Here is a 104,570-nt window from a genome sequence, read left to right as displayed (position 1 = left end):
AGGTTGTTTCTGAGAGATTAAGACCCTCAGAGAGCTTCACTGCCGTGGGGCCAAAGCCAGGAGACAATGCTGAGGGATGAAATGCTCTTGGTTGAATGGGAGAGTGCTGCTCGGTCTGACAGCTCCTGGTGATTCATGCCTATACGAGACGGGGATATGGGGAAAACCACAGCAGTGTCTGCATCCATCATGGGCACCATGGCGAGCTCTAGGCCCCTTGATGAAAGAAGATGCCATGAGATGTGTGAGGGATGGTGGCCAGTGAGGGGCATTCCTCCACAGCAGCAGTCAATCCCTTAGAGGGCTCATTAGCTAGATGACATCATACGAGGATGCAGTTTCAATACTTTTCAATACCCGTGAAACATACAGACCAACTCAGACAGACCGACAACTCGTCAGCCTCACAATGTACAGAAAAGGGGGTGTCATCAGTATGGTAGTATTTGTATGGACAGAATGAAAAAGGGGTGTCATCAGTATGGTAGTGTTTGTAAGGAGGACTCATATCAGCCTGTGCCGGGCTACATCACAAAGGATCCATTTTAACACCTAATGGTGTCCACACAACAGTGATCCATAGCAACTACTCGCTGAAGATGCCATGGTGACGTACTACATGTTGATTTGTATACGCTCTCTCTATATGGGCCATTATACCGAATTGGTGCAAAGTCAGGTCGGAATTTTTTTGATTTTTTTTATGTTTTATTCCCAAAACTTTGTCCGTATGTATATTGTACCATATCTAAAGTACACATATCTACTAAAAGAACAGTCAATTTTTATATTGTATTTTCAGAATGTGTTGGAATGTTTTTCCTCTTCCAAAAATTGTCACTACCGAAACATCACATTTACTAAAAAAGTATTATTATTGACCTGTTCAGATTGTGTTTCCTTCCCTTCTCTGAAGAGTATTTTTACAAATATTTCTTGAAGGTTTTCACAATGAAATCCATAAAAATGAATTTTTTACCAAATTTTCAAGTTCAATTTATACAGTTCATCAAAATCTAAGTGCAATATTTCTTTGTAAAATGCAAAATACTGATCATATTGATTCCAGAGTTGTTGATTGATGAAATTGAACATACATTAATCCAATCCGTATCATAACATTTTAGTTGATTACTCAATATACTTATTTTTTTACAAAACATCCTGTGTTTCGGTAGTGCTGCACTGTTTCGGTAGTGACATCCAGTGTTTCGGTAGTGACTGCACTGTTGGATGGATGTTCATTTCTCTCCCAAAATCTTCCAAAAGGTGCTCTGGGCCGCCCTTTAGTCCACACAACACATTTATTTAAAAATGATGGGATTTAACTATATACCATTTCATTTTGTCACTACCGAAATCATCAGGTCACTACCATATGTTTCGGTAGTGACTGTTTCGGTAGTGACAATTCCAGCTAACTTTAAGCATAAATAAAGAATTCTAGCAAGCACACGGCTTGCAAACAAATATTTGAAGAGTTGTACACACATACAAACATAAGATTTTGCATGAAACCCCAAAAGGTTTACTTAATTAAAGAAAACATGGGTTTCGGTAGTGACAATTCTTAAGGTTACAGGTCGATTTTCAGACTTTGGAACACATTTATATAAAAACTATGGGATTTAGCTACTTACCATTCAACCATGAGGGACAGGGATGCAGTGTCACTGCATGGTCAAAAATGCAGGGTCGTGGCTAAAACACAGGCTCAGCCAATGGACTAAAACTCTTGTGTTTCGGTAGTGACATGAAAACTAGGGACATGATTTTTTGAGTATAGTTAATTGATTTAAAAAATAAACCCACAATAAATCTAAATATTCCATGTTCTGTTTCAACCCAATCATAAAGATCTTTGAAATTAAATCATTGAAAAAAATCTAAAAAAATTGAAAAGTGTTATTTAAAGGCATTGAAATTTAGATGTCAGGGTTGGGGACAGCTAGCCTGGTGACACCAGCCTACGTATTTCCGCCTGAATTGATTTCAAGCTCATACTCAGTCTGGCCCAACCCCGTTGACAATCGTCTCCAGGACTCAAAATCCAACCGCACCAATCAGCGAACAGTTCAGAGCTGTGACGCAAAACTTACCTTGGAGGAAGAGACACGAAAAGCTATCGGGAAAGTTGTCTCAACTCTCGAGAACATCAGAAAATTAAAAGGAGAACAAGAGTATTGTCTTGTAAGTTTTATGATTGGAAAGGACGTCGTAGCTCTTCTCCCAACTGGCTTTGGGAAGAGTTTAATCTACCGAATGCTTACCAAACGTTGCTGATTGGTTAAGGGAACTCCAATGATTTTAAACCTCAAGCTAAGCACCCGCCCATCTCGGAAACGAAAATGAACGGGGTTAGGCCAGACTGACTGACGGAAAAAAATGGAGTCACAGGCTGGTAATGGCCAGGCTAGGGGACAGCTACTTCTCAATAGAAAGTATAAATGATGATTTTGTATATATTTTGCTTATCACTATCTCATGTAATGCATTGGATTTATATAGACCATAACATTTTCTAATTAAATATCTATGCCTAAATACGTAATTGTTTTGTAAATAGTTTTTATTGTTGAGGGACTGCATATTACACGAATACGGTAGAATGGCCCATATAGGACAGCAGACTTCAGCTGAGACCCGTGCACAGTCCAGATCAAATCAAATCATGAGGCATCGCACGTCGGCCCACTTTTCAGCCCCAGTGACCTCCCTGCTCCCTGTGCCGACCAGCCTAGCTCAATGAGTCATCAATTCACTAATTAAAACCAGCCCTCAACCATCTCGTTTGTCCCCAGCTAATTAGCCCAGCTATGAGGATGCCATGGCGTGCTTGGGGAGAGAATCGAGCTGAGATGATGCACTGTGCAACATGCTGTCATGAGCAAGTAAAGCATTACTCCTGCGTGGCTCTGGAATAAAAGCCAATAGAATGCTGGTTTATTGAAATATTGGCAGCTACAGCTAAACAGACTGAAAAAAACTGTCAGATATAGACAGCTGGGGACAATCACAGGATGAAGATGTGATGTATTTTCTTTAGAAGAAGTGAAAAGGCCTTTTCTGGGTGTTGTTATAAAGCCTAGTAACATTTTCCCCAAGTTGACAAGGGCTATAATCATAGGGCTTGCTCTTAGGTTAGGGTGGAGATTTCTGGTCAGGAGGAGGGTGTGTCCTCATGCTGCATTCCGGGACGGGGGTAGCGGTATGTTATGCAGGTATGTTGCCATGGCAACTGTGTGCCAGAAATGAGACTAAAATGGAAATGTACTGCCTTCCGTCTTGCCACACCTTTGTGCTCTTTTATATGTACTTAACAACAAGGCGTTGCCCTAAGTCCAGCCTATAACTCTGACTGACTCAGCAATTCGGAGGAATAATTAAGAGCTGCTTGAAAGGTCGCCACTTACCAACTTCTCCCGTGAGCCCTAGCCTAAAGCCTAGAGACCTCCAACCAATGCAAGGAACGCAAAGGAGGGGCTGGCCCCAAATCCCTCAAGAACATTAGCCACAGAGATCTTTTCTTCCTCCGCATCATGTATTGCGAATCGTAAATTTGCCCTACTCAATGCCAAAAAAGTATTATTCCAAACAGGGAGGGAAATGCAGTTTTAAGCTGAGTGCGCGCTTTCCCCTCCCATAGCGTCAGGCCATATCTGGCACACTTTCTTTATCAGCCATGGCAACGAGCGGCGTCCCACTAGGAGAGAGAGCCCGCTCAAAGAGGCATGCAGTGTCACGCCACTGGCCCCCAGCACAGTGCTCTGGGCACATTCCTCAGCAGTTTGCTTCTAATGTTAAAAGTTTCTCACGAGAGAAACAAGTTGCGGCGGGGAATGAGTGTCTGTCAATCGTTAGTCATGTCAATAGGACACACCTTTTTTGGCTTTCTTTATCGCTTCCTGTCTCAGTCAGTTACTTTTTGTGATGTGTGTGTGTGTGTGTGTGTCTCTGTGTGTGCATGTGTGTGTGGGTTTGAGGGTGCATGCGTACTGCACTCTGTTGCATAACTTTAACCTTTGACCTCTCAAGTCTATGGGGGTAGATTGTAAGGGGAGGATGAGTGGGACAGAGGGAAAAAGAAAAAGAAAGAAAAGAAGGAAAGATGGAAGGAAGAGAGAGAGAGAGAAAAAGCGACAATGACAGAGAGTAAGTGAGAACGAAATAATGAAAAGAGAGAATGAGTGAGAGATGAAATGCAAAGCAACGAGAGATAAGGCAAGTCAAAGACAGCAAGAGGAAGAGAGAGAGAGAGAGAAAGAGAGAGAAAGAGAAAGAAAGAGAGAGAGCGCGCAAGAGTGAGAGAGAAAAGCACTCCAACCTACTCACAGCAGTAATGTAGTCAAATCCACAGCGTGTGGTAGGAGGACGCCCACCTCTTGCGTAACACTTTGCCTCCTCCACACTGCACACAATGCCAGTTTTTCCCTCGCAGATGTGTGTGTGTGTGTGTGTGTGTGCTCTTTTCAATATTCAGTCCACAATAGGTGTGTGGCAAGTGGAAGAGTACTATGGTGAGCATAACTGCAAAAGCAGCAGCAGCACAATGCAAAAAGCAAGTCTGCAGATTGTAAGCAACAGCACCAGGAAAGGATAATCCATCACCTCTGGCTTTAGAAAATGGCTCCCTAGCGGAATAAGAACTCTCATCCACAGATATAGAACATTTCAGTCCCTTTAACCTATCCCTTACTACCAGACCACAAGCGCAATGTTGTTTACTCTCCCATCCATACAGAGGTCGTAAACCAAGGCCGTACTGCAAATGCCGCCAGAGATGTCATTTGGTCCCGAGGTCCAGGTTGGTGGGCGTTGAAGCTAATTGGCTCTGTGGTTGTGCAGGCATCACCTCCACATTTTCCATCTGATGGGAAGCATCAGGCAGCACTGAAGGACTCACGAGCCCCATCCATGGCTTATCAACTCGCCCTCTTACTGTCTAGGCACGGGTGTGTGTGCCTGTGGTGCCTGTGGTGCCTGTGTAGGCAGGACCCCAAGGCAGCATGAGTGGGTGAGATGCGGTTTAGTTTGTAGGGGCAGTCAGGTCAAGCACTCCCTAGGTTTTTTAGCTCCGCCACCTGTGTGCTGCAAATCTTTTTATTTTTTTACTTGGGCTGCAACTCTGCAGTATAGAGGGTGGGTGTCAAAAATTAGCATTTTTTCAATCTAAGACACACAAGCAGCAATATGGATTATGCCTCTGTCTCTGTCTCTCTCCCTCTTCATCCTTTCAAGCACACACAGTCTCTGTAGTTTCTGTCATAACTCTGTGGAAGTAGATTCATGGAAGTGGAAGCAAATTCATATCATGATGGCATTTCCTTCTCTTACATGTGGTGTGAAATATCTCAGTTTAAATAATCTGTGAACAAGCGCAGATCGCTATAACGAGCCAGATCATCTAAAACTGTTTACGTTTGCTTTTATGCTCCTCCACCTACTTTGAGCTGCCTCTAGCTCCTGCATGGAGTAGCATTAGCAACCCACTGCTACAACCCCCCCAGGTGTGGTTTCTGACATCGAGACAGACAAACCTGAGAGCACAAAACACAAGAGAATCACACATCCTCTGAGAATTAAAAATCACACCAGACAAATTGTCCAAAAGCACATAAACTCTTCCTTTTCTATATGTGTGAAGTCACAGTCACGTGTTTTGTGTTTGACGAAATAATGATGAACGCCTTCATACCTGTCTCAGCAGTGATCTTTAGTAATTCAGTGGGATTTCACAACAGGTTTCGAGGCTCTGTAATGAGAAACAAACAAGGATGCTGAACAGAGCTATGCCCCCCTCCCCACAACCACCAACACCACCCCCACCTTACAAGCAAATGAAGAACCCCGGACAGTCACAGGCTCCATTTGGCCCCTTGCATCTGAAGTCTAACATCCTTCCCTGAATAGTTTCTTTCAAGTGTTAATGTTTACGTACGGTGAGGCTCCCTTGACCTGTCCTCATGGTTGCCGCGGAGATAAACAACCAAGTGTGTCCGTGCGGTTGTGCTCTCTGTGTGGCAGTAATAATGCTGCCGATCATTTGTATTCATAATCTAACGCCTGTGGATTGTGTTGTTACAAGTGCAATAAACGGACAGCATCTCACTGTCAATACTGGCCACTCTACTACACCAACCTGAAAACCTCCTGGGTGTTGATAAGTACTGAGTACAGCACAGTATGAACATAATTGCACATAGACACTGTAGTCATTTGCAGTATATGAGAAAATAAACGTACTTCCCCATGGACAAATTGCCTCCAAACCACAGCACCTGACAGGTGACCTGAACTGAAACAAGGCCTTCAAATCAACCTGTCTTTAGTCTTTTGTCATTTCACTAGTAAATCAGTCATTGAGTTTGCAGCTCTACAGTGCCCTGTCCAAGGGGACATTGAAATCCCCCCAGAAAGCATTATTATTATAATTAAAAATGTGAATCTTTTCATATAAGTAATATAAACGAATAACGCAAAAGACAAGTCACACTATTGGATATGCAAACAAAGCAAATAAAGCTATACAGGTAGTCTTTATTCTTTATTCAGCTGAAATTGCAAATAACTTATTTTGATCATCCTTAGATTCTTTGCTTACTGTGTATCTGTTTTTAAATGTTCAGTTAAAAAGAAATGTTGGCAACTGGAAGCTGTTTGATGTACATTGATTAATGCTGTTTTGTCACAAGATAATAGGTTTACACTACGTTCTCAAATTTAACTTTTTACCAAGATAAGAAACGGGAGGACAATTTTTGCTGTGTATGGCTGGGAGATAGTTGAAGTGATGTGAACCTTATAGGCTACTACAGAAGAATGTATATTTAATATTGCACTAAACTAAATGGAGCTGTGTCTTTGTTGAGTTTTGGAGTTTTAAAGTTATGCTGTACTTTGAGGAATTACAGATTATATGAGATGCTAAAATTGCTCATGAACTGAGATGCTGGCTAGCCATGTTTTGTAAAGTCTTGTAACATTAAATCTAGCCTACACCATCTTTAGCTTTCTAAGCTAAGTGAACTTGGACGTTTCTTGACTGTTTTCCATGCATTGCATAGGCTAATGTTTCAGTATTTTTAGAATTACCATATTCAAACATACCAGATGTAAAAGCATCATCCTGCAGTTTTTCTCTCTCTTCTGCTCCCTACTCTGGCTGCCTTTCCACCATGGTCTTTCGTAAACTGTTGCCTACAGCCTTCACGTCATCACCATATTAGGCTTGTGGATTATTATTATCAATTTGGATTTATTTTTCTGTGCCCCGGGGTGCACTTGATGCCCTCTGCACAGCCAGCGCGTGACCTGCGTGTACATCATAGCAGCCTTAGCAGAGCTTCACAGATACACAGATGCATGTAGTGCTCTGCTGCCTTTTTTGCACTGATTGAGCATAAGCCGCCTACAGACTGGAAGACATACAGGTTCCGGTGAGTGGAAACTCAACAGAGGAAACCTGTGCAGATCTATAGATGTGGCCTCACAGGGAGGATAGGTGGAATGCTGATAGAATGGATAGATGGTTGGATAGTTCTTATTTAGTTTAATGTTAGTTTTAGTTTTTCAGGCATTATGAAGAAATCCTTGATTTATAGAAGCTGACATCAAATATGATTTATTTCGCTTATCCAAGGTCCTTTTTATTAGTCGCTCAAGAAGGCAAACATAACATCACAAAGTCGTATAGCAACTTCAGTGCCAATCAAGGTTGGATAGGTGAACAGAGAAAAGCTGCAGGAGATGTAAGAGCGGGTTGAGTGGGGGAGTGAGTGGCAATGGATAATAGTTTGCCTTGGTGATGGTGATTGTTGAACTAATAAACCAATAATTTACACACAGTGTTGGACATCACATATCTGACATATACATTCACCACATGCAAAACTTAAGAGCACACACAAAGAGAAACACGGAGAACGTTGGAAGAGAGCTGAGGTCCAGCACAGTGACAGCCCCAAGGCTTTGTGCACTGTAAGTGCATTATTCATACGGACAGTCTCACATAATGAGAGAGAACAAGCCTCTGAGATACACTCCTCACACACACACACACACACACACACACACACACACACACACACACACACACACACACACACACACACACACACACACACACACACACACACACACACACACACACACACACTCACACACACACACACACACACACTCTTGCAAATACACAGATTTCTTTAATTGGAGGCACTGGTCCATAACAACACTATTGTGTACGACAAACAACAAAAACATGAAATGATGAGATGCCATAAAACTCAAGCTCAGAATGTTCATCTCATCTATTTAACCAGCTGATCTGGTTAGTTTGAGTGTGTGGATTGTATTGGTGTGTTGCACGTCACGATGAGGAGAGGAACAGTGTGTTTGTGGAAAGCGGTGTGGAGGAGGAGGGGTGGGGGGTCTCCAGTTAGGAACTCTGTAATTGCCTGTGATTACAGTGGTGAAAGGGCTGGGAACTGGAGCAAAGAAAGGCTAATTGCCACCCCTGCCCACAGTGGACAGCTTCTCTTGCGCTCTCTCCCACACACACACGAACACACACACACGCGCGTGCGCGTGCACACACACACACACACACACACACATACACACACGCACACACACACACACGCACACACGCACACGCACACACGCACACGCACGCACGCACGCACGCACGCACGCACGCACGCACTCACGCACTCACGCACACATACATATACATGCACGCACACACAAAACCACAAAACCACAAAACCACAGATTCACAAACACACACACACACTCTCTCTCTCTCTCTCTCTTTCTCTCTCTTGCGCTCTCTATTTTCTCTCTCTCACACACACACACACACAGAATATCTCTCTTTCTCTCTCTCTTTCACACACACACACACACACATGCTACTTGAACAGCTCATGTAGCTTAATTACTCCTGTATTAGCATGAGCCACCTACTTACTGAGACCCTGGTAGATCACAGGTCTTTGTCATCTTTCAAGATGCAGAACCCTGAGCCTTTTGTGGACATGGCGCTTCAATAGAGGTGTCGGCATCACCATGGAAATCTTTGTCTCAGCTCTGTGTTGTCTACATGGCTACCTGCAATCATCAAGGTGGTGATTAGAGCATACTATGGTTTATTTCATATTTTTAGAACCAAGGTATGAATAAAATTAAACACAGTGTCTTAGTTGTTAATGAGATTCTATATGTGCTTGGTGTTGCTAATAGGGAGTGAGGTTAAAGCTAATTCATTTCTAAGATAAGCATAAGACTGTTATCTATTATATCTTGTGGAAATGATGTTAATAATATGACCTACTGTCATCAGTGTTAACTATAGCCCTGTAGAAGGCTGGCTTTTGCAGTACGGTAGCGCAATAGTGGAGTGTTAATGTTGCTGACATTGCATCAATAACAGTAAATATACATGAGGACAGACGTCAGAGTTGCAGTACGCTGCACTGCCACTGCCTCTGCATTGCACGCACACACACACACACACACACACACACACACACACACACACACACACACACACTTATACACACACACACACACATACACACACACACGCACGCACACACACGTTCGCATAGAGTTTCTCTCTTTCTCTCTCTCTCTCTCTCTCTCACACACACACACCTGAAAACTCTGTGGACACTGTCAAGGAAGCACACACATACCCAACCCCCCCTCCACACACACACAAACACAAAACACACACACACACACACCCACACACACTGATACTGAAATCATATTAGGAGCCATATGAAACTGCTTGTGGTCCACTCCTGCCCGGTACTGACACTGCCTATTGATCACCCCCTGGCAGAAAGGGTGGGAGCAGGGAAACAGGTCACGCATGTCAAAGAGCCAGGAGCCAAATTCTCTCTCATTACTGGTCACTGCACTCCGCCTTTTCACTTTTCTCTTTCTCTCTCTCTCGCTCTCTCTTTCTCTCTCTGTTTCTAAGTAACACTGCACCATTCAAATAATTCAGATGACACTGGTCATTCAACACTGCTTGTTGGATACATCAATAGCAGATTCAGTACACAATCCAAACATTATATTTGAATGCTAATAAACTCAGTTTGGGAAACATAATGTGATTTCAAGGTCAGGTCCAGAAAGCCACATGGGGTTACGATAGAATGCTGTTATATGGGAATCATCTGATTCATAGAAACGTGTCAGAGAGACTGAGCGCAGTTATCACACAAGATCAGCACAAAACATTTGCTTTAGAAGCATGTGATAAGAGACATGATTGATACTAGTTTAAGTTAAGCATAAGTAGTTTTATTTTGAGGAATTTACTAGTTTTAGTTTAGTTCTTATTTAGTTTAGTGTTAGTTTTAGTTTTTCAGGCATTATGAAGAAATGCTTGATTTATAGAAGCTGACATCAAATATGATTTATTTTGCTTATCCAAGTTCCTTTTTATTAGTCGCTCAGGAAGGCAAACAGAACATCACAAAGTGGTATAGCAACTACAGTGCCAATCAAGCGGAAAAACAAAGCTGATTTTACTTGTAACTCTACATCATTTTAGGTGTGTGGCATTGTTCATTGTAGTTTTTATTTATTTAGCATTTTTATTTTTAGTTCAATTAACCCAGTATTTTCTCATCTCTAGTTTTAGTCTTTTTAGTTTTAGCCCTGGTACACACAGAGGGAGGCAACCATGTTGCTTTCTTTCTAATCTTACTGATCTGTTTGAAACAGCTTAAGAGTGACACAAATCAAATGGGTTGGTTTGTAGGTGAGTCACACCTGAGTAAAGAGGAAACGTATGGGAACATTACGACCAGATCTAGACGTCCTGGTGAATCACCCAACAGTTGACAAGACAGGCACTGTTGCTCTGCAGAACTTGTCCAAATATGTGTCTGGATTTGAAGTCATCATGTATTGTTTACCAATGAATCATCTCAACTCCATAGTTAACCTCCTTTGTGTTTAAAACGGTTAAATTAGTAGTGCAGTGTTGATCATACCCCTTACATTATTATCATTACTGACCCTTGTTCCCACATTTAACAACAGGCTACAACTAGCAACAACTGTATTTCGTAACAGAAAGCCTTCTTCCACCTCCAAAATATGCATAGCCCCATATAAGCAGTTATACAGCCATATTAGGAAATACAGGCAAAAAGTAATTTTAATGGGAATGAACACACACACACACACACACACACACACACACACCTCTGTCGGGTGTGTGAGCTCTTTCAATGCTGAGCTGGCCATGTGTCCCAGCTGGCAGTGGGGTGGACACAGAGAGGGATGCTGGGCCGCTGCCAACCAGGGTGTGAGAGCTCTGAAGCAAGCGTCTCCCCGTCACAGGAGACTCACACACATATTACACACCAAAACGCAGATTTGTCTTCGGCTGGGAGAGACACAAAAGCAAAACGAGTGGTTGAACCAGAAAGGAATGTGCATGAACGTGAGTTTGTTATGTGGTGTGCGACAATCCGAACTTCTAAAGCCCTCACAGCACGGGGTTAGATCAATTTCATTCTGCGCAGCAGATGGAAGACAGGAATCATCTAAAATTCATTAAAAAGCCAGATTTCTTTTTTTAAAGCTCTGACAAAAAGAATTCTGTAAAATGAATCTGTGTCCGATCTCTGCTGGAGTGACTGGGAGGATTTGCATGTTGAAACAGCACTGATTCATCCTGCCCCACCTCATCTCTGCCCTTTAACCATGAGACTCACTTTAAATTATGTGCTTTAAATCATGTCAATCAGACCTGTCATGTGTCAGACATTGCACTTGACGACCTATAAACCCACATGGAGAAGAGTTACTTGATTTATGATGCCTGAATTAGGCTTATTGAAAATCATATCTATAAATTGACAAATATATAGAGGTATGGATTGGATGTATTAGTTCATTTTACATAAATCTTCTAATGACCTCAGGGCTTTCTTTTGGAAAAATCTTTCCAGTGACATTTTACTTACATTTGACACAAATGTCACACAAAAGTGACTGTTTTGGAGATTTGATATTAATTGGAATATAAATTCACTGTTATTCCACTACAGCCTTTAAGACTAAGGTTGTGACTAATAAGCAGGGCAGTCTGAGTGATAAATAATGCAGGCTATATGAGTCAGACCTTACACATTCACATTAAGCCTGTAACATCCTTCCAAAGCCCTTGTATTAACACTCCAGTTGTCCATTGCAATCAATAGATTTTGTGTGATTGCCTAGGCTAATAAATGATAGAGTTTTCACCATTTGTATTCTATTTCTGCATCCCCATTTCAGCCTACAATAAGATCAGTAGCAAAGTCACATGGACAGGAGGGGGTGAGAGGGGGTGGAATAGTTTCTTTGGGGTTTCAGTGATCACAATGCTTAAAGGTTTTTTTTCTGTTGTGTGATTATGTTGCATAAGCCAGTGTCCTTTTAGTTACTCAGCAGCCAGAGTGATCCAGTGAACATGCATTTGCAGACAGTAAGAGAGAAAGAGAGAGAAATCTGTCTGAAGGGGGGAGAGTACCAGACTTATTTTTTTCTTTAACACTATTCTCTTCTCTTGTTCAGAATCCTTCCGTCCTTATATTTGCCCTTCAGGACAAAGAGGTAACATTTCAAAGAGAAAAGTGATACATTGCAACATCATCGCAGGCCATCTCACTGGTTTCTACTGGGCTATTGTTCTGTACACCCTCTAAAACTCAGAGAGCTCACCCCAAGGGAGCCCAAAGGGACCTCGAATTGGGTTTCATCTGTATTGACAAAACTCAGCCAAAACAGAAGGGGAAAGACAAAACTCAAACATAAATAGTCCTTCGTCAATACTGTGATTTTCAGTTCCAATCTGACTTTTGAGACTCAAATAAGAGACTCAAGGAGGCAAAATAACTGTTGAGTGATCAATGGAAGCGGGGGGGGGGGGAAGTGGTTCAACAATGTTTGCTTTTCCCTTCCATAGCAAAATAGTATTACGTCCTAGCTTGCTGCCGACTGAGTGGCTAAGAGCTTTCACTTTAGCTAATGTACCATCACACCAATTATCTGGCATCAAAACAATAGGCTACTTCAGACTAAAAGGAGACATTAAATGATTTGTGCAAATGGCTAATAGGGATGTTACAGAGGGCTGTCATGTGGCCCTTGTTTTTTTGTCTTTCTTTCTCAGGGTGGAGACATGTGAGCCTCACAGCTTGCGGTTAGAATGAGAATGGGTATAAATCAGATTTAGATAAGCTCTCTTATTGTTTATTGATAAAATGAAAGATGCTTTTTATTTGGTGATTGATTCCGCAAGAGCTAATTTTGCTCACTTCATGAGTGTCTTTGAGAACTGTTAATATGCACTCAAAATGGTTTATCTTTTGGACTGAGCTGCCATAGTTTTAATTCAATTAATTGAAACCATAATCCTAGAATGCAGGACATCAAAGAAGGCTCCTGGATTTGCGATTTAACACCTTAGGCCTACTCTGCAATGTCAGAATAACCTTCTTCTGCAATAATGTTCCATAAGCAAGATCCACGGAGAAGGATTAAATGCTTGTAACAATATAATTTATTACGCTTTCAAAAGTTAAAGGTTGATACTACCTAGGTCACAACCAGTTTTGGTATGGTCAGAGACTGATGTAAAATCCTCCTGACCTCACGACACTGAAACAAAAAAAGGTGGGGGAAGAATAACCATAGCAATGGTGACGTCTTCTCCCTTGCTCTAATTGGAGGAAACCCCGTGCCCGATCCGCAGCCTGAGGACCAATCAAACGTGCTCTTTTGCACCCGCCTCCACTCCCCGCGCAAAACACTCACTGGATGGCACTTTGTATGACATTTTTACCAATACTGAAGAACCAGTCAAAAAATAGCTTTGTTCTTCAAAAAAATATTTCGGAAGAAAGGCACCTCCTCTGCAAGCTAGGTTGCATTCTACAATTGCCTTTTTTTTTTTTTTTTTTTTACACATCCACACTCAAAGCGAATCAATTCGGAGGAACAGGAACGAACCCATTAAGGTTAGACGCCGGCTTTCCTCTTCATTCATTTTAACTTAATTAGCTAGCTAACTACATAAATATTTTGGTACGGTTTCACTTAGTCGCACTGTTTCGTCTGAAGTAAGATAAACAGTTTGCCTACTGGGTTGTTAGAAAAAGACTTTTGCAAACTGCCCACAGGGATAGTTGCCATTTCTCTTACTGATGTCGGGTGCAACTTGGTCGTTGCTATCAGCAGTAACGTTTACCAGCCATTCATTAGCCATCAAGGAATGCATTACCGTAATACTACTTTGGTGTTTGTTGTCCTGGGAGATTTAAGTATAACGCTATCTGTCATGCGAAATATTTGTCTTTACATTTATAGTGAAGACCGTTCCTAATGTTGGATAGCTGGTCAGCTAATCTTAGACAGCAAATCATCTTTTCGCGAAATTAAGTCAAGAGCAAGCTAGAATTGTTGAAAACACGATTGCGAGGACAAATGTGGTAATGAAAAGTTTTAATATCGTTATATTTTGCAATGGGCTCTGAATAACCAGTTAACGTAAGCTAGCTGCGAATGGGCGGTGTGATTCCGACCTAGCTAGCTTCCGCAGAGCTCTTGTGAGTTAAGTTAGCTGTGCTACCTTCTTGCTGACCTATTTAACCCGTGACCTAGTTGTATAAAAAATGACATCTTAATCCTTGTAATGCTAGCCAATGGGGTAGCTTAATTGGGTGGTGTTGAGCATCAACATGAACATAAGGAAACATGGAGCGTGTAGAAACAGCTATTTCGAAATCTGCTGGCTAGCTCACTGACGTTACTTTACAAGCCTTCAAGTTAGCTTATGCTGCTACCTAGCTGGATATCCCGCGAAGAGGTTGTTCCTGTCACCGCCCATCTTAGATCTTACCCGCCAAATAATCGTAGTAATGCCCTTCTCGTTCGTTTATTCTGATAGTTGTCTGTTATCAAGCTTTGCCACTTACAGTACAGTTTGCCAGTAACGATAACAGTGTTATACCTATTTGAATCTATTCCATAACGAATGGCAGCAGGCTGATTTAACATTTCATTTTTCTTTAACACTCTATCTAGTAAGCTGGCTGGTGGTAAACATAACAATCCAACGTTCTATGTATTGCAACATAAATATGCTGTGAGGTCCCCTGATGACAACCTGGTTTCTTCTCCTTACAGATATTTCGAAGGACTGCGATCACCCCCTATCTGTTCATCGTTTGCTAGCAAGACTTCCTCACCCTACGTCTCCCTTTCTCCTAGCCGCCTCGGCCATACTGACACTATAGACTTAACCGCCTGAAGCAGCATTTACCTTTAGAATTTAAATCATGGATAAAACGGAGCTTATTCAGAAGGCAAAGTTGGCCGAACAGGCCGAGCGTTACGACGACATGGCTGCGTCTATGAAGGAGGTGACAGAGATGGGAGCCGAGCTGTCCAACGAGGAGAGGAACCTGCTGTCTGTCGCCTACAAGAACGTGGTCGGGGCACGAAGATCCGCATGGAGGGTCATCTCCAGCATCGAGCAGAAGACCGAGGGTAGCGACAAAAAGCTGGCGATGGTTAAGGAGTACCGGGAGAAAGTGGAGCAAGAGCTTAGAGAGATCTGCAACGACGTATTGGTATGCAGCCGTTTATATTCTTTTCATTTGCAGTTAGAAATGGGGCCGCATCTAGTCTTATTTGCTTGGACGCGATTGAAAATGAGTTACAATCACACGATAAACTGTTCGCTCACTCGGGGGCAGCACGCTGTGGTAATGAGCTAAATTAGGTTTCATCCTGTTGAAACGACCTTTGTTAGTGGTGCAGTAAGATCTACAGTGTGAGCGCGTCCGTCAGGAAGTAGCTGGCTGAGTGAAACGGCAAAGAAGCGCCCACTTGATGTAACCCCAGTGATGTAACAGCAGCCTAGTTTTGGGCTCTCAAGCTGATGGCTCTTTATATAGAGCAGTTCTGTGAGCAGCATCTTTGCATGGGCCTTTCATAATTGACCCAGTGATGGTTTCAAGATCTGTGCATTGAGAAAGAGGACACAGCCTCTGCATGGGTTTTCAATTTGACACATTGATGGAACCCGTGTGTGTGTGTGTGTGTGTGTGTGTGTGTGTGTGTGTGTGTGTGTGTGTGTGTGTGTGTGTCAAATGGCATCTATCTGTTCTCCTGCTGTTTTGTCTTTTAGAATAAGCCAGCCCCCCCCCCCCTCATTAGAGGCATGAAGCATTACTCATTCAAAACACTTTCTCCAGTGGGTTTGCTTAAGTAGAACAATGCCCCCATCACATTATGAGACTGCCAAAGTGTTTGGCTGTGTGGCTGCACATAGGTGTGTCCACTGGGGTGAGGCAGAGGAACAGGAGCAGCCTATATGCTTGCTCATTCTCTCCCTCACGCACACACACATGCACACACGCTTGTTCTCTCGCTGTGCATGTGTGTGCCTATATGTGCTGTAATCCTGTTAATCAGGATGTTGGCTCACAGATAAGGTTTTACATTTTGGAAGTGTTCAGCTGAAATCTAACTGTCTGTAAGTGTTTTGAGATTCATCATTCAGCAGGTCATCTAGTGAGTCCTTGACCATTGCACAGACTAGTATTAATGCTCCGATTGATATGACTGCATTACATCCTCTCAAACTATCTCAACCCTGACAAATGAATTGGCCTCTGGTAGCATGTTGGAAACGCGTTATTTCCCCTTAAATGTATGTCATTTTTCTAAAGCCATCTTTTTCCGTCCTCTTGTACTTACTGCTTTATGCATGAGGTGGTGGTGGGCTAGTCCATTAGAGCTAAGGAAAAAGAAAATCCGCTCTCTTTCTCTCTCTCTCCCCCTCCTCCCCTCCCCCTGGAGTCGTCTCTCATCCTCCTGATTGAGTAGAGCTGTGGGATGAGTGGGATCTGATGGAAGCGCTCAGCTGTTGTGTTGCAGTGAGCTTCCAGTGGTGGGCTGTATTGACACAAGTCAGCGTTGTTACTGGGGAAACCAGCACATCTGATGATGGGCTGCTGCCTTCCGCTCCAGCATTGATCCCTTCTGAGGCCCATCGGAGAGGTGGGGGAGGGGAGGGGGTCCTGTGGGATTGAAATGACATTCTTGTATTCTGTAGGAGGAAAAGGCTTTTTATGAATCTAATAGGTAGGCCAAAGGCTCACCTTTCCCTGATAGAACCAAGGAGTTGAATAAGATAGATAGATAGATGGATGGATGGATGGATGGATGGATACTTTGTTAATCCAGAGGGAAATTAAGGTCATCCAGTAGCTTAAACACTTATACATCTCTCACCGACATGCATACATAAATCACATAAACTTAGGGAGAATATATTCACACGGAGTGTTTACAGAAACAGGAATGGGTCTGACCCTATGATACAGAATGCAATGATTGTGACGGTGTCGGTTCTTGTTTGTGTGCAAATATGTGTATCAGATCAAGTTGAATTAAATTTTTTTTAATTGCATTATTTACCCCCAGGGTTCCTACTCTGCATACTGTGTTTTTTTTTTTTCCAACATCATCAATTTAGCTGCGGGTCTCTGGTTACAGTACATCCATTATTCCTTTTTTTGGTGAGCCAGCAAAGCTTCGTTAATGAAGATGTGATTTACATGTTCAATCCTGTTCACAGCCAGGCAAACCCTCCTGCACTGCACGTAGATGTAGGCCTAGTCCTATACATCATACAACCCCGTGGCATTGCGTCCTGTCTGTGGCGCCAAGGGTGTGAGTGACTCACGCGGTTGACTCTGTGCCAGAGGGCGTGGGCCAGAGCTCACCGGGTAGCTCCCCTGCAGCCCCCACATGGCTCAGTACCCCCCCCCCCCCCCACACACACACACACACACATACACACACATACACACACATACACACACATACACACACATACACACACATACACACACATACACACACATACACACACATACACACACATACACACGCATACACACATACACATACACACACATACACACATACACATACACACACATACACACATACACATACACACACACACATACACACACATACACACACACACACACACACACACACACACACACACGCCTTCCATTGACATTCTCGCCCACATGAGGGGAGGCCTGTCCGGACAGACCTGCCTCTGCCTTGTGTTGGAACGGGGGAGGAGAGATTTAGCCTCCTGCTGGATGCTGTGTCTTGTCTGGTGCGTGGGTTGAGGGCTGACTTCACTGGGGCTTGGCCCCGATGTGGTTACGCCAAAGCAGTCATGACTGCTCCGTTCTTCTCAGCCGGCAGTCAGCCACTGTGTGCGTGTAGGGTGTGGCTGACTGAAAAATGACAAAATGATCGCCATAGATTCGTAACATTCTCTACTGGTTATACGCCACCATTTGTTGTACGCCACATTGCTGACTTCATCACACCGTACCTCTAGACCCCAAGTCAACTTTTTACAGGATTTTAGGTAGTGGTGTGTGTTGTCTGGTCAGCCTAACGTGGCTGTGAGAATGCTGAGAATGAGGAGAATGCCAGAACACTGAGTGGTGCATTGACAGCCTGCCTGCCTGACACAGGCAAGATGTAACAGGCCCCCAGAGCTCTGGTGCCCAGAGCAGAACAGGGTCCTTTACCCCCCCCCCCCCCCCCCCCACACCAAGAGGCCTGTCCTTATCAAACCTTAGGCCACTTACCACTTCAAACAAACCAGACGTCCCTATTGATTTTCATACAAACCTGCTATAGATTTGCCCAGAGATCTACGCTCTGCCTCATTTCTATTTTGAGCGTAGAAATCTATCTTATTGGTGTAATTTAATTTCTTGCTCGTGGTTGAAGGAAAGGGTTTTTTTCTTTTTTTTCTTCATTAGGTTCCTGTAGGGATCAGTTCCCGCGGCGTTTGCCTGACTGTCTTAGAGCTGTGTTTGGAGCATGTGTCCGTGTATGTGTGTGTTGGGGCCACAGCGAAGAATTTGCTGCTGTGTGTGACTTTTGAACACTTTTTTCCGCTATTATATATATAAAAAAAAAAGTTTGAGCTGCATCTCTGGGAACAGTAACAGCAGTGTTGGTTTGTATTGGGCCCGTCATCATTGATGCTGCTGGACCACGTGATGTATAGAAAATAATGCTGACCACTTGAGGCATTCTATCTTGCCTGTCCCCTCCCTTCCTAACACACTAGTCCCCCTGTGCTGTTCCTGGAGTAGCTCCCGTGGTCTGGCGGTCGCATGCAGTTCCAGACTCCTGTGTTGGGGTTTTGGTCTAAGCTGAACTGTAAAACAATTACACTGTCCCTCCCAAGCCCTTGGTGTCAGTGGTGGTAGCTTAGCTCTGAGCTCCCAGCAGGCGATGTGAAGTCTTCCCCCAAACACCCACACATACACATACACACACACACACACACACAAATCCGAGGTTCTTAAGGCCGTAGGGACATAGTTGCACAGCTAATGCGGTTATCTTACCCCATCACGTTCACTCATAGCTGACAGCAATGCAGTGTTTGAATGGTGGTGTAGGAGAAAAACGTTAGGCAGTTGTTTTGTCTTGTTGATATGCTGATATACACATCTGCCTATGAAGTATTTTCCCTCCTGTTTCCATGAGCCATCTGTGCAGACATTTGTGGATGGTCATATCTTTTTGTGACTGATATGTCATGCCGGTGACCTGGATTTTGGAAGGTGAAGCTGCCTGTGAACTCATTTATTTGTGACCTGGTTTTACACCACAATGTTCTTCACTTACCCCAGCCTGCTGTTTTCTGAATAGTCTGAATGTTTTGTCCCGAAAGTTTTGTTGTTGTTGAATAGACCAAGTGGTGCATTGATCACACATTAACTGAGGCTGATCCAAGTGATGGAGATGAATAATTAATGGTCCGTTTTCTTTCCACAGGAACTGCTGAGCAAATATTTAATCGAGAACTCCACGCAGGCGGAAAGCAAAGTCTTCTATCTGAAGATGAAGGGAGACTACTTCAGATACCTGGCTGAAGTCGCTGCAGGAGAGGACAGGAAAGGTGAGCTGGTCACAGTCATACCTGATCCTTCCTTAAACACTACACGTCATACTTTCTCGTAGAAATAGAAATAATAACCTGGAAATAATCTAGAAAAACCTAAATGTGGCCTTGAGTTTTCCCAAAAAATACTTGACTGATCATTTGTATGTCTGGATCCGGGGAAACATTTCTCCCTGTGTTCACTACAGTGCCTTAAGTGCTGCTCACACATGAGTCATCAAGATGTTCACAAGCAGAGACCAAAATGAGCACTCGCCAAGTGCCAATGGCACGTAGGTTTCTGAACGATGGCGATTACTGCATCACTCAGGCGTGTAAAATACGGATGCTATCCAAATTCGAAAAAATACTTTCGTTGTCTGTCTTCAATCTGGTCATGTTAAAAAAAACAGCTAGGCAAATGTACACAAGTGAGAGAGGGGAAGGAACACACAGAGCATGACACTACCTACACAATATGGCTACTGAATGTGCTAGTTGGAACATTTAGCATAATGTTGAAATATATTCCTGGAGTGGTACCTACCTTAAACTTCTACAGCTACCCCTGATGTTATTAACCCTAAGGCAAGCAGCATTACCCTTAGCTAACCTTTCTGCATCAACTACTGTTACAAGGGAAGGATAATTCAGTGTGAGGTGGCTCACAATGGATTCTGCCGAGCCACGGGAATGGATTAAGTATTCCGATGGTACAATGCAGTGCAGTGTTTGTAGAGCAGTCGTGAGGGACGAGAAAATTCATCTCAGCGTCCTGTCCATTATTAAGGTTTAGGCCATCAAGAGCACTGCCCACAAGGCCTGTATGGCTTTAAAGCTTTGGCCAAGTTGCTTTAGTAAGCCTGAAAATGCACAGGAGGGTAGTATATTACTGATGCAAACAAATTCTTATGAAAGTTGGTCTTACACAGGTACAAACAATATTCCTTTAAATTGTTTAGGCTAGGTAAAAAGTTACTTTTAACCTTTTTAAGCTTTATTGCTGTATTTCTTCCACCATTTAATATTTGAGTCAATTAAAACCCCCCAAGAGAGCAGATTACTCTCTTTACAAGGATGGTTATAGAAGAGGAACATGGGATCTGTATCCTTGTCCTTTCCCCATCCAACCATTCCTCTTATACATTCACTGGGCAGTCTAAACAATTGATGTTGGTAGTTGAATACAATTTGGAGTTTTAAAACCAATCTTGTATTAGAAGGTAAAACTCTTTTTGTTGTATGTGTAAACTCTCCCCAACTGCATATCTCAACATGCACTCTCCCGGGAGAAGCCACCTCTGTTAATCAGGCTACCACCTTCCTGCGTTTAGCCAGCATGGCGTAGATTAGATAGATTTTCACAGGTTCAGTCATCTCCATGGTGTACGACTGCTTTGACTCCTGAGTCCAAAAAAATGTAGTTGAGCTGCTGAAGAAATGATTGGGAATAATAAGGGTTACCAAGGCTATAGAAAACGTTTAATGCCGTGTGCAAATTGAATTTGTGCATCTAAAAATCTACATGTTTACCATAGCTAAATCCCCAGTTTTACAGCTTACAGTTCCTAAAAGCCTGCTCAAATGTACCCTCGCAAGGAGGTATGGTTAAAACCTTGAAATGGGGAGAAGATTTATTCTGAAATAATAGTATAGCAAAATATAGCTGTGTCCATAGCATCTGATAGCAGTTAGGCTCTCAATTCAAAAGTCGTCTTCAAAAATGGGGTGAACTCCCTCAAGTTGAAGCTGAAGGTCAGCATTTCAACCATTTAGCCATTGTTTCCATTTCAAATCCACCACAGTTGTGGCAATACTGAGGCACTGCACTGTGCGTCTTAGTTGCTATTTTTAAAGCCCTAACACATACACATAGTGGCACTCCTCTGATGAACACAGTCAGAGTGCTGCCTCAGGGGGCTGCAGTGCAGCGAGTGCTCTGTTGATTGGGCGGTGGTGCAGTGGCTCTCCAGTCCTCCTGGCAGTGGCTGGCGCTCCGTAATCTCCCTAATTAAAACCTCCTCTGACGTTGCCCCCTGAGCTCAGCGTCCTCCTCATGAGGATGAGGCCCCTGTGCTCTGAACCAAACGCGGTCGCAGGAGCTGGAGACGAGGTTCAGCAAAGAGGCTTGCGTAGCACTCCTAGCACTCACTCCTAGAACCCTCACAATGATTTTTGTGTGTGAGTGAACTGCAATTACCGCTGCATTCCAAAAACTCTGTGGCGTTTAAATGCCTAAAGCGTGGTGTTACTTTGGTCACTCAAATGTGTGTTGATCTTGCAATTTGTATAGTCCCTCAGATGTAGGTCACATTTAGGAGTATTTCCTCAATATTTGATTCCTTCTTGCACGGGTGTCTGGTAACTTTGGCTCCTCTTTAAGTTGCCAGAAGGACCTCCATGTGTTTACACACGTATCCTCATACAATGGGGCTTACGTGTATCAATTCCTCCTGCGGGTTTCCATTGTTGCCTTTGTGGTGGAATGACCTTGCTTTACACTGAACTGGTTTCTGTCTTGTTCCGCAGCAACCATAGAGAACTCTCAGGAAGCCTACCAGCAGGCCTTCGACATCAGCAAGAAGGAGATGCAACCAACGCACCCCATCCGCCTGGGACTGGCCCTCAACTTCTCCGTCTTCTTTTATGAGATCCTCAACTCCCCAGAGCAGGCCTGCTCACTGGCCAAACAGGTGGGCTTTCATGCAGCTGAGCGGCCATGTGTGCAAGACCCGAACAAGCGTCTTGGCTACTCACCCCTTGACCAATGCACTAAGAATGCATGTTGTTTGTTCACAGGCTTTCGATGAGGCCATTGCAGAGCTTGACACACTGAACGAGGAATCCTACAAAGACAGCACTCTCATCATGCAGCTGCTTAGAGACAATCTGACAGTGAGTACCTCTGCGTCTTCTCTTAAGACACTACACCGACTTTCCTAGTCATTAAATTGCTAAATGGAGGTGATCCTGAAAGTGCTCAAGCTTTCTTGTTGAAGCTGCATGTGTCTCAAGCACACAACCGCCCACCCCTATAGTATTCTAGTAATCAAATGCCAATGCATCAATGTCTTCTGAGTGTCTTGGCAAACACATTGTTGGGGACTGGTGGTAAGCTTGTGCTTGCTCATGCTATGTAGGGTAGGGCTCCCAGTTAACCAGAGTGCTTCTCTGTTTGCAGTTATGGACCTCTGACAACGCAACTGATGAAGCAGAGGCCGCTGATGCCGGAGAGAACTAAAACCTCTTCCTCACCAGAGCTCATCTCCCCCATTAAGAGGAAACAAAAGAAGAAGAAGAAGAGAAAAAAAAAAACCTTTTTACACATCTCCATTCCTTATCGCTCCACTTAAAAAAGAAAAACAAATCTAGCAAATGGAAAAAAATACCCATCAGTACTGGAACAAGCGCAACAAATATTCCAATAATTTAGTCTTTTAGTTTTTTTGCAATGCAGCTCATGGACAAGGAAAGAAAATCGAGACCCCCCCCTTCCAAACTATTTCTTTTTCGGTTTGTGATTTTTGTCCCAGCCTACCATGTGTGTGCGTTCTCTGCTGTAGAAAAGTATGACGTATGATTAGCCTCATTTTTGTATCGACACTCTTAATGACTTAGTAATACATATAATAGGATCTTAATGTGCTACAGGAAAAACAAACGGTTGACTGTGCTCTTGGAAGAGTAACCTGACTAACGGTTTGAAATTGAAAGCTTGTCTCGTACCATTTTACTGTAGCTCTTTTTTTTGGTTTGTTTTACTTCATTTTCTTCTGGTTGTTGGCGGTGTCCAAATGGTAGGATGTTTTAAATGGAATCATATAATCAAGAGAAGCATTCCAGTTTCAACTCTTCAATGCAAAATCTTCAGTTTTTATTGTAGGTCTTACAATATCAAGTAGTCTCCATCTCCTCTTGTAGCGTTAAAAAGATCAGATAGAAAGCATTTGCATTGGCTATGTGGATTTAATTTTGTGACAACTATAGAATATAATATTAAGGGTTTTGACCTGTATTGGAATGGAAGGCTAAAATAGTCTATTGAGTTTCAATTTGGATAGACTAATGGAGGATCTATTGGTATCACTTAGCCCTAAAAGAAATCCCACTGATTGGTTGTAACAAACTGGTCCTAGTTTTTCACTTTAACAGTTCCCTATAGTTATGAAGTCTTTCTGCAGAAGTCTCACAAACACTCCTTTTTGGTCGAGGTACACACTTCACTTGAAGCATGTCTGAATAGAAATACAATAAAGAAAAATGTGGGGCTGTCTAGTGACCAAAAAAAGTAAAAACTTGTTGGAAAAAAAATCCTTGCATGTCTTTAAAAATTACACTGGAATGGGAACCAATGCTGTATGCACCAAGATGAAGAGACCAATATAGTACTTTTAAACACAGGCTTGTACACATTTAAGGACGTGGGTGGGGTTGGTTAGTCCAGTGATTGTTAGATTTGGACCACTATTGTGTTTTTGCTAATCATTGATTGTAGTCCCTAAAAAGCCTTGTGAAAATGTCTAATGCCCTATGTATCAGTTATGTAACATGAATAAAGATGACATTTTATAAACCAAAACTGAATTTCCATTTGTCTTAAATTTGAATCCACAATATATCTTGTGGTTTAAGTTTTCCACGATTTACGCTGGTCTCACTGACCTGGTGCTTATTGAAGAAATTATGTTAATCCCTTTTTCATTTTTTGTCTAGCCTATTAAAACAGCATGAAGGGTACATGTTTATTCTGTAGTAATGTTTATAATATTTATATATTTTTAGCAGGTTGCAATGTGCAGAAACGTTCTAGTTTAACGTGAATGAAGCCTGCACTGTAAATCGTTTCTGTTAATGTCACTGAAGGAAGAAAGGCTAAACGCTTTGAGACGAATCATGAGGGTGGGTATTTAAGTGAATCGTCCTGTCCTCACCTACAGGTAGGCTGGTGTACTGCAATTCAGTACTTTTGATAGGCTGTCCATAAATCACTATCCTAACATATTTCAAGTATACTTATGCTAAACGGCAAGAGCTAGAAGTAAAGTCACCAACATTTTTGGCTTATCCTATGTAAATGAGAGGATACAGTAAGGAATTGTCCTATGCACTAATTGTGTAGACCCATTCCCTAGAGAAGCAACATGAAACGATCAGGGTGTTTCACACATTAAGGATTTTTTGTAAAGGGCAAACTCAATAAATGTCAGATGTGCCCACTCATTAGATTTTATGCCTTCTGTTGAACTTCTGTTTATCTCAGTGTTAAAAAAAAAAAAAAAAGTATTTCCTCAACAGAGTCTCTAAAGAATGTTTCGGGAATTTGGGGTGATTTAAATTGGTCTCTGTTGTGGTTAATAGCCACACTAGACATAGTAATGCTATAGGATGTTAAATTGACCTAATGAACTAATGCAAACCCTTTGCGTGAGATGTCTGTCGACTTACTTGTTTCCACTGATTAAGACAGATTTTTGTAGGCATGTCCATTACCTATTCGCTTCCATAGCTTTTAAAGTGTTGAGGTTGAAATATTATTGGAACCTCATTATTTCCACCATGTGTGATGTAAAACTTGTTTTTATTTTGATTTGACGTTTCCTCTAGTGACGTAGTTCCGTATGGAATCATTTCCGGGGTTTATAGTCTGTTAGTAGCAATTGTACCCACCCTTGCTAGTACATTGTACCATAATTTAAAGAACAAGAACGTTTTGGGTTTTTATATGTCGTTAGATAGTAACCAAGTCATATAATCGTGTAAGGTGATAGTTCAATTGACAGGTAGGCATAGTTTATTTCCAGAAGAAACAAGTCAAAGAACCCAGGCTAGCAAGTTGGCTAGCGTCAGCTAGCCATAGAAGATATTTTGCTCGCTAGTAAGGATAACGACGCTGACAACTGCAGAGGAATAAGAAAAATAATTCATAAGCTAACTGCAGTAAAACGATGATATTGTTAAAGTAGTTTAATACATGGACAAATGGTATAAAAAGATGAGGACTATGCTTAGTATGCTACTTTGTGCATTGTTACTTTACCCTTGTTGGGTAAACTGTGTAACAAGCCCTACATTGCTTCTGGAGGAGCCCTCATCGGAAGATAGTAAGGAATTTGGTAAGTGACATTACCGTTAACGGTACTTGCTGTCTTAACATGACAGTTAAATAGGCTGGCAGATGCTACTAGTAAGCTTAATGTGTTATTTATAGAATAAATGGACTGTTAAGCCCCATTTAGTTTGTCCTCTTGTGAAAGGCAGGTCTTGTCAATATTGAAAATTCCAAAGAAATTCGACTGTATTCCACAGCATTTGTTAGGTTCTATGTCTGTGTAATTCTTAGGTTGTTTAAGGTTGTAGGTAACGTTAGTCCAAATAAGCTTGTTAATGAATGTGGTGGCAGTTACACAAGCTCATTTAGCAGTCATTCCCCCAATTTTATTGCTTCTTTGAATTGTAATGAGTTTCATGCTCACGTCTTGTTTTATTTTTGGCCACCTTGGTTCCACATCTAATTTTCATGCACCAGCAGTCATCACTTTACACTAGACCTCGTTGGCTTGTTTAGCGTTTTTTTTCAGTTGTGTTGCAAACGCTACACCACAGAAGTAACAGACATACCCTTGCAGGAAACGTTCCCTTTCCCCCATCTCTCTCCTCTCACTCTTAAATTATCCTAAAGTGTTAACCTCTCTCTGTCATTCTTGCTAAATTCAACCATATCGACAATGAAACACTGGGTGCCTTGCACTGTTTGCGCTCAACTATGTGGATCACTAATCAAACTCTCTGCAACACATTCAGGTTTAAAGCCCTTTTAATCTGACGCTGACACTAAACTAATTGCGACTCTGAAACCCTGTGCAGGTATGCTTCGCTCCCTGCTGGCTGACTTTGAGGTCCTCCCAGTCTCGAGCTTACAGAGGCACTCTCTAAGGAGGAGGGACACTGCCCCACACTCGCACATAGAGCGGCTGGTCAGCTTCTCTGCACTAAAGAGGTATAGTCTAGTCATTGGTCATACACAAAGGCTGTCCCTGTGTGTGTGTGTGTGTGTGCGCGCGCGTGTGTGTGTGTGTGTGTGTGTGTGGAGGCTTCTGACCTTATGCTCCAACAAAACAATCAATGGTGAAAGATGCTACAGCAGGCCTCTGTGTGTGTGTGTAGCTTGGCACTGTGGGGTTTTGAGATTTTTATCGGCCTGCAATGAAGCAGCCTTAGGCACAGCGCGTGATATTTGGAAGCTGCTTGGTTTTGGCTTGTGACATGTCTGGTATTTGCATGAACTGTAATTTTAAACTGACAGTTTCTTCATAATTGGCAGCAAAACCATTTTGGAAATGGGGGCTACTATACTATTCTATGCGGTAAAGCAAATATGTATTTCTGCAGGAATTTTCAGCTTTACTTGACAACAAACACAGACCTCTTCACAGAAAATTTCAAAGCAATCTTCCTCAACAAACAAGGGAAGGAGGAGCAGTATGATGTTCAGATGGAGAACTACTTCAAAGGCCATGTCGTAGGTAAAATCACTAAAGCAGTATCTACATTTATGTGTGTGTTAGTGTCAGGTAGAGATGAGCATGGTAGCCTCTGCGTTCGTCATTTGATTTGATTTGTTTATTTGATGAAGAGGGACAGTGTGCATTAATAAACTTTAACATGTAAATGTACCCAATTGTAGCCAAAAGGCTAGTTTTCATTGGCAGTCCCCCTCCCAGAGTGAAACTGGCTAAAGATAGGGAAGAATTATAGCATATAATACAGTCATAACTTAGAGTGGTAGTTGTGGAGGCTTATTTAGGTGTGAGAGTATCTAAGAGGTTTTCTCTTGCTTCCCTGCGTAGGGGATGAACACTCTCGTGTGCAGGCACATATGGATGGGGACGAGTTCTCCGCCCATATTCTCACAGATGAAGCAGAATACAACGTAGAGGTAAGAAGGGGTTTTACAGAAGAGCACAGCAGACAACTGAAGACACGTTCTGTCTATCATAGGGCATAAGTACACTCCATGCTAGAATACTTGTTTATTGCTTTGTATTTATTTTCAAGTATAACTTCTTAATACCAACAACCGATATCAGATTGTCCTGCCACCTCATCAAGAAAACGAGAGTATGGACATATCTTTTTCAAGGTTCAATGGAATTAAACATATTTCCACAGAAGGATGGAATATGGAATGTAAACAAAATGAAACAAGTAAAACAAAATTAGGGTGTCCAAGTTTTTGTTTGAAAACATTTGTGATCTATATCAGTAAATGTGTAATAGATTAATTCAGTTGTTCAATTGTTGATTGATTAATCGATTGACTGATTGACTGATTGACTGATTGACTGGTTGACTGAATGACTGATTAATTGATTGATACCCCATAAGCCTCTGTGGCGGTACACCGAGACGACCCCTGATGGCCGGCTGTTGGTGTACCGTTCTGAGGACATCAAAAACATCAGCCGGCTGGCCTCACCGAAAGTGTGCGGCTACGTCAACGCTGCCGACCGGGCCCTGCTGCCAGAGCAGGCAAGAGTGGCCGGAGAAGAGGAAGGGGAGGGGGATGAGTCGACAGGTAAATGCATTCTGTATGTATATGTGTGTGTGTGTCAAAGAATATGTGTGTTTACTTTTGTTGTGGTGTGTGATGATGTTACCATATGAATGCGAAAGAGCGTGAATTTTAAGACACACATTTACTCCCTGTCTCCTACCAGGCACTCGTGTGTTTTAATGTGGGTCTGTGTATCTTTATTTCTGTATAAATGTGAATAATGTGGGTGTGTTCTTTTAGCGTGGGCAAAACAGAGTGCCAAGGCCTCTTTCTTTTGATGAAAGCATTTTCCTCTTTTAAGACACAGCCTTTAAGAAACAGCCTTTAAGACACTGCCTTTTCCTCTTTTAAGACACAGAACTGCATGTTCCCTCTGTGCATCAGTGAGCCTAAGAGAAAGAGAGAGGGGAAAAAAGGAAGTGGGCCTTTTCAAAGCTGTGGGTCAGCTGTTTAAAAAAAAAAAAAAAAACGCCCAGGACATTGAACTAGCACTCAACTCATTCAGGTCTGTCTTGACCTATGCCAGTCTATTCCTAAGATGATCTGTTCTCCAGAAGTGAATGAAAGCACACTCGGCATGGAAAATGACTGATTGTGAAGCCTGTGTCCTTGTGAACAAGCTGTACTGTCATAAACCTTTAGCTGGTCCACTGGTGTGGAACATATCAGTGGTAATGGGGCTGTTTACAATGAATTTGGTTGAAAGTGCCTGATGAGGAGGAACAAGTCACAAAAACTTTCCAGTCCTTTGGGAGCTTCATTTCTATGTACTGTAATTGGCCTTAAAAAAAAAGAGATCATTATTTGCACTGCCACCAACAACTGGATGTTGGTTATTTTTATTTTTCAGCATCTATCAGAAACAGCTATGAAATCATGCTGACTTCTTAGCTATCAGATTATAATATTTCAAACCAGCAGTATTCAAAATAGAGTGTTCACCCCCCCAAAGAATGTGTTGTCATTACTCATCCTTGTACCAGTAGAACCCCACCAGAAAGCAGTCAGATAGCAGTATGTTTCTCTTTGTGTCTTTGCATTGAGAGTGAATGGTGTCAAGTTCCTTGTGGTCACTGACATTCTTCTGGATTGCACATTTGGTGCTGTACTGATCAGCAAGAGCTTCACTTGATTACTTTCAGGCAGTGAAGGGCGTAAATGCAAAATAGTCTTCAATGTTTAATGTGATACCTCTGTTGTCAAGTGTTGACTTAATAGGCCTCTAATTAATATTTCCCTGGTTTCTTAATTGCCCCTTTCTGGCCCCCAGCAGAACCCCTTCACAGACAGAAGAGATCCACACATGATCACAAGAAAAACACCTGCCCCCTACTTCTGGTGGCTGACTACCGCTTCTTCAATCACATGGGCCGCGGAGAAGAGAGCACCACCCTCAACTACCTGGTGAGCCACTCGAGCTGGAGAAAGCACTCACGATCAGTTAGCCACAGGAACAATTAGCCACATGTGACATAGGTAACATGCAGACTTGTGTATTCAGCCTGTTGTTTACTAGTCGGAGCACAAGAAAAATCAGACTTCACAATTCAGTCTGTGATCCCATACCTGGGAACCTAATGTGCCATATTTTCCATTTATTGTAGATGTGCTGATAACATATTTTTTTCTGCTTTGTCCAGATTGAGCTGATCGACCGAGTGGATGACATCTATAGGAACACCTCCTGGGACGATGACTTCAAAGGTTACGGGGTTCAGATCCAACAGGTGAGCGACCCCATCAGAGGCCTGCTTCAGTGTCGAGCTCCCTCTTGCTCTGGGTAGGCCTAGTGCCGTTGAGTCTGGTGAGATGGAGATCCAGAGAAAAAGCCTGGCTGAACAGAAAGCAGAGAGGCTTGTCTTTCAAGAGGCAGAGTGTTCAGTGGAGCCTCAGTTGGGCCTCAGGGGGGAATCGAATCTGTCCAGCTGGCAGTGGGGAAGAGCAGTCATATTTGGGCACAGCCAAGTCCTTTTTTTCCCCCCAGGCAGGATATGTTCCTGCTACATTGCTTCCTCCCCCCCTGCTTTTCAGTGTGCTTGTTTTTCTCCTCTTAAGCATGTTTTGCTGTTCATTTCTTCTTCACAGATTATCATTCACAAAGAGGCCACGCCCGTGGGTACAGGTGGCGCCCACTACAACATGGATGGAAGCCCCAGACCCAAGAGCCAGGTGTGGGACGTCAAGAGGCTCCTGGAGGTGAGAACCTGTGGAGGTGCAGTACCAGACTGGTCAGACACATTCACATGGCGGCAGCACGTATGATGCTCCAGCAGTTTGGCCAACAGTAAAGGAAACCACTGTTTGTGTAGTAGCAATGTGGAACAGTGTCTGCACGTTTACAGTGGCCTCTACAAGCACCAAATGTTCTTGTTTATCAATTAGATTATCACTAGATTGTTGATCATTTGCATGTAGCTTGTGGTTATGTGATGTATCCAATGACTTCAAAGTCAAGGAGGAAAATTGCTGCTGAAATGTTTCTTTCTTTTTTTTCCCTGTCATGTGATGAAATTTAGGGCCACATTGCGATGTAACACCAAATGTCCACTTGAGTACCTTGGAGAATAATCATTACAATATGCAATGATCACATTACCCCCCCCCCACCTCACCACATTACCCCCATCACCTCACCACATTACCCCCCCCCCCCCCACCTCACCACATTACCCCCATCACCTCACCACATTACCCCTCATCACCTCACATCATTACCCCCATCACCTCACCACATTACCCCCCCACCTCACCACATTACCCCCCCCCCACCTCACCACATTACCCCCATCACCTCACCACATTACCCCCATCACCTCACATCATTACCCCCATCACCTCACCACATTACCCCCATCACCTCACCACATTACCCCCATCACCTCACATCATTACCCCCATCACCTCACCACATTACCCCCATCACCTCACCACATTACCCCCCATCACCTCACCACATTACCCCCAGTCACCTCACCACATAATCCCCCCAATCACCTCACCACATTATCCCCCCCAATCAATCACCTCACCACATTACCCCCCCAATCACCTCACCACATTACCCCCATCACCTCACCACATAACCCCCCATCACCTCACCACATTACCCCCCCATCACCTCACCACATTACCCCCAGTCACCTCACCACATTACCCTCCCATCACCTCACCACATTACCCCCAGTCACCTCACCACATTACCCCCCTGTCACCTCACCACATAATCCCCCCAATCACCTCACCACATTACCCCCCCAATCACCTCACCACATTACCCCCCCAATCACCTCACCAGATTACCCCCATCACCTCACCACATTACCCCCCCAATCACCTCACCAGATTACCCCCATCACCTCACCACATTACCCCCCATCACCTCACCACATTACCCCCCATCACCTCACCACATTACCCCCCCATCACCTCACCACATTACCCCCATCACCTCACCACATTACCCCCCCATCACCTCACCACATAACCCCCATCGCCTCTTCATTGTATGACCTCGTTGTTGTCATTAAAAACATGCCTCCTCCATTTGTCCCCTTCAGCAATTCAGCGCAGACATCGCAGATAATGCCTCCACCGTGTGCCTGGCTCATCTCTTCACTTACCAGGACTTTGATGAGGGGACTCTGGGACTGGCCTATGTGGCCCCATCCAAACCTCACGCCCTCGGTGGTCTCTGCCCGAAACGTGAGTGCAGTTGTGATTGTGTATGGAAGTATTCATAAATGCCTTCTTATATACAAACAGATTCTTGAAAAGTATGTACATGTATGTGTTTTGTTTTATTTTTTTTCCAGCATACTTTCCATCTGCTTCTGCCAAGAGGCCTAGTTACCTCAACACTGGTTTAACCAGCACAAAGAACTATGGGAAAACTATTCTTACCAAGGTGGGTTTATTAGGCTGAATACGTATTTGTTTTCGAAACAAACCAGTCCTAAACCTACAAAAGAGTAAAACAAAACTCAGCGGAACCTGAATTCTAATGGCATTGATACACTCAGGAAGCGGACCTGGTGACCACCCACGAGCTAGGCCACAACTTCGGTGCGGAGCACGACCCAGACAACATCGCCCACTGTGCCCCGACTGACGACCGCGGTGGGAAGTTCGTCATGTACCCCATCGCTGTGAGTGGGGACCATTACAACAACAAGGTACAGCTCCCCTGCCAATGCGTTCTGTTTGTACTGTTATTAACAATTAAGAGACTGTCAGTTGGCTTTTCCTGACCTACTGCTTTTGTATGCTAACTCAACCTGTAGCTTATTTAATTGCTGTTGATGATTGGGGAATGCCACAGATGAAATGATCTCTTGTCTTTCTTTGCCTGTCCGTCTGTCCCTCCCTTCTTCTCTGCAGCGCTTCTCTAACTGCAGTAAGAATTCCGTCAGTAAGACCCTGAAGTTCAAGGCTCCGGTGTGTTTCAAGGAGAGGAACAGTAAGCTGTGTGGGAACTCACGCGTGGAGGAGGGCGAGGAGTGTGACCCGGGCCTTCTTCATCGCTACGACGACCCCTGCTGCACCTCCAAGTGCATGTTCCAATCTACAGCGCAGTGCAGGTGTGGCGCTCATCCATGCACACACACACACTGGCACACATCCTTAACAGATGGTGGGAGTATTGCCTCTCCTCCACCCCCATGGCAAACTGGCAATGCTCTGTGTCTGATCCGTTTTAGTTTATGTCATGGAGATACTCTGCCAGCCAGATTTACTTTTCTGTTTGTGTTTAAAATGCTCACAGTTCTTGTTAGAGGTGATGTCTGTTGCTGTTTTAATGAATGCGATGAATGTGCTAAAGCTGTGTGTGTGTTTGTGTGTTTGTGTGTGTGTGTGTGTGTGTGTGTGTGTGTGTGTGTGTGTGTCTGTGTGTGTGTCTGTGTGTGTGTCTGTGTCTGTGTCTGTGTCTGTTGCGCATGCATCTGTACACTCATAGTGATCGCAATAGCCCATGCTGCAAGAATTGCGCGTTTGAGAACGAAGAGAAGACTTGCCAGGAACCCATCACTGCTACCTGCAAGGCCCTCTCTAAATGCACAGGTGAGCACTGGACCCTATAGCAGCTATATTGCAGATGTACATCAGCTATACAGCAGCTATACCAATCACATCACACGCCTGTCAGAAACAAAGGGTTATGTATCCTATGTTAACTGAGCAATTTGACTTGCACTGTGAGCATGGCACAATGTCAGTAAACAACGAGCCAGTAGTAAGCATCCTCTCCTTGTTGACAGGGGTCAGCAGCGAGTGCCCTGCCCCAGGCAACCTGCCTGAGGAGACGGTGTGTGTGGACATGGGCCGATGCCGTGGAGGGGAGTGTGTGCCCTTCTGCGAGGCGCTGCACGGCCTGGAGTCCTGCGCCTGCAACGGTGAGCAAACTGCAGACTGTTTTGAGTACATGAGATTAACTTAAACTCTTCAGTATCCCAGTATGGTAATGGATTGTGGTTATGTAATTAAGCAGATGATTTTGCAAAACATCTTCAAATCTATGTTACAGCGGAATGTTTAAAGGAGGATGGAGAAAGTTTGGCAGCTAGATTATTGCAGCCACAACAATTATTCCCTCCAAGAGCAATGGCAAACACTGTTTGGACTGTTGTCTGTGTTCAGGCTGTATGCAGTGTTTTGTCTACACATGAAACTATTCAGCTGTGTTAGAGGTGTTTAGTTTGTACATCAAAAAGTTAACAAAATGTTTAAAAAAATGTATCGTATCAATTAGATAAATATTTATGTTTATCGTCATAAAGAACATGACCAAACACAAACAGTAGTGGTGCTTTCAACCTCCGGATTGTTGTCATTGAGACAGGAAAGAAATCCAGTCATGTGTCTAACTGCTCTGTCTCGTGTGTGTTTGTGTGTGTGTGTGTGTGTGTGTGTGTGTGTGTGTGTGTGTGTGTGCGTGATCTGTCTCGCAATGTGTCTCCAGAGACTGATGATTCGTGCAAAGTCTGCTGCAAGAACTCATACGGCGTCTGCACGCCATTCACCTCAGACAGTGGCGACTTCCTGTTCCTGCGCAAGGGCAAGCCGTGCACCGTGGGCTTCTGTGATGAGGGGGTGCGTGCAGATCACAGCTTGCTTCATCGCTAGAATGATTGATATCACCTGGGGAAAATCATCATAGCTAGTATAACATATGCCTTATTACACCAGAGACAATGCCTTAGTGTTTGTGTATGGAAGGAGAATTGTACAATAAGTGCCAATAACTATCACTTTGTTGACGGCCGATGTGCAGCCCCTATTTTAATCTCACAACACGCGGTTCAAATGCAATTCAAGTTGAGTAAAGCATTTTTACAAAGGTTTCAGATAGGCTGTGCATGTTTCGATAATAGTGAATTGTCATATTACTAGTCCTAGCACCTTGTGCCACATATTATGCTCTCACAAAGTACTGCCAAAGATACAACCTAAACTGAACTGTGTACTATTCAGTATCTGGTGAACTTGCTGGCATTGGTCATGTTCTCTTGCTTCCTGTTCTTGCTTGATGTCCTGTGACTTATTCGCCCACTCCAGGGGAAGTGCATGAAGCAGGTGCAGGATGTCATCGAGAGGCTTTGGGACTTCATCGACAAGCTTGACATCAACACTTTTGGTGAGAGTAGTGGACAGTGGGCAACTATAGCTCTTAAAAAAAAAAAAAAGATGCCCCTCGCAGTTTTATTAACACTTTACGCTTTAAAGTCAAGCTCACCCTGTCCTCTCTCTCTCCCGCAGGGAAGTTCCTAGCGGACAACATTGTGGGCTCAGTGGTGGTGTTCTCCCTCGTCTTCTGGATTCCCCTCAGCATCCTGGTGCACTGCGTGGTAAAGACTAGCCTCACACTACTCTCAACCCAGCCTGTCTGCTCACAGCACAAACAGTGTAACATGTGTAATTAACTCCTGGATGTTTTCTTTTTCTAGGACAAGAACCTGGACCTGGAGTACAACAAGTCCCTCATGTACCCCAGTGTAAGTTGTTAACAGGCACCTCATTAAGGCTCTCCTCACACCTCACACATCACGTGAAATAAACACACAAATGTGACACTTCATTTAGCGGAGTTAAGTCCTGCCTGACTAACCTGCCTGTTTGTGGACTGGGAAAAAAAAGAAAGAGAAGGCCAGACAGGACAAGCAGGAATTGCTTACATGTGGTCTCATCCTAACTGGTTACTTCCTAATGGAATGTTTTGAGTGTGTGTGTGTGTGTGTGTGTGTGTGTGTGTGTGTGTGTGTGTGTGTGTGTGTGTGTGTGTGTGTGTGTGTGACAGCTGAGCTGTAATTGGCTAAACTTGACTTGTCCCATCACTGTTTGCCCCACCTGCCGTGGAACTGCAGCAGATGGTGGTGGAGGTGTGTAGTAAAGCCCAGGCCTCAGGTGAGTGTGTGGGGCTGGCTGTGCACCTGCTAGTGTGAGCTGCTAGATTGTCGCAGTGTCAGAGTGTAAAGAAGGAATGCTAGCTCGTGACTTGTGTGAGAGGTGGTGTCTGTCTGTCGTCACAGTCAGGGCGTACGTTGGGTTTTGGAAGTGGGGTGTGGGTGGGGGTCGGGGGTGTTTGGATTGCAGTTTGCAGCTGTGGTTTGCCTTTGTGGTTTCCCCCTGCATCTGGCCTGTACGTGTGGTAATGTTGAAGTGTGTTGAGTCAAGCCGTGTTTACCCCCTTACACACAGCCTGCTTGAGTGTTTTTTTTTATTTTGATGTCTTGAGTGAGTAGATGAGAGTTAGCACTAGCCCCGGTGGTCTGTCTTGAGTTGCTGCCTGGAGCACTGAAGGAGGCTGGCCCTCAGGGCTAGTGTCGGCGCAAGCACATGCAGATGCCTTGCGTGACCCTCACTTCTTCTTTGTCTTACCTCTTTCTCCTCTTCATGGTCAACCCCCGCAGAGCAACCTGGAGTCGGTGCCCGTACACATTATCAAGCCCCAGGTGCCACCCTTGTACTCAGCGGGCCGGGCCTCGGGATCAAGCCCCAGCAGCAGCGGGCCATCGGGCCCCCTCCCTCCAACGGCAGCGACGGGCGACCCCGGCCCTGCCCCGGGCTCCGCCGGACCCAGAGCGGATCAGCCGCGCATGGCCACCATCCAGGAGGACACCAGCAGCGACTCAATGCCGCTGGACGACAACCTTCTGGAGGGAGCCGTCTTCCCCCTGCCAAGCGACCCTCTGTCCACCGCACAATCCTTCCAGGACCTGAACGAGCAGCAGCAGGGGGAGGCCTCGCCCGCCAGGGGCGACAAGAAGCGCCTCAAGAGGCAGGCCTGCGTCGACAATAAGGAGACCGAGTGCTGAGGGGGGAGGGGTACGCTCAAGCACACGTCCAAACGTCTATATTTGTATGAATATTTCTGTACATACCTCACACCGGCCAGGTAATATACACTGTACTTATGCACAGCTGCAGTCCTGTGGGCTAGAAAATATCAGGCAGTTGTTGGAGTGTGAGTGCATTAGCAACTGCCCATGTATGTTTAACTATGCCTGTTATGGTTGTCACAGTAAAGATAAATGGTTAAAATACAAGCAGTAGACGCTTAAAGCAGTGTATCAATGCTAGTGGATGCCTGCTTAGACACTGACATTTTCGTGGTGTTTATTTGAGAACTGGAGCTCTGAAAGTGATTGAACCCAATTGTCTTTGTGTCAAAGTTCAGATTGATTGTTGAAGCGAACTGGTGAGGGATGGGATCATTCTCTCCATCTTCTTGTATCAGGAGATGTACCCTCTGTAGATCTGCCTGTTTATGTTGCTAAAAGCCATATTTTCATGCAGAAAGGTTTTCTGAACACGTACAAAGCACTATATCAAAGATCCTCTCGTGGTACCTGTTTGGTATTCTGACCAGAATAGCGCTTCTTTGCTTAAAAACAATCCAATCAGTCAGGAATAACTCTCCTTCTGTCTTTCATGAGACAGTGTCACTTTATAGTTACTTTAGCAGTTATTTAAAGGAAACTGCAAAAAGACCAGGAAACTCCTGCATTGCAAAAACTACAAATCATAGTAAACAAAATAGGTTTTCCTACTTATGTCGGAAGTGCCACTAAATTTGCACTCTAAACCAGGGACCTTGTGATCTTCTTTGAGTGACTATTTTGTGTATATTTGAATGCTATTAAGTCATATATATTTCACGTTGTTGGAATGCATGTGTCATTACAGCACTAAAGTAGTCTTAGTAGGTCATGAATGATTAACACGGACATAAGATACATTTTTTGTGGCCCGCAGCCCTAATTTTTACTATTTTACATATTGTGTCTGCATTATCATTGGTAGTCTCAATGTACTTACTGTAAAATGTGCCTTTACATGTAATAATGTAATAACCATTGAGGGTTTTCATTTGTTTTTGTGTTCAGTATTTAATGCAATAAAACAGATATTGCCTGATTTTTTTAAAAACAAGTTCTCTGAATTCTCATCCTACATATCTTACGTCAGCTGCACCCTGCTCTACTGACTAATGTGCCATGCAAAATATCCTGTACTTCACCTGTGGACATTTTATTTTTTAAGCTACTGTTTTTTTTTTTTGTGTAAACGTTGATTTGATGTTGACTGAATATGGGTGTGTGTGTTTGTAGACCTGGAGGTTAAATAGTCATATATTTGTAGGAATGTCTTCGGATGGCTTGTATTTATTTAACCTTTAGGAGAAAGAAGTGTCTGTATGAGTTGTGTTCAAAACTGTTACATTTGACCACTGATATTATGACCACCTGAATTGATAAATTGCCTCAGAATGAATAAATGGCCTCAGAGATATCATATGCTGCTATACCTGCTTCTCATTTCTAATGAGTCATTAACCAGAATACATTTGCAAAAATATCTGCATTTATTTAACCACATTGTCCTACTCGGCAGGACCGTGCTGTACACTTTTTTTTGTATCTGCTTTACTTAAAACATCTATAACATAACACATAATTCACTGCCAAGGCGGTTGGTTCATAAAGTTTGCCAGTCATTCGAATTCAGCTGCATTGCCAGGAAACACCAGGTGCTAGTGCTTAATGCTGCCCCTCAGTGGTAGCAGGGTCTCCCTTACGGGCATTAGCACAGCAGACTGCTCTCTGGGCTTGTGGGGTCCACGTCCCCCCAGTAAGGCAGGATGAAGGGCAGTTGACTAACACGACTCTCCAGGAGTCTCCACAGGTGTTGTGCTACAAACTGATTCCCCTTGTCCGAGAGGTGCAGGCCGTCACAGAGGTAGACAGAGAAGTCCTGAGGAAGCAATTTCTTTATGTTACTAATGATCACTATTAGTCTGTGGCTAATGTAGTATTAAATGGCAAGTGTGTGGTTTTAATTCTCATTGAATATGCAGTGAAACCCCTGTGTACGTCAGATCACACATTGAGAATCACATCATGTTCACACACCTTATCTGGACCAATATTCTTTCCTTTCTGTATAAGGCTATTCAACCCATTTCCTATTTTGGTGACATAGAAACAAAGTCATGCAGCATCAGGACCAGAATCATCCTACCCTTGTAGCTCCACTGTGAGCTTCATGTCTGAGGCTAACGGAGAGAACAAACCCTTGCAAGTTCTCTGAAGGTTAAAGCTTACTCCTCATTCTGAGGCTCCTGTCAGGCAGGCATGAATCAGCCAGGATTCTTAGCACACAAGCTCTTGGCTACATACATCTTGGTCAGAGCTGAGTGTATAATTAGAGTTGAAAAAATGAAAAGCAGATTGTGCTTAAAAAAAAAAAACATCACCAAAGGGGTCACTCATCTACACTGCCACACCGACTGAGAAACACTGACAATATATAGACGCAGTACCGCAGAGCATGGAAGGAGACGTACACATTTACAGGATGTGTGTGTTAAAGGGTGCTGTGTCCTTATATGCTCTCACCTGGCCATCTTTCTGCATTAGGGTCCAAAGGTCAAGTACATCAGCTCCACACTGACTGGCGGATCTCACACAGGCCTGTGCATACTGTCCAGCAACAGCGTTAGTGCGATTCAGAGCGGAGCCTACAGTCAGAGAGAAATAAAGTAAGCCACGGATGGAAGGAACAGACTTTAAAGAGCAGTAATAACGTGACATTATCATGAGGTGTGTGGACCTTTCAGGACACACTGTTTCTCCCAGTCAGCTTCATTGAGAGGAGGTGGGGTGATGAAAATTACTTTGTCTCCAGGCACGCCTACAGAAGCCAAATACTGGGCAATCTCCTTCAGATTCTCAGCGTATTCCTGTAAGGGGATATGCTGCTGTGGGTTCTTATCTGATAGCAAAAATGGACGGACACAGAGAAGATCTGGGTTAGGTAGGTACGACTGGGACAGATTATTCCACAATGTATTTGTATGACCACTGTGATATTGTGTTTGCCTTCTAAAGCGCAGTCGTTGGCTCCAAAAAAGACAGTAACAGCTGCGATGTGTGACACTGCCGAGGGTATGACGCGAGGAAGCACGATCTTGGCCCATCTTGTGTTGTAACCTGACAAACCTCTGTTCACCACGTCACATTTCCTAACAAGCATTGCAATCAAAACACAAAAATGTGACGTTAGCCGTAACCCAAACCATAGCCTATTAAACTTTAGTTAAGCTGTTGTAAAGGGACTATTATTCACCTGGCAAGTTTATCTGCGATTTCAGAGCCCCATCCGTTTGTTTGGAATGAAAACTGTGAATAGGAAAACACTTGATTATGAGCAAGTTTTGTCAATGGTACCCCCTTGTGTTCTCAAGTCACTTACTTGTGTAATAGAGTCTCCAAAAAGAATGACCTGAGGCCAAACTATGTGCTTTATTTTGGACATCATGGATCTTCTGTCAAGACACTGCAGACACTTCTGTCAGATATTTTAGACAGGGGAGTGTAAACAGAGACTGTACAGGGGATCTTTTGCGTAAAGTATTTGCTTCTGTCGGATTTTGCACCATCGAATTTTCTTGTCCGAGAGTAACCCACAAGATTGAATTGTGCCCTCTGTTGGACGGCGGTGAAACTATTGGAATAAAGCAACTACAATGTAACATCTTCGCGTTTGAAACATAGTGTTACGTGAATTCACGCGTTCTTACCTGTACAGCAATACTGTTTCTTTACCCATGGCCGGAGTATGCTAGTTTTTAGCCATTTGAAATATATTCACGAGTTGATATTTTACATAATAGGGATTTGCTGCCGCATTAAAAACACGTGTGACTGTTACTCTAAAAAGATTTTATGGTCAATTTTGACATAGATGTTTAACCAAAAATCCCATAGTTTTTGTAACATCTTGCGTTAAGTTGTGCTTCCCCTTTAAGCTGGGTTGGGTGGAGCTCCAAAGGAAGTGAAGTGTCAACGCGACTTTCGCCAAAACAGAAAGAAGTGAGGACGGCTGCTTTGATGAAATTACACACCCAGTATAGCATTTAAGTGGCACAGATCAAGTTCAGAACAGAGGTATGCCCTGCATCACTGCTTTCACTGCTCAACTAAAGTGTTTTTGAAGGAAAACGGTGAACATTTAAGTGGAAGAAATACGAAATAAGTTGTAGTTGAAATGTGGGCTACGGGTGTGGGTGTGGGTTGGGAGGGCTGTAGTGTTTATCCTAGCAACGGGTTTCCGTTACTTGCACTGGGGAATAATTTACTGGTCCTGGACAATGGGCCTTCATTGAGCTGGAGTTTACAAGTTTACACAACGTGTAATAGGCGCGAAGTCTAATCCTTGTACGCGTGTGCGAAAGTAGAGTACTAGCCAGGTCTTATAGAAAGTTATTGAAAGTTCAGAAACATTTTATAGAAAGCACTCCAACAAACATGCGAACATATTTGTACTTCATATGACATAGTCCAATAAAACTTTGCATGATTATAGGCTAATGTAAAAAGCTTTTTTTGTTGGAAGGGGAATGGTTCCATTTCATTCTGTGTTCATCAGAAGGTCGCGTGGAACCATACTTACTGCAGAGGTATTTCACCATTGGAATTGTTGGACTCTGTGCAAACTTCTCGCCTCGTTTAGTTGGCTTAACGGATATGTCTAGCAGCAATGTTTTCAGTGAAATTGACCACACTGTTTCGTCGCGAGGTTTCCAAAGAGCACTGTGCATGCTTCATGTTCATGTGTTATGTGGTGAGCGTAATTCCCTCAGCGTGTGAGACATATAAACACCATCCGAAAAAAATTGACACTTCAGCTAGACAGTATAATTGTAGACACGAATGTGCTTAAATTTTTGGTCTGTGATGTCAGTCACTACCGTCTTCATTCAGGAGTCATCTGCTGGATGGCTGGACAGCTGTGGACACGGTCGTCATGGTGAAATATGTTCCGAAAGGTCAAAAAGCGTCACAGCAGCAGCAGCTCTCAAAGTAGTGAGATAAGCACTAAGAGTAAGGTAAGACATACCCATTTAAGTAACTCGTTAACAACTTGGAGTGAATAACAGACCAGTCTTCCACTGAGAAAAGCTGTCAATGTCACTCTTTTTCTGTCTTTTTCCACCAGTCAGTAGACTCCAGCTTGGGAGGCCTTTCCAGGTCAAGCACTGTTGCTAGCCTTGACACTGACTCTACCAAAAGCTCAGGTTTGTAGCAGTTATGTGATATTATAGTAATGACCTGACACATTTGAGGCGACAGTTTGAAACTTATTTTTGCCTTTACACAGCAGGCAACAGTTCCACAGAGACCTGTGCTGAGTTCAGAGTCAAGTATGTGGGAGCAATTGAGAAGCTGCACTTTGACATGAGCAAAACCCTACATGAACCTCTGGACCTAATCAATTACATTGATGCTGCTCAGGTGAATAACAGAATTATGTATAAAACAACCATATTATTGTAGTAATTGAAGTGAAGATTTCTATCTAAGAACAAGTTTCTTGATTTTGAAGCTATATACCTTTGTGTAAATGTCTTTCCACATAATGTGAGATTACTTAAGATTAAGGTTGTTGATGGTGTAGTACTATATCTCATTGATAGTCCATGTCAGTTCAAATGGGGCTTTGTATTTTGCTGATAATAGCAAGATGGAAAGCTGCCATTTGTGCCCGGAGATGAAGAGATGGCCTTAGGTGTGTCCAAGTACGGAGTCAAAGTAGCTTCATTGGATCAGTGTGTAAGTCTTCATCCTCCTCTCAATGCATATACATGTCACTAACTCTACAAGTCTGTTCTACCCCAGGTCAGTATGCATTGGCTTGAATTCATCTCCCTAACAGTTCTACTCTATTAGAATTTCTCTGGCTCATCACTTTCAGATACACACACACACACGTCATGTGCAAATGAGCAATATGCTCCATCCCTGGCTGAGTGCTGTGCTGTGCTGAGGCCAGATGGCAATTATGTATCCTGTCAGATGGTGCAAAATATTCCATCATGCATTCAATCACCATACAAGTGTAAGTGGGGAACCTTGCATCCCGCAAGGTAGAAATACATCTGTCTTGGCACAGAATGTTCCACTCTAGCAACTAATCTAAGCACCAATGTCTTCTCTTCCTTGTCTGGTCACACTTATTATTGTACAGGGGATTCATGTTTGGTGTTAAATTTGTTGGTTAGTAAGGTCATTTGTGAGTACATAGAACTCAGAGGGACCCAGAATTGAAATTGACAGACGTGTTTGGGGCCCATCCTCTGTGTAGGACGTGCTGCACCGGCACCCCCTCTACCTGATAGTGCGGATGCTGTGCTATGATGACGGCCTGGGAGCGGGAAAGAACCTGCTGGCGCTGAAGACCACCGATGCCAAGCAACAGGAGTGCAGCATCTGGGTGTACCAGTGCAGCAGCGCGGTAAGTGGGCACCGAAGCAACAGCAAGCCAGTAGATTGTGGGGTGGTGTCAGATGTGTGGTATCTGTGGGGGAAAAAAACCTTCAGCTCAACGGGAGAACTGCAAGCAAAGCTCATTGTGTTACGTGTGTTATGTTTTGTGAACTTTTTTAAGCTTGGAAGGGCTCTAAACTAGGGAGTCAAATTTGCTTTCCAGTTCCGAACTTCAATGTTTATTTCCCCCATGCTTTCTGTTGCCCTAATACTGTTTTGTAAACGTTTTTAAAGTATGTAAATCAGAACATGTTGACCTGCTGGAAGGGTATCCCACATCTTCCTAACTCCTATTCCCTCTTCATTCCCCAGGAGCATGCACAGGCTATTTGCAAGGTGCTGTCTGCATCCTTCGACTGTGTGCTGACCTCCGAGAAGTCCTGAGGGCTGTCGCAGGGATTTGTGTGCAAGGCACAACCTTTGAACCCTTGAACTTTTAACCTCTGTGGAAAGCCACCTGGCACGAGCAAGCCCTGGCCCAAATGTCTACCATGTTAACAAAGTACCCCATTTCATATTACCCTGCATGCTGTGACCCAACACTGTCTGACCACCAGTGTCAGTGCATGTGCTCCCATTTTTTTCATGTTTGTAACCTAATTTAATCTATTTAATTTAATAAGCCAGCACCTCAAGCATGCGAATCCTGCCAGGGCAGAAAGAGCTATGGCTGTGATACCAGTGTACCTGGCAGAATTGGCATCACACGTGGTACATTGCAAGGTCACTAGACCAAGCGAAGCACAAGGACCCTTCCACCACAAATGCTGTAAATCCTTCTCTCCCCCCCTTTCCTTATCGTGGTGGGATATCAACCCACCGCCTCCACCTCCCTGGGTTCTAACCCCATGTTTCCCAGTTTTGTGATCCACTTGGGATTGGATCAGTGATACGGTACAATAAAAGGAATGGAATCCTGATGGCTGGTCTCAGTAAGTGTATTTATTTGATGGCTGGTCTCAGTAGGTGTATTTATTTGTTGGCTGGTCTCAGTAAGTGTATTTATTTGATGGCTGGTCTCAGTAAGTGTATTTATTTGATGGCTGGTCTCAGTAGGTGTATTTATTTGCTGGCTGGTCTCAGTAGGTGTATTTATTTGTTGGCTGGTCTCAGTAAGTGTATTTATTTGCTGGCTGGTCTCAGTAAGTGTATTTATTTGTTGGCTGGTCTCAGTAAGTGTATTTATTTGATGGCTGGTCTCAGTAAGTGTATTTATTTGCTGGCTGGTCTCAGTAAGTGTATTTATTTGATGGCTGGTCTCAGTAAGTGTATTTATTTGCTGGCTGGTCTCAGGAAGTGTATTTATTTGCTGGCTGGTCTCAGTAGGTGTATTTATTTGTTGGCTGGTCTCAGCAAGTGTATTTATTTGCTGGCTCTATGTCAGAGAGTGTCCCCTCTTGAGTTATCGCTCTTGAGCTCCACTGGCGGCAGATCTCCAGGCTCTCTGGCTGCTGTGAGGGATTGAGGGCTTTCAGGTTCATGCTCTAGTGATTTATGACCAACCCAACAGGTTGCAGGGAGCCATCTGTGTGACCTTGTTGTCTCACCATCAAGTCTGCAGTGAGATGTGTGATGTATACAGTATATCATGGCCAGTCTTTTGAACATTGAGATGATCTCCACTAGATGGCAGTACAGCTCAATTTACTTCCTCAACTTTGGTTTCCTTTGATTTAATACATGTTTATCTCAAATACACAGACATGTAAGGATGGTCGTCTGAATCAGGGTCTAACAAAAGGCCCCTATGCACAGGAAGGAAAGAAGACGACTTGCAGAACACTCTGTCACTTGTTTTCAGTTCCAGTTTCCCATTTATTTGTACAATGTATTAAGAATCAATGCAGTGATCCACACTATATGGAAGTGAATGGTATACTGTAGCTTGTTTGACTTTGTTAAAGTGTACACTGGAGGCCTACACACAAAGGATTGCGTGACATCCTGGTCACCACTCTAGACCAGAGGTCATAACGTAGTTCTGTTCACATTTAAATATTCACAAAAAGTACACATTTCTATTTACAATTCCAGTCCATTTTTTTCCGTGAGGTGTGTCGTCACACCACACGTCTGTCCCCTTCACCCCACAAACGACAGTTCATTGTAGTTCGTCAAAATTCCATCTATGCTACAATGTCAGTTAATTAAACCGTACACACAAACATACATACATACATATGTGTATATATATATATGTGTGTATATATATTTTGTATTTATAACACATTCTATAAGAGTTGCTCTGCAACCAAATCAAGTTCTTCATATAAAATGCTCTGTTAATGATATTCCATGATTACAAGACATCTACTCTGGCAGTAGAAGGTGGGTGTGATGGCATGAAAGAATAGAACTGAATGTGGAGGAGAGGGGGAAAAAAACCTGTAGACTATGCTCATTATACGAGATAGCAGAAAGCCTTTTCATTATACGTTACAGATTAAAAAAATAAAACAGGCTGACCAAATGACAATGGGTTAGAGGCACAAGCTGATTCTTCACAGAGGTGTGGTCCAACAAGAAGAGAGGTTGGCTGGGGTAACGTTACAGGTCTTGAAGCTCAGTTAATAGATAACCACAACGTGCCACTGAGGGGCTGTCCCATAAGAACAGGGCAGAAGCAATGAGAAGAGCAAATAACAGCAGACACAATCCTCCTCTTGCTAATGCATGGCAGAGAGCTTTCCAGACTGGGCGGCCGTGTTTCACATTCATACTCATAAGGAGATGATGGATTCAGGTGCTCACGGACCACCCCTGATGTCACTGGAGCGTCAACACCGACCCAATAAGACTGATCAATCCAGCCCAATTTTGTCACCCACCCCGCCAACAACACATTTATGATCTACCTCCTCGCCTCCCCTTTCAGCTCTCTGTATATGCCTCTCTCTCTTTCTCTCGCCCTCTCTCTCGCTTGCTCCTTCTCTCTATCGCTGTCTCACACATACACACCTGTTTCAACATCTCTTTCCTTTACCTCAAGCTCTCTCAGAAAAACACTCTCTCTCTCACATGCCCACTTACACACACGCGCACATGCACAACGTACACACGTTTTTTCCACACTCCCTCCTCCTACACACACAGAGTGCAGCAGCCTGTGCCCTCCTAGATGTGATCAGCGAGGGCCCTATTTATACACTCCACCTTGCGGAGGCTCGCCTGGAAATGGGGACAGCGGAGTGCCCCCTAGAGAGGCCTCCTGGTACATTCCTGGGTTAGCACCATATAGGAAAAGACAAGTTTTAACATTACTCCGCTTTCTGCAGTAGAGTCCTACACACCCAACAACTTCATGAGCAGTTCAATAACATCAGTGATTAACCTTTAAAAAAAAAAAAAAAAAAAAACATGCCCAACATGGAATGTTAGCAAACAGGTCTACTGTAACATTTCACACAGTTATTTATATAGATATTTAGTAAGAGAGCTTCCAACAGATAAAAAATATTTTACATTTGTTTCCTAGTGTCCACTTAGGAAAACGTTCTGTACAGATGTGTATCTGAACACCTCTTCATAACATTAACATTCTTCCTCTTATATTTCAGTTAGGATAAATAGGTCAAAAGTGCATTTATTGCTAAAAAAAAAAATCACAGACTACATTTTTTTTGTTTTTTTCCTGTTTTTCGCCACGGCTGGAACAAAAGGAGAAAAACAAGGACCAAAAAAAGAATGCAACACAACATGTTCCCATGACCACCGAGAGCTTGTACAGGAGAGATGATGACAACAACGTCGATGAAGATGAAGATGATGATGATGATGATAAAAAAGGCGAGATATTCCTATTAAGGGAGGCGCGTGCAGTCATGTCACAAGCTGCCGTGAAGTCACCCTGTCAAATGCAGATGCTCAGTGCGCACTGGCTTCATGAATGTGAAGACGATGAAAATGGAACAGAGGGAGACCTCGACAGTCGCTGCTCGGTCGGAAAGGGCGACCTCTTCAGCCTCGCTCAGTGTCCGTGACCTCCGCTTGTCAGTCCGATATGAAGAGCACGAAGGTGACAGGAAACGCGCCCTTTCTCATCGGCTCACCTTCTATGTGGCCCAGCTGGAAAATGAAAGACAGGAAATTACATCACTACATTGCCCCATCACTCCTTGTCTACTTGTGTCTCCTGCATAAGCCAACATGAATATTTCCGTATTCTAGAATGTTCTGTGATAGACTGGCAAGAATAAGGCTGGGCTTCTCCTATTTCTGGTCAAGCTTATGTTTTTTTTTTTTTTCTGCCAATAATTCTTATGTAAAAAATAATACAAAAAAACCTTGGCAGAATGAACCAAATGCATCTGAAGGTTTACAGCCCAAAGTGACAGCAGCCATAGTTGTGAGCTGAGGCAGGAAACAGGTTTTTGTCAACTTGAGTGAAGTCATGTGAAAATGCCACCAAAGATGAGAGCAGAAAATGGAGCTAATGCGTGGAAGAAAAGAGAGAGAGAGAGCGAGAGAGAGAGAGATAGAGAGAGAAAGAGAAAGGAGACCACAGCTGGTCCACAATTCACACAAAAAGAATGAAACAAATGCCCACAGAGGAGCAGAGCGGAGAGGAGAGGAAGGAAGGAAGGCGAGTGGGACAGTGGCCCAGAATGAGTTCATCGCTGGGAGCACATGTCACCACGCCTCCTGGCACCCTCACTGTCCCTTCACTCCCACGCAGCCCGCTCCACATCGGACGCCTCTCCGACCAGCCATCATCACACCCCGTCATCCTCACCTCCCTCACAACACACTCTCATCAGCCACAGTAGTGGGCTAGTGCACTGCACGGTAGTGCACTTATGGGAGATGGCAGTTCGGGCACAGACACTGATGGATGGCTGGGTGATGGCCTGCGTGGGGGCCGCCTTTGGACTCTGTCAGTGTGGCTCCCGATCCACTGGCCTCTACTCACCCACCACTCCGTGTCCTCCTCCCCGTCCACCACGATCACCTCGCCCTCGGTGAAGGTCAGCTCGTCTGGGTTGTCCGCCGCACAGTTGTAGAGAGCCTTCACCCGCTTCGGTCTCTGTTTCTATGTGTGAGAGAGAGAGAGGCAGACAGACAGAGTGAGGATGAAGGGAGTGGCGAGGAGAGGAGGATTGCATACAGGTTACAGGGAAATTCAATGTATGGCCTTCAAGCTGCCTTTATTTATTGCGTGGTTTCAGCTCTGATTTTAAGATTGGATCTGTCCAGATGTTGACAGATTACGCATGCGGACCTCTGTCGGACTAAAATCTCTTTGAACCACACTTGTTCGAACCAATTGGTATTCGGCCTGCGATGCCACATAGGAAAAGAATGACCTCTGGTTGTTTTGGAGCTGGAACTACGCAACAATACAAAAGCGGCTTCAGACCCTGTCTGAGAAGCTGCCGATAGCAGAGCCTTCAGTCTGTTATTTCATCTTTCTTTCATCTAGCAAGTCAAATCACAAAACACAGTTCACTTTCACTAGCAGCCTATCAGCTACAATATGCTTGTTTCCAAGAGAACAAATTTGGCTTTGAGAACAAAGCTTTTATTTCTGTTGCAGTGCACTTAAATTGTGGGGAAATATGGGAAGAGACGCACACGCACACACACACACACACACACACACACACACAAACACACACACACACACACAGACACACACAGACACACACACACACACTGCTGTGTGTTGTGAACAGGTGCATGGCATACTGTTAACACAGTCTGAATTAGCTCATTTCCTCCAGCCTAATAATGCAGTTCAATGAACTGGATGCGAAACATCTTTCCTCATCCAGTCCTCCATACCGTTTCAAATATTACTGCCCCGCAGAGTGCAGATGGTGGAGGAATCACGCTGCAACAAAAATGCACCGCCACTTACCGAGTACCCCGGCTTCCGCGGCACTTGGGCTGGGGGCAGTGATTGGCTGATGGTGTTATGGGGGCCGGGAACTTCCTTAGCTGCATGGGAAAAACACAGGAAATGACATCCGAGTGAAAACACAGCCATTTCCATGGGGCCCGTAGCTCCCAACAGAGGTGGGTTGATGCGGTCTAGAGGGGAAAGCCCTTTTAAAGAATAACAGCGGATGTGGGTGTTTTGTTATGCTGGTAGGTGGTGCTGGTGATGGGGGTGGTGGTGGTTGACTTACAGTTGAACATGTTTCTCTGACATCTACCTGGTCTCTCAATGGAGCTGGAGTGAAGCGGGGGTCCTCTGTTGAATTTTTCCATGCTGAAAGGCAAATGAATGAAGAACTTTATCTGGGCCGTGGCGCTGGGGGGGGGGGGGGGGGATGCATTCATCTGACCACAGAGGTCCACAAAGCGGCTCCCCTCACTCAGCGCTCCCCTGCTGAATGGTTCTGGACCCGAGGGAACTGAGGTCGGGGGCTTATGCTGCGGAATACTATCTGCAAACTCTTTGTGCTTGGCTAGGCCTCTGGTCTGGCATGGTGTGTGTGTGTGTGGCTGTGCATGTGCATGTGTGTGTCTCTGTGTGCTTGTGAGTGCATGCATGACCAAGTGTGCAAGTTTGTATGAGCTTATGCATATGTATGTGTGTGTGTGTGTGTGTGTGTGCGCGCATGTGTGTGTGTCTCTGTGTGCTTGTTCGTGCATGCATGACCATGTGTGCAGGTTTGTATGTGCCTATGCATGCATATAAATATAAATGTGTGTGTGTGTGTGTGTGTGTGTGTGTGTGTGAGTGAGTGTGTTTGTGAGTGTGCGTATGTGTGTGTGAGTGTGCGTATGTACGTGCGTGTGTACTTGAAAGGGGAATTAATAGCCTGGCACAACAGCAGTCCCCCCGCCCCCCCCCCTTTTTTCCCCTCCAGCGCACTCCATTACAGAGGGGGTCACCTTAGTGAGCAATAGCGTGCTGAGGATGGCTGGACTTCAACAAAGAAAGCCTCCTTCTTCCCTCTCCCAGTAATGGAGGAGTGGGGAAAACAGCTCACATTTTACACCAGAGCCAGGAACACACCCGCCAGCAGCACAGAGATTTCCGTTACATAAGGACTCGAGGTGAATGTGTCATGTTTGCCTGGGTGAGACTGATGTCCCCATGTTCTCCTACGCGGTCACATGTTCTTATACGTGTTGCCATGTTTTTATACGTGTCCCTGTGTTGTTATACATGTACCTGTGCATATGCAGAGTGAATGTTTTTGAATCTCTGTGGGGTGTGTATTTGTGTGGATATGTACATGGTCATGGGCATCTATCTAAGCATGTTTGTGTATGAATAGCAAGTGTTACACACTGTGTGTGTATGCGTGTGTGTGTGCAAGTGTGTGTGTGTTTGTTTACCTGGATGATGGGGGGCCTCGGTTGGGGCCCTGCCCTGTCTTTGGCTGCATGTTCATGGCCTCCATCACACTGACCGTCTTGCCCACAGGGGGAGGGACGTTGGGTCCCAGGACTGCAAGAGAATGAAGGATGCATACACTCATCACAGAAGGCTACTCTTCATCTGCCCTTTAAGAACAGGATGCATACACTCATCACAGAAGGCTACTCTTCATCTGCCGTTTAAGAAAAGGATGCATACACTCATCACAGAAGGCTACTCTTCATCTGCCCTTTAAAAGGTCAACTAGTCGCCCTCGCCATGCATCCATCCTACAGACACGACCTTTAATGAACAGATCAGATAAATGCAGCGTCCACTCAGTCAGCTCCTCTCCTCAATCTACATGCTGGTCTTGCAACTGGGATAGACAGTCATTGACTCACCAGCAGAGAGAAGGATAGAGAAGAGAGGAGAAGAGAAGAGAAGAGAGAAACAGATAAAGGAACAGAGGAATGAAGAGGGTGAAAGGAAAAGAGAGAGAAGGAAGAGATAAAGAACTGAAGGGCAGAAACAAAGGGAGAGGGAGAGAGACAGAGAGCGAGAAAGAGAGCGAGAGAGAGAGAGAAAGAGAGAGAAAGAGAGAGAAAGAGAGCGCGCGCGAGAAAGAAAGAGAGCGAGAGAGAGAGAGAGAGTGTGGGCACTCACTGGTGGTGGAGGTGACGCGCATGGGAGGCACTGGAGGGTGCATGTTTGGGGGGTCGGAGGACGACCTCTGCCTGCCTGACAGGTCTTTGGAGCCCGGCTTCCATCCCGACGTGACCGTCTGCACCAGCCCGCCCATAACAGCCAGCTGCCCTGGTGGGGGAAAGAGAGAGAGAGAGAGAGAGAGAGAGAGAGAGAGAGAGAGAGGGAGAGGGAGAGAGAGAGAGAGAGAGAGAGAGAGAGAGGGAGAGGGAGGGGGGAGCGAGAGAGAGAGTGGAAGAGGGAGAGGGATAGAGAGAGACAGAGACAGAGAGAGAGAGAGAGAGAGAGAGAGAGAGAGAGAGAGAGAGAGAGAGGAAGGAGAGAGAGAGAGGATGGAAGAGAGAGAGAGAGACAGACCATGAAGGATTAATACAACAACCTGATGGAGGTAATACATCTCAGTCTAGACAGTGAGAAGAACACTCTGTGCTTAAGACAAGACAACAATGAGGCCCGAGAGAGAGAGAAAGGAAGGAAGAGAGAGAGAGAGAGAGAGAGAGAGAGAGAGAGAGAGTGGAGGAGGCAAAGATAGAAATCTAGTGTGAGATGAGTGTGTATGAGTGGGGGGGGGGGGGGTTCTTGAATACTGATGAACCCCTCAGCTCTTTACTGGATCAATAGAAACCTGAGCTAACCAAAGCTAAGCTATGCAGCCAGGGCCCCCTACAGAAGGCCATGTGGGTCTGCTCTGTTCTCTCTGGAATCTTGGAGCCTCTCCAGGCGAGCGCGACGCTCCAGCCCATTCCAGCCCTAATTCCATTAGCCCCTGAGAGAACGCCGTTTAATGGGAACTCGGGAGCGGCCCGCTTATTCTTAAACAAATTCCCCCCAGCCCTTGACGCTGTTAGCCGGAGAATCTCCTCCAAAGGGGACTCATCCGGCCTCAGGTTTAATCCAATGTGTTTTAAGTCGAAAAGTACGTCATCTCGGGCCAAATCCCTGACAAAGATGGAGCGCTGTCATAAAATACTACACCAGAGCGAGACAGGTTGTTCAGCCGAGCTGTGATTATTTCAGGACGGCCTTGGACAGTACCAAGGGAGCGTAAGATTGAACTGTGTATCTTTCAGTCGGAACAATTCTGTGTACAGTCAAAGCTCTTTTTAAGCTACTGCAAAATTTCAACCCTCTATGTGTGTGGTTGCAGGTAAAGGACAACTAGGGTTGGGAAGGTTACTGTAACCCCTTTGTAAATCACCATCATTTAGATTAGTAACTGTAATTTAATTACATATTTTTTCTCAGTAACTGTAACGGAGTACAATTACATTTATTATGTCATTCTTTTTCTTAACTCCATGTTACATGTAACTAGGTACTCCCCAGTGGTGTAGTGGTCCCTGGAGAAGAGGGTATATCCTTAATTTTTTTAAGCAGCCCATACAGCACAGGATAAACACACTGTTTTAAGAAGTGGGTATACTCAATTCTGACTATACTCTGTATACCTGCATACACCCTGGACTACACCACTGTTACTGCCCAAGCCTGTGGACATCCATAAATATCATCAAACTGAGCCCTCAACCAGCACAGTTATCAAAGAAACTGAGTGCGAGACGTCTCCAGCTCAGTTGCTGACAAAGCGATCTTGGCTATGATAAAATGTGTTAAACAGCCCTGCGCTTGAGCCCACACCATGGCTCAGACCCAGGGTTACTTCTCCTTAGCTAGCTGAGGGGTGCTAGGTCAGCAATTTCACACCAGCCATTGCAGGTGCATTTTCACTGAATGAGTTGCAAAACAGGATTCAAGGTTAGAATTAATAATGATCGACAATAATCTGATATCTGAATCTCATATTCATGTGTATTTTTGCCTCTTAATTTGACTTAGGTTAGAATGTATTGGTCTCTGGTTAAGTGTCCTGTCATTCGGAATACTGTGCCCTAGAGAGTTCCAGGACCATTCAGAAGTACCCCAGAGTAGGTACTTATTTCTCCCCCAAAAAACCCTAAAACGGCCCGTGAGATCCTGCAATGGAAAGCGGTCTAGAGCTGCTCATGTGACTCCAGCAGGTACCCAGCCCCCACTGGCTGCTGCTCCGAGGCCGACCTCAAAGGGCACAAGTAGGGCAGAGGAGTCGGTGCAGAGGCGGGGAGGCACTCAGGGAGCGGGGCGCTAATTAGACAGGGACAGATTAGAAACTCCATTACCGGGAAGGATTCTTGTGGGCTGCACAAACGTCACAAATGTTACAGTTTCCAAAGGACAAGGTCAGCAAACCCCCACTCCAAGTTCACCTACATCTCTTCCATCCTATATCTTTCTTTCTTTTGTCTTAATTTCCCTTTTCAGTCATTTATTCATCACAGCACTGTAACAATATTCCATTCATCAGTACATGGGCTCCAAGGGGAATCTAACTCATGCCCTCGGCACCGTGCTTTACGGTATCAGCTGAGCTACAGAACCCCCCCCCCCCCCTCCCCCGGGGCGTACCTATGTTCCGCGGGGGCAGCGGGGGTGCTGCGGTGATGCCCCCCGGGCCTGCTGGTGTGGGGTTGTTGTTGAGGATGGTGCCGTAGGTCTCGTTGTTGACCAGGTTGGGCACAAAGCCCCGGGCCTTGTCCTTCACCAGGCTGGCGGCGTCCCGTGCTAGCGAGGCTGGGCTGGGCTGGAGAGAGGAGCCCGGCGTGTAGCAGCTGACCGGACGCTCGTCTCGCCGGTGGGGGCTGGGCTGTGGGAGGGAGGGAGGGAGGGAAGGAGAGTAGGGTCAAAGGTCAAGAGGCGATAAGTGGCCCATGTGAATCCCTGCATGCCTTATATTGTTTTCTCACAGTCTTCCTAGCGTTTTTTCTCTCCTCACCTTTTCATCCAGGTCCTCATCACTCTCGTCCAGGTCCTCGTGCTGGAGACGCCACTCGTACTCCACGTGCACGTGAGCGTTGAACTTCCCCGCCAGCGCCTGGTTCAGCTGCACACAGGAGAACACCACATGGAGACACAGGGCAACACCATGCAGCACTGACAGGGTTTACAAGACCTTTAAGACCTCAACACAACAGTAAATTATTGGCGTCTTATTGCCATCACCGGACGAAGCGCAGCCTTTTTCAGCACTCGGGTCCTGTGAGCCAATCAAAATCCCTCCCACACATCCAGCACCTGTCAGCAGTTCTGCTGATGTGTTTCCAGCTAGTCACCGCCTACTCGTGGATCCAGTCCAGATTCTACCACCGCCCCATATCTCTGTGCTACAACGCTACAGCCTATCAGGTCTACAGTGGTCTGTGAGTATATTTACACACGTTGGTTAGTAAACCACGGAAATGTGTGCGAATGAAAATGTTAGACGTGAGTGTGTTGAGTAATACACAGTAAAAATGATAAATGTCTGGGGCAAATTTTGTGGAGAGGGCACCTGCTGGTGCTTTTCAAAAATACCAGCCTAGCAGTTCTTAACTTCAAACATTCAAAAAGTTCTGACACTGGAGAAAGAGAGCGACTGCATAAACAAATAAGTGTCTTAAGTTTGAAGAAGAAAAGGGAGTCAGTGAAGTGAGTCAGTTTAAGCTAGTTGAGCTTCGAGAGAGAGTGAGAGTGAGAGTGAGAGTGAGAGTGAGAGTGAGAGTGTGTGTGTGTGTGTGTGTGTGTGTGTGTGTGTGTGTGTGTGTGTGTGTGTGTGTGTGTGAGTGAGAGAAAGAGACAGAAATAAAGGAGAGAGATTACAGAGATGGCACACGGCACTCACCAACTCCTCACACTGAATGTGCTTTAGCCGCCGGGCGATGTCCAATGGTGTCTCTCCTGCTTCATTAGCTGAAGGGCCACACACACACACACACACACACACACACACACAGAGTCAGAACCAAGGACGCAAACAGAGTGTGGTTGCACAGTGACAGATTAAAATGTCTGTAATGTCCTGTAGCTGTCGTCACAGACTGGGTTTCTGTGGCTGCTGGAGGCCCGTGGGAATCTCAGGGCGAGTTTGTCATTCCGTCGGCCTCCAGACCACACAGCACGCCCGCCGCTCACACTGCCCTCAGAGGCCAGAGGCACAGAGATGAGGACATCCCCAGAGAGACACACACACACACACACACACACACACACACACACACACACACACACACACACAGACACACACACAGACACACACACGCACACACACACACACCCCAAAAATAAACATACATCACACAAACATGCAAAACATTCCTAATGGGCCTCTTGTGTTAACACAAGGACTACAAAGAGCACTGCCTCACCATTGCACCTCTCACCATGCTTTTAAGTCTTTTTTGGTCAATGTGAGCTTTAATAAGTGAGTGTGTGTGTGTGTGTGTGTGTGTGTGTGTGTGTGTGTGTGTGTGTGTGTGTGTGTGTGTGTGTGTGTGTGTGTAGTGTGTGGTGAGAAAAATCTTCTCAGACAGTGCTGCCAATACTGTGGAATCTGGGAACTCTTACATATTTGTGGTCTGGGGGGAATTTCAGATAGCAGTGGAATGTGTGTGTGTGTGTGTGTGTGTGTGTGTGTGTGCGCATGCGCCCATGCTTTTTGTGTGCATTGCGTGTGTTTGTTCGTGTGTGTGTATCCGTCACCCCGGCAACCTCATCTCGACCACAAACTGGCAGACAGGACAAAACACTGACAGTTCACAGAAGTGTCACATGTTCTGCATCGCGCCGGATCTCCCTCAAACATGACCAGTGCCACCACACACACCACCACACACACCACCACACACACCACCACCACACACACCACCACACACACCACCACCACACACACACCACCACACACCACCACCACACACACCACCACACACACCACCACGCACCACCACACACACCACCACCACACACACCACCACCACAATAGCTGGCCACCTGCCTGGCCCTGATAAAGCTCCAGTGGGGGTGAGCGTGCGTGCCATGGCTGCCAGGCTCTTACCGATGTCAATGGAGGCCTTTCCTCGCAGCAGCAGCTTCAGGCACTCGCTGTTGTCTGTCAGGCAGCAGTAGTGCAGGGCCGTGCTGCCTTTGGCCGTCTGCTTGTCCAGGTTCACACTGCAGAGGAGGAGAACACATTTATCGACACCAGCACGCTGAGCCACCCACTGAGACGCTGGATGATGGAAATGGATTTGTAGTCTGTTATATGCATGTTTTATCATCTCTCTGGCTGAGTAAATTCACTTCAGTAAATAGTCACCTGGGCATTTTTCAGAGAAAATTACCTACCGAAGTTTTGATCTATTAACTGAAACAGAACCATGTCAGACAGGGCTCTAAATCTCTTATGGGTTTTCCCCCACGTTATTGATCCAGTACAGGAAAAATGCCACACTTTCAATTCTGTCCGGATCCTATTTCAGATAGTTATTTTTTTATATATATATGGTCGCTGTGACACAGATAGTCTTACAGTGACTGTTTCAAACTTTGCACACAAATATAGGCCAAGGCCATTCAAGATGGAAGACGAACAAATAATATTTAAAGATACAAGCTTAATACTACACAAATGGGTCAGGTTTGATCCCTTATCTGTAGATACATCTACCCTATGTGATGTTACACATGTCATGACAATGTACTTGGTCAGTCACTCTGTCAGTTTGTGGCCGCACAGACAGACAAACATCGATCACTATAGGCACTGTATCACAATACAGTAAAAGTCTGCCTTGCCCTTGCCTGTTTTGCGTCAGGAAGTCCACGATGTGGAGTGACGTCCTGTCTACCAGTCTGACCGCCAGGTGAAGAGCGGTTTCTCCGTGTTCCTGCAGTGATCCAAACCACAAACATGAAGGGAAATGAAAACGCTTCGAACTTACGAATTACTAAAGAAGAAGACAGGTCCATTATCGTATAATATCTATTACAGTCTATTTTTAAACACATAAACACTTTAGCACTGGAATTTGTGTCTACAATATATAGTTGATACGGTAAAGGTATATTGCCTTAATGATATATAGCTCTACAAACTACATTATGGAAGTATGTAGTAGCCATGTAGCCATTTAGGAATGCAGTCAATGCTGAGATGAGGATGAGATGTTTGGGGTGAGACGTACGTGTCCGTTGGCCAGGGGGATGGGTTCCATCAGCTCCACTCCCTCGGCGTACACTTGGATGAGGGAGAAGATGTCGCGCGACTTCACCGCGTCGCACAGCGTGTGCAGCTTGGACGTGACGTCGGGGCACTTCTTCCTGGCGAAGCGCTTCTCTGTGTACTTGGCCGTGATGAAGTCCTTCCTCGCCTGCCTGCCAGTCAAAGAGAACACGCAGAGTTCAACACACTTAGAGAGAGAGGGAGAGAGAGAGAGAGAGAGAGAGAAAGAGAGAAAGAGAGAGAGAGAGAGAGAGAGAAAGATATATATAGAGAGAGAGAGAGAGAGGCGTGGCATGAGAGGCATGGGAGTGCAGTTTGAGACAGCTTAGCAAACGGTGATAAATGGCGACAGTTGCTTACAAACATGGCATTTAACGGTTTCTTTGCACAACAACTGGCATTGTTGTTTAGCCACAGAGAGTGGGAACAAGGACAAAAGAGTGAGAGCGCATGAAAGTAATGCTTTCATTACTGTTTTTTTCACATTATTTTTGTTACATTGTCCTTCCATGACCTAGCAAGACTTTATTCAAGAATGAGAAAAAAAAGTGAGTGAGTGTGGAGAAGATAGAAAGCTGAAAGCGACACAGAAAGGGGGAGAGTAAGTGAGAAAGATGGAGGAGACCAGGGAGAGAGGAGAAAGAGGAGCGGTTAATAAGTGACAATTGAGGTGACGGCTCCATCTGTCTCTCACTCTCCTCCACAGGGGTCCGCCACAGCAGCCCACTGGGCTCCTCAGAAAGATGGAGAGAGACGAGGGAGAGGGGGGATGGAGAGAGAGAGATGGAGTGAAAGAGTGGGTGGGACGAGAGAGAGAGAGAGAGAGAGAGAGAGAGAGAGAGAGAGAGAGAGAGAGAGAAAGGAGCGGCAAAAAGGTGGGAGCCGTTATCCTCACTTATCCTCAGCTCAACTGAGGGAAGGAGGGGGAGAGAGAGGGAGGAAGGGAGGGAGAGAGAGAGAGAGAGGGGCTGAGTGACAGAGGGGTGGAGAGGCCCACACTCACATGTCACTGGCTGGGTTGGGTTTGACCACATCTTCCGCAGTCAGACAGGCTTCCATGATCTCGTTGAAGCCTGCATTCCCCACGTTCTTGGCTAGCTGTTGGGACAAACGCCACACACACACACACACACACACACACACACACACACACACACACACACACACACACACACACACACACACACACACACACACACACACACACACACACACACACACACGCGCACACACACGCACACACACGCACACACACGCAGGTTACTGCTAACAATAAAGAACAAAGTGCAAAAAGAGACGATTGCTGACGATTCATCCTCATTCATTAAAGTTCCATTTCCCCTCCACTAAAATATCAGCACACTTAAGCCCAGCTTTGGATATGCCATCTGATACGAGGGGAGGAACCCACTCCATATTTCACACCCGCTTCCCTGTGGCTAAGTGGGCTCCCTCCTCAACTACCGTAATCACTATAATAATTCTTAATCACCATCAGGACCAAAATGTTCCCCACTAAATAATGAATGTGGTTCAGTCCTACTTCAGCGAAATTGCTGAGAGATTGCCCTACGAAAATGTGAAATATGTGGGGCTGGGTCCAGAATTGAGGAGAGGGAGTGGGTGTGTGGGGTGAACTAAGGGGATAGGGGGATGTTGGCGGTTTTCGGTGCATTCTGAGCGAGCTGTGAAGTCGAGAGAACTTGCCAGAAGCTCGGAGGTGCTCAGGACGTCCAGCGTGAGTGACTGTATTCGGGAGTAGTGCACTCCGAGTTCCCGGTGGATGCCGGAACATTCTATGCAGGTGAGGATGCCCAGGTTGGTTGAGAGCCAGGTAGGACCTGCAGGAAGGACAGAGAAGAGAGGGGAAAAAAAAGAAGGGAAGGGTTGTGACCAATCAATATGGGCGGCACAGTTAAGAGATATACTACATATGCACCACACACACACACACACACACACACACACACCAAATTGAGAGTTAACTGTTTAGCAGCTACTGTGGAAATTACAGTACAAAACAGTAGCATTTTTTCTTAACTTGTGCTTGTTAAAGATGATCTAATTTTCTTTTTGTGGAATCTCGCCACAAACAAACATGTCATTAAAAATCTATACACCCGCTACACACCCCTAGCTTTGCAGAAGTGGAAAAAAATAGTTATCAAACTTCCTGGCCCTAACTTCCCGTGGCCCACAATGCCTTGCCCCCCCCGCGCTCCCTCTGTGTCCTTCCTGGTGGACTTCCTGCCTGACTGACCTGGAGCGCCACAGTCGCAGCAGACGTCGTTGCCGGTCATCCGCTTGACCTCCCCGACGATGGCCTTGGTGAGCTCCTGCACGATGTTGTTCTCGCCCACGTGCTGGTCGCCCTTAAAGGCGTTGTTGAGGGCCTCCTCCTTACTGTTCTGCAGCACAGAAATCCATCTGGAAGGAGAGAGAGAAGAAGGGTGTGTCAAAAAAGGCGGAAAAGTGTGTGTGCGTGTGCGTGTGCGTGTGCGTGTGTGTGTATGTGTGCGCGTGATGTTGGTGATGTTGGTGATGTTGTGGTGGTGTTGTATGTAATGGAGGTGGAGTGGTGATGTGGTGGAGGCAGTGTGTGTGTGTGTGTGTGTGTGTTGGCAGATTTATTGAGAGCGTGAATGAGAAGAATGATGGTGATGATTGTGTGTGTGTGTGTGTGTGTGTGTGTGTGTGTGTGTGTGTGTGCGCGCGTACGTGTGTGTGTGTGTGTGTGCGCGTGTATGTGTGTATTTGTGTCTGCGTAGCGAAGGGTCAGGTCTAGCGAGAGTTCAGTGTGTGTGTGTTTGTGTGTGTGTGTGTACACGCGCACACACAGAGTGAACATGGATGTGGTGGTGCTCTTGTGTGTATACATGTGTGAGTTAGCGGGTGGGATGGCGCCATCAAGGTCAGCCAGGTTTGGAAAACAAGATGTCAGCAAGCAAACTGGAAAAGAGTGACATAACAGGAGGCCGCCTTGGCCGCCTCCTCCAATCAGACGGGAGCACACTCACATCTGACATTCCGCCTCATCGTCTGCCTGGAAGTGGTACGTTCTGTCATCTGTTTTAAAGAAGAACAGAGGAGGAGGAGGAAATAGAGGGAGAGGGGAGTGGGGGAGAAAGAGAGAAAGTGGGCGAGAGAGAATGATAATTCTGCACATTCTGTAGAGTATCAAATGACAAGGCACACACAGCACATAAGAATGCTTTCCCCTGGGTCGTCCTCTATAGATCCAGTGCAAGCTTCACTCCAATTACAATCTATTCCTCCCCCCACGGACTAAACAGATAAGTGCGGCTGGTGATGCAGGACTGTTGGGGGGACTTAAAGGACGTGATAAAACGATCAGATGGCAGGAGGGTGATAGCGCTGAGGAGCGGTGAGGAGCGGATCAATGACATAACTTCCCCTTTTTCCGGTCGAGAGATCAGACACAGGCAAACAAACAACAGGAACTCTAAACGAGACAGAGGGAGGGGAGGGGGGGGGGGTGGAGTCACTTCACACTTCCCCTTGCTGTGCTTGGTTAAGCTTTTACTTTAATCAGAGTTGGTTTCTTTTTCCTACTTGGGGAGGAAGAGGAGCAAGACAGACAGACAGAGAAAGAAAGATAGAGAGGGAAGCTGGAGAGAGAGAGATACAAAGAGACAGACAGACAGACAGTGAGGGGGAGAATACAACGGTGAGACAGACAGACAGAGAGACAGACAGAGAGAGTGAGTATAAGATGCTATCTGAGAGAGAGAGAGAGTGAGTGCTTCACTGAGAAAAACCGTGATAAGTACTATAAGACCCTGAGGTTGCCAGAGGATGATCTGAAACAATGAACGCACCAGACACGTTGTGTTTTCTGTCTCCCCCCGACACAACCATGTCCTGGGCTCACAGTAAATCATCCCCAGTCAAACAGGGTGTGGAGTGAACTCACATGGTCCAGCTACTGCTTTAAGCTATTCCCCTGGAGATAATACCACAGAACACTACCGCCAACCTCGTAGAGGAACCTCTAAATCAATCGCTTCCCTTTACGCAAGCCTGCAGGGAAATCGCCCCATCCATCCATCCCTTCTTTATTCCTAGCTGGGGCTCTGATAGATAGAGCATTCTCTCTGTTCTCGGAGGTAGACGACAGCAGGCAGGTCCCTGGAGGGGGGTTTGTGAGGCAGTGGCTTAGAGGCATAACCAGCGTTGTCTGTTGTTTAGTGAGTGCCTTAGAAGCCTCAGCTGATTCAATTCACCAAGGTTATATCAGATCTCAGATATCAGAGGGGAGGGGGGGGGGTGGGGGAGGATGAGGACTCCATTTGTTAATATGGTTAAAGGAAAGCAAGAGAGAGAGAGAGAGAGAGAGAGAGTGTGTGTATCTCAACGTACGTGAGATGAGGTCAAAGCTCTTCTTCTCCTCTGGGTTGTGCTTGACCTGGCAGGTCAGGAGGTTGAGCTTGGCTGGCGGTCGGTTCGCCTGAAGGACAAAAACAGTTCACATTCAAGGCATACCACAGACATCAAACATCACCATGATTAAAGACAGAGATGCTTGCACATGATAAGAATTACGAACAAACGCCCCACTCCCCATCAAAGGCAAGAACGGCCAACAAAATGAAGGGAAATGTAGACTCAGATTCTGATTCAGACTCTTCACATGCCAGAAATATATCTACATGGACATATCTACATGGACTTCTCATCGCTGTATGCAGTGGTGTAGTGGTCCCTGGAGAAGTGGGTATACTCTTAATTTTTTTTAAGCAGTCCATACAGCACAGGATAAAGGCCCTGTTTTGAGAAGTTGGTATATACCCTGGACTACACCACTAGCTGTATGTCTGCTTTGAGATTCTCTACTCCATCATGGGGAACCTGAGCATGTTTCTGTCTCGTGCAGATGTGGCCCACGCTACGCTGCCGTCCTCTCAGGATTAGGCACTTTTAAATTCTAACTGTAAACGGAGGAAAGTAGGACACATTTCTTTGTCCTATTAAAAAGTAGAGGGAAAGATATGTTATGACAGTTCCATGAGAGAGAGGGAGAAAGATAAAGATAGAGAGATGGAGAAAGAGAGAGAGTGGGAGTGAGTTATTTTAATGTGTGCATGTACCTGGTTTTGGCAATAACGCTGCAGTAACATTCATGCCAAATAAAGCTTTCTTGAATTAAATTAAAATGATTTGAATTGAGTGAGAGATAGAAATTGAGATTCAAACAGAACAGACCAGACAGAGAGAAAGAGAGATGGAGGGAGAGAGAGAGAAAGGAAGAGAGAGAGAGAGAGAGATTGAGGGAGATAGATGGTGAAGGTTGTAATGGAAGGAAATGGGTCTTGCTCTGACTTCAGGGGGAAATCAATAGCTTGGCTGGACTGAGCTGATCTGAGCTGAGCTGGAGCTGGGTGGATGTGAGCAATACTGAGGAGGAGCTTGGGAGCCTCGTCTCGCCCAAGAACAACTCCTGCACTCCATTATCAACACATCAGACTGAGACGCACACACACACACTCCATCTCTCTGTCTAACTCTTCACACATGCACACACACACACGCACACACAGAGACAGAGACACACATGCACACACACACATACACACTCCATCTCTCTCCATCTCTCTGTCTAAGTCTTGTTCTCACTCTGTCGGTCACACACACACACACACACACACACACACACACACACACACACACACACACACACACACACACACACACTAAATTGAAACCACTAAATAAATCTCCCCGAGGCGAATGGACTTTGTGGTATGGAGTATCTAGTTTGGCGAGGGTAATGCAGGGCACAGCGCTGCACACCTCTCCTGCATTCTAATGCACACTGATCAGACCGAGGAGGCCAGTGCCACAGCAGCATATGCTGACACAGCACAGGGCTTCTCCACAACCCCACCACAACACATCTCTGGCATTTAGTCCACAGCAACACCCTGACTGAACCCATCCAGTGGTCTGTGTATTACTGTGTATGAATAGAGTTAGGGGGAACTTGTTGACTTGTGAATGTATGTATTGAATAAGTGTCACACAGAGTAGACTGTGACTCTCTCATAACCCCAAGTCCCACAGAGCAGAAAGCAATACGATGCATTACACACACGTGCTGAAAAATGTGTGTGCATGTGTGTTTAAAGAGAATAGAGCGTCTAATCAGGAGACAGTGTGTGTGTGTGTGTGTGTCTGCGTACCTGCCTGTGAGTCTCTGTGTCTATGCACATGTGTGTGTGTGTGTGTGTGTTTGTGTGCTGCTCACCGTGCCATGTGAGATGGTCAGGTAGCCGTTCTTCACCGAGCACTTCCTCTTCTGCCACACCTTCCTCAAGCTGAAGAGGGAAATGAAATGAGGGTAAAAAGAAAAAGGGGGAAGATCAGTTTGATATTAAACAGGAGCTAGCCCATTGTCACACATACACACACACACACACGCACACACACAACAGACAGCAGCGCTCACCCTGCCAAATAAGTAATTATTTCACAAACTGACCAGCGCTGGCTGCTATGATTTTCACACCATGCAGTCTATGTAGGCAAGTGCATGTTAGCAAAAAGGAGAGTGTCTGTGTCTGTGTCTGTGTCTGTGTCTGTGTCTGTGTCTGTGTCTGTGTCTGTGTCTGTGTCTGTGTCTGTGTCTGTGTCTGTGTCTGTGTCTAAGAGCGACAGATGAGAGAGAGAGAGAGAGAGAGAGAGAGAGAGAGAGAGAGAGAGAGAGAGAGAGAAGAGAAGAGAAGAGAAAGAGCCAAACTTCACCCGTCACTTTTCTTGTAGAGGTTCCCGCTCCTCTCTGTGCCGTGCTCCTTGTTGCCCTGTGGCTGGTGCAAACTGTAGGTGGCGCTCTGTCTCACCTGAGAATCCTTAGGCCAAACACACACACACACACACACACACACACACACACACACACACACAAACACACACACGCCAGCACTTCAGTTTACAAGCTGTACCAGTATAGCAGTCACAATCACTGGACACGCACACACACACAAAAACTACACAAACATGCACTAGACTAGCGACATCACTTCCTGTGAGGAAACTGGAAACTGCAGTTGTTGTTTTTTTCCCCTCACAGTCTTTTTGAAGCGATGGGCGTGCCCTGCACGGGCCACATCCTGCCCTACTATCACCACATGCACCAAACAGGAAAAACTGGGAGAACCGGGAACGCCGGATCCCAGCTTCCCGCTCCTTTCGTCTCTCGAAAAAAAAACAAGGTCACGTGGGACGTGTTCAGACTTCTACTAGCACTACAGACAGGAGGGGAAGGGAACAAAATTGAGGAAGAAAATAACGGGCGTCCATTCCTGCCCCCTTTGAACTTTGAGTGTGCACTTTCATAACGTGTTGGGCCAAATTCCATAACTCTGGCTGCCGGGCTGCGGCAGCAGTCACTCACACAGGGATTAGTAATGGGAGGCCACACTCCATTTCTGCCCATCTCAGAGTCTGGCCTCTCTGAGCCACAAACACTGGAGTAAACGCTTAGAGGCTACTCCTCTCACAGGTCTCACGGATGAGTGGGTTTGGTTTACCTGGGCCAGAGATTGACATGGATGGGGTAAGGGATAGGGGGGGAGGGGAGGGGGGGATCTGAGCAACACAGTAACGGTAGTAGATGAAAACGGACTTACTCTCCTAGACTTGGTTGGCAAAGAGGCGGATGCATTAAAATGGGGAAAGAGGAAAGCATTCTTCAGACAGTCTCAAGGGTTATTCACCAACACCAACACACACACACATACTCACATATGCATCATCATGTGCACAAACACACACACACACACACACACACACACACACACTTGCTCAAGCATTTAATTACATTATAACCACCTCTACATGCAACAACCTCTAGTACACACACACACACAGAATCTTATGCAGACGCAAATCCACAGTTTCTACCTCTACCAAAATCACACCAAATGTTTCCATAGCAACAACAAACAATATTGCACCAACATTAATCAACAACGCAACCATCCACAAACATACACAAATCAGTGTCCTCTTAATTAGTGTACTGCTGCTCCTGTGTATGTTGAGGTGTGGGGGTAGGGTGGGGGGAGGGTAATACATGCTCTGCGATTAACACAAGCAATCCCTTAAGGACTGTGCATTAAGGCTGCAAAGCGGATTGCTGGAGCTAAAGGCAGTCCATCCGACACCCCACTGCTGCTGAGGAGGGGAGGGGAGCGGAGGGGTGACCTGGAGCTCTGAGGTGAGGAGCACGTGTGTGTTCAGGTGTGTGTGGGTCTGATGTGTGTGTGTGTGTGTGTGTGTGTGTGTGTGGGTCTGATGTGTGTGTGTGTGTGTGTGTGTGTGTGTGTGCACACCAGTCTGGATGATGTTTGGGAGGGTGTCAAAGAAGAAAAGTAGGATAAACTGCAGGTCTAATGATGTGTGTGAAAGAGAGAGAGAGAGAATGTGAGTGTGTGTGTGTGTGTGTGTGTGTGTGTGTCTATCTGCCCTACCTCCTTCTGCTCCACCTGAAGGGCAGACTTGAGCACATCTCTCAGCTGAGTTAACTGCTTGCGTTCCTCATCCTGTGCCTGTTTGATCTGCAGTGGGCAGAGAGAGAGAGAGGAAGAGAGAAAGGAAGAGAGAAAGAGAGAGAGAAAGAGAGAGGGAGAGAATGAGTGAGTGAGTGAGTGAATGATGGAGGAATGATGTTGAGGCATTCAACCACTCTCTCTCTCTCTCTCTCTATGAGGCTGATGGTACGCCAACGCCAACAGACACGCAGCAGTTGATGTACCGCCAATGATAAGATCATAGTGGTCAGTCACCCGAGTAATCAGGCTGATACGAATAGTCCGCAAAGGGCCACAGTGTGACATAGTGCACAGCATTCAGGCCTGGATATGATGGACAGACTCCAATGGACATGATGGACAGACTCCAATCCATTTCCCTTTGAACTTAAATAGGAACGGAGATGGTGCCAACTAAACTGGTGGCAAGGAAAAAGCAACGCGACCCAGAAAAATAACTCAAGGAAATTAAAAGTGGGGTGGTAAGAAAAAACAGATGATCAAGATTAAATCCCAGAAGAGTTGAACGTTTGAAAAACTAGGACTTCTCCACCTCGTGTGATACACAAGGATTTGCTGAACTCAATATAAAAATGGGTTCTTGAAATCAAGCACTGGGCTCTGAATGTATCCCGCATCCTCACCAGTGATTTCAGTGAACAGGTACTTTGACTATGTGATGTCTGAAAACTCTTAAAGTAACACTATGGAGTTTCTGGAGCCGACAGGTAGGGGGCTACTTGCTGCTGGACTATTCAGTAACTTATTTGCTGTCTTGCTTTGTATTGTGTTTCACAACTATAGTGAATAATCCAGCAGGAAGTAACCCCCTACCTGGCAGCTCCAGAAACTCCATAGTGTTACTTTAACACACACTGCTTCCCAACACTGGTGGACGGATTGACAGAGTGTTGACTGAAAGGACAAGTTAAGTACTCATATAGTGCTCCACTCACTGTGTGCAGGTCAGTGGCCAGCTTCTCAATGGAGGGCTTCAGGTTGTCCACTGCCTTCAGACCGTCCTGGAAGAAGCTGCGTGAACAGAAGGGTCGTCAGCTAGATGACACACTGTGTTCTGTCCAGCACCCCAATTTAAGTAGCGATCAGAGTGTGAACAGTGCTGCTTTGGTCTCCAAGAACATCAATCAATCAATCTATCAATTTGTTTATTTGATCAAGAGGGACAGTGTACATTCATAAACATTAAGATGTAAATGCACCCAATTATAGCCAAAAGGCTAGTTTCCATTGGCAGTCCCCCTGCCAGAGTGAAAAAGGCATTTACCTAAAAAAGGCATTTATGTAAATAACTTACTTGCACTGTGCATGGAAGTACTTGATGAGGTTCTGGAGAAGGTCCACCCCTTTCTTGATTTTGATCTCATTCACTTTGAGGAGATACTACAAGGGAAAACAGAGATTTTAAATATATTGAGATATCTAGGACAGGGTCACTGTACCCTTACAGATACAATACCTACCCCTGTTCTGCAGTACAGCCCCAGTATATCAATCCATATCAAGCTTCCTCAGATGATAGAATAGATAGAAAAGCCTTTGTTGTTATTGTATTTGCATACACCAAAATATGGAGCGCTGCTTCTGTTGGTGCCACTAGGGACATTATATAACACAACAACAATACAATAGCTAATATACTATAGATAAATATATATTAATGAGGTAAAATCAGCTTCAAAAAGGAAGGTAAAACGGATGACTCAGGTGGGTGTGTGAGTGTGAAGACCAGGTGGGTGTGTGAGTGTGGAGACCAGGTGCTTGGCCCCAGGCGACCCCTCACCTCGCACATCTGCAGCTGGAAGAAGCGCCGCTCCTTCTCCATCTCCTCTGCAATCTCAGCGCCGCTGATCTCCGTGCGGATCATGCCGTGCTGTCGAGCGTGTTCCTTCTTCTCCTTCTCGATCTTGGTGCTGTGCAGGGGGAGGGGGGGGGACGAGGTGACACATCTGCTTTTAGAGGAAGGTCAGGGGGAACAGGCGTATTCTCACAGACACATGAAATGCTTATGCCGTCTTCCCCCCCCCCCACACACACACACACACACACACACACACACACACACTCTCTTTAACTCAATTGTGCTCGGTCTTTAGCTCATATAAACATTTACACTCCAAACACAAACACACTGACACATCTAGTTCAATGCTCACTCAATCATCCTCAATCACACCACCACATATGAACACGCGTAAATAAAAAAAATAGGAAGCTACCACTCATGCAAGAGGGCATTCTTGTCCATATGCTCCAGCAGCATATATCTTACAAGACAATACAGGACAGCCACCTCAACCCCCCCCAGCCCCAACTCCGCCTGCCAGCCCCCCACCCAGCTCGGCCCTCGTTCAGTTCATCTGCAGGGCCCCCAGAGCCTCATGTGTTTAGCAGCAGCCATCGTTGGGGGCCCCTTTGCGGCCACTCGTTAGGACAACCAGGTTAATCTGCGCCACTCTAAAGTCTCTGGCTTGCCTCTCTTCGCAAAGACACAGATCCAGAGAGAGCAAGGCCAAAACACGGAGTGCAAGACAGAGACTCTGAAAACAAAAACAAACAAACAAAACCAAACAAAACAAACAAACAAGCAGCAGACAGACGAGGAGCACCAAGCGATGGTCGGTCAGAATGGTATGTTGGCATGACGATACGGCACTCTGCCATTGTCCATCCACACCATTCTGAGAAACAGCCATATGTACATGTTCAGGTTTTGATGTGCACGGTCATCAAATCTGCAAGGTCATCTTCCTTCATTCTCTCTCTCTCAGCAAGCACACAGTGATGTTCAGGGCTGGGAGGCCTGGCGTTTATTAGTAGGACATCTGCACACAGTAATCCTCAGCCCAAAAAAGCATTAAGTCTGCTTAAGAGTGAAATCGGCACAAATTGTGCTTAGCCACAAGCATAGGTCCGTTTGGCCCGGGACACGGATCAAACTGAACGAAGGGTTGCGATGACGACAGAGCGCTAGCAAAACCAGTTTAAAACTCAGCCACACCCGAATGTGTGTACAGCAGCAACGAGCTTCATCTCCCTCCGCCTGGGGAACAGGGGAGAACCCATCAACAGAGAGACGAGATTAGCATGAAACAGATATCAGTGACAGCCGAGACGGACGGAATGTTTACAAGAAAGAAAGGGTTACAAATGGAGGCTAGCTAACAGAATGGGTGGAAATTCTTTTTTGCAAAGCACACAGTATATTTGCGTTGAGTGTCTTTGATGTTGTTGATCTTTGTCGTACTTGCATACATTCAATATGGTCCCATCAAATTGGATAAGAAAATGCATTACCCTCTCAGTAAAGAATGTCCTTTGCAGCTTGGAAAACATAAGAGTGCTATAAAATTACATTCATTGTGACATGCAAAATTAAAAAGGTAAAAGGGGGGTGGTCTTTAGGGGTGATGTGGGGGATGTGGGCAGATTGGGGACAGTGACAACACAAATGACACAAGGACAACTGGTCACTTATATGGAATGAAAGACTACAAATCCCAGAAGGCCATTAAAACAAGCTGGTCTACAGTCCATACTGCATGACTTGGAGGTGAACTGGAACGATCACTGCTTGAAAGAGTAAACCACCAATGGCATCTTAAGCGAACTGATTGAACAGATGAATGTAGCATGGCAGTCAATCCTTTAACTGAACTCTGCAGATATGATAATAATGGATCAGGAAGCTGAGGAACATTGGGGACAGTGCCTTCATACCAATACAGAAGAAAAATGCTACTAGGACGTTCATGATTTTGAGACCCAGATTAAGGTGATAGATTATACAAGTTATACATTTATCTGGTGAAAAGGGAACATCGCTTACACTTTGGTCTCGTAGTCTTTCCAGGCTTTATCAAAAGGCTTCTTCAGGTCCTGAAAGGGCAGAAGAAAAGAGGACAGAGGAACATGAGAAGGAGATTCCACTATGAGTAAGCATTTAGCAGAAATCCCTGACTTCCTTATTATTTAAATACATTCTGATGGAAAAAGGCAGAAACTGTTGCAAAGAACAAAATCATTCCCATACATCTCCATTTATATAAACATTAAAATAGTAGATTAAATTACCACAGTGATGCAGTAGCCAATACAACACATATATTTGAAAACATCTATTATGTCTCACATTTACTTCTCTGAGGGAAGGGAAAGACTGAAAGGGTTAGCAGATTCCTTCACCTCCTTAAATGTTTGATGCCAGGTCAGTGTGTGTGTTTGTGTGTGTGTGTGTGTGTGTGTGTCTGTGTGTCTGTGTGTGTGTGTGCATGTGTGGCACGCATGTTTGTGCGAGTATGTGTTTGTTTTGTGTCTGAGTGGGATCCCACCTGCAGGGCCACTAAAGAGCTGATCGATCTGCGCTGCAGTTTTTTGCCAGCGCTCTGCGGCAGTCTGACACCAAGACAAATTACGCAGAAACGTTTAGCCCCCCTTCCCTTCCCTTCCCACTCACCATAATGAGTGCAACAAGGCCCATGCCACACGGGTGAAATTGCCCGTGTCTGATGGTAAACACCACAGCTGCCAATCACCCACTTGCTTGGCGCTACAACCCAACAACATAAACATGGCAGTCTATAAACCTCCTTTTGCACGAGGAGCATGAGCACAGAACGCATTTTATTTAAAGTAGTTTTACGGACGGGTACTAAGTTTCAGACAGCTCCCTGAAACTGACCTAGATCCTTGCCCTACTCCCTGAAGGAAGTACAATAGAATTCCCCAAACGCCTGAGTCAGGGCTTAATATAGCGCTCGCCCAGAGGACTGAGTAGCTTCACCACAACAGTTTATTATGTTTGTGCAGGTCTGGAGTGAGGGAGCCATCATCATCCCCCCCAGAGGGGGCTTTGGGTGCCATCCAAAGCCTGTTGAGCCAATCCACGTCGGCCGATCCCCCCTCGTGACCTTCATGCAATCACCAGAGTGGCGGAGGGCCATTATATTGAGTCTTTTATTCAGCTGCAGCTCGAGAGACCCAGTTGAGCATGCTTCTGCTGCTGCTACCGCTGCTGCTGCTTGCCTCGGGACTCCAGAGAGGGAGAGGGAGAAAGAGAAAGAAGGAAAGAAAGGAAGGGAAAGGGAGTGAAAGCAGGGTGGAGGGGAAAAATGTAGAGTAAAAAGAGGTGGAGGGTGGAGAAAAGAATCAAAGGGCTGCCATGTTCTGCACATGCAGCTTTCCTACCCCCTTTATCAGCTTCAGAGGACAGAGAATTGGACAAAGCCGGCCACGCCCACAACCATGGCCTGCAACCACCACCACCACTGCCCTCTCCAAAGACAGAGAGGAGAGGAAAAGAGGGAGCGATAGAGTGAGGAGAAGATGGAAGAGGAAGACATGTAATCCAGAGGAGGAAAGGCAGAGAGGTCAGGTAGCAGATTGGTAAGAGAAAGAGGAGATGAGATAATGGCCAAGACAAGAAGGAGACAAAAGAGAGGGAGAGGCGGAGAGAGGGAGGAAGAGAGCAAAAGACAGAGTGGTAGATGAACAGATAAAGAGAGGGGCGAACGAGGGAAAGAGAAGGAACAGATAGCAGTAGCGAGAGCAGCACGCCCTCTTACTACTCTCTGAGGAAATGTGCTGTAAGTAGTCTTTCAGGGAGCGCAGCGGAGATGATGAGCTCATGCATTTAAAGTGTTGCTCTTGGAGTCCCTCACCAGCACTTACACCGGGCTTGGCTAACACTTCACACTGTTAATCTGCAAACACTAGCAGAGATCTGTAATGACGATCATGTCTGTGTGTGTGTGTGTGTGTGTGTGTGTGTGTGTGTGTGTGTGTGTGTGTGTGTGTGAGCGAGCATTCATCTGTTGATGCCCCAGTCTATAAAGCCAGGCTATTCATAAAAAACGTACGTAAATGTGTCATTAGTATGAGGAGTTGGTAAATTAATTCGACCGGCTCTGTTCAGGTACGGAAACAAAATATTTGAATGGCTGTCGTACGCGGGCCAGGCTCGGACAGAAACATTCGGCCCAATCCATGCTCTTGTGTGTGTGTGTATATATATTTATCACACACTCTTTACTGCAGAGACTACTGTGTGCTGGTGGTTCTCCCACCTGGGAGTCGGTCAGCTGGACTAGCTCTATATGACTGTATGAACGCTCTTGAGTGAAGGGTGTTGGAGTGGTTCCACCCTGGTTCCACCTGCTCCTTCTAGTCTCTGGAGAAATCTATCACCCTCGACTACATGCAAGAGAAGGCAAGACCCACCCAGCCTCTAGTCCAGATCAAGAAAGGAGAAGATGAATGACCTTGTCTCTGAGGTCACCAGGATGCAGCAGCAGGGGTATAGAGTGAAGGGGCAGCAGGGGCAATGGGCAATGGGCAATGGGGAAGGGGGAAGGGGGAAGGGGGAAGGGGGTCGCGTGATGAAATAGGCAATCATATGGAAACTGCCACATGCTCGATTGCACTTTCTCATCATCAGGGCAACCTAGGACACCCTAACCCTGCCCTCTCAACCTCCATCAGTGGCCTGGGACAGACCAAACCTTTTATCTCCGTGGGACCATCAATGCCTCTCTCCAAAGCAGCACTGACACAGGGCCAGTTTAGATGGTGGCATGATCAAGTGCTCAGGAAGCTGGCAGAGGTGGTGGAGAAAAGAAGGCAACAAAAGTCCATGAGGGAGCCAACAGAGGATCAGTTAACAGCAGTTGGAGACCTCCCCCTCAGCTCCTGACATCAGGATTGGATTGGAGAATGGAAGCGGAAATCTGCAGCACCACACTGCGGTCAGACATGGTGCTTTGGACCGCAGTTGGAAAGTCATCACTGGTTAAACTGGCAGTGCCATGGAAGGATGGGTAGGAGGCAGCCGATGAAAGGAAGAGGGTAAAATATATGAACCTAGTTGCAGAGTGCAGGGAAGGTGGATGGAGCGTGAGGCTCTACCCGGTGGATGTGGGTGTAAGAGGCTTTGTTGATGACTGAAAGATGCGTCTGCTCTAGGATCTGGGCCTACAGGAAGCCAGACGGCACAAAGCAACCCTGGAAGTTTCGGAGGAGGTAGAGGAAGCAAGTTTTAGGCACTGGCTGTTCAGACAGGACATGGCATGGGGAGCCAGCAACTCCTGAAGGTTAGCTACAGGGGGGTGTCAGGTTGACCTCCCTATTTACTGCCCCGCCACCAGGAGATGTTCCTGAATAAGAGGCGGAACATCCGTGAGTGGTGGTCCCTAGCTGATGACCCTGCATCCAACAAAGCGGCCACAGGGGAGGTGCGACAGGCCAAGGCAAGCTTGAACAGGGAGCCTGGCTGTGCTCACATCATCCCTATTGTGGACAAGGTCTCCACACAGACACAGACACACACTCCTGGCCAGGCTCAAAAGAGCTCATACGAATGACTGATATATAAAAACAAGTGTGAAATGTTGAGAATCCTGAAACAACTCGTGTTCATTTTTAACTGTTCTTGTTTGTGTTCAGTTTCTGTACACTAAAACAATAGGCGGGACGTTCATTTCGATACAAGCCTTCTTGTAGCACTATTTATGTCGTAAACAAAGGCTCATCAGCGGGACAACTGAAGTCCAACAACAAGGTCATGAGACCTGGAGCGTGAGGACACTTGATTTGCAGCGAGTTTAAAAGTGTTTGGGGACTCCCCCGCTCCTAACAGCCAGCAGCGGATGAGGGAGTGGAGCGTGAAATGCATCGTCCTCACTAAAGTGATTTGGGCGAGACCTGCAATCTAGCAGCCATTAGTGCCTGTCAGCCCCCCGTTGAGTACCCAAGCCCACCCCCCCCCCCCCCCCCCACCCCCCCACCACCCGCAATCAAAAATAAAGAGCCCAGCACGACTGCAGACGACACAAGAATATAAACACACGTCTGCATTAACACAAGACTCCCAGCACAGGCCCACACAGGGCGAATTTAAATGTAAGCAGCATTAGCAGCATAGCAGCAGAGCGTTCTTCAATGAACTGGGTTGTTTGAGCCAGTAATTACACTAGTGTACATTTAGATTTCTTAATGTACCTATTTAGTAGGAGCCATACATTTAATCAGAATGTATGTTGGAATCAAACCCATGATCTTGATGTCGCTACTACTAACGTCTACCAGTTGATCCACAGGACCACACAACACAAACAGTGTGTTGACAGCATTCATATTACTTACAACCCGTCAGACCAGTCTGTCTGGCCCCGTCTATTGTCTTCCTCTCTCTCATCTTTTGTTGTTTCTCTGCTGCTGCAACAGACAGGTCTTGACACCTTCCTCCTCTCAGCTCTCTATCATTTCTCTTCTTTCCCCCTCTGGTTCTCTGAGGCCATATCCCTACTGTAATCTGAAGACTATGGCAGTTAGACTGCCTCCACTACCAGGGCAGGGAGCCTTACTGGGATGCCTGCGAGAGGGAATGAGGATGGCTGGATGGATAGACAGATAGATAGATAGATAGATAGATAGATAGATAGATAGATAGATAGAGAAAGAGAGAAAGAGAAAGGCATATAGAGATGGATCTAAGAGTAGATGGCCCGACCCTTATATTTTCCCTATAGGACGCGCATCAGGAATCTCATCCCAGAGTGAATTACTGAGCTGGAACTGAGCACACAGGGAACCCGTGATTCAGCAGACGCCTTCTCTTCTATTCCTCACAGATGACCCCTCACTGAGATCAGAATGAAGGAGAAAAACAAGACAGAGCTAGACAGAGAGAGAAAGCTAGACAGAGAGAGAGAAAGAGAGAGAGAGAAAGAAAGAGAGAGACAGAAAGAGGGACAGAGAGAGTGGTCTCCTGGGCAACGGAGAAGAGAGCGAGGGGAAAAGGCCTCATTAGCGCTTAAATCACATCATGGATCCAGCCGGCCTAACGAGGACACGTGGTGCTGCTGAGAGAGAGACGCAGGTGGTGGTGGTAGGGTTGGAAGGTCAGGTGTGTGTGCGTGTGTGTGTGTGTGTGTACACAGACAGTAATGAGGGTCTTTAAGTGCTCCTCAGACAGGCAGGCATGCTTACGGGTAGCTGCGCTGAGCCTAAAGGCACGGCTACACCACAGTCTCCCACCTGACTGCAGGGCCCGGTGGCCCAGTGGTGTAGCCATATGAAGGATCAAGACATGTTATGATAGACAGGCACTCACCCCCTTCACTCCTTTAAGGTCCCCCTTCAACAGGCTGTCCAGTGGGAAGGTGATGATGTTGTTCATGTTCTGAAACTGGAGACCCAAGCAGAAATTCACTTAGCGCCATCTTTGTTTTGAAATTCTGCACATTTAGTTTTTTTCCCCGCCTTCATAATCATCAATGTACAAGAGGCCAGGAGGGAAAACCAGTGAAATTATTTCTCATTGCCGAAACCTAAATAAACAATTCATCAGTGAAAACACATTCAGAGTCATGCATAAACATGATGCAACTAATCATCGCCTCTTCATGTACATTTTAACTGGCAGGGAATAACCACTCCAATTAAACAGGAAATGTGCCACCCTCTGTTCACACTGTTCAGACAGGGGTAAATTGGCCTGGGCAGAATACCGCTGTCCCAGTAGCACCCTTGCTCATCGCTATGGCAACTGATCCCACCCTGTGGGAATCAATTCACACAAACAAGGGTTTATGTTTCCATACTGTGTTCGGAGCCTAAAGGGACGCAGTGGCTTGCCTACAGCTCATCTGCTGGGAATTGTGGTGCTCTCTCACTCCCACACCCCCTCCCTGTTTTCACACAGGAGGAGTGAATCCAGTTTGGAAGCAGAACCATGAAACACAGCAAAGAGGCAGGGAGGCTGACTGGCAAAAACCCAACATCTGGAGCACACACACACACACAAAAACACAAACACACACAAACACACAGAGGCCCAACATCTGGAGTATCGCCACACACACACACACACACACACACACACACACACACACACACACACACACACACACACACACACACACACACACACACACACACACACACACACACACACACACACACACACACACACACACACACACACACACACACACACAGGCCTTGCAGGATTTACATTTATAACACAGTAACAGTAAAAGTTCTCACCAGGTTCTTGAAAAGGGCCGTGAGCTCTTTGGTGAAGACGGAGAACTTGAGGAACGCGGAACCCAGGTCTGGGTCGTCTCTGTACACACAGTTCTCTCCAAACTTCTCCAGTGCCTGGGTGTACTGCTCCTCATTCTCCACGTGAGCTACAACACATGAAAAAGAAAGAAAAAAAAAACATGTTAACACACACCTCCCAGTACATCCAAAAAGACAGAATGACGTATTAAAATTAGGTATAAAAAAGTTGAAAGTTAAGTAAAATGTTGATTCACAGAGATCTTTGTAATTGGTCCCTGAATACAACTTGATATTCAAAGTTGCCATGGTGACAGACACAGATAAAACAGACATGTTCGGTATCTACTTTGGTGCCCAACACAGCAGGGCAGTGACCGTGTCAGAGACATTCCCAAATTTGGTCATCGAATGGCCAATTTAAACGTTGGCACTGGCATCTGATGTAAACCCACACGGAACCCGAATGCCTTGGCACAGTGCACAGTGGGAACTGACAGATCTCCCAACAGCCCAAACCTGTTTCCTTTCTCTCTGACTGCTGGCTCACGTCCTGTCCATTGTTGTTGTGTTGAGGCAGGGATTACTAACGGTGGCCAGAGGCCAATCACACGCTGTCCAAAGGGGAACCAAGAGCAAGCAAACTGTGTTTGTTTCTCTAAGAACTCGTTCATTTCCAGTCGCCTGGCTTTTGTTATTTAAGGACACAGAGAGGAGATCAATGTGTGTCCACTCCAGCTGCAAGCTGATGGAAAGGAGTCACAGTTTTCAAGAAAAGCAGAGTTTTTTTTAGGGGAATTTCCAACTCTTCCGGGCGTGTGTTTACGATCACCATCACGGTCGTTTCCCAATCCCACCTCACTGCCACTGAAGTGTACTCATGGGAGGGGCACTACGAAAGATGCAAGTCAGTGATGGCCGAAGTCATGCTGGTACACACACACACACACACACACCCACACACACACACAAGCACACACACACACACACCCACACAAGCACACAAGCACACATCGCTCAGTTCACCGAAGGACACAACATAAGCACTTGGAAAAAGCCAACGTGGCCATTTAGTGGGAAAGGTGGCACGAGACACAACTTAACCCTGCCGCCACACAGCCCATTTGCAATCCGCACCTGAGCGTCTTTGATGCCCGCTGGTGAGTCGCCGCACAGAGATGACACTCTGAGAGAGTGGTCACGCAATGCAGAGAGAAAGAAAGAAAGAAAGAAAGAAAGAAAGAAAGAAAGAAAGAAAGAAAGAAAGAGAGAGAGAGAGGAGGTCACGCAATACTGTCCTGGTGCATGCAATCACACCAGAGAGCCAAAAATCAATCTACCATGATGAATAATAGATGAGAGTCTTTTTTAGGGGTAGTGTTTTGGGCAGGGGGTGGAACTGTATCCAGTCCTTTGTCTAGGGGGTGCAGTCAAGGGCACCATGACACAGGAAAGGGAGTAATTGAGTGGTACTGTACTGGACTTTCTACACACAGTAGGGCTGTGAACCACAACAACACGAGAGCCAAAGGAGAGAGAGAAGAGAGAGAGAGTGTGTATGTGTGTGCGGGTGTGTGTGTGTGTGTGTGTGTGTGCGTGCGTGTGTGTGCGTGTGTGTGTGTTTCTGTGGTTTCATCCGTCTGCTTTTTGGTGACTTGGAGCCAGACATGTAACGTCACCAGAGCAATAAAGACCCATGAAATACAGCACTGGAAGAAGAACATTTATAGAAGGTTTTTGGCGGCAGCATCATGACTGCAGACGTTGGTCAGTTCACCAGTTGGTCAGCGCTACCTCACAATCAATCCTTCTTAGTATCTGCTTTGTGACAGTCACAAACAAATACAAATAAATCCTTTAAAAAAAAGTGTATTTGGAAAAGTCAATTTTGTCAGTTAGGTCAGCCCAGGAATGGAAGCATCTCCCACAGAAACTTAGAGAATCAACCTCATTCAACAGCTTTAAAAGAAATCTTGGGTGCATTTACATTTTAATGTTTATTAATGTACATTGTCCCTCTTAAATCAAATAAACAAACTGAAACTGAAACATTCATTCACAATTGCAAAGTGAGAAAGATGTGATGTGAACAATTGCCGCGTTCCTGCTGGTCATTTTAAGAGCAAAAGTGAACAGCTTTCCTGGCTCCTAGACCTAACACGGTCCCACTGCCATGACCTGTGAGGACCAGATGGCAGGTCAAGTGATGACTCAACACTCGAGCGAGAAATCTCACCCTGATAATGCATTGACAGAAACGGACTGTACTCACACGAGAGGACAAGACCAACATCTTCCCCTCCAACCAGGCCTAAACAGCCCCCCCACACTGAGATATCATCACTTCCTATAGGAGCCATGAGGTGAAGAGGGTCGAGAACATTTTAGATTTGACACCGTGAGACTGTGACAAATTCAGCCAGTCTTCTGCCATCAATCTGTCCATCATACTGAAGGTCAACAGTGGGCCACGGAAGACTGGCAAGGTGAGCTGGCAACCCCCTCCGGCCACCGGCCCATTAGACTGTTCCAGGTGGGTTCCAGTCACCGGTGGAGACGAACCGCCCTGGCAGGTGGTGGCAGAGAGATAGAGTGAAGAGGAGCGAGACGAAGAGTGGAGAAGTGTGAAGATCCTCTTCCCACTGACACACACACACACCTGCCGTTCAGGGATGACTCATCGGATCTCATTATCGAGACAAGCTTGACACCCTCCACTGCAAACCACAAAAAGAAGCTACTTTTTTGAAGAAAAGAACTGGGGGAGAAAAAAAAAAAATCAAAACTCACATGTGGTGAGCTGGTACTCCCCCATAGAAAACCACATCAAAAACAACCCGTTGTTGCTCACGCTGAATCACTACGGCGTCTGCTAGATGGAGAAACCACAAGAAGAGATCGTCTGGACTGGTCTCCTCAAATGCAAGACACAAGAGGCGTTCCTGTACAGAACTTCCAGTTCTCTCTGTTAAAACTGTCTGGCCCACTTCGTTTCTAAAATACATTCATATTGTCCCTAGATGACCAAACCTTCTCTCTGACCAGCTCTCTTACATTTCCAAATGGCTTTCCAGCTGAGTGAAAAGTCCAAATGTTGTGACAAAAGTCTATGGTCTTCTGCGAAGGCTGTGTCACAGTTCAACAAAGCTCTTGTTTAGCAATCAAACAGGCTTTTCGTTGTCCGTCAGCTTGAGATCCTTGGGGATTCACCGGCGTCACACACTGATATGGTGTTCCAGCCGGTACTGCTTCCTGCTCAGGCGCGACACAGAAGCTCACTAACTCAGCACAGACCCACCTCAGGCTGGTTACTTGTTTGCGGAAACGGAGCGTGGCTCACACACTCACACACACTCACACACACACACACACACACACACACACACACAGCGTGGCTATCTGTAGCCCTGGGCTCCACTTGGTCTTTCCAGGAGCGAGAGAATGCAAAGGCTTTTCCTCTTTCTCGTTATCACCGCCTTCCTCATAGTATCTGACCACCGTCTCACAGACAAGGATGACTCAGAGATTACAGTCCAAACACTGAATGCAGCACTGTGAGGGGGAACACACACACACATTCACACACACACACACACACACACACACACACACAGGCCAGGATTATCTGAGAGGACAGGCCCCAGCTGCTTGTTTGGGTGTTGCTGGTTGCACGGACTGATCTCTGTTTAATTAACAGACAGCAACCAGATAAAGACCCCAGTTTCCGGGGCTTCCCAGAGATAGAGCCCGCTTTCACACACACACAAAGACAAACCCACCCACCCACTGACAAATATAGGATTGACCATGGCAAAATACTACTGTGATGATTTTTTTCCCCCTAAAAAGGTCAGGCAAAATCGTGTACAAAAAAATGTTTAGTTGAAAAGGTAGTTTGTGTTAGTATTCGTTTTTTTTTCTTCTCGTTTTTGTCTTCTGATAAAAAGAAACAAGAAAGGTATTTTTAATACTCAAATAAAAAATCTGTGGCAGTGAGAGGTAGACTAGATAGGGTGAGAGACACACAGGCCCGTTTCGGTCAGCAGGTCTGGGCGAGGGGGGTTAACATGGGTTGGACGCGCCGCCCTGGCGCCGCCCTGGTTCTGTCAGCTCTCCCGTCAGCCGGGTCCAGTCTCTCCACGCTCTGCTGCGTCCTCAGGAGCGAGGTGTTCCGTGCGCTAGGCGGATTAATATTTCCATCACGGATCTCCCATGGCTTTGATGGACGGGAGCGCAGGCTGGCGGGATCATGTGGAGCGCAGCGGTCTGACATGTTAGAGCCCAGCGCCCATCAGCTTGACATTGCGGCGAAAGAGGAGAACGTGGAAGAAAAAAGCCAGAGCAGCTAAAAATGAAACGTGGAATGAAAAAAAAAAATGATTGAATGAGGATGGATAACCTCTACAAGATAGCTAGGACACAGAGAGGCTAAGAGGGGGGAAGCAGGCAGACATGAAGGTTCAGCTCTGATAACAATAACAAAACCAAGCAAGGCCAAGCTAAAGGAGGAAATATATCTCAGAGTGGACCGAAGTCGTTCCATCCCACTTTAGGACACGTGTACACTCATGGGGGAGCAGGTATGCACGTTGGGTCTTAAAGAAAGAGGGAGAGTGAAAAAACCCAGCCCTCAAACAGGAAAAAATGACTTCTTGCATTCGGTGCAATACAGTTTGAGTGTCCCCGTGTGCGTGTGTCCCTTTGTGTGTGTGAGTGCGTGAGCTAGTGAGTGAGAAAGAGATTTCAGATTAGGAATATCTACTGGCTAGAGACAAGAGGCTTAACAAACTTTTGTTAAGGCCCGCGACACGCCAACCGCAAGGTTGATCTCCTGATGAAAGGTCAGGAAAATGGCAGACTCCCTTGGCTTCAAATGCTATCCCATCATTCAACTGTGCGATCATTGCCTCCCATAAAGAACATCTTCTGTGGTAAAGACAGAAAAGAATGAGAATCGATGGGCAGTCAAAGGCATAGACATGTATAGATACATGTCTATGGTCAAAGGTGGTTGCAAGTTAAGGGAGAGGTGTTAACTTGAGCTGTCCTGGCAGAGAGAAGTGAGGAGGAATGACAAAGGCCAAAGACAATAGGAGACTCCAAACACCAGGTGGTCAGAGGTTGAATAAAACAATGTGATGGCAATTCTAAAGCACTCTGCATGACGGTGCAGTGGTATCTCGCGAACTCTATATTTAAAAAACAGGCTACCCGAAAAAGAGGGAGTGTGAGAATGACAGATATATGGAGTGCATCCAGGGACTGTGGTCACCTTGCAGGACCAGGTTTGCTTGAGAAGTCTGGCAGATGATTTATGCCTCCCATGAACAGCATGGTCAGATTTACAGTCCTCTGGGCTACTGACTGACCCTAGCATGACCCCCGACCCATAGCAACTACTGGTAATTAACCCTGCAACACCTCACCGGTCTACAGCATTCTTTCCCACACTCAATTAATGCTTCATTAGCCTTTTGGTGATGTGTTGTAACTAGAAAATACCAATGAATCAAACCTACTAATTAAACCGATAATAATGTCCAATATAGGCTTCCTTACAATACAAAATGACATATGACAATACCATTCATCACAAAATCGCAAAGATTTTTTTTTTCATAGAAAGATCTGTGCCCATGTGTGTATCAAGTGAGTCTCCGGAACTGGTCTTGTCTGGATGAATATCTGCTGTCTAAGGTCATTTTCAGGGAGGGAATAACAAGGTTCATGGTCCTAGAGGCCAGGGCTGCTCCTTCTGGAAGGATAGATGAAGCTCTCTATGAAAGGGGGACGTCTCTGGCTGAAGAGATTCATATTTTAATCTTAATTCTTACCCCACCCCGTCTCCTACTCTGCCCCTGACCTTAGACGTTTCACGTTATTTAAAAACCATGTCCCTGGTTTCTGTCAGCCTCAGTCAGAAAATGATCTAGATTGTTGGTGTAAGTCCAAAAAGCCCCTTACTGAAAGTGCTTAGGAGCTTAATATGGTTTTAAAGGATTTCTGTCATTTGTTTCTGGGGAGAGATGCGGTCAGTACAGTGGGAGCCAACAAAACGGAGCGGCTCATTGAAATCGACCGCACAGGTAGTGGCAGCACAGGTGTCTGCAGGGACATATTTCCTTCTAGTGGAGTGTACAGTCAAACCAGGAGCCCGGCCCAGAAACCTCCCCCACCCCAGCCACACACACACACACACACACACGCACGCACACACACACAAACACACACAGAGTAAACAATGCAGTCTGCCCAGTTTGCTCAATGTTGTAGCAACGCCATTAGACAGGTTGCCAGCACATGTTTCTTACAATATCAAGGTCATTGTCTCAACAAGCACAAGCAGGCTACTGATACCACGTTCCTAGCTGCGGCCTGTATAGCTCTATGGCATCATTCTTTTTTTGCTGACTCTTCCCCATCTTCTTGTTATAAATCTGTGGGGCAATTAATCAATTTACAATGTTTGTGTTAAAATAAAAACTACAACAATGTTCAACCTGCTAGTTCTGCAGTCAAAAATCTAAAAATGGTCACAAAAATGAGTTTAGATCTTTAGGATTAAATGTACAGATCACACAGGCCACATTGAATCAGTCCCTGTCGAGAGAGTGAATGACTTTACAGTAGGTGACAGTAGTGGCTCTTCCTGTTCCGGGGGAGGGGGGCGGTAGGGAGGGAGGGAGCCGGGGGGAGGCCGGGAGGATAGAGGCAGGAGGGCAGGCTGGGAACCTCATCAGAACAAAAGCTGGAGAGGGGAGGGGGTGAATATGACTCCCTCCCCATGCAACCGCTTCCGAGAGGGAACAAAAACACAACCCACACGCGTACACACACACACACACACACACACACACACACACACACACACACACACACACACACACACACACACACACACACACACACACACACACACACACACACACACACACACACACACACACACACACACACACAGACACAGACACACACACAGACACACAGACACACACACTTACACACACTTACACACACACACACACACACACACACAGAGGGTGTGCCCAACCACAGCTGTCTCCTGGGGCTAGAGGACAGCTGTCCCCCCCCCTTGAACAGAGGTAGCAGTGTTCCTGAAAAAGAGGGGCAGCTTAGCCGAGCATCAACCCCCCCTCACACACACACACACACACACACACACACACACAGACACACTGGTGTGCCCCGTCAGGAGGCTGAGCCCCTGTAATCATGCTGGGCTGTCACAGCCGGGGAGACTCAGCAGTGTGACGAGATTCACAGCTCCACTCACACAAACCAGCAGCTTCATCGCTCCTCTCGTTCCCTCTCCCTTGCTCGCGCTCGCTCTCTCTCTTTCTCTCACTCTCCACCTTGCTCTTTCTCTTCCTCTCCTGCTCTGTCAGGGCCTCTTTTCACTACCTGCTTCCTCAGCTTCTTTCTGTTCTTCACCACTCCACTCCAAAGAGACACGTATGAATGGCATGCAGATTTGTTTTCTCAGCCAATGGCAACATCAGGAGGACATCAGGAGGAGTCATGAGAAAGTTTTGAATCTGAGAACCTCCAACAACCTTCAACCTTGGAGGCTGACCCTGACGTAAGGCCCCGTGAGGAACAGTGAAAGCTGGTCATAACGCCCACAGATTATACTCGTGCTTGTGGAACAGATGGATATCGACAGCAACCTCATAAATCTACAGACCAGTCTCTCAGTCACACACACACACATACCTCCCTAGAAACGGCAGGGTCTTTGTGCATGTGTGCTTCATGAGACGAAGCCTTCAGGTTTGACATGTGCCGGAACCAGGTAGCCGGATGATTCACGGGAGTGGTGGCTTTTAATTGCTGGGTCACTCTGTGCGGGTTAAGGGCGAGCTGTAAACCGATCACAGGGATAAGTGTCCACTCACCCAGACCAGAGGTGTAGATGGCCTTGACTGACTTCTTCATCTTGTACAGCACGCTACGGTCCACATCCAACGCCTGTGAGGGAGAGAGAGAGGGAGGGGGGGGGGGGAGAGTGGATTTAATACCATGTCAAGTCAAATGATGTTTTTCTTTCTGTACTCGGATGCATATCTAAAACAGCCTTATGTTCCTCAAGGGCAAAGCTGAATGAGTAACTCCTGCAGCTGCACTATCAGCATGGGTGATCTAACACTCGCAGCTCTTAAGTTTCCCCTTCTACCATGACTTCCATCTGCCAGAGAGGCAGCAGCAGCAGGTGCATATTCGTAAGTGTGTGTGTGTGTGTGTGTGTGTGTGTGTGTGTGTGTGTGTGTGTGTGTGTGTGTGTGTGCGTGTGCGTGTGTGTGTAGGGGGCAGCCTCCCACTTGTCTGCATGTGATTCATTATTCAGGACTCTCCTAAAAATAGGCCCAAACAACCCCCCCCCCCCACCCCCCCACCCCCCCTCCGCTGGGAGGGAGGCTGCTCCTTTCAGAACAACCAGAGCGCACATATCACAGTAGGACAGAGAGAGGGTGAGACAGCAGAGAGAGAGAGAGAGAGAGAGAGCGAGAGAGAGAGAGAGAGAGAGATACAGCAACATGAGAGAGGGAGAGAGAGAGAGAGGAAGATACAGCAACATTAGAGAGAGAGAGAGAGAGAGAGAGAGAGAGAGAGAGAGAGAGAAAAAAAAGAGAGAGTGCATCATGTCCTTTCCTCATCCTCCATTTGTTTCTGTGAGACTACTGTTCTGTGGCATCCATGTCTTGAAACACGCTCGCTTACAGCAGCCACTCAGTTTGAACAATGAACTGTTGTTCTGGGCGGGCAGGCAGGCAGGCTTCACTCCCGCTAGTGCTCCCCAACACCCATCGTCTCCATCAAAAGACACTCTGGCCACTTTCTCTCCCACTGATGAGGAGGGGTCTCCTGTAAAAATGGCTTTGAGCACAGGAGGCCTCAGTTCCTCTTGTCACAGAGACTCCATACAACTGGTGTTACAAGTGGGGTAGCTGAGATTAACATACAGTAAAACTGTGTCCTTAAAAGGGATTTGTGGTGATCCCTATCAGTCGCGACTGAGATACGTCCAGGAAATGACACAGGTTTGGTTCCACTTTTCACAGCGTGAGACAGAACTGTGGTCAACAGTGGTCAGCCGTTTGGAAAGCCAGGGTGGGGGTTGAACGTTGAATTTCCAACCAAGTAAAGGTTCAGATGTTAATGAGAATTGAAGAGACTGTGTGCTCTCTGAGGGCACTTGAAGAATATTGACTTGAAGAGTATTTTGACTTTTCTTTGAAGAGCTACAGAGGCACTAAAAAAAAAGTCAAACCCCTTTTCCTCCCTTTATGCTTTATTCAAGACGCCAATGCTATGTATGGAACAATGAAACCGAACAAGGCTTTCCCCTTCAGTCAAAACTGTTTGTACAATGCACTGGTCTGACCTGAACATGACCCCCTGAGAAGGCAGTGGGGTATTAAAGCTGACGCCTAGTCTGAATGCCTAGCTTGTGCAAAAAACTCATTTTCACTTTCTGGACACCTTTCTCTCAGCAGTGGTACGCTGGGGATTTAACTCAAATCCTCTTGTCAGCAAACACTATTGCAGATTTCCCCTTAGCGTGGTATTACATGAGAGGCAGAAATAACACCATTCCCCAAAAAGAGAGTTAGTGCAAGAAGGAAAATATTATCCTCCACTGCCCATGCCGATAGCAGCTTCAGCAGGCCCAACAGAGCGCCATTCTTCTAGATCTTTCTAGCTACAGCTGTGTGAGGAAGAGCAAATAGTCCTGCTAACCCACCACTTCAGAGCTGGCTGTTAGCTTTGATGGCTAAACAGAATCACTGCAGTCTATACATGATAGAGCATCAACAGGCAGTGTGAGCTTAAACAGAACTTAGCCAGCATTTTCACTCAAGTTCTTGTGGCTTATGGATTTTACATGGAATGACAGCACTATTATTTTACATTCACATCCTCAGAGCCAAGTCTCACAACAGAAGCCAAGTCTTGGTGTGTGGTGAGAGATAACAAGCCAACTGAATATTAAATGTGACAGTCTTCAATGTGTGACTAGCAAAAAAAAAAAAAGCACTGTGTCATTAACTGTGACAACAATTCTATGCTAATTAAAGATGTTTCATCTTCCGTTTTAATTACAATGATTAATTAAGGACATCTTTGTATTTTGCATATGAGTGGAATAAAGCCAGAAGACGGGTAGACATACAGACACCCTATAAACGTAATACATTGCAGACTACCATATCTACCTCTAGCATCACATTAGGGGCCTAATGGTTAGCACATTATCTCGCCTTCTGGTGCTCAAAAGCAACCTGATCCACTAGTATTACCAGCGATATGCTATCTCTACTGGTGGAGATACTTTCTTAATGATGTCCTAAAAGCTTTATTTTTTGTCAACGCTGCATCTGAGCAACAGAATCAATAGCTTTGAAATTTCCCTCATTGATCTCATTTGCAAGACTTCGCCCCAGTCGAATTACATGGAGCCTCGGCTGGTTTCTGGAAACCATGCAACGCTAAGGAAAAAGTTTAGTAAAAAAAGTTCATTCAGGCGGAGAAATGAGGAAGGGGTCTACATGGACGCAACAGGTCTGCTGCCATATTCAGTTGGTTACCAATCAAACATTAAGTCCACTGCAGACAGAGATTCTTCACTGTGAAAGTAATATAATAGCAGACCATGGCTTTATCTTCATTTTTCAAACAGGATTCAATAAGATGACATTCGAAATGGATGCAATGTTTTCTTTGCTACCAGTGGAGTTTCTACATGGGATGACCCCATCTCAGTGATGGACAATGGATCTTTTTTCTCTCCCAGTGGCGCCTCATAGAGAATGGGGGAGTGAATGGGAGTGGCAGCTGTGGTTTCTTTAAATCTGGGCCTTGTCATAACACCAGCAGTAAATCATGTGGATGGCAGACAGTGAGCTTTCTGCTTCAGGGAGAGTCCTCCTGCCTCTCAGGTCACAGATCCACATCCTCACTGTCTTCTGGGCGCCGCCATAGCTGGGCTGTGAATTTGTCATTTACCAGGTCCTTACAGTAGGGTGGGAATTGAGGTTTAGGGCCAATAGAGGTACTCTGGGACAGCATTTTGAGTTTTGCTAGTCCATCTTTAAACCAACCCGAAAGCAATTCGATTTTTTTTCCACAATATTAAATTAAAACTGAATAGAATGGAGTTCATACACAAAAGGGAAAAAAATAGCAGTCTTATAGTCTTATACATTTCATACCACAGTTAACTTTCAGCTCAAAAAAATCTTAACACATCTTAAAACACTTTAGCTGAGAAAACACTTGAGTCATTCAGGATTGTGCCGCGCAATATTGCAGACCAGCGAATATTGCCCCGTTTAAATGAATCAGCAGTAGTCTGATAGCCTGCATTAAAGCTAAGCACACTGAATCATCTGATTTCACCCAGCAGCGAGTGAAGTGCTAACATAGAGCTATACAGAGGGCACTCAGTCACTCACTCGTGAAGGTTCATTCTCTCACACACACACTCAGACACACACCACTAAAGCTGCCATGTCAGGAGATTAGCGAGGAGAGGACTATAAAACAAACCTGATGACAGCCCCTCTCCTTCTCTTTTGATATATCTCTTTCTCGCTCTCTCGCTCTTTTCACGCGCTTTTCTTTCTCAATCGCAGCCATTTCAAGGGTCAGGGTTCAGCCACTCGACTGAATTGGACCCTTCTTCCCCGTGCCGTTTGAAGGCACTGATCTAATATTAGAAGTTTCATCCCATAGATGAAAAAGCAAAAGGGGAGGCGGGACGGCTCCACAAATGGCCTCACAGTGTTTTAGCACTGACATCTAGCAGATACACTGTCCCTCATAAAAGGTGTTGTGTTGTGTTGTGTTGTGTTGTGTTGTGTTGTGTTGTGTTGTGTTGTGTTGTGTTGTGTTGTGTTGTGTTGTGTTGTGTTGTGTTGTGTTGTGTTGTGTTGTGTTGTGTTGTGTTGTGTTGTGTTGTGTTGTGTTGTGTTGTGTTGTGTTGTGTTGTGTTGTGTTGTGTTGTGTTGTGTTGTGTTGTGTTGTGTTGTGTTGTGTTGTGTTGTGTTGTGTTGTGTTGTGTTGTGTTGTGTTGTGTTGTGTTGTGTTGTGTTGTGTTGTGTTGTGTTGTGTTGTGTTGTGTTGTGTTGTGTTGTGTTGTGTTGTGTTGTGTTGTGTTGTGTTGTGTTGTGTTGTGTTGTGTTGTGTTGTGTTGTGTTGTGTTGTGTTGTGTTGTGTTGTGTTGTGTTGTGTTGTGTTGTGTTGTGTTGTGTTGTGTTGTGTTGTGTTGTGTTGTGTTGTGTTGTGTTGTGTTGTGTTGTGTTGTGTTGTGTTGTGTTGTGTTGTGTTGTGTTGTGTTGTGTTGTGTTGTGTTGTGTTGTGTTGTGTTGTGTTGTGTTGTGTTGTGTTGTGTTGTGTTGTGTTGTGTTGACTAGTAACCAGGCACTTATGATCCTACACATACTGTGCCGATCACTGTACAGCACAACATGAGTTAGCTTATGGTAATGTGTGTGTCTTGATTGTGATGAATACGCGTTTTGGAATTCTAACACATGACATCAGGCACCATCTGCCCCTCCATGATTGCAAGCCAATTCCTTTGAGGCTGCCAGGCAACCACTGTTGTGTGTGTGTGTGTGTGTGTGTGTGTGTGTGTGTGTGTGTGTGTGTGTGTGTGTGAGACAGAGAGAGAGAGTTTGTGTCACTGCATACTCCCAGAGATATGGGGAGAGGACTGTTTCATAGCAGAATCAGGGGTATCAAAATATCCAACTGGGAACCGACTGTCTCCGAAAATATAAATAAACACAGAAATACTTGTAATGAGGTGGCAAGTCTGTGAGTCACAGTTTTGAACACTGTGTTCAAATGGCAGCCTGTTATGTTACCACGACGACGGCATATTACTCCATTAAATAAAACGCGAATGCCATAATAATTATTTTCCAATTTTACGGCCAAAGTCATAAACTTTTGGACGCTGATGATTTCCCTAAGCACACACACCTGCTGGGCCTGGCTGCACTAGTTCCGCACTTTCATCCAGTCCCACAACGCCTCTCACATCCCGCCGGTGGCTAAAGATTGATCAAACTTGCCGCAAATCCAACAACGGCTGACCAGTGCGGGTTCTACATCTGCCGTCTGGCACCAGCTTAGGGGTGGGTGTGTGGGCGACAGTCCAGGTCTAAGATTTAAGGCACTTGCCCTGGATAATCTTAGGGTATTAAAGTAAACACAGAGCTAGAAATTAGCCAAAGAGGGTCATTCATATTACACAAGCTCCCTCCATAGTGTTCATCCTTGAGATTTGGAACACAGTTTGAGTGCTTCCTCGTTAATCCTTTGGGATATTGTGTTTTGAAAAGATGACAGGGAAAGGGACTTAAAGAAACAAGTGAATTCACCACCACAGAGGTTTATTTAACGGAGAGATAAGATACGACCAGCGTGTTATCTGTGTTGTTTCTGCGCTCCGGCCGTAGAATAGCTGCCAAGGTCGCATTGGAACAGCATCTGCTTAGTGTCAAACAACAATGACATCATGCACAGTTGTTGGAAGGAAGATCTGGAGGAGAATGCCTGTTGTTGTTTCCACGATGGATACTAACTCTTCAAAACAAAACTCCGAGCTCCAGGCGAGGACGTGAGCCGAGGGGCTCGATAAAGATCTGGGATTCTGCAGCTTTCCCACTAAGGAGAGGAGGCAGCGGCGGGCGAGTGTCCGATGGAAGCAGGCAAGGCTTGATCTCCGTCCCCGCTGAAATAAAAGGATTCCTGAGCGATTGCGGGCATGAGGATCAACGATGACCCCCGGCCTCATTGTTCTGGCCATGCAACTATTTGATGACGGCATGTCTAGTAGTGCTGTGCACAAGGGCTCACACACACACACACACACACACACACCCTCCCTTCCACTCTCAGGCTGAGAAAACAAAGCGATTGTGCCGGGATGCATTTTTTGGGGGTAAGTGGGGGGTGGTGGGTGGGGGGTTACCGCTTTCAATCTGTGGTGGGGCGCCTCCGTCTCTCTCCTCTGAGCTCCCTCAGCTGCTAAGCATCATGGGAGGGCAGCCCACAAAACACATGCCTGGCTCCCGTCTGGTGTCGCACTGTTACATTGCCTCTTTGATCCCCACACTCCCAACAGAACAATAAATGAAGGAAGGAGAGAAAGAGACAGAGGGGGGTGGGCAAAAAAATGACAACAGACAGTAACAGTAACAGACAAATAGAGGGAGTGGCATGGACTGAAAGACAGAGAGGCAGCGATAGACACAAAACAGGAGCAGGAGAGACAAAAGAACAAGAGATGGAGAAAAGCAGATAGAGAGAGAAGAGAGAAGGACCCCCTTGAGTCCACTGCGCTGCACGTTCTGAATGCACGCCAGGGGAGGCAGTCCAGGACACAATTATCCAATGCGGTCGAGAGCAGGCTGATTACGATCCCACTTTTCACTAGGGCACCCAGATGTTGTGGCTCAAAGCAAAACAAACGGCCTGAAACGGAACGGAGCGCCGAGCCTGGCCTGCTGCCGCCGGGACTAGGCGTGGTTCGCCAGGGTTATGTGCCACCATTGTGTTCCACGTCCAGAGCACTTCACATTTCACTTTCACACATGGGAGAGATAGAAAGGGAGCTGATCTACACTGTTCTTACAATCCCTGTGGCAAACTGTAAATGCTGGCTTAGTGTGTGTGTGTGTGTGTGTGTGTGTGTGTGTGTGTGTGTGTGTGTGTGGTCCCTGCTAGAAGGCAAACTGAAACTGTTTAATCAACCGACTCTTAAAACACCAGTGAGCGGTTACACAATACAGGCTTATTTACATGTGGAAACAAGAAAAGAAAACACAACAAATCAATAACTCAAGCTTATTAATCAATCCTCAAACATTAACAAGTGAAAACAAGTGACAATAGAAATCCCACATGTGCTTGCTTCAAAACCAACCGTCCCTCAGTGGTATTCTACAGTGGTGTAGGCCTAGTACTGGTATATTCAATGTGTCACACTGACGAGGAAAAAAAATATGGCAGTTTCCCTTTTGCCTTGTTGAGGAACTGGGTTTAGGATATCAGTCTCCTATAATCATATAGACGATGTCTCTCAAAAGGAATGTGCCCCAAAAGCAGAACGCAGATACATCTCATCTGGGCCACAGCTGTGAGGGTTTTGTCTATGGCTACACCTCCAGCCAAATTTGACATGAGAGTTTGTTTATTTTCATTTTCCACCGTACTCGTCTCACTTTGGAGGACTGCATTCCACTGTTGTCGTGAGAAGGTTTCGGCGGCAACTAATGCAGTTGTAATTTAGCGCCATTTAAGTCCGCTGCTATATCAGGGCAGCCTAACCAGATTATTCAATGTTGTTCTGAAAACTAGATTAGCTTGTACCGAATAACGGCCCATCAAGCCAAGTGGAATTACAGATGGGGGTGGGGGATGGGGTGCATATTGTGGCTGGAGTCCCACTGACGTTGCCTGTCCGGCTAAGAGGGCCATCAGCTAGAGCGGCCTTCCTTGTGACCAGCCCCAGTTTAAGCGGGGAAAGGCGCCAACATAACCATTTGCCAGTAATGAATTCCATTATCAGCCGAAGCTAAATTGTTATAGTAATTTTATCCTGTAGAGCTTATATCTAAGTCATGAGATACGACTGTTCAAGAGGTCCGTTTTCAAGGTAAGCTTTGGTGTGGGTTTTGTAGGTATTTTTGTGAATGTGTGTGGAGATATAGTTGTGTTTATGACTCTGATCTAAAAGAGAATCTGACTGCGAATTTGTGCACTAAGGTGTGTGTGTGTGTGTGTGTGTGTGTGTGTGTGTGTACACTATACATTCTGAAATGTATGGGTGAGAACATCAGCCCCATTAATGTAATTGCTTGGCCACTTGTCTTCTCTAATGGGCCTGATTGTGTGCCATTTGAATGAGGAACAGCAGTGTCTTGTCCCTAAAGGCTGATTCATGCTTCCTTACGTAAGCGTAAGCGCAAGCGCAAGAGGCCGCGCAAGCCCCTTGCGCGACCCTTGCGCGACTTCTTACGTCTTGCGTGCGTCGGCCCCTTTTTCTAGACTTGCGTCATTTTTTACGTAAGCCCTTACGCGAGCCTCGCAGCCTGCATTCTATCAACGAATGATACGAGATGAGGTTACTAAAATATTCTGCATGTCTACTCAGTTTTACAGTGCTTCCCAAGTAAAGGTTTGAAAAGAACTTCAAGCTTCAGACTTTCTGTTAGGGAACCTGTTATCTATCTGCAGAGCAAATGTCAGGCTCATACAAAAACATTTACGTGAATTACTTGATGCTAATACCTAGCGCGGTGTCTATAGGATTTTCCATATACGTTAGCATTAAGCTAACGTATTTTCTACCACAGTAAAACATGCAATACTATGTGATTGTTTTTAGAAAACGAATGTTACGTGATGAGATTACTCAAATGTAGTCTGCATGTCTGCTCAGTTTAACAGTGCTACCCAAGCAAAGGTTTGAAAAGAACTTCAAGCTTCAGACTTTCTGTTAGGGAAACAGCTTTCTATCTGCCAGGCAAATGGCAGGCTCATGACAACACGCGCAACCTTTGGGAGCATGAAATGCACCGAGTAAATTTTGCGCAACCGTTAACCCCCAACGCTGTAGCAAGCAGCCGCCTTTACACCCCCACCTAACCAGCCCTGTACAACACAGCCATCGTTATATGGGAGAGAAGGGCAGAAAGAGAGAGACTGGCTGAAGACGTGCACAGAGACTCAATAACATATTGCTCAAAGATATCCGCTTCAGATAGAGTGGTTGATCTTCCGGGCACAGGGGAGCAATCCCAGGATTCCCTAGTGAAAGTGATGGAGTGGCTGGGGTTGGTTTTGTGTGTGTGTGTGTGTGTGTGTGTGTGGGGGGGGGGGGTTGGAGTGTGTTTGTGTGTGTGTGTGTGGGGGGGGGGTTGCATGTGGCTCAGAACTGTTCTTATGGTGTGTTGCATTTAAACTGGGAAGTCGGCATTTGTGAGTGTCCAGTTGGACATTTCAGCTGTAGTAATATGCTGTTTATAAACACTTTGGTCTTATTTGTGTCTCAGTAAATAAGTCGTACACACAGTATTGTCCAACTTCTATCTGTTGTTGCTACGGTGTTTGCAAAATATCGTATAATGCATAATCAACAGGTATCGCTAACATCTGGTAACAGTTGCTGACAACAAACAATTGCAATTGACTTGTTGTGCTGGAACGCGGTGAACTCAGGTGTGACGTCTTTAACAGCTCAGACTTCCGACTTCTGAGGTAAATGGAACGCAGTATTAGCTACACTGACAACACAGGAGGAAAATCCTGCACTTTATTTAAAACATCTGACCCACACGCAAATAAACAAATACACAACACACACACACAACACATACATCACACACACACACACAACACCCCCCTCTTGTAGCTTCTTCAAAGTGAGCCAGGGCTATGTTGAACCACAACACAACACAACACAACACAATAAAATAAGTTCAACTACAATCGGGTTCAAATCAGTTAATCAAAACCATCTTCACATATGCCAATGTATGCGTGTGTGTGTGTGTTTGTGTGTTCTGTTCCATCTGGAAGGACCAGCCCTCCTAAAGGATCATGGGATCAACTAGAGCACTCACTGACGTGCAAATGCAAACCCTCCCCCCCAGAGAGTATGCCTAGTTACAGCAGGACCCAAATGTGTGTGTGTGTGTGTGTGTGTGTGTGTGTGTGTGTGTGTGTGTGTGTGTGTGTGTGTGTGTGTTTACGTTCCTGAAACCCTATATCCAAACCACATTCACACACACAAACAAACTCTTTTCACATCTTTGCAAGGGAACTGATATTTAACTTTAACATCGGACAACGTTCTATGGGGAAGGTTTGTGTGTGTGTGTGTGTGTGTGTGTGTGTGTGTGTGTGTGTGTGTGTGTGTGTGTGTGTGTTTCTCCCTGGTGCTCAACAACACTTACAACAAAGACTGCATTATGCTAGGATAGAGATGGAGCTGCAAACTCATCTGAGCACACACACACACACACACACACACAGACACACACAGACACACACAGACACACACACACACACACTCCTGTGGGTTACAGCTCCTCTGTGGGGCTACGGAGGCCGTCACCACCTGCCAGTGCCAGTCCTCACACTTTGCTGTGGCTTTAATTGAAGTAATTAACCCACTTGAGAAAACAAACTCTCATTTGAAACTGAATGCCAGACGGCATCTCCCGACGTGTCTTCCTGTGTGCCCCCCATTTCGCTGCTGTGCGTCAAAACACAGGCTTGCTGGAGACTCCCGTTTTATCCCCAACAGAAAGACCTTTTGCTGGGCCCTTGGCCACTTCAAAGAGACGGCCTCGTTTTTACATCCTGGTGGGGGCTGTCTTTATTGGGTGACACCCCCCCCCCCCGAGGTGACCCATATTCAAGGCCCCCTGACTCCCAGACTCCCACTCCCCTGTCTGACATCCTCGCCATGGTGATGACCCCCTGAGCCACAACAACCCAAATAGTTTGAAGGAAATCTACTGACCAACTTCTGGTTCACAGTGCAACTAATGGTGCTGATAAGATAAGCTCAAAGCAGACTCCAAAGACATGGGGCAGTGTTCTGGTAGAGGCACTCTATATAAGGTCTGAACAGATGCCAACCAGTAACTTGGTGAATTTGTTGTAGAACTTCCAAACACTGGTAATGACTTGAAGTGCCTTGTATTATTAAATACCTTATATGAATCATGTACTTATGTAAATAGGACAATGGCTTTTCTTTGTTTCTGCGTGTGTGTAACTTAGATTACCACTTAGTCTGCATATTTACAAGAGCATGTTTAGACCAGGGGTGATAAGCTTCCTCCGACCTTGTGCAAAACTGCCATCCTTGCAATATAGGGAGCCTCGGACGTCAGAGATCCACCACGTTATCCCTACTGAACGCTAAACTTCTGTCTATATCACATGTGTCAAACTCAAGGCCCGACAAGCCATTTCATCTGGCCCGCCAGCTCCTCAGAATGTTGCAAAAAGTTCCATTGATTTGAATGAGCAACAGTAAAATTTCATTTTGCTCGCCTAATTTCCCCTAAGGATTAATAAAGTATCCATCCATCTCCTATTAATCTATCTATCAGAGCTGAGAGTCGGTAGCATACTTCAATACGAGTGCTTGCCCCACTGTCCGGCCCTCGACTTGGACCCATTTTTTTTATTTCGGCCCTCTGTGTATTTGAGTTTGACACCCCTGGTCTATATAAACCTTGTGCAATGTGTTTATTATTGCTTAATTTTTAGTCTTGTGCTGGGAGTGACCCCGATTGCAATTGTTGTTTGTCTAATAAATATACTTACTGTATATGCAGCTCTGGAGACCTGAGGTAACTAGGGTGAATTTTCACCTGACACAAACTGCATATGAAAAAGACTGCGACAGAGCAAGGAGGAAACAATAAAGAAGGAGACACAGAGTGACAGAGCAGGTGTGGCGGCCCTCTGGTCCAGAAGCAGCCCAGCTGGATGACAGCACATAATTGATGTCCTACAAGTTGGTTCCTCTGTAAGGACTGCAACCGGCGATAAGACCAGCATGGAATTGCACACCAAGAAAAACCTTTTCCAGCCTCTCAGGAGAAAGCCCTAGAGGGAAGGCAAAGTCCATTTGTTGGTAGGCCCTTTGGTTTTTACGGACTCCTGCCTAATGACTCCTGGATGAAGCTTGTAAACAGCAGGAGATTGATGAAAACAATCCCACCCGTGAGTTAATGAAAACCTTGTTGAGATGTCAGACACAATATGGCCAAAGAACCTCTTACAGCAGCCCGTGCAACAACAAAATGCACACTATGATGGAGGCAGAATGATCTGGAATGTTTGAGAAAGATAGGACTTGGCTGCGCGATCCAGGGTCCCGCTAGCCTCAGCTGGAAAAGATCAGAGAGAAATGAAGCATCTACAGAAACGTGGAAGGGCACAGAAATGTGGACTGTTTTTAAAAAGCACAGGAGCCCCAGTTGGCAACTCCTTTGAAGTCCTTCAGCACTCAGATTGCTTTTCAGGATCTGATCCAACTGAAGTCCTGCAACGTGACAGCGCCTATAATATGGCCTTTCAACCGCATTAAAAATTCAGGTGTTTTTAAAAATAGCCAGCCTAGGTTAAACTAAGGTCACAGTTGATCAAGAATTACCACAATTCACATCTGCATGGCACACAGTTTAAAAAGACTGCATTTTCAAGTCAAGCAGGAAGGTAAAAAAAAAAATATATATATTTAAACAGGCTGCGTAGTATTTTTGAATAACTGTTTGAGGCTGTTAAAGTTTGGCATGTGTGGATATATAAATATTTGGGCTCTATGTTTCATGTCAAACTACTTCATTTCACCACAATGACGAGGGCAAAGAGAACCCTCGACTCTCACTCTTTGAGGGAGCGACAACATATCAGTGAGGGAGTTCATTAATGAAGAGGCAGGTCTTGACAGCCAACAATGGCCTCGAAGAAGGAGTTGTCTCTGACAATCTGTGACAGACCCCCTGATAGAGGGCCTCCCTGCTCCCATTAACACTTGCTGAACAAAGGCCAGTGCCCTCCTGACCCCTCCCCGATCAATGCCCCCCGCCCCGCCCAATTAATGGGATTTCCTCACACGGCCCATTCTCATAGACTACCTCCAGTCATCAGGGGGTCCGGTGGACTCAGCGCCTGGACCACGACAGGCACCGGAGGGGGGAGGAATGTGGGCCCCAAATCCACTAAGACAGGACCATGACCTTACCCCCCCTTTCCCTTCTCAACACCCCCACCCCTCCTTCAGAAGAGCACCCTTCAGTTTTAGGAAGTTTGAACACGGCATAAATAAAGGTTTCCTCAGCACAATACAATAGACGCAATGCTATCGGTGCAACATACTTTCAGCCTACTAGCTCTCCTTGTGAATATAGTCTTCTTTTCTTTAGGTACTACTGAACAGACTAAAGTAGTTATCCCAGTGATATAAACTGGTAAACACAGAAAGCCTCTTATGTAAGGAAAAGACAATCAAAGTCCCAGGTTGGGGCAGTTAGTCTGGGTGTCTATCTTGTCAGATGGTGGCCCTAATGTTGATACCCTGGGATTGTTTCTGGACTCCTAATCTCCATTCAGGAACGCTTGTAAAAACGTCCCTCCCCTGCTGCCACCTGTTCCTGGGCACAGCTGTGCATGGGTCTTGCCTGGGTCAACCCTTCAAGTGAACCCTCTTGTCAACACTGCCAGCAGCAGTCCACAGAATCATGCCGCCTCCCAGGCCCTGCCTCTCAGTCACTTGGGATGATAGCCACAACACATGGTGACTTGCCATCAGACTGCACCAGGCAGGGAAACATCACACCTCCATTTTGACTCATTATCTGCAAGTACAATTTGACTTTCCTACCCCATTTTGAAGTGGTACTGTTTGAATGTAGGTTTAGCTGGGCATTAAGAGATCAGTCGGGCACACGTACAGCTTAAGTACCGATTTACTTTGTCTCTGGAGTCTCTGAAGACTACAGTTTTAAGACAATACACTACAAACACTGTCTTGACACATCTCTAGCTATGTCGAGACAGTTAAAGTGCTGTGGCTGAAGTGGCTTAAGCTGAAGAACCTGTTGTGCATGTGAACTGTGCCTAGAGAGCAGGAGCCCTCCACACAGCGTTGCGTGGCTGGTGCCAACAGTTGCCTTAGACGTCAGGAATGCAACAGGGATTCCCTGGATATCTGCCAATAATCCCCATGCAAAATCATGCACTCGGGCGGCATGTATTACCAGCAGCGCATGGTTGAAATGCCAACAAGCTGGCACAGAAGCTACATATGCAGAGGGGACTAATGGGTTGACGAGTTTGAAAGGTTCTGCTCAGCACTGAAAGAAGCTATAGGCTATTTATTCTAAGAGCCTAAAAATATCGGGTCTGAAAGGAAGGTGAACCAGAGAAAGGAAGCAGGGCTTCAAGAGGTCGGCCTTTCACTCTCTCAGGGACAGCCATAGGAAACAGAGGGAATCTGGGATTGTCTGTAGACTCCAATTCAGACCAGACAGAATAAAGTGGGAAAAAAAAACAATAAAGAGCAAAGCAATCTTATAGAGCCAAGGAAATGCAATGTATGCCCTCATACATACACACATGATGCCCTCATATACCCGATTCGAAAACACGCTAAAATTGGTGTATATGAGATACCAATGTTGTCCTTACATGCATCCAGACATACAGGGAGTGCCTGCAGTATTAATGCAGAAATTACGTTGAGAAGCTGTTACTTTTGTGTTTGCTGAAAAGGACGTTACATGGCTTATTTCGGACCTCAGGCTGTGTTTTCCCCACTGTATATACATCTTCTTTGTCAGGTCTCATGATACAGATGAACACCTGCCATTTCAGTTAGTAAAAGCTCAAATGAACAAGTGCCGTAAGCGCAAAGAGCTATGAATTTTGCAGAAAGAGAGGAAAGAAAAGGAGTATTTCCCTGGGTTTTCTCCACACCAAGAAGAGGCACTACAAATCCCATTGACGTGCGGAGAACGAATGATTCAGATCCGGTTTCCCCTTTAATTCACCGCTAAATGACACCCGCCAAAACCCTCGGGAGCTGAAGACAAACATATATCAATACTGCTCGAAGCCACGCTGCACAGAATGGTGCACATCCAACAGGTGTTGTGCCACCAGCTTAGGAGCCTCTTAACACGAGCAATGCTCAGCCAATAGCTTCTGCTCACTCAAGTCCCTGGAGACCTCAGATTACCATTATTTTAGATACCAGTATGGACAGTCCTGCAGGGGATGACCTCAAAGAGGCCTTACTAAAGGCACAAAATGTCACTTGAATACAAAGGGGGTAGAGACAAGCAACTGCACAAACTCTTTTCAAACACAGGCTGTTTTTTTGTGTGTGCTCCTTTTAGCTGTCTAACAGATCTGGCTTAATAGTCACCACCCACGTAAACAAAGTCCTGACTGTGACAGGCTTGTGTAAAAATAACTATACAATGGACGATACAGCCCGCTGTATTTACACAGAACACATTTAAGAGTCTATCTAACTAACAAGACCATCAGGTCCCGAATGACCTTTTCCCAAGCAGTAAACAAGAGCAAAGGGTCATTGCATTCCCAAGGAAAATACCTACTTTATCTGGCACTCACAACACTAAGCCACAAGATGGGTGAAACTCACAACACATGAGTTAAACAAAGCTACAGCCGAGGATCTGAGGGTGCCTTTCAGGTTGACCGAGGACTTCTAACTCAAGGCAGCTGCTTCAACACAATATGTGGAAGTACTCACATTCCATTCAGTTACAGCATCTAATTGGACCAACACATGCAGCGTTTGTCTTATTCACAATAGGCCTTGTGTTTTTTATGCTCAGAAGGAGATGGTCACAATTAGAAGTCAAATTGACTTGTTCCACACTCTCCAAAACTCTGTGCCTTTTTCCACCACTTATGGAGTCCTTTCGTCGAAGGGATTAAGATCATGGTAACTGAAACATCTATGGAGAAATGATTTGGAATGGAACAAACGGATTTAAAACATATTTGTCTGTCATCTATAATAGCTGACTAATACGCACCCCATACCCCATCTAATGCAGACATTAAACCTCCGGTCTGTTTTAGACTACATGTGTCAAACATTATTTCCATCCAACGTAGCATAGGTGTATTGAAATGTTTTATGTGCGTCATCTAAAACACAGTGCAGTAAGCTATGTAAAAACAATATAGAGGAAGCTGAAGTCAAAGAATGTCAAAAAGGATAGCTGCTCTATTGTTGAATTCACTGACAACATCTGATATCTTATGACAGAGCACTTTGCTGTCTAAGTGAGATACCTGTGTCAAGAGTACGAAGTTTAAGGATATCAAATTAGTTTAAAATATAAAGTTACCGTAGAAGAAACTGACTGGCTTTTCACCGAGTATAATTTAGGAAGACATACCAAGACAATCCTTTATACAATGCCTACAGAAGTGACATCTTGCATATGTGAATTATTATTATAAAGCTAAGACTAAGGCGTCACACCAAGAAGAGCAGTTAATAGTAAGGTAGCCTAAGGATCAACGATGTATTGAAACGCTGACAGGTGCTACGGTCAATTTAATATAAGGTAGCCTTAATATATTGGATTATTCACCTGCAGCGGTAGAGTGGAAACCACTTTTTTTAAACAAATATGGATAAACTGTGATAGGACGCCTACAACTTCATGCATGAGTCTCTCTAAAACTGCATTTCGGTTACAGACAAGAGTTCGCTTTATTATTTTCTGGGGAGGTAACGACTACATTGTGTGTGTGTGTGTGGGTGAGGTACTCATCAACAAAGAGTGTCTGATTGTCCTCTCTTTCTCTGTTTATTAGCCTAGGTTAGCAAATTACTTTTGTGGTCATACTGTAGTAATTCGAAATGAAATAATCTACAAGAAACACAGATCTACTAATACTTCACCAATGGCTAAAACCCCGGAGAGCGATGTTTTACTAAACATGAAGCCTATTCAGAGGGGGAGGAAAAACTTGACTTAAGCACTACAGTCAAGGACAGGCTCGGCCACTTACCTCCTCCAGAGCAGTCACACTATTCCTACAATGAGACATTCGCGTCGTGAAGTTTGAAGCTGTGGGCGCTTTATAGTCTTCATTCGTTTCGGCTATGAACTCCGACACTGTGATCTGGTCCGGCATTTTATTCCCTTTAGTTTAGGTACAACTATGATGCTATCCCAGCAGAAGGCCCGCTTAAAACTCGCTTACTTCCCAAACAGAAAAAGTTCATAAAAGATAGCTTTGATATATCGTCGTATTGGAAACCATAGCTGAATTCCGTCTCCAACAGACTCTTTCCTGATAGTCAAAACGTCAAACTAGGAAAGATTCTGAAGCCTAGTGTTGTCTACCGGGCAATGTGTGTGTTCGATCCTGGGATAGTCCTCCTGCCGTTGCAGATATTCCTTTCAACTAGGTGGACATAAATGGAATTGACTGAAGATGTTGCAGTGCACAGATTTCCTCCGTAGCCTTGTTTGCTCAACACAGCGGTCTTCAGATCAAGTCACCGTCGCAAGCAGGGAAGCAGGCAAGCAGTGCACTTCTCCCTCAGACAACAGGGCAATTCAATTGAAAGCGCAGAAAGTGATAAAATAAAGGTGGAGACGATTCAATGGAATTGCTCCGACCAATGAGGTGCAGTGTAGCTAGTATGGGTCCAATCGGAGTCAAGGCAGGGCGTGGTCTTTGGTGAGATTTGCAGTGCCAGCCAGACCGGCTTCTTAAGGTGGATCACGATTGACTGCATCATTGCGCTTGGCATTCAGGTCACACCGTTTTTATGCTCTGTATGGAAATATGGAGTTTAGAATAGAGCTGACTATGAGCAGTTTAAAAGTAATTGAAATAGATAAAATGCAGTCAAAATGTGTAAAACAAAAAACAGACGGGATAACAACTGAGGAAGATGATAGCGTTAAGGCCGTTGTACCATTTCTAAAATGTGTTAGGTTAGTTAACATTTCTCTGTTTTGAAATAGGCCTATGCATTAAACACGCAACATGTTAGCAGTTTGAGATTTAGATCGACCAGCTGGCATCTATACATCCTATTTTCAAAATACTACAGGACTGTAATCTTCCTCCTCACTGGCTGCATAGATCATGTCTGTCACACTCAGTAAAGTCAAGACACCGAGGGTCAAAAACAGCTACTTTTAAGAAAGATGATAATGAAAAAAGTAACTTCCTGTAAAGTCCAGACAGCTGAGGGAATTGCTTAAGCTTATGTGTGATGCTAGTCTATCAAGGTAGTTTTCCACAATAACTTATGTGGCTGTTTTTATGGCATAGTAATTGACATCACAATTCAGCTGCTAAATAGTTAAGCACCATTACAGAGTATTTTACAATGCATACATGAGCAGCTGTCTCTGGGTGTGCAGTAAGTGACTGCCAGTCATCTATGGTATCTGAAGCTGTGGAAGCCTCAGTAATGGGTGCCATCCAGCTGTCTCCGCCATTACATACCAGTGGTAACAAAGGACATCAATCTTCAAGCAGTAGGTCTATCTGTCTTTCCATTCATCTTTTATTGTAAATGTCTGCTTTGATAATGGGTGATGCACTATGGTGTTTCAGATGCACACACCTGTTCATAGTTCGTTAGAGGTGTGTGTGTGGGGGGGCATATTTTCTGAGCCAATCTTTGTAAGTAGAAAATAATTACTATGGCAATTTGTTTGTGAACATTTTGCAGTGGCAAAAAGGGCCTGTGTAAATCTGGCCCCTAATAAACACAGGCCACTGGGTCATATGACCCGTCCTTAGTCATTTCTCCACCTTACTGGAGCAGGCGTGTCCAACTAAAGTGGGAAGTGAGAACTATGTGTTCTGTGTCCATTCTCATTTTGTTTTAGCATAAGATAACTACAGGAACCCTAGATGTAACCCTGTGAAAACTGTGGCAAGCACAGACAAAGGGAGCCCTGATGAAAGGCCTACCCCGCTGATGATGCAAGCTCTACGCCCTCCCGCTTTAAGAACAAAAGGCTAATTAAGATGATAATTAGTTGGAAGCAATGGTGTGTGCCTCTGCAGTCCCAACAAAAAGAGTTAAGTTTAATCGGTTACATCTAGTCGCAACACCATTATCACCAGAGAGAGAACTGCCTAATGCAACTGGAGACTGCATTCATCATAGCCGTCAGCCTCAAATCAGGCCTGATATATCTCCACTCCAACAAGAAAATGAATGGGTGACACCACCATTTTGGAACTTGCATGTTAGTCTTACTTTAAGCCATCCATGTTTGGGAGATTTGTGATACTAAGGCTTGAAGGAGTGACTCTCTGTGGGCCTGGAGTGTCTGTGTTGTTCCTGCGCTTTGTAAAGAAAAATTCCCCAGTTCATTCAGCCTCGGCAGGACGGCCATCTTTATAAATAGAGTCGCAGCACCAGTCTGAAACCTCAGCCCGGCTTTAAATCACAAAGCTGGATTCTCCAGTGGGGTCTCTTTCATCCCACTTTACTCCTTCTCTCTCCTTCTTAAAGGTTTCTCACCCGCTTCCCAACTATCTGAGTCTCTCTCACTTCCTTCCTTCAGTATCTCTCTCCTTCCTTCTCCCTCTCTCTTTCTCTCTCTGTTCCACCCCAACACATTCCTTCGCTCACCAGCGTTTTTTATTCCCACGTGCTGCCATGCACAGCTGAACTGTGATGCTGCTGCCCCTGCTGTAGCTGGTGCCATCTCTCCTAAACATCTGCCACGCAGAGGGTTAGCAACACAAACCCAGCGCTGTACCCACTGGACACCGCACATCTCAATCATTTACATGTGCGCACTGACAAACACTTCTCTGAATTATAGACGGCATATGATGACGTGATAACCTGGGCCGTGCCAAGCAATATCAATTTTGCTTTCCCGTTTTCCTGTCCTACAGCCCCAAGAGTTAAAGGTTTCGAGCTTTGGAGCTTTTTTATTCCCCGTCCCTCGCGTTGAAACAGTGTAGGCTTGTGAAACTGCCGCCTCACTTGATGCTTTCAATCTGTTTAATAAACCCGGAGGAGGCTTGTTTATTACCCAGCAGCCTGCCACAGTACAGAGCCAAAAATGAATTAGACCAGCGTCGTTGCAGAATATCAAACAGCACAAGAGGCCTTCTCCCTCATTCATTTCCTCTGTGTCTCTCTTTTTTTTTAGCAGGATTCAAATCAACTTTCAAAACCTGCGTGAAACATTATAACTGAATGGAAATTCAAAACAAGCTGGCAAGAGTGAATGCCATTGCTGAGAGCAGTGCAGTGGATTTGGGATGACATCACTCTATATTAGGATTCCCTTAATGCAACACTGTGGCAGGAGAACAGAACTCAATTGTTTCCCAGTTAGATTTCAAACAGCTGTTCGAGATGATCGCCAAAATGTAATATATCCAAAGGTTACAAAATAGTATTTTTCCATTTTCTAGTTGAGATATTGGCCCTATTGCCTATAAGTGTGGAATAAGAAGAATGGGTGTGGGTACTCTATATCCCTCTTTAAGTCTCAATGAGCTATGTATTCCATTCATGGAATCATGAAAAAATATGATGCCAAGAGTACTATGGGCCAGGCAAAGAAAAGAAAAAAACACGATTCAAGAGCACAATGGATGATGGGAATCTATATATCTAGCATTATTTATACAAAATGTGTGACGTTCAGGGCCCATTCAAGTCTATTTTTCTGCATAAATAGGCTTCCTTCCTTGGCGGACTTGCTTTCTCACAACAGGGAACCAACTCCAGGGAGAGATGGCCACAGCAGCTATTTTAGAAGGACGCGTAGGAAAGCCGTTTTGAACCAAAATCTCTATTTTCATAGGTCTACAAATAGCCTCTGTGTGGTGCAGCCACCTTGG

At 45.4% G+C, this 104,570-nt stretch overlaps 5 protein-coding genes across 7 annotated transcripts; 3 read left to right on the top strand and 2 right to left on the bottom strand.

Moving 5' to 3' along the window:
• The first annotated feature begins 13,989 nt into the window (after positions 1-13,989).
• On the top strand, positions 13,990-24,546 carry LOC308374224 (14-3-3 protein zeta-like). The gene is made up of 6 exons (XM_080849951.1): positions 13,990-14,033; positions 15,202-15,647; positions 19,918-20,041; positions 22,553-22,716; positions 22,823-22,918; positions 23,205-24,546. Exons 2-6 carry the CDS (start codon positions 15,354-15,356, stop codon positions 23,262-23,264), a joined length of 738 nt encoding a protein of 245 aa, XP_080706077.1. The 5' UTR covers positions 13,990-14,033; positions 15,202-15,353; the 3' UTR covers positions 23,265-24,546.
• Positions 24,547-25,664: 1,118 nt separating this feature from the next.
• Positions 25,665-38,329, top strand: adam17a (ADAM metallopeptidase domain 17a). Of its 2 annotated transcripts, XM_080849638.1 has the most exons (20): positions 25,665-26,136; positions 26,888-27,020; positions 27,413-27,546; positions 27,871-27,959; positions 28,409-28,598; positions 29,851-29,981; positions 30,218-30,304; positions 30,663-30,773; positions 32,135-32,279; positions 32,390-32,481; positions 32,597-32,749; positions 32,955-33,154; positions 33,532-33,635; positions 33,833-33,967; positions 34,534-34,664; positions 35,130-35,208; positions 35,331-35,419; positions 35,519-35,566; positions 35,936-35,975; positions 36,482-38,329. In XM_080849638.1, exons 1-20 carry the CDS (start codon positions 25,995-25,997, stop codon positions 36,868-36,870), a joined length of 2,622 nt encoding a protein of 873 aa, XP_080705764.1. In that variant the 5' UTR covers positions 25,665-25,994; the 3' UTR covers positions 36,871-38,329. The 2 variants fall into 2 exon arrangements, with proteins under 2 accessions (XP_080705764.1, XP_080705765.1); XM_080849639.1 differs by lacking the exon at positions 35,936-35,975.
• Positions 38,330-38,440: 111 nt separating this feature from the next.
• iah1 (isoamyl acetate hydrolyzing esterase 1 (putative)) lies at positions 38,441-40,487 on the bottom strand. The gene is made up of 6 exons (XM_080850601.1): positions 40,326-40,487; positions 40,200-40,252; positions 39,953-40,095; positions 39,684-39,845; positions 39,470-39,591; positions 38,441-38,825 (listed from the first exon to the last, which is right to left on the bottom strand). Exons 1-6 carry the CDS (start codon positions 40,389-40,391, stop codon positions 38,655-38,657), a joined length of 717 nt encoding a protein of 238 aa, XP_080706727.1. The 5' UTR covers positions 40,392-40,487; the 3' UTR covers positions 38,441-38,654.
• A 441-nt stretch (positions 40,488-40,928) lies between these two features.
• Positions 40,929-44,227, top strand: itgb1bp1 (integrin beta 1 binding protein 1). Of its 2 annotated transcripts, none has more exons than XM_080850662.1 (7): positions 40,929-41,020; positions 41,837-41,961; positions 42,072-42,150; positions 42,234-42,367; positions 42,593-42,685; positions 43,218-43,367; positions 43,712-44,227. In XM_080850662.1, exons 2-7 carry the CDS (start codon positions 41,890-41,892, stop codon positions 43,781-43,783), a joined length of 600 nt encoding a protein of 199 aa, XP_080706788.1. In that variant the 5' UTR covers positions 40,929-41,020; positions 41,837-41,889; the 3' UTR covers positions 43,784-44,227. The 2 variants fall into 2 exon arrangements, with proteins under 2 accessions (XP_080706788.1, XP_080706789.1); XM_080850663.1 differs by having other exon boundaries at positions 40,940-41,020; positions 41,817-41,961.
• A 2,539-nt stretch (positions 44,228-46,766) lies between these two features.
• Positions 46,767-100,862, bottom strand: asap2a (ArfGAP with SH3 domain, ankyrin repeat and PH domain 2a; the record flags this gene model as incomplete). The annotated part of the gene is made up of 29 exons (XM_080849987.1): positions 46,767-47,464; positions 48,309-48,428; positions 49,257-49,336; positions 49,528-49,610; positions 50,690-50,801; positions 51,378-51,527; positions 53,859-54,096; positions 54,226-54,333; positions 55,111-55,178; positions 56,320-56,435; positions 57,066-57,151; positions 57,449-57,638; positions 58,490-58,584; positions 59,194-59,327; positions 59,747-59,913; positions 60,504-60,552; positions 61,867-61,954; positions 63,752-63,821; positions 64,249-64,352; positions 65,976-66,062; positions 66,992-67,067; positions 67,351-67,436; positions 67,837-67,966; positions 69,351-69,377; positions 69,883-69,932; positions 75,163-75,237; positions 76,098-76,243; positions 84,032-84,104; positions 100,737-100,862. The coding sequence occupies 29 exons, from the start codon at positions 100,860-100,862 to the stop codon at positions 47,390-47,392; spliced, it is 3,009 nt and encodes a 1,002-aa protein (XP_080706113.1). The 3' UTR covers positions 46,767-47,389.
• Positions 100,863-104,570: the final 3,708 nt, after the last annotated feature.

This window comes from Sprattus sprattus, assembly GCF_963457725.1.
Source record: "Sprattus sprattus genome assembly, chromosome: 13".
Lineage (NCBI taxonomy): Eukaryota > Metazoa > Chordata > Actinopteri > Clupeiformes > Clupeidae > Sprattus > Sprattus sprattus.
Note: the sequence above shows the minus strand (reverse complement) of the source record. Positions and strands in the feature narration are given on the sequence as shown.

Coding starts and splice junctions, on each gene's coding strand:
- LOC308374224 (XM_080849951.1), top strand. CDS start 15,354: ATGGATAAAACGGAGCTTATTCAGAAGGCAAAGTTGGCCGAACAGGCC. Junction 15,648..19,917: donor AGATCTGCAACGACGTATTG/GTATGCAGCCGT, acceptor TTCTTTCCACAG/GAACTGCTGAGCAAATATTT. Junction 20,042..22,552: donor TGCAGGAGAGGACAGGAAAG/GTGAGCTGGTCA, acceptor CTTGTTCCGCAG/CAACCATAGAGAACTCTCAG.
- adam17a (XM_080849638.1), top strand. CDS start 25,995: ATGGACAAATGGTATAAAAAGATGAGGACTATGCTTAGTATGCTACTT. Junction 28,599..29,850: donor GGAGGGGGATGAGTCGACAG/GTAAATGCATTC, acceptor GGCCCCCAGCAG/AACCCCTTCACAGACAGAAG. Junction 32,482..32,596: donor GGAAAACTATTCTTACCAAG/GTGGGTTTATTA, acceptor TGATACACTCAG/GAAGCGGACCTGGTGACCAC.
- iah1 (XM_080850601.1), bottom strand. CDS start 40,391: ATGATGTCCAAAATAAAGCACATAGTTTGGCCTCAGGTCATTCTTTTT. Junction 39,846..39,952: donor CAACGACTGCGCTTTAGAAG/GCAAACACAATA, acceptor TTTTGCTATCAG/ATAAGAACCCACAGCAGCAT. Junction 39,592..39,683: donor GAAACAGTGTGTCCTGAAAG/GTCCACACACCT, acceptor CTCTGACTGTAG/GCTCCGCTCTGAATCGCACT.
- itgb1bp1 (XM_080850662.1), top strand. CDS start 41,890: ATGTTCCGAAAGGTCAAAAAGCGTCACAGCAGCAGCAGCTCTCAAAGT. Junction 42,686..43,217: donor TAGCTTCATTGGATCAGTGT/GTAAGTCTTCAT, acceptor TCCTCTGTGTAG/GACGTGCTGCACCGGCACCC. Junction 43,368..43,711: donor TGTACCAGTGCAGCAGCGCG/GTAAGTGGGCAC, acceptor TTCATTCCCCAG/GAGCATGCACAGGCTATTTG.